The following is a 144179-nucleotide window of genomic DNA, read 5'->3' as shown; positions in this document are numbered from 1 at the left end:
GTTTCCACTTCCTACTTTCTGGGAAAGCCCCATCTATCCATCTTCCATTACCAATGTTCCACTGAAAAAGCTATCTCCACTGAAACAACTTATCTCTGTGTTACAAATCCAACTTTCCTGTCGTCTTGCATCCCAGTGACATTTGACATATACATAATTTTAAAGAAGATAGGAAAGCGAGTTTTCATGTGCAAGTCAAAGAGCCAATATCAGGTCCTAGTTAAGAATATGGCCTTTGGAATTAGATAGCTTTGAGTCCTAGATCTAGGCCTTATGAGCTGTGTGAATTTGGGTAAAATGATAACCCCGCTGTGCCTTGGTTTCTCTGCCTCTAAATAGGTAATAACAGCATCTACCTCTTGAAATTGAGGATTAAATTAGATTAAGGAAATTTAAAAAGTATTTGGCACAGGAATTGCTAGCAATCATTTTTATTTATCAAAGACATTTCTTTGGTTTTTCTCCTACTTCTTAGTGCTCCCTCCCCATTCTTTGCTAGTTCTCTCTTTCAAGAGAGACCTCTAAATATTGCAGTGCTCCAGAGGTTGATCAGACATCCACTCTTAGCTATACTTTCTCCTAGCCCAGGAAATTCACATTCCACCTAGATGCCAATAGCTCCTAAATGGGTCTTTATCCTTGACCCATATTCAACAATGTAATTTACATTTCTACTTGTATATTATAAACAAACATAACAGAAAGAGAACTCCTGGTAACTTCCCATCTTGTTAAAACATGTTCTTACCTTCCCACCTCCGCCAATTTCTCATTTGCTCAAGTTGAAAATCTAGGTAGGAGTCTGTGCTTTCTCCCTTTATCTCTACTATTATTACTATGGTGAAACTATCATCACCTCTAGCCTGGATTATGGAAATAGTCACCAACGTGGGCTCCTAGCTTTCACTTTTGTTCTCTGCAGCAGATTAAGCACAAAATTACCAAATTTATCATTTTAATATGTAGTAAAATATGTCACTTCTCTCCTTCTTGAAAACCTTTTTTGGCTTCTAGTTGAATTTTAACAAAATCTAGATTATATAACCCTATTTTATCTGGTCCCTGCATACTCACCCATCTTTCCCACCCAAATTACTCATTATGCTCCCAACTCCTCTGGTCTACTCATCGGACTTTGAACATGCTAAACTCTTCTTATCTACTGTCCAAGATCTTAGGTTTGCTCTACCCCTCAATGTGGTCCTCTTCTTTGGCTTTTTACCTGACTTGTTACTTCAGTTCAAATTTTGGCTCAGACGACACCACCTTCTGGGAAGCCTCCCCTGACCAGCTATCTAAAGGATTATAGGGCCACCTGGGTGGCTCAATCAGTTAAGTGTCCAACTCCTGATTTTGTCTCAGGTCATGATCTCATGGTTCAGGAGTTTGAGCCCTGAGTAGGGCTCTGTGCTGACAGGTTGGAGCCTGCTTGAGATTCTCTCTCTCTGCCCCTCCATCTCTCTAAACAAACAAACAAACACACAAACATTACAAACAAAGGAATGTATATTACCCTTTTTTATTATTCTTTAGTCTTGGTTTCTAACACTCTTGAAAATCTGAAGTTGTCTTGGTTGTTTGTGTGCTTACTATCTGTCATTCCACACTAGAGTTTAACTTGCTTTCGGGGAAGAGACCTTATCTGTCTTATTTCTATATGTCCACAACCTAGAGCAGTGCCTGGTACACAGCAATTGCTTAATAATATTGCCCTAATTAATAAATGACTGAATCATGGCAGACAGTGAACATTTATTTTGGCAAAAGAGTGACAGAACAGTGATTAACAATTTAAAGGGACCATTGTGGGTAACAGAACGTACATAATCATAGTTCTTACTGTCTGACTTAGAAATTGTAGAAGTCAGGCAAATGAACAAAGAGATAATATTAATGTTAAAACTAGAAACTAATATTAAAAAAATTAAAATGCTAACATGTTTGTTATGGACTTTATGTTGAAGTTTACATAGATACTGGGGGAGATAAAGTCAACATTTCTTAATCCTCTACCATATGCCTAGAACTTAGCTAGGCTCTTCACATAAGAGGAAAAAAAATATATTTGTCAGAACATACTCACTCTCTACTTTCATGTTAGAGTGATAAAAATAAACTATAGTATTTAAGTGTAAAGTAGAATTTTTACACTAATATTTCTTTTTATAAGATAATACTTGCTGAATTTCCTATGTAATATGAAAATTAGCACTTTAAAAGAAGAACTTAGAAACCGATAAAGCCATTTTCCTTTGGGAGATGATGTATTTTACATTTTAATACATTATAAATCAGAAATAAAAACTATGGGTTATTTCACTGTAAGCAGAATACTTTCCTGAATATTTTCAGTGATTACAGAAGGTAAAGGGAGGTATTTAAAAGTTAAAAATGATAACTACCATCTGAACTTTTACTCTGTAGAGACAATTTGCTAAGTACTATACCAATACGACTTCACTGAAGTAGTTGACTATCCATTTTACAGATTAAAAAACAACAACAAAAAAAAACAAAACAAAAAACAAAACAGAAACAACTATGGCTTAGAAAAGTTGAATTACTGGTCTAAATACAATTTGTTAGTAATTATGTCAACAAGATTTGAGTCCAGATTACTGGCTTTAAAGCTCTTAGCCATGGGTATGAACTAAATGTTCATAACCACCTCCCCTTCATTCATGTACTGAAGCCCTAACCCCAAATTTGATGGTATTTGGAGGTAAGACCTTTGGAAAGTAATTAGAGTTAGATTTGGTCATGAATGTGGGACCCTCATGATGAGATTAGTGCTTTTACAAGATGACAGATCTCTTCTCCTCTCTTTCAACTGGCATGCAGTGAGGAAAAGCCCTATGAGCACACAGTCAGAAGGTGGCTATCTGCAAGCCAGGAAGCAGGGTCTCACCAGGAACCAAATCTATGGGGACCTAGATCTTGGACTACCTAGGCTTTAGAATAGTGAGAAATAAATTCTCTTCTTTAAGCCACCCAATCTATGGTATGTTACAGTAGCCTGAGCAGACTAAGACCACCACATTGCTAGGTAATCATTATATTGGTTCTAAAGCATGAATAATCACATTAATGAGAGGGGAAAAAAAAAAAAAAAAAGGAGTTCTTTACTGCTCCAGCGCTAACAGTAAAACTCACAAGGGATTTTTCTCTTGGTTCAAATAATATTTTATTAGAAATTAAGTTGTAAAAGTATATGATGAGGTTCGTCACCAGAGAGACCAAGTTCTCTCTCTGCAGAGTTGCGGTTGAAGCTCTGTGGGAATCCTTCAGTGTATTTGATGCAAACCCTCTGGGGTGTGTTGCTTTCATGAGCACTAAAAAAATCCATGTGAGTATTGAAGGAAAGACTTGAAAGGCCCTCTGAGCTGACCCAGAGTCAGAATGTTCCTTGCCTATGCTCCCTTATAGGGGATTCTGGCTTGATCAATCTCAGATTTTCACTCATAGCCAGCAGCAACTGTACATGCTGCATAGGCAGTATCTTAAGCTCCCAGAGGGATGAAATGCCTCATCACTCAGCAACCACTTTGGCAGACTAAAGGGTGACATTGATTGGCTCTGAACAAGTGAGTAAGAGAAACAGTGTCCAAATCTCCAAAGGAAGCTGGGGGAAAGAAGAAAAAAAAAAAGCAAACCCCTTTTTCACACAATCTTAAAATCTTCCAGACTCATAAAATAAACGCAAATCCATCTGCAGTGGGAAATCCAGCCACTCAAATGAGGGTCCCAACAAAGTCATCCTTAGAAAGTGACACATTATTTTATTCATTTATTCAATGTTTACTGAGCCCCTGTTATGTGCCAAATACTGTTCTAGGCTCTGGGGATACAGCCTGTACAAAAAGTCCTAGGTCTTAAGGAGAAAGACAAATAGATAATTTATCAGGTGTTGATAAGTGCAAGGGAGAAAAGGAAAGTGAAGTAAGCAAGAGTGTACAGGGAGGCAGGAAATGAATGCTGTTTCCACACTGGGGTCAGGGAAGGCAAGTCTATTTGATAAGAGACCTGAAGGAAATAAAGGGGCCAGCCATCCTGATATTCGTCAGAAGAGAGACTAGCAAGAGTAGGATGATACTTGAGCCACTTACTTGAAGAAGTCAAAGTGGCTGAAGCAGAGTGAAAAGGGGAAGGAAGAGAAGCAAGCTGGAGTGTCGGGCCAGATCAGGTGCCAATGATAAGCTGTGCTAGGACTGAAGCATAACTTGGAGTAGACGGGAAATGATTGGGGGTCTTTGGCAAAGGAGAAACATGATAATAGGTCACAATTTAAAGGGACCGCTCTGGATAAAGAGTATAGGAAATAAGAAGGAAGGTGAGAAGTCAGTAGGAAGTTAATCCAGTTGTTCAAGAAAGCATTTATGATAGTTTGAATCAGAGTAAGTGCAGTGGAGGTCATGAGAAATGGCCATATTTGAACATATTTGGAAGGCAGAACTGACAGGTTTTACCAACAGCTTGCATATAGATGTGATAGACCAAGAGAGTGATTAAAAAGATAATCTAGGACCATTTATGGAGACTGGGAAAATCAGAGGAGGAACAATTTTGACTAAGGTTAAGAAATATTGTGAGTGCTTTTGTAGACCTCTTAATTTTGAGATACCTTTAGATATCCTAGTGGAGTAAACAGTTGGATATAGACATCTGGAGTTTAGAGGAAAGGCTCACACTTAACATGTAATTTTCAGAGTTGTCCAAATAAGGGACATAGTTAAACACATGGACCTGGAGAGAAAGAAGACACAGGAAAGTAAGGAAGTAAAATACAATGGTAACAGCTAATAATTGAGAGGTTAGTGAGTGCCAGGCATTATTCTAAGTGCTTTACTTACATTAAACTCTCTTAACCCTCAGAATGCTATGAAGTAGATACCATTATTCACCACTTGAGGAAACTGAGTCACAGAGAAGTTGAAGTACTATATCCCAGATCACACACCTAGACAGGGTGAAGAGGCAAGGTTCAAACACAGGCAGATAAGTTCCAGAATCTTCCACAGAGAAGGCTTAGGTACAAATTACTATTTTCAGACCTTTTTTCTGCTTCAGTGCCTGCACCCCCCAATGATGGTCAGAACAAAGAATAAAAATAAAGGTCAGAGTTTTGCACCATTTAAATTCTAGGCTCATACAATCATTAAACACTAGCAAATGGAAGACTTACAAACAAGTTCTTAGAAACCTAGCACCAATAAACCAAACAAAAAACATCAAACAAACCTTCCCTTAAAAGAAAGGTAAACTACCACAGGAAATAAAAATAATTTATTCTATTTACCCAATTTCATCTATAGGTAATAAGGTACCTTTTGATTTTAGAGCTCTAAAAGGAGAAAAAAGTATACGTCTTACAACTGAGGAAATACTCTAACTTTTTACAGCAGCCTGGCTTTTTGTGTTGACTGGGTTCTAAGCACAGTTTAGCCAGAAAAATATTGTTCTTAATATACTCTCAACTATATTAAACCACAATGCTTCCTCTTTAATAAAAATGACTTTCTTCTCTAGGAACAGTATTCATGGAGAACACCAGTAAAACCTTTATTTTTTACTCTTCAGTTATCTTTTTGCATATATCACCTCAGAATGAGCTTCATAATGATGGCTGATGATAGGTGTAAGAGCACAAATTTTCACATTGCTCTTATTGATGACAGGATCTTTACCTCCTTCTCTTGATATCTCTAATATAGTAGGAGCTTGGTAAATCTTTGCTAAACAAATAAATAAGTTTTAAGTTTAATGCTTGTTCCTCATGTCAAAATATTGCCATGTCCATCTGCAGAAGGGATCTACAAAACTCTGTCCCTTTGGATTTTGCTGATCTACTCAAGTGCCAAGGTTTATGAAAACAGACTATTTTGCTTGGTTAATCTGCATATTTATCACATTCATCCAACTCAAGTACCCCTGCACAGGACCAAACTGAGCATTTCACCCTAGAGAAGTTGCTGCCATTATCCACTGGCAGCAAAGAGGAGCTAAACAGTAAGGCAGACCTTGAAGACATTGTGCTAAGCAAAACAAGCCCAACACAAATGGACAAACACTGTATGATTTCAGTTATAGGAAACAGAACGTGGAATAGGGGTGACCAGGGGCTGAAAGGTGGGGGGAATGAAGAGTTATTTTTGCAATCAGTACAGAATTTCAGTCTGGGAGGATGAAAAAGTCCTAGATGGTTAGTGGTGATGGTTGTACAGCAATGTGTATACACTTAATGCCACTGAATTGTACATTTAAAGATGTACATCTTCCCTAAAGATGGTTAAGAGGGTAAGTTTTAGGTTATGTATATTTCACCACAAAATACTTATACACAAACAGTTGGGCAGCTATAATGGTACATTCTTCCATTCTAGAGTGGTTTTCTGAAGTCATGGCAGGAAGAGTGGATTTGTCCATATCTACTTATAGATGCATGTGTGTGTACACATTTACCACCAGACCATGCCCCTTGTCTCCAAATAGGTTATACTTTCATCTGCTCCAAACTTATCAATCCAAAAATTTAATTTTCAGTTTATTTCAAATATGTAATTTTCCAATTGACTTTAGGATCTTTCCTTAACTGCGTACTAACTTACTGACTCCTGAAATGGATGCCTGAATTTGCCACAGGTTGGGATAGAATCCTTTGGACTCAGGCTATTTGCCCCTGGGCAATTTACAATGAGATCTTATAACTTGCTGGGAGAATCTGAGAGGCTGAGAAAGACTCTAGAACAAAGTTCTCCAGAGCGGAGGGGTCAAATACTTTGGAAGCTACAGCTTAACATCTTTTTTCTCCTAGTACTAGGATATTATGGGAGGGCACACATTTTTGCTGGCCAGAAGATCTGGGCCTCCTCACTGGCCTTGCCCCCAGTACCCATGTGATCTTGTACAACTTATTTCTCTGATATTAGGCTCCTTATCTATAGAATTAGAAACACCAGTACCTATTTTGCTCAGTTTTTGTGAATCTATCATGTTGGGCATAGAGCGGATGCTTAAGAAATTCTATTTCTTTCCCTTCCCTAATTAGAGTATCTTGGCATGATCAGTAAGAGTTTGGATCTTGAAATTATAATTATGGGCAACCCATAACTGGTCCACAAGCCAATGTGTATGAAGAAGGCTTTGTCTGTGATCCTATGACATAAAAAAATGAAATCTCTAAAACTAAAGACCATCTAATATAATGGAGAAAAAACAAAAACAAAAACAAAAACAAATGGTTACTTAAAACCCAAACTATAACTACTTTGGCTCAAATGGGGAATGAGAAATCTCCTATCAGTAGAAATTAATTAACACTGTTCCTTTCCTCGAAGGGTCTATTGTGGGTGGGAGGAGAAAGCAGAATAAAGCAAAGTCTAAAACTTCAATGAAATTCTGTAGTACTGGTTGAAGGAAAGAATAGGAATAGATAGCCCATTGCTTAGGCTGGCATATTGATGGGCTCTTGGTTCTGCAAGGGTAGAGAGTGTAATAAAGTGAGGGGAATACAAATTTGGTGAAAGTTTAGTAAAAGAGACACAACAAGGCTATTACATCAATGTCCTTGTTATCCCCAAACCTTTAATGAAAAGTTCTACATACTCCTTTGACTTGTGAGAATGCTATTTTAAGGGAGAAATCAAGGAGGAAGTTCTGTATTTTGCTTCAGGGATGATGTGGGAGGGTACAGATACAACTTGGGGAAAGGATCCCAATCTAACAAATTTATAATGAGCAGTTCAGAGCCAGAGTTGACCAGGAAAAGCATACACCATCCTTACTCTCTCTTCATTTCTCCTTCCTTTCTTCTCTTCCTTTCTGGAAAAATTGTGAGGAATGTGAAGTTCTCACTGTATATGGGCTAAGGTTCAAATGCATTCCATTTGAATCTAAAAACATACCTTAACTATGCCTGGGATACTCTAGCCGTAACAGGCTGGAATAGAAGTAGGAAGGCTGCCCATGCAAGCTCAGATATGGTCAGAGTTCCCTGAGCAAAACTCAGGGATGGCAAATCAGAGATGTCACCCTCCAGTCCATTTCTCATAAAGGAAATATCAAGTCATCTCTGGAGAACATATTCTGTAGAACTTGTCATGTACTTACACATAAAACACAATTTTGGTTTCTTAAAGGGAACTGGCTTTACTAGAGAAAATTCATCAAAACTTCCTCTCAAAGTATCTGTCAACTGCCAAGATATGTATTTGAGACTCCAAGTTCCCAGTTTGGATAAGAGTGATACAGAACTTCATTAGAGACCCTGTCTTATTTCTTGGAAACAAAGAAAAGGTATGTGAAGAGACAGGCTTTCTTTTAGGTAGAGTTTCAAAGTAAAGGTAGTAGATACAGTATACTTATTCATTGTATTCTCTTCCACAGTTTGCTTTTTTTTTAACCTGCCTAGAAGCTTGGTCCTATGCTACAATTTCATTACCAACAATGCTAAGAGACCTCCAAATGGATATCTAGTTTAGACAGTATTTTTTCCAGTATTCATTTTCTTATTTTTTTAAAACAGGTTAATATTTTGATATTAGTGAAACAAACTCAAGTATATTTGAGTTATTTCCTCTATAGATTATAGGAACTAATTTTCTGGCTTGCTGTTAGTATTTAAAAGGAGACTAGCTGGGCGCACCTGGGTGGCTCAGTCAGTTGAGCGTCCGACTTCAGCTCAGGTCACCATCTCACAGTTCTCAAATTCGAGCCCCGCATCTGGCTCTGTGCTGACAGCTCAGAGCCTGGAGCCTGCTTCTGTTTCTGTGTCTCCCCCATCTCTCTGCCCCTAACCCACTTGCATTCTGTCTCTCTCTCAAAAATAAATAAACATTAAAAAAAATTTTTTTAAAAATAAAAGGAGACTAGCTGTACTAAAGGCAATGCTTGAAACATAGGTTCTCAGTAAATACTTCAAAGAAAATAAAGATTGAATAAAATCAAATGAACCAATGAATTAATGAACTAATGAATATATCAAGAGTTGGCCATATTTCAAAGGAACTGGCCAAATACTCTCAATTTACATAGGTAACAGTTTCACTCTCTGCTTACCTTTTGTACCATCTCTCCATCAACAGCATCCCCAATAACAGGATGCAGTCATACACACAAAGGCAACAATGTGTTTATATGTTTGTCTAGGGGAGTGGGCACCTAAATTTTTTTTTTTTTTTTTTTTTTTTTTTTTTTTTTTTTTTTTTTTTTTTTAGGTGTTTAGTCTTAGATTTACAGGTAGAAATCTGAGGAAGAAAAAGGAAATGCTCTTACCCTTCCGGTGCCTCCCCCTTTAGGGAGTATTGATTAATTAAATGAAAGAATAAATAAGTGACTACTCCACTCGGGCTATTTGTCTCCTCCATCTGAACTCTCTTGACTTTTGTAAATGAGTGTAAAATAGAGATTTTGATTTTTTAATAAGACCTGTGCTTTTAACGAGGTTATTTTTTTTTTCCACAAAAGTCATGGTAAAAGATTCTGTGAAACTTTTATTAGACATCAAATGGAATTTCTTTCCTTCCTCCCTTTTTCAACAATTTTCTCCATGGGTTTGTGTTTGTGATTAGATAATTACAGCACTCCATCCAGACCTTGAATTTATATTGCATTGTGAATGTGTAATAGTTATTCATTCTTATGGTTAGAAAAATTTATTATTATTAATTATAATTATAGTATGCACTAACAGAATTATAATTAGTCTTCATTGTATTACCTGAATAAAATATTAAGGTTATCAACACCTGGAAATTATGGAGATTTCTGGCAAGGTGTATACTTTCAACTCTGAGCAGCTTAATCCTTTTTCTTTCAATCTCTTGGTGCAATAGAAATATATGCAGTTAGATGGGGTTCCCATCAAGGTACAAAATAGCAGAGGAAGGCAGAAGCTTCAGCTACACAGACAGGCACAGGAGAAGACTCAAAGAAGCCCATATTCTGTGGGACCACAGCGAATACCAGGTATAAGCCAGAAATTGAGAATTTCAGGAACTGATTTAAACAAAAATCCTACATATTTGTGTTAGCTTAAAAAGACTCAACCTATTTATGATCAAATGATTAGTACAGATTAATAGAAAGGAGAAGAGAGAAAAGGTATTGACAATTGTAGGTTGGCTCCAATAAGTTCCAAAGGCCAGCAGCAGAATGTGAACCCTGATTCTTTCCTGGCTTGTCTGTATTATTTGGAGTTAGAATTGTCTAAATACCATGAGTAATATGGAACTTCTCTGAAGGGTAAGTTAGTGCCCTGATTAACACTTTCTGATAATTCAACTGGAAACATAATTGAGAAGCTTTGTCCTGACAGTTTCTCAGTGATGGGAGTGATATGCACAGTCACTCTGCTTGGAACTTTATCAGTTTATTCCTAAATCCTGGCAGAACAAATTCAACACTTGCTTGGTCATTGCTGTTGCCTTTTTCATGCTTAAGAAAAAGGGCCTGGCCCTTAACACCACAATACACCTTCTTTCTCCCTCTCTTTTCAAACTCTACAAGTAGAGTTTGAAGTATTTCCACAATATTCTATCCACAATATTTCTAAAAGATAAGTGATATAGTATGCTTGCTATTCTCTGAAAATACTCTTGCAGTGTTTAGTTTCTAGCTTATAAAGTTTCCATTGATATTTCTGTACATCCTATCTCTTACGAAGTTTGTGTTTGGATTAGGTTTTATCCTTTTGTGATTAACACTAATATAAATTATATTGATGTAACCCTTGCTATTTATCATATTCCTCTTCAGAGGAGTTTAAAATGCTTTAGACATTCCATGTAAAAATGCTTTCATGTTCTATGCTGGCTTATATCCAATTAGTTTATTTCATTATTCAAATACCTAGATACTCATGTAAAATTAATTTATCTTATAAAAAGAAATTTAAGAAAATGAAAAGGACAGGGTTCACTTCTGTCATACGTTCTCTTCGGAGTCATTTAATAGAATGTTTAGGCTCCAGGTAATTCTATTGTGGCCATACATCACCACATTGGATGGTCAAGTGGATATTGTGTTTTAATCTAAGGCTAAGATAAACAACATAAACTGTAGATAAACAACAGTTGAAGAGACAACAGTTAAAAAGGACACCAAATTGTCACCAGGTATTAAAACTAATTTTATAGTTCTTCAGTTTCTTGAGTTAGTATTCACATTTTTTAAAAGTACATGTTAATCATTCTTGCGTCCAGAGCACAAAAAACAGTAGTTATAGTGAAAGCATCTTACTATAAATTTCAAGAAAACAACATCTGGGATAATGATTTAAAGTGAATTTTGAATGTAGAGAACAGAGACCTTTTAGATACTCCAGAAAGTTCCATTTTTCCTGATCTATAATAAATTCCAATAAACAGAGTTCCTTAATAAACTGCAGAAAACTTCCTGGAAATCTCTTCCCTACTTTTGTATGATAGGATATTAAAAAGCCTTGGAAAAGGTTCTGCTTGAGTTAAAAAAAAAAAAAAATTAAAACAATAAAGTCCAGGTGTCCTTCCTTTTTTACTCCAGGTTCTTAGACCTTCAGTTCCTTAGATAAAGTTCATGTGGATATTAGAATCTAATAATCTGCCTAAGTTAAAATTTGTTCTCAATTTATTGCCAGAAATAATTAGAAGTCCTCATTTTAAAATCAGTCAAGATAGGGACAAATTGTTGAATGACATTTCTAAGAACTTTCTATTAAATAAGAGGAACAGTATAGATCATTTTCTTGACATTTGTAGTGGTAAAACCCCTGCGCTATATTGCTTTTGGTTTCCTGTAGGCATGGTTGCAGAAAGAGTGAAAAGAATGTGCTTTTTAAAAATAAGGATTCTATGGGGTGCCTGGGTGGCGCAGTCGGTTAAGCGTCCGACTTCAGCCAGGTCACGATCTCGCGGTCCGGGAGTTTGAGCCCCGTGTCAGGCTCTGGGCTGATGGCTCGGAGCCTGGAGCCTGTTTCCGATTCTGTGACTCCCTCTCTCTCTCTGCCCCTCCCCCGTTCATGCTCTGTCTCTCTGTCTCTCTGTCTCTCTGTCTCAAAAATAAATAAAACGTTGAAAAAAAAATTAAAAAAAATAAAATAAATAAAAATAAGGATTCTAGGGGTACCTGGCTGGCTCCTTTGGTTAAGCATCTGATTTTGGCTCAGGTCATGATCTCATGGTTTGTGAGTTCAAGCCCTCCATAGGGCTCTGTGCTGGCAGTGGGGAGCCTGCTTGGGATTCTCTCTTTCTCTGCCCCTCCCCTGCTCCATACCTGCTCTCTAAATAAATAAATAAGTAAATAAATAAACAAACATACATTAAAACAAAAATAAGGATTCTAACCCAAGAAAGTTAGAAAGAACCCTAAAAAAGTCACCAAAATTCATTTTAAATCTGCTAATACCTGGTTACACTATGGCGACTTCTCACTAATTTGTAACTTCAAGTGTTGTTACTTCACAATTGGCTTTCCATTGCAATACCCCTTACATCCATTTCTCTATTTCCAGGGTCCCTGAATAGCCCTCAGGGACTCTGGAGCCTCTGAGGTTTGCCACTAGCCACAGGTAAGTCATACTGTGACAAGAAGCTCTGTGAACCCCCTCAAATATATGAATGTAATGGGGGAATTCATTTATGTATAGCATATATTATGTTCCTAAAAACTTCATTATACAATGCCAACTCTGGGTCCTTTTACCTTGTACCAGAGCAGGTCCTAGATGATCCATCTACCTTCAATCTGAGCTCTGGCATTTAAGTTTGTTTCTAGCAATTTAATTACTTCTGACTTTGGGAAATATTTTGTTGTTTTTATTTGCTGTTTAAATTAAAACTGTCACCTGACTTCTCCCCCCACCCCCACCCCCCAAATATTCCCACTTTTTTGCAAACTTGAGTAAAACCACCGTGAATGCTGGAACTGTTCTCAGACTTCTTGGCATATTACTATACAGGCAACTGGTCTTGTTGGCCCTAGGTTTCTTAGTCACAGCCCCTGGTAATCCGTTTCCTTCTTGGCTGTTAGGGAAGGGCCTGATTAACCAATCCAACAAATTCCATGCCCCACCCCCTGCTTCCTTTGGTTAGTTCTCTGCTTTAGCCTCAGGCTTCTTGCCAGGTTGGACTGAGAGTGATCAAATTGCCTTTGCATTGGAGCCAGCAACCAGCAAGGGCACAATGCTGTTTATCTGCCCTCCACTCCACACTTGTCTTTTCTACATCAAAAGTCCTGCTTCCTTTTAACTGTTGGTCATTCTTTTTCTTCCTAAGGAAACCCACCATTTCTCCTATTTGTTTTATATAATCAATCAATGATTTTGTTACAATTTTACCTCCTTGTTCCACGTAACGCATGACTGAATTTCACTTAACTTGGTGAGAGACTTGACTTTAGCAGTAAATGAAGTAAGCAAAAACAAAATCTTTTCACCTCTCCAGAAGGTCATGTGCTAAACCTATTAGAGCAATACAAACTGGAATCATTCAGAAATGTTAGATATTTACAATTTTCACAAATATGAAAATGTTTTAGTCATAGAGTTTCACTTAAAGCAGATTCCTTCTTGGAATCGTCTTTGCCAAGATTAGTACATGAAAAGATCTCAAGAAGAAGTAAAATTTTTAACATGTCAAGGTACATTTGGCAAAGAGAATGACTCATCTTCATGAATTCTGTGTGCATTAAAGGTTCAGTTGGGCAGCCAGGTGATCAGTAGGAGTGGGTTATTTGCCTGGGAGGACCTGGAAAGCTTTTTACACAGAGTCAACAGGATTGTTGTTAAGCAGCAAGTCGGCAAACATGGGAAGGTTGTCATTAAACAATGTTGGGATTCAGAACTGTTGACGTTTATTTGCTTTTCAACTCCTCAACTGCTCATGGAGAGATCCAAGCTATCTAAAAAGAAAAGCCACATGCATCATTGCTCTCCTTCTCTCCCTTTTTAAAGCCCTTGGCAACCTTAAGACAGGGTGAAACAATTCTTTACCACCAGGACTTTTTCACATGGGCTTCCATAACGGGCTTTGGAGGGGGGTTTATGAACTCCTGCAAATATAGGTGGCATCTGATATATAATTATGTGCATATGGAGAGTCTGTTTGGGTGTGGTGAGAGAGTTACGCTTTTTTTTTTTTTTTTTTTTTAATTAGATTTTTAAAGGGATCTGTGAAACAGTTTTCAAACTACTACTCTGGGGTCTAAATTGAGTGTTTTTACTAATGTGGGTGGGAAGGGGAAAAAGAACATGGGTGTGATGCATACTGTTCCCATACACGAGTTTTAAAAGTCTGGCCAGCTAGGTAGACGTGGAAGTAAGACAGAGAACCCTGGTTACTGCTGCAAAATAAGAATAGTATGTCGGGAGCAACTGAGTGGAAAGAGAGAAAATTAATGTAGCCCCTCCAGGAAAGGGCATCAGGACACCTTCGTCTTATTCAATCAGATAGGGGTTTCGGGCTTTTGTACTTATTGGAAAACTGACAGCTTTTCTAAGGGTCTCACATACCGATTCCACCCCAGGTATAAATGGGTCCAGGACCTACTTGCTATTGCACTTGGCTTATCATGCAGTTCTGAGACTTATATCCAGAGACCTCTACACAGCCCTCTATTTGCTAAATAAAGAGAAAATGACAGATCAGGATTTGTGCTGCTCCATCCCCAAATCTGGGTAGTTTCCCCAAATCCCATCAAGGTAGATTTCAGAAACGGTAATCTAACTTCGAAGATTCTGGTATCTTATTTCTGCTTATTTCACAACCAGTCAACATCAGAGACGCCCCCCCACCCCCACCCCAACAGAAGGGAGCACCACCTTTGACTATTCCTTCCTCATGCACTCAAGGGATCCAGATCCATATCCACCATATGAAAACAATAAAAACAGCAAATTTTGCTCCAGTTTGCTGGCCCCTGCCTCCACGGTATGCCTCCTGCCCATAGAAGATCTGTTTGTTTTGTCATAGTTTTTCAGAGAAAAGTCAGTTAAAAACCTATATTCTTTTTTGGGGTTTATGGTTCATTTGAAGTATTGTGCCTCATTTGCCTGGTCTCTTCAAGAAATTGCTCTGCTGATGCCTTATCAGCTTCACTCCTCACAGCCTGTAAACCAATGACTGTTGGGCTATTACCACCTGCAAGGCATCTCCCCCCACCAACTTTTTTCTTTTCTTTTGGAAGGGGATGGGGGGAGTGGTGGTGGAAATCAAATTTAGACTCCCCTTGAAGTTTTAGAGAACACTCTTAAAATGGACTCTTTTGCTTCCTACAATCCTTCCAGGTAACTGCACACACACAAACTCCATTTCCACAGAATGTGAGATTTTACTCATCAAAAAGTCTTCATAATCAACTGGCAACCTATCTGCTTCAACAGTGTTGAATCTCTTTCAGTATTTCAAATATGTCTGTGTCTACTGATGCTATGTTAGTTCTTAAGTCTCAAAATTATCCTTTAGCATTAAAATAAAACCTGCATTGTTGAAACCTAAGTACCTTGGGTATAAAATTCTGAATAGTTATTTGCATATGATGGTGACAAGTGATAGCGTGGGGTGAAGCATAAACATATGGTTTCTAATTTCATGGACTTCAAATACAACTTATCCCCTAAAAGCTAAAGAGATGTTTAACTAAAAGTTAACGAGATTAGTTTCCTATAATTGCTAATCGCAAGTTAGTGGTTTAAAACAACACAAGTGTATTCTCTTACAGTTCTGGAGACCCAAAGTCTGAAATGGCTTCCACCAATTCTGCATTCCTCCCAGAGACTGGAGGGAAGAATCCATTTCCTTGTCTTTTCCAGCTTGCAGAGGCTAACTATAGTCCTTGGCACTTGACCCCTTGCTCTATCTTCAAAGACAACAACACAGCATACAAATCTCTCTGACCTTCCCCCACTCTCCCTCTTATATGGACCCTGTGATTACAGTGGGCCCATGTGAATTACCCAGAATGCTCTTCCCAATTTAAGAGCCTGAACTTAGTCACACCTGCAAAGTCCCTTTAACCATGGCACATCACATATTCACAGGTTCTGAACATTAGCATGTGGACATCCGGGGTGTGGGGGTTGGGGGAGGCATTATTAAGCCTAACAACAGTAAATTGTCTACAATATAATGCTTACTCTAAAGAAGATAGTTATTCTTTAAAATTTCATTAGAAATCAAGGTATTTACTTTTCATTAGACAAGTTAATCACAGTCAGGTCAGAAGTGTTAAAGTAAATTCGAATGAGAAACTTTCCAATTCCACTCCACAAATGTGTTTTTAGAGCAAGTATAGACTAGAACATTGAGAAAATACTACACAGCTCTTTGGGTGAAAGTTGTCAAGGTAATTTCTTTCTGGTCTGTGGTTTTCTCCACAGATGTTGCAAATAAATCAGAACAAGGATGGAGGAATGGCATGGGAGTTTAATATTCTCTAAACTGCTGACAAACCATAAAAACTGTCTTCAGTCCTTATTCCCAGTAAAGGAATTACGTAGCTGGTGTGTCCTGTAGTTCTGACTTTCCCAAATTTTGTAACTTTTTGCCTTCAGACACAGAACAGCCGAGGTCCGCCAGGTTCTTCAGGTGGCTGATGATCATGAGGCTCATTCTTTCGCTGTTCCCTCTCAGTGCCTTTCGTCCCCACTGATGCTGAGTGACAGGCGGTGAAGGTGGAGCAGGTGTGCAGTGTCGGCCTTTGGCGTGTTGACACAGGACTTGAAGGAGACTTGAATTTTTAAAAATTGCTTTCAGGAGAGGGGAACCAAAGGCATGACAGACTCCCAGAGGAAATCACACACACCTGTTTTTTGTTTTGTTTTGTTTTTGCTTTTTGGTTTGTTTGTTTGTTTGTTTTTGGATTTGCCGCTCTAGGCAGTTTCAGAAAACAAACCCTAGAATAAAACCATCAATATGAGCACACCTTTGTGCTGTTCAACATTATTCCAACAAGGTACGTAGCACTTTCTGACCAGTTTCAGGGTATTCCCCCCGCCTCCTTTTTATTCTAAACACAGAACTAATTTGCCTTTCTGGGGAACAAGTCATTCTTTTAAGATCACATTTGGATAAAGTAATCTGGGAGATAACACTGACAATGTTTAATTACTGATAGTTCTCATTTTTAACCCTTGAAGACAAAAATCTAAAGTATCTTTGCACAAAAATATATTGGAATAAGATTTAAATACAAGAATATAATTTATACTTGTGTGTGTAATAAACATGTACCCTACTAAGAAATTAGCATTATTAAGTTAGATATTTTTACGATCTGATATTTTTGCCCACTTTGGGCCTAGGTACAATTGTATACTGGTAAATTCATAACAAAAGGTTCTCTAGGGAAAGACAAACCCTGATTTGCAGCGTTTGCTGATTTCTCTGGTGTTAAAATATACTCCCACTAACGCCAATTTCAAGCAACCATCCTGAAGTCACTGAAGTAGGGATGGGGAATGATGGCCATAGTTGGTTCTCCTGAGCTGGTATAGGAGAGGGTTTCCTGGGCTGGTGTGAGTATCTACAGATAATATGCCTGAGAGGATTCAGGTAGTTAACAACAGGATACATTCAGAATGATTGAACCCTGGTTCTGAAATGGAGAACTACATACATTTTGCTATCAGTAAACTATAAGGATATATAAGAGGATCTGTAACCAAGAACATAATTTCTGACTTCAGTTGGTCTGGATTCTTCTTCTAAATTCTGGAAATTCTCTTCTCTGTGTCCTATCCTGCTTGTTCTGGAAAACTGAATCTTGCCTCAGGGCTTTAGTAAAAATCACAGGAAGGCCTGACTTCTTACATATACATTTGACACCAAGCATACTTTATATATGGAGTTTTCCCCAATCGCTCTGTGTGAAGAATTTGAGTTCTTCCTAATATCAGCTGAAAATATCAGATGCCTATTCCTTTGTGTGGAAATTTCCTGAAACTAAAGCTTTAGACTCCCTGACCTGATAGAGTGTGTGAGTTTTCCACCAGGCTGTCTTCTCTGTATCTTCTCTGCTGTGCAGTGGCAAAAGTTCTGAACTAATGTACAAGAGACACTTGTCTGCCTCCCACTCCTAGCCTCAGTACTGCTTTAGAGAACACTGTTCTGGGCCACTGCATTAGAGATTTGACTCCAGCTGTCTGTTAACTGTGTCCCTTTCCATTGAGTCTATGGCCCCAATTCTAGGACCACTGTCTGGATTCCAGAGTCCCCAGAATTCCCTGCCCAACACAGGCACTGAGCACATTGGGCCTGCACTGGGCTCTTTGTCTCGAGGGTTGATGGTGCCATCTGCCAAGATTTTGCTTAAGGTCAACTGTTCTTACTGAAGACAGAACTGTGCCTGAAGGGCTACGATGCATCTTAAATTTGAACATGGATTTCTAGGTCAAGGACATAGATAGGAACATATTTCATTCAAGCGTTGGCTTAAACTTTTAAGTATTTAGACATAGTATACGGGCCCTCATTTGTACTCTCTGTCATACTCCCTTTTCTCCTTTAAGTACGACAATGTAGCTAAGTAAGGATAAGTTTTGCAAGAAGGAAAAGTTCCAGGAAAAGAGGCATGAGCATGGGAATCAGTTTATCAAAGTATGAAAAGCCAATGCCCAGGTGTCGTCACCAGAGAGAATGTGATTAACCTAGCCCTGGGAGCTGCTGTGAGGACATACGTCAATGCCTAGGCCAGCAGCAAGACCAGTCAACAGCAACAGTCTGATATTGGACAGAGACCCACTTGCTCCTCCTCACTGACCTCCTGACTCTCCCTCTACAGGCCACCACTCTCCTCTAGGTGTGCCAAGGAGAACTAATGATTGATTGTCCTGGGATAAAAGGACACAGGAGTTATTGGCTCAGAGTTGTGGACTCTCATGCCACCCTTGTCTCATTTCTTCTACCATGGTCAGACTGTGACTTGCTGAAGTGATCCAACCAGTGGACGTCTTAAACTCCTTTGGGAGGGAAGAGTTCATTTCTGCATGGACTCTGGGCTGAAAAAATAAACTTTCTCACTATGCAGCACATGGTCTTTCCTGTACCATGTCACTAACCGCTTTTCCAAACTTCTGAGCTGCAGTACCTCTAGGACATTACTATAAAACTGCTGCCTGCTCAATATTATTTAGGCTACATGTATGAACACACTATTTCCCAAGGCTCATTCAGCAAAACCTATGTCAGTTAGGAATCCAAGTTAAGACAACATCTAAATTGATGTCATTTTATGGACTCAAAAAATGATACTGTACAAATTCTACAACATGGTTATTTCCAAGAAGGTCCCAGTTAGTGCACATGTAATAATAATGCTTATTTCAGGAGTAAGTACTTCTTGTAGAAAGGATATTCAAGTAATCTTCTAAAACACTTAGATTAACACTTTTATGAACTGAACTGGGAAAATAAATAAAAAATCAATTACCTAGGATTTGGGGATAATCTAAGTACTGTGAAGTCTGCAGCAAAAGTATGACAATATTCCTACCTTTATGATGCTACCGGTTTGGTAGAGACAAATCTAATACACCAAAACAAGAGTAGAAAATGAAAGATAGTAAATTGCCCTGAACTGGCAAGTGATATTAACTCCTTAAGTGCTATAGGCAATTGAGGGCAGGAGGAAATTCACAAAGGACAGTTAAGGAAAGCTTCTCAGAAAACATTGGCTTTGAGCTGTACACAACAGACGTGTGGTAGAAGGGGGAGAATCCCAGGGTATAGAAATGCGTTAAGTGCGATGGATAATTTTATGTGTCATCTTGACTGAGCCATGGCGTGCCCAGATATTTGGTCGAACATTATTCTGGGTATTTCTGTGAGACTGTTTTTTTGGATGAGATTAACATTTAAATCAATAGACTGAGTAAAGAAGTTGTCCTCTCAAATGTGGATGGGCCTCATCCAACCCCTTGAAAGCCTAAATAAAACAAAAAAGACTGACCCTCCCCTAGAGTAAGAAAGAGTTCTTCCTGCCTGACTGCTTTCAAACTGAGACACAGGGTTTTGTTTTGTTTTGGTTTTTGTTTTTTTCCCTGATTGTGAACTCAGACTGCAACTTTGGTTCTTTCTGGGTCTTGAGCCTGCCAGCATTTGGACTAGAACTTACACCATCAGCTCTCCTGATTCTCAAGCCTTCAGACTCAGACTGGAACTAAACCATCAGCTCTCTAAGGTCTCTAGCATGTTAACTCACCCTGCAGATCTTGAGAGATTTGCCAGCCTCCATGATTTCGCAATCCACTTCCTTATTATCCATCTATCTATCTATCTCCATCCTTTTGGTTCTGTTTCCCTAGAGAACTCGGACTGATACAATAAGTAAAGACACACAACATTTGCAGGATAATATAAATGCAAAGTTTGACCTGACCAAATTAGAAAATATGTGTGGTGAGGAAATTCAAGATAAAGTTGTTTTGATAGAGTAGAAAATGATGGAAAGCTAAGAAGAAGGGTGTAGACTGGCAATGTAGTCAAGGTATCCCACTTCTAAGGAAATCACATTCTCACTTGTCACTTCTGTTACTCTTTTCCACTCAGCCCGAATTTGAGGATTTAATCTCAATATTGCATCCCCAAGTACTCACTGCCAATATGTAGCATTAAGTGTGCTAGATTAAACCTTTTAAAAATCACCTGCAGATCTGGATAGAATGTACTCAGATTCTGGTTCAGTGGGCTCAGGTAGAACCTGAGTTTTGCATTCCCAAGAGATGCAGATGCTGCTTTGAGGACCATACTTTGAGTAGGGGACATCCCTTGTTTAGTTAATGCTGCTGGAATCAAGGAACCCCTGAAGAAATACTACCTGGCCTCTGGACAAATAAGGCTTGGCATGGGAAAAAGACGGAACCTGGCTGCAGGTAACCTCCTACATATTGTCCTGGGAACAGACTGGTAAAAATTTGCGAAATCATAGAACAAAATTTAAGAGGAAATAAAAATTCATTTGGAATATGTCATTTGAGGTAAGCCTCATGATTCTGTGAGAAACAATGTGAACATCCATTTTACTAACAGTAAAAGACATGGCATTCTAAAATCTGAATTCTGAGAAGCATTTGATGTAATTGTTTATAAATGCTAATATTAGTTGTAGTTGGCCTTGGTAAAAGCTTGATAGGAAGAAGTCAGGGATTTAGGCAATTCAACTGGAAGCTTTTGACTCGGTTTTCTCCAAGGAGAGGTAGCACAAATAACAACAACAAAATAAATATAGGTATTGTGGTAAAAAAAAAATAAATAAAGCCAAGAAGAAATTAAATGATTAATAGGAGTTTCTGGTAAACAACACACACTTACACACAGACCCAGGCATGTGCTTTTATCACCCCCTCTATACATTTATGTATTTTGTTGTTGTTGTCAATGTTGAGCTAGGTTAAAGAAGCAATGATGAAGTGCAATTGTATCTGTGTTTGTGCTGCTGGTTGTTTGGAGTGATGGGTTTCATGGAAAGTACAAATAGGAAGTTAACTTGAATTTCAGTGTTAACACTTAATAAATTGAAGGCATTCTGTCTTGATTTAGTTCAAAAACACTCAATGACAAACTTATGAACATCTAAAATATACCAAACACTGTGCTAGTTGCTTCAGAACAACATGAAGAAAAAGACTGGGTCCTGGTGCCCGTGGAGATTAATTATTTAAGAGCCCTATGTTGCATTTGCCTGCAGGATCATATCACCTACTTGCTCTATGACTGTGAGGAATTTATGTCATCTTCCTAAATTTGGGTAAGATGAGATTAATAACAGTATCTACCTAATAAAATTACTGAGAAGATTAAATGAGAAATCTGGCAAATGCTAGACTACAGTGCCCAGAACTTACTAAATGCTCAACACTTGCTACTTTGTCTGATACTCTTGAGCTTAAAGGGGGGGCTTTTAAGTCTTTTCCTTGAAGCAACACCAAGTCTATGTATGTTAACATTACTCTATTCCAATACGTTACTTTTGGAAGGCAGCTATGCTCACCACCATACCACCAACGCCCGCTACTCCAATACATTACTTTTGAAGTTTGTAGCCAGTTATACTGATATACAGTCTCATACTCCTTCACAGACACATAATTTGGCTCCATATATAGAATAAAATGAGCTTTGTTAGAAATTGTCTTTTATTTCCTGTACCATTCCATTGTTCACATGATATATAGAGGACATAGCAGACATTCTGTACTTGTTAAGTTTAAGCCAACCAACCCTACTACCTGAACACATTTTCCTTCTTTTATTCTCCTGTATATATATTCCACCTATTTTGAGGTCTTGTTTATGAAGATAAACATAGTAGATGTAAAGCTTATTTGAAAAGAGGTCACATACAAATTGAATATAATTTATTACAGTGATAATTATGATTTTCTTTTCATAAGCTTACTTTCAAATATATATGTATCATCTCCTAAAAGTCAATTATTTGGCCTTTCCCCCTTTGTAGTTCGTACAAAAGTAACTTGGTTCAAAACTCTTAAACTGTATCCTGGTATAATGAAATCAGTAGTTAGCAAGTGTGTGCCTTGCTTACTTAGGTGCAGACAGACCTGTCTCAGAACAATGTTTTTAAATGTTTAAATGCATAAAATAAAATACATATAATTACAAAGGAAGTGGATTATAGAGAAATAGGCATCTAAACATTAAAAAACAAATTTGTAAATATGTATATTAATGTGTATTTATTAAAACATTAAAGATCTCTTATTGCCATATCAAATGAACAATGAGTGAAACTGTATTTCAAGATATCTACAACTCCGCTACGATATGAAGTTCTGTTATTTGTCTCTCTGACAAAGTCACAGGTGATCACTACTACTTTAGTTGTCATCTACATTCATATAATCAAAAGAAACACTGAATTTCCATTCGAAGTTAGTGAAATCAGATCTCTTTTCTCACCTAAGTACATGAACCTTCTATATTCTATCTAGGGACCTTTCAGGATCTGCAGAATCTAGATTACAAATCCCTGATTTAGACTGCGTCTTAGTGTCTTTACAGCGTTTCAAGCTACTAAGTCCCTTGCTCCTCCTGCATTTTACTCCTTCTCTGTTGCCTTCTCAACTGCTGACACCCACTCTTCCACTAAGGCTCAGCACACCATTTCCAAGAAGCTGTGGTTGAGATGGGTGCCAATTTCCTGAATCTCACTGCCTCCTTATCAAAGCACTTAGAAAATTGTATTTAATCATTATTTTACTAGTTTCTGTTCTCCAGCTGACTTTGGAACTGCTTGAAAACAGTGATGAGTCATTTATTTATTTTCATTCATTTATTATCAGGGATGTACTAAGTGACCAACTCCATGCCTGTCTGTGAGGATACAGTGGTAACAATGTATAATCCAATGTATAGTCCTTAATGAGCTTTATGAGTAAACACTGGTAGGGGTGAGGTCTGGAAAGAGATGAAAAAGCAGGTTAAGTGCTCTGATAGGGGTAAGGACAAGGACTAGGGGTCATCATATGAGGGGCATGGAACCTGGGCCTCTGGAGTCTTGGAAGCTTTCGGTGCACAGATATACTAAATATACTAAATGTAAAAACAGTTCTGAATGTGTTCCTTTTATAATTGCTCTTAAAATGTACTTACAAGTTTTATGCACTTGTCTGTGTGTACACTTTAGAATTAAAAACAAAAACAAAAACAAAAACCTCAGATATGATGGGTGTTGGTTTGGAATATAATAAGAGATCTAGGGTGATCTCAGCCTGGTTAGCATGTTTGCTAGTGGCTGGGGGAGGGGGAGAGGCAGTCCCTGTGCCCAGCCTGGTAACTGTAACTCTTCAGTCAGTGGCTGGATCTATGTTCAACTCAACTAATCAATTTAAACCTTACGCTGCTAATTCTTTCAACTCCAAGTGGCCAGATAATAGAGATCTAGGGTGAATTTTACCCAAATTGTCTAAAAAAATGCTTTCCTTCTTTATAGTATTTCTTTAGGACACACAGTTAGCCTGACAAAAGGTGGTTTCTTACCTGTTTCAATATCTGAAAAGAGGGCCTTCTACAACCTCTTGATGGCTCCATCAACCTTCTAGAAGGCAGAATTGGAAAAGGCTCACATACAAAAGAGTTAAACTTTCTGTTTTTTCCAGTGAAGAGACTTCAAAATAATAACGGTTAGAAAAAATGAATGAAGAATGAGAAAGAACTCTTGTTTTTACTATATGTAGTTACTCATTATGACACCATTTAGATTCTGGTATGATTCTTTTAATCGAAAAGAGTTCATTGTAACAGAAAATGTCTTATTTGTTAAGACCAAAACACTTTCAGGAAAGGTTTGATCTCATTTAGGAGGTTAAAAAAGAGTAAAAATGTTTAAGATTTTCAGTAAAAGAAGAAAGGACATTGTATTATACCACTTAATGCAAGCAACAGAAATGGACTAACTTAAAGAAGAGTGGAAGTTAGTGCAAGAATGCAGAGTAGCTCCCAATTCCTGAGAAATGGAAGCACAACCAGACCTCCAGAGAGACAGAAGTAGGGCAGTAGCAGGGATCTGGGTGAAGAAATAGTGACAATCTCTTTGGAGAGTTGTACTCGAAAGACTCAGCTGCAACCATATTCTGCCCATGGGTCGAATTCCTAGGACTTCTATCTGATTCGTCTTGGCAAGTGAGAATAGGGATGGGGAGAAGTGCCAACCCACTCTTTGTACATATTTTGAAGGTCCCACCAAAATAGTAATAAAGGGGATGGGCAGATCCCACAGAAAATCAGAGGGACATTATCAAGGGAAGGGAAAGGGATGCTGAACTTGCAAGAACAACAAATATTCACTACACGCACTTTTGTTTCATCGAGGGGTGGGGGAAAGGTTTCTCTCTAAATTAGTCTATCTGAACAAAGAATTCAATGAAAAAACAAATGGACAAAGGACCTGAATACACATTTTCTCAAAGAAGACATATAGATAGCCAACAGACACATGAAAAGATGCTCAACATTACTCATCATCAAGGAAATGCAAATCAAAACCATAATGAGATATCACCTCACATCTGTTGAAATGGCTAAAATCAGGATGACAAGAAACAACAAGTGTTGGTGAGGATATGGAGAAAAAGGAACCCTCGCGCACCGTTGGTGGGGATGTGAACTGGTATAGCCACTGTGGAAAATAGTATGGAGGTTCCTCAAAAAATTCAAAATAGAAATATTATATGACCCAATAATCCCACTATTGGGTATTTACCCAGCAAAAATGAAAACACTAACTCAAAAAGATAAATGTAGCCCTATGTTTATTACAGCATTATGTAAAATAGTCAAGGCATGGAAACAACCTAATTGTCCATCAACAGACGAACGAATAAGGAAAATGTGGTATGTATGTACACACACACACACGTACCATACATACACAATGGAATACTACACAACCATAAAAAAGGGTGATATCATGCCATTTGAGAAACATGGATGAGACTAGAGAGTAGTATACTAAGTGAAAGAAGTCAGATTGAGAAAGACAAATACCATATTATTCTGCTCATAACTGAACAGAATCTTAAAAAAATGAATAAACAAAAGCCAGAATCAGAACTGTAAATACAGAGAACAACCTGATGGTTGCCAGAGTGGAAGGAGGGTGGGGAGGTTGGGCAAACTGGGTGAAGGGGAGATGGAGATACAGGCCTCCAGTTATGAAATGAGTAAGTCATGGGAATAAAAAGCAGAGCATAAGGAATACAGTCAATGATACTGTAATAGTGATGCAATGGGGCAGATGGTTGCTATACCTGTGGTGAACATAGTGTAGTGTATAAACTTGTCAAATCACTAAGTTGTACACCTGAAACTAATGTACCATTGGGTGTCAGTCATACTAAAAAGAATGAGATCAGTCTGGGGAAGAAAGTAAATTAGTCTATTTGATCCAGTGTTGCTGACATCTTTCTATATACCTACATCAGGAGTTCAAATACTAACCACTTTTAATTAAAGACCAGAACATACTTTAATGTGCAAACATTACAATTTTAGAAGTCTCAGGTATTCATCATAAGTTATTTTTTTATTTCACAAGGATTTAGAAAGACAGCTTATTTTATTTTATTTTATTTTACTTTTAATTTTATTTAAATCCAAGTTACTTAACATATAGTGTAATAATGGTTTCAGGACTAGAATTTAGTGATTTATCACTTACATATAATACCCAGAGCTCATCCCAACAAGTGCCCTCCTTAATGCCCATCACCCATTTAGCCCATCCCTCCATCCAAAAACACCCCTCAAGCAACCCTCATTTTGTTCTCTTATTTCAGAGTCTCTTATGGTTCGCCTCCCTCTTGAAAGTCAGCTAATTTCAAGTAGATGCTTCCTCGCGGATCATTTCACTTCTTAGAATGATCACAGTAAAATATTTATTTTTTAAACGTAAAAGTACATAATTTGTATCATGCAATTTGTGGACAAAACTAACATCAAACATTAAGAAAAAACACTTAATGTTCTTTTTTATCTTTTGAAATGTAAGAATTATTTTTTTATTTCATGAGATGTTGAAGTTATTAAATTTTCACCTTAAATAATAATCAAAAAGATGGCGATTACACTTTAGGAAAAGAAATAAATCACTAATAGTCAATTATTATTTTAACCATAATCTGAGTTTGGCTGGTCTTATTTTCGCTCTAGTATTCAGTGATGTGAAGAAAGGGTAAAGAATGTGTCAGATGTTAAATATAATTAATGTTAAAAACAGATTGGATGAATCAGGGTGTTATTTCTGAAGAGAATGACTCAACAAAGGCTTGCCGGTCACAATTACTAAAAATTAGTCATTCTGTGAGATCCTTTTGCTGATACTAATAGATGAAACACCCTTGAGGGAAACCCTTTTGAAAGTGCTACAACGTGACCTCAGAGAAACATGTCTTTCCAGACACAAAACTAGTTGTCAATTCATCCAAGAGGATGTGAGCAAAGTTTTCTTAGAATTTAGGTACTGTTGAAAAATACATTCATGAACAACTTCTTTCCCTGGCTGCATTCTGAGTAGGTGATTTTTGCTCTGATGTATTCCATAAAGTCGCTTAAGACTGAGGACTTAACCTTTGCAACCCTCGGCTTCCCAGTCTGTATAATGGAGACAGTATTGGTGCCTATCTCTTAGGGATACAGTATTACCTGAAGGAAAGCATGTAAAGAACTTAAGCATGGTACTGGACATATACCAGATGGTTAATAAATATTAGTTACTATAATTATTATGAAATAGTTTTGTAATAATCTGAAGATTTTACTAATTTTCCTAGTTCATTTGGGAAGTCTCTTTAATCTTATCACTTCCCAATTTTATCTGAATTTTACCTGCCGCCCAATTTATGTTGCAACTCCTCTTTCCTAAGACTGTCAAGTTCCTTTTCCAAGCCATCTTTAGTGAGCAATCAGCAGAATCCTTCCCTCTCTACTCTTCTTGAGGCAATGACCTGGCACATTCCCCTCACCTTCAGGCCTCAGGATACTAAGAAGATAGACAAATTCCCTTGATATTTTTCCTTGTTCCTCAGGGGCAACTGCTTTCCCTTTCTGCTTCATCACCTTTAGAAAAATCTTCTTTTGTTCTCATGATTGCCAACAAATGCTGTTCTCATAGTCTTCCAGAAGATGTACTGGCATGCCCAGTGATGATGGGTTCCTAAGAAAGGACTAGAAGTCCTTGAAAATACCATTCATACTGATCTGGGCAGAGTAATGATGGGAAAGATGGCCTATTTTGGAAATATTACATAAATTGCAGAGAATCCTGAATTCTCAGCAATATGATACACCTCATACAACAGAATGCTGAGAAATATCCCTGTGGACAGTATTTTCCACATTACTTGAATTATGTCATCTTTTCATTAGTATTTACTTCCTTAAGATCTTACAACTATACCTAGGTTTGCAGGGAACACTCAGGTCTGAAAGAGAATATTCTTAAATCAGCATATTACGTTGTTGCTTATGTCAGTTGTCATAACCCCCACCTTCAACAGGGTCTAAGAGATTATGGAGAAGGGTTTAATTAATTAATTAATTAATATAAAGGACAGTGTTTATACCTAGAAAGACAAAAAATATTAAAATATTCTTCAAAATATTTTTAACTGGTATTTGTTGAGTTCATATACCTTATTAAGCACAGTTGAACATTCTTTCATTTAAATCTTGAAACACACACACACACAGAAATCATGAGTTAGGTAGTATTTTTACTTCTATTTTTATAGACCAGGAGCTAAGGTTTAAAGAGTACAGATCACTTGCCTAAGATAACAGGCTACTTAGTGACAAGGGCAGGAATTGAATCAAACTCTTTTTTTTTTTTTTTTTTTAATGTTTATTTATTTAGTTTGAGAGAGAGAGGGAGGGAAAGAGAATCCCAAGCAGGCCCTGTGCTGTCAGTGTGGGGCCCATCACCAGGCTCCATCTCATGAATCATGAGCCAAAATCAAGAGTCAGTTGTCTAACTGACTGAGCCACCCAGGCACCCCGAAATCAAACACTTTTTAATTCAGATTTACTATACTTGATTCTCAAGCCTTGCCATAACACCTTTTTTCTATGAAAGCTAATTTCTCATAGTCCTACAGGTGGTTCTACTCGTTATGTTTGTAAAGTTTTGTTTTAGTTTCCTTTCAAGACGGTGCTACAGATCAGCATTTTCATAATGTGAGTGGTTTAGCTTCAGATTGCTCTTCTCCAAATGAAGGGGGTGGACAAATCTCAAGCTGAAGGCAGGGTTGGAATGTCAAAGTCTCAGCTCCCTAAGGGTCCAGAGAAACTTCACTCCCAAGAATGCCATTGCTTCTGGGCTCCTTTCCAGGCTCAGCCTGCTTGCAAGGCTTGATTACTCCATCTTGCCGGTTCTCAAAGGAGAACTCTTTGTTTTGGACCCTGTTCTTCTTGTATTCTGCTCAGTGGACTTGAAAATTGGAAATTTCCTTGCTTCCTGGTCCTTCCTGTGCCTGGGAAACAGACTTGGAATTCTTCTTTTCTTCTCTTCATTGGGGGAAAGGACAGCCCCACCAGTTACTGCTCCTTGTTTCAGCTCTTGGAACCCAGCCTGGGCCAATAGTTAGGCCCCTTGAGAAAAGAAGTTTAACTTCCTTGGCCTATTTCCTTCCTCAATTGACTGAAGAACTGAGGAAAGAAAAGCTTCGCAACATATATTGTAGAATACTGAAATTTACTTAGAAAAAAGACTGAGCTACCATCATTTGAGACAATTTATATGAGCTAATACACAAGATAACTAAAAGAAAATAAACCATTTCTTTCCTTTTTCCCTTCCCTACTGAGATTAAGCATAAATAGTTGTTTGAGAAGAATAAATCCTTACTGTTCACAGGTGTGAATGCTTGTAATAACCTTAAAGGCCCATGATTACTACTTATATAAGTTATCTTTAATTTTGTTGAGGCAGAAATTTGTATGGTGCATGTGGCAAAGACTGTAAGCTGTTCACCAAAATCCCTTCCCCTGTTCTTCTCAAGCACACAGCTAAACTCTATTTCCTACTCTTCCTTGCAGCTTGGTGTTGCCAGGAGCTCGAGTTCTTGTAATGGTGTGCTTTTGCATTTTTATCTTCTGGCTTCCTGGGAGGGAGGTGACCATAGCCACCTTGAAAGGATGATGGAAGCTTTGTCATCCTGGTCCCCTGAATGACTGCATAGAGCTGGGCTGTCCCTGACCTGGAACTCCCATCCTGATCTGCTAACTTGTTCCATGAGACACTAAATTTGGAGGTGTATATGTTATCACAGCATAGCCTTCCCTAACTGAAACATTGCACTTATGGTCTTGAGTTTCTTAGCTAGTGAGAATGCTTTAGTAGAAGCTATGTGCCTGCTTAAAAAAAAAAAAAAGTAGAAAGAGTAAAATGACATTGAGTATATCTAAGAAGCCAATGGTTCTTAGCTGAAAGGTGAGTGTTTTTTATAATTTAATGATAAAATTCCAAATTCCTATCAGAGATATGAATAATTCCATCATATACTCTATATAAAGAACAAAAGACCCAATTCTTGAACTGTTTTAGCAAATGCTTCAACCAGGATTTTAAAAATAGGTTTATAGATAACTTTGGTCCTGAATTTATAATGCTAATGATATATGTGGACATCATTTACATTTTTAAGTTTATACTCTACAACACTTCAGGAAAAAAATCACATGGTATGTATTTGAAAATCTGACAATTCATACACATGCACAGAAAACGTGATCACCTTATGATATATTTTTTTCTAAATATCATTTGGGTGGTACAACTCTAGAATGAATTTACTGTTTTGATTATCTAAGACTGTAATATTAAATTATGTATTTTAAAATCCTAAATTGTAAAATTTCAGAATATAGAGAAGGGGGAGAAAGAAATGATACTTATCTGTGACTACTGAATTTGTGTGGTAGATAAAAATTGTCCCCCAAAGATACCAGGTCCTAATTCTTAGAATCTACAAATGTTACCTTAGATAGAAAAATGACCTTTGTAAGTGATTAAATCGAGGATTTTGAGATGAAGAGATTTTCCAAGATTATCAGAGTGGGCCCTAAATGCAGTCACATTTATCCTTATAAAAGAGAGACAGAAGGAGATGTGACCCACAAAGAAGAGGAAGAGGCAATGTGATCACGGAGGCAAACTGGAGAGATGAAGCCATGAACAAGGAGAGCCAGCAATCACCAGAAGCTGGAAGAGGCAAGGACCAGATTCTCCCTTGGAGTGTGGCAACGGGGCATGGCCCTGCTGGCTCCCTGCTTTAGATCCAGTGAAACTGATTTTGAACTTCTGTCCTCTAGAGTAATGAGAGGATAAATTTCTGTTGCTTCAAGTCATTGAGTTTGTGGTTATTTGTTATAGTAGCCACAAGAAACTAACCCAATTCTATTTTCTAATGGCTGAGTTTAATTTTGCTGAGTTTATATCCACAATACTTTATTCCAAGCCTTTGGAGACCTAGGTTTGTCTTTCTTTCCTTTAACTTAGAAAAGGCAGATGTGTACCACCTCTTGTATTGTGAGTTTGGGGGGCATTTAGGAGACTCAAACAAGGGGTATTTGTCTTCCTCAGCTGAGTCTGAACCACTAAAAAACAATACAGTAAGATGGATGGAAAACAAATTATCAATTTTCTCACTGATAAAGCTGATTTTTTGAAAATGGACTCACTAATCCTGAACTTCAGGTTTAGAAAGACTTACCTGCCCTATTACCAGCTTTGGACAACATAGTCCTCCTCTAAAACTTGGGGTCCAAAATAGCAGAGTGGACTATACTTTCACTAGGCACCCAGCTCCTAAGAGAATGGGAAGATAGAGGGGCTCAATAAAATTTGGTGACTCCTTCTTCCCCAAGGGCAGAGTTGTCAGGACCTGCTATGCTAGTGGAGATTCCTTTTATATAGAAGGAGATATCAGGGGTATGGATGAGACATTTCTTATGACTCCATCCCATTATTAATAACTATCCAAGAGCAGGAAAGGCAGCGGTCTAGCCTTTAGAAGCTGATTGGAAGGCAGTCTAAAGACAGATGTTATAAAGTCATAGGTTTTCTCAGTTCAAATTTATATTTATATATATATAATTGTAAAATATAAATATAAATATATATATTCATATACTTATATAAATGCAAACATATATATAATATATATTTAATATATCTTTATATATAGTCACATAAAATATAAGTATATATTTAATATAGTAAAACAGGATTTATATCATATACCAATGCAATTATATATCATATATTAATGATATATTAATTAATATGATATATAATATCTTAACATTAATACAATCTATATTAAATAGATTTAAATATTTTATACACACACACACACACACACACACACACACACATATATCTTTGGGCTTTGTCTAAGATCCTAAATGAATCTGCTCGAGTCTAAGTCGTGAGTATTTTCTGAGTTCATACACGCACCTTTCGTTACATATACTTTTCAAAAATATGCTAGAGGAAACTTCTGCTTAATACAGCCTTGAAATGAAAACTTTGTTTATAAATGTATCTATCTATTGGTATGCACCTACAAATGTCACTTTTTCATAAACAGATACTAATACGTTACCTATTTTCTTCCCCCAAATGATTCTTCTTTGAAAATTAAAAGAACATCGTTTTTAGTGTTAAAAGCTTATAGCCTCGACATGAATTCTCAATAATCCAGTTGATAGCTATTTGTTTTTGGAGATTCATTTATTTTCCCTTTCCTAAGGTTATTATAACAACTTGTGTTATTTGTAACAGAAGTTGTTTTTGTTTCCATGTTGGGCCAGAACAGATTGAGTAATAACATTAACAAATACCTTGAACCCACATAGCACCTTTCACCCTAAATCCTTTTTAAATGCTAACTTATTATATACTCAATATTGTGATGGTTCAGTGACAAGAGGTCTTATTTCCATTTTTTTCAGAGAGAAAAGAAAAAGTGACAAAAAGTCAGGGCACATCTGTATCCAGATACCAGAGCCTTCGACATCACTCATACCTTTTGACTTTTCCTTATATGAGAGCATATTGTTTGTTAAGTAGCGCTCCTGGTTATTCTGAGTAAATTTGCTGAATGTGGCCTCAGGCTGCAGTGAGGTAAACATTAGCTAGATTCTCATGGTTGGCTTTTCAATTAAAATATAACATTAAAAAAAAAAACATTGAAGGGCCTACTATGTGTTCAGGGCACAGTGCATTTATACTCTGAATCATCACCAATTCCCCAAACCTTGAGATTTAAATGAGGGTCAGAGTTGGGTGCCTGGGTGGCTCAGTTGGTTAAGTTCGACTTCAGCTCAGGTCATGATCTCATGGTTTGTGAGTTCCAGCCCCACATCTGACTCTCTGGTGTCAGTGCACAGCCAGCTTCAGATCCTCTGTCCCCTTCTCTCTCAGCTCCTCCTCTGCTCACTCTCTCCCTCTCTCCCTCTCTCAAAAGCAAACACTTAAAAACAAGCAAACAAACAAACAAACAAACAAACAAGGGTCAGAGTGATGGCATTAATTTCTCCTGTCTTTGCCAGTTTTCTCAGGTAAAGGAGCATTATAAGACTCAGAAAATATGACTGTGTCTTTTTCAGGTTAGTTCAAGACTTCAGGTCCGTATTAGAGAATGCTGGTCCTTTGATCATTTTCAAATTTCCATGAAAATGCTTTCTATCCTCCCCAAGAACTTCCTAAAACTGAGGCCTTCTCTAGATGTTTTTTTTCCAAGAGGTATGAACTAGAGGAATTGTCAGCAAGCAGTATCAGTCAGCAAAACACATGGATTTGGTGGTGTATAATACTTGATGATGCACAAAATCTTAATATTGTAAACCTTAACCAGTGTTAAAAACAGTATTATTCTGACTATCTTAACTTCATATTTCTAACACACTGGAGTTTCTTAAAAGGAAAAAAAAATCTTTACTAACTTTCTCCCTTTCTCATCACATACTGAACAGGGTATTTGCTGTGATTAGTTCAAAGTTATTCAAGCATTCTTTTAAACTTTAGTGGGCTAGTAAGAACCCCACTGATGATCTAGTAACAGAGCAGCATTATTATTATTATTATTATTATTATAAATGAATACATTATTACTGTATTTTTTCTTTGTCTTTAAAGGAAACACACTTTACAGAAGCAACTTCTCATAAAGATTGCCAAAGGTAAGTAATTTTGATTTTTTCAGAAGATAGGAAAACCTTGTTTTCCTAATTTAAAATGTGTCATTCACTGTAGTTGGTAAAATAACATACTTGAGTTCCAAATCCTTCAATGGACTAAAAAGTCAGGAACGATTACCTACATCCTGGGAATGGGCAGACCTGTATTCTTACTTGCTTATTTCTTGTAGAAAGCATCTTCTTAAGCAACATTCATCAAATCAATAGTATTTTGGAAGAATCATTTGTATGTTCAGCTCCATTCTAGAAACCATGAAATCTTTGAAAAGCAAGCTTCTAATTTTAGGGAGAAATTAATACAATTGGGAAAATAGGAAACAGAAAACCCAAGAAAACGGTAAAGGAATAGAGAAAATATATCTCAGATTGTGTAAATGTTGAAGGGCTTCACTAGAAATGGAGGAAGGACCTTTCTCATTGGCCAAGTGTCTTATCTGGGAAGATTGTAAAAGAAGTAAGTCCTGAAGACACATTAAAAGTCAAAGAAAGATGGGGCGCCTGGGTGGCACAGTCGGTTAAGCGTCCGACTTCAGCCAGGTCACGATCTCGCGGTCCGTGAGTTCGAGCCCCGCGTCGGGCTCTGGGCTGATGGCTCAGAGCCTGGAGCCTGTTTCTGATTCTGTGTCTCCCTCTCTCTCTGCCCCTCCCCCGTTCATGCTCTGTCTCTCTCTGTCCCAAAAATAAATAAATGTTGAAAAATAAATAAATAAATAAAAAATAAAAGTCAAAGAAAGATAAATACCATATGATATCACTCATGTGGAATTTAAGACACAAAATAAATTTTTTAAAAAAAGGAACAAATTAAAAAGCAGACTCAACTATAGAGGGGAGGTGGGAGGGGGATGGGTGAAATAGGTGATGGAGATTAACAGTACATTTATGATAAGCAGTGAGTAATATACAGAATTGTTTAATCACTACATTGCACGCTTGAAACTAATATAACATTGTACATTAATTATATGTGAATAAAAAAATGTCATTAGTACATGAGCACTGTAGTACATGAGCACTGTAGTACATTCTAGACAGAAAAGCAAAGGAGAAAATTAAAGAAAAAAAACTTAGAGATGCCAAATTCAAATTTTCTTTCCAGTATTTATTTCCAGTATTTTTTCTCTGTATAAGGATGTATACATGTATTTATTAATTGAAATCATACCATAAATATACTACATATTTTTAAAATTTAAATTTATAAAAATGACCTTTCTATTGATCAAGCCTGTTTCTCCAAAATTGACTTCTTGAAAAAAGAGTATCTTAACCAGTTTTCTGCCAATTTGCAGAATTTCCTTTAATAATTAAGCATTCTGCTTTACCCATATGTTCCTTTCCTATTCAAACAAGGAATGGTAAGGAGGAAAGAAACAGGCTCATATCTTTCTCATGGCTGCCTGAAGTCATGTAACTGGCCACATGGGGAAATGGAAACTGGAGACTATCCATTCATTTGTCTACTGACTTATTTAGTGATTGCATAGTATGTGCCAGGCATGTTACTAGGCTACAGTGAAATAAAGGATAGACACAGTTCAGCTCTCAATGAACTCACAGTATGAGGGATATAAACACCTGACTAGGAAATCCTAGAACAGTGTGGCAAGTACTATGACAGAAGAAACGCAGTTTGTTGTGATAACTCATAATCTAGGCTGGTTCAGAAAGCCTACTGACTAAATGAAGCTGAGAGGTGACCAGGAGTTAGCTATAGGCCAAGAAGGAAAAGCATGTTTCAGGCAGAGGGAATAGCATGAAAGAATTTTCTCTGAGCATGATAAAAGAACCACAACAAAGCCCTCAGTATGGTTGGAGCATAGAGCATAATGGAAGGTGTGGGATGGATTAACATGACTGGAGAGGTCAGTAATCAGAACAGGAGGAACACTGTAAGATATATGAAGAAGATTAGAATTTTCAGAACAAGGGGGACTCTTTAAAATTTTAAAGTAGGAAGTGACATGATCAGACTATATATTAAAAATCCTATCAAAGATACGTTCTTAATTGTAGCTATAATTACTTTATGTATTGAATGCCATTATGATGCGAAATATTCCACTTACATTAAATTAGTTATTACTCACAGTAACACTGCAAAGTAGATACTATGATGCCTATTATGTAGAGGGGAGACTGAACTCAAGGATGGTAATTTGCCTAAAGCCACATTCCTGGTAAATGGCAGATAATTCAAAGAAAGATCTATTTCACTAAAAAGTCAATGTGCTTTCCAGTGAACCATATGCTCAGTACTAGCTGTTGGATGAGGATGCCAATATTTATTTGAAACCTAACTAGAACAGGAGGAGCTTCAAAAAATAAAAATAAAAAAAAAAAGGTAAAAAGGTGCAGCAAGTGTAGGAGGTGAACTGGGTGAGAGTGAAAGAGTTGAGTGTATTAATTCCTTTTAGCAATAGACTACTTAGATCTGCTTAAGTGGGTTCCTATACCCAAGAACTTGTCAGCCAGCTGATACAATCCTTTCAGAATATGCAAATTTTCTTTCATAAAGAGGAATTTGATTTCACTGGAACTCTAAGTAGTCCCCATTTCTTAGATTTAGTTTCTGGACTCATCTTAATAAGGAAAATAAAAGTGTTCCACTGGAAATAAATGATGATTGTAACCTTTTTACAGGTAATCCATAATACACATATAACAATAGCCATTAAGATAACGATAATAGCCATTAAGAAAGTTCTAGTAAGGTAGGGGGCACCTGGCTGGCTCAGTTGGTGGAGTGTGTGACTTTTGATCTCAGAGTTGTAAGTTCCAGCCCCATGTTGGGTATAGAGATAAGTTTTTTTGAAAAAAGAAAGTTCTAGGGGCACCTGGGTGGTTCAGCCGGTTAAGTGTCCAACTTTGGCTCAGGTCACGATCTCACAGTCTGTAAGTTAGAGGCCCACATTGGGCTCTGTCCTGACAGCTCAGAGCCTGGAGCCTGCTTCAGATTCTCCATCTCCCTCTCTCTCTGCCCCTCCCCCACTCATGCTCTGTCTCCATCTCTTAGAAATGAATAAACATTAAAAAAAATTAAAAATAAAAAAGATAGTTCTAGTAAGGCAGGTAGGCAATGTAGGTGTCTATGTTTCATTGCCCATATACCATTTGTGTTTGAGATCCCTTATTCCTATATTCTGTTTATAAGCCAAAAATAGATTCTTAAAGAAGTTTTAGTGAAAAATCAGGGTGCCTGGGTGGCTCAGTCGGTCAAGTGTCCGACTTCAGCTCAGGTCATGATCTCACGGCTTGTGGGTTTCAGCCCCGCATCGGGCTCTGTGCTGACAGCTCAGAGCCTGGAGCCTGCTTTAGATTCTGTGTCTCCCTCTCTCTCTGCCCCTCCCCTGCTCATACTCTGTCTCTCTCTCTCTCAAAAATAAACACTTAAATAAATAAAGAAAGAAGTTTTGGTGAAAAATAAATAATACTGCTCAACTGCTTTTGTTCATAGTAACTAAGTGCATAGTATATGTTTATGAATTAAGGGATATCCAGATACAGTCAAAGAGTTTTCAGGGCAAGAATTGTTCTTAGAGGTAATTTAGTACAGTCCTCTATTTCATAGTTTAGGGAACTGAGACTCAGATTGGCTTAGAATCTATTTACCATTATTAGAGCACCTGGGTAGCTCAGTCAGTAAAGTGTCTGACTTTAGCTCAGGTCATGATCTCCTGGTTCATGAGTTTGAGCCCCGCATCAGGTTCCACGTTGACAGCATGGAAGCCTGCTTAGGATTCTCTCTCTTGTCCAATCTCTCTGCTTCTCCCCACTTGTGCTTTCTCTCTCTCAAAAATAAACAAATAAACTCAAAAACATTCTATTCAACATCAACACCTTATTTCCCCAACAGTTGTTTTGCCCCCAAATATGTGGTAGTTGTCTCCACACCACTAATGGTTATTATACCCACCAGATTTTTAAATGTAAAAAGTTCATCTAAGTTATTTCTTTATTAGATCAGGTTACAAATGTCTAACTCATTCAAGTAGTGATAGTGTAGTATGAAAGACCTCTTTTATAGAAAACAGAAAATAATATTCTATTTCTTTGCCAATTTCTTTTTTGGAGTTTTTTTTTTTTTTTTTTAATGTTTATTTATTTTTGAGAGAGAGAGCACGAGTGAGGGAGGGTCAGAGAAAGGGAGACAGAGGACCCAAAGCAGGCGCAGAGCCCAATGCAGGGCTCAAACTCAGGAACTGTGAGATCATGACCTGAGCCAAAGTCGATCTGAAGTCAGATGTTTAACCAGGTGAGCCACCCAGGCATTCCTAAAGGTGTTTTGACTACCTCCATATTCCTGTAATTGGTAGTGGCAAAGAATGCTCAAGTCAGGGAATAAGAATTGTTGAGGAAGTGTTTGCTAAGAACACTAGCTCCATGAAGAAGCATATCCAGTTATTTCAGCTCACCTGGCTTGACAGCAGTGTTCCTTCACAGTGAGGAAATGGAGCATTTAACATCTTGCTCACCTTCTACATGACCCCTTCATACCACACCTCTGTTGGGAGACAAAAACAAACACCATGGAGCTAAGAATTCCCAAGAGCTGAGGGCCAGGTAATCCTTTCAGAACTACTCTGACCGGATACTCCCAGACTAAAGTGGGACTTTGTTAGTTTTTTAGAAAACTAAAATCTCCCTTTCTTTTCTTCCTTGTTTTTCCTATTCCTTTTGCTTACAAGTAACCATCACACAATCCCTAATATTTTATATGCTCTTGTAATAACTTCTTTACCTACTTTCTTTTGGAAATTACTCTTTTCAAAGAAAACAAGTAGCAGTCAAAGATTTTGTCATGGAACAGAGTTGCTGATCTGGGAACAATCAAATGGCTTTAAAATAAAATGACTGCCTTACATTCACAAAGAAGCATCCAACTGAGAATTTCAAAGCACCCAACAACGATGGAGAGTTTTTCTAATTGCTCCACAAATGGGACATGGGAAATGAGACATGGAGTATGATGCTTTAAAATCTAGGGTGTAAATGAGGGCTGCTGATGGAGTATGAAATCAACCTGCACCTTCCTATCTGAATAAAACCATATAGACTTTGCCTCACTTTTTTTGTACTGGGAACAAGAGGCCCTCCAGTCTTTAAGAGAATCCCCAACTTTCAGCACTTACATAGAAACACTTTATGGCTCTCTGGTTTTCTAGAATGCCCAGTCAGATGATAAGAAGATTTAACATATAGTTTTTCTGAATTTGTTTAACGAGTGGCCTTTTGAAGGTCTCTGTAATGGTCAGATATCTCCATGGTCCTTGGGGATAGAGGACTCCCTTGAATTACTCTCCTAAAATCCTAACCAAAAAAACTCATGCTCAGTCCACCCAACTAGGAAATGTTGCCTCAACTACAATGGCCATGAATACCATGGTGCCCTAGGGCCTGATAAATTAGGTAGTATTGTAGCACCTCAGTCTCTGGAACTGGCCAAATCCATCTGAACCCTAGCTCCACTACTTACTGCTTGCATAACCTTGTGCAAGTTTTCTTTTTTTGGGGGGGGTGGGGTGGGGATTGAGTTTCCTCATTTGTAAAATGGGCAAAAGAATACTTATCTAATGGAGTTTTTGTAAAAATAAAATGAGTTAATATGCATGACTGCTTAGACTATGCTGGACACATAGTAAGTACTAAAACATTTTGGTTCTTATCATTTTAAATGTGATCACTCCAGGTAAACAATGAGATACAGAAAAATGAATGAACTGTCTGTGACCATAAAGTAAATCACTTAAAATTTTAGACACCAAAGGTATTCTTCCAGGCCACCTTTTGAACAATTTGAGGGGATATTTCATATGTTTTGTACAAAGGGTACTCCTGGTAGGCTGACTGTCTGTGGTGCCCCAGTGTTGTATTTGTTTTATTTTGTTTTGTTTTGCCTCTTTCTCCTTCACAAATAATGAATATTTTTACTGTTATTGTCTGTATTGATTTTTTTCTGGCACCAATGAAGAGAATACAATTTATCCTAGGACACTTGAAAATGAGAACACGTATACTCTTTTCTCACTGGCTACTCCCAGATCTGGGGCTCCTGTGTGGTTAGAAATGCAGCAAATTAACATACAAACCCAAGTGATTAAGTCTCCCCAGAATTGGATGGAAAACTTATCTACATTGCTGTTGTTGCTGCTGCTGCTGCTAAGCCTGTGTGGAAGTTGTCAGTCTTTTCAAACAGGTGTTTAAAACAGGTCTTCCAGTTTTGTTTTGTTTTTTAAAGATGAAAATCACAAACCATAAGAGACTCTTAAAAACTGAGAATAAACTGAAGGTTGATGGGGGGTGGGAGGGAAGGAAGGGTAGATGATGGGTATTGAGGAGGGCACCTGTTGGGATTAACACTAGGTGTTGTATGGAAACCAACTGACAATAAATTTCATATTAAAAAAATAAAGATGAAAATCAAACCAACTGGTAATTACTGAGCATGTACTATATGCAAGGCAGTATAGATATGAGATCATAAGACTGGTGTTCTTCAGAGAGATAGTAAGGAAGACTTCTCTTAAGCATATACATTCATGCGTTTTATTTTTTTCTCCAAAGATTTTTGGTTCACTTTGTTCAGAAAATAAAGGATTACTATATGAGAGGTAGGGTCTACCTTCACTCCTAAAGCAAAGCCTTGTTTATTAAAAAAAAAAAAAAAAAAAAAAAACCCAGATGTGAAACTCGGGCTGGGGAGACCCCTAGCTTTTCTTTAGGATTTCAACCTACAAAAGTTTACAGCCAAAGAACCTGCCAACAGGACTAATTCCTGAGTGGAGTTTTCCAAGCTCTTACAATAGTAACATCAACCATCTCTTTTACCTCCTAGGGGAAAACTTCTGCCAAAGGAGCTCTGTTGCTGCTGTCTGTGCTCTGCCCAGCCCTTCCTTAGCCTTTTGTCATTTGTCCAAGTCAAAACAAAATCCGCTCACACTTATAGGTGCCAAGTATTTTTCAAAATGCTCCATACATGTTAATTCATTTAGTCTGTACTACAAGGTGGGTTCTACTATTTTATAAATAGGGAAACTAAGGGACCCAGATATTAAGGAATTGTCCCAGGATGCATAGCTAGAGCGGGGCTGGAATTCATACTTGGACCATGTAGCTGCAGAGCTTCTGATCTCTTGCAACCCCCCTTGTGACATTGCTACAGGACAGTGAGTGCTCTCAGTGGGGATGATTGATGCACTTGTGGGGCAAGTTTTCTTATCCTAATTTTCTCATCTAATTCAACAGAACTTCAAAATTTTAGGAGAAGTCTCACTCTAACTGAACACCTGAATTTGATGAATAACTTTTCACAAAACTAGTCTTTAAGTAGCATTGCCTCTGAGAGAGAAGAAACAGCAAGTGGCCCTGGGCAAAACTGTGATATGGGTGAAATTCCATCTGTAGAGAGGTGGCCCCAGAATCCTACTGTTCAGGGAAAACCCATCATCAGCTGCTTGGAATAGAAAGTGAGGCTGTGAGGGGGTGGGTGGGCATCTAAGAGAAGGCTCTACCCCTCAGCTTGAGGAAGTGAAAAGTAGTTGTTATTGCTTATGAGAAGGGGGTAGGTAGTAGGGTGAGATTGGTGCAGAAAAGGGAAAGAGTGACACAGTGTCTGGGAACTACAAGGCTAAAAGGGCAAGTCAAAATGCCCTCCTGATTTCCAGGGTGGGGTGGGACTCAGGGGAGAAATATCAAAAGATATTTGAGTATTTAAGAATGGGGCTACTTAAAATTTTATTTGGAAGTATTTGTATTGCTTCAGTGTAAACTTTATTAAACCCCTCCCCATCCACATACAGATGCTGGGTCCCATCCATACATACATCTCGTATGAGAGGAGGTGTTTGGTGGAAATCTGGGAAGGGTTGATAATCATCTCTGTGCTCAGTAAGGGCCATAGTAGGGTCGCAAGAGCCCAGAAGCAAAGGACCTCTTGGTAGCATTTGCACCACGGAAATTACAGGAGCAGTCCTGAAAGTAGACAAGCCTTGAAATTGTGGGAGTTTGCACAAGCATCATCTAAATTTCAAGGGGAAGAGTTGTCCTAGCTGTCATGGAGATGCTGTCTCTTAATCTCAGTTACTCCCTCTTCCTAAGCACCCAGAATTCTCATGAAGCCACTTATTCAGTGCACCCCAAACTTAGCTTTACAACTTTCTTGACTTAATGGAGAATTAATTCATTGTCTATTTTTGATATTCCGTAATTCCACATTCCCTTTCCCCTTTATCATAGTTGCTTTTTTTCTTTATCAGAGAGAGAGAGAGAGAGAGAGAGAGATGGAGAGAGAGAGAGAGAGACAGAGAGACAGAGGGCGGTCATTTTCATTGGTGAGACTGTCCTCGGAATCTTTCATTTTTTTCTAGAAATAACCTGGGGCTTCTTATGTGCAAACACCGAAACCAAGTAGTCATATTATCACTGTGTTCCTAACCTAGAGTATCTTAGTATGGGTGTGGGTTTGCATAACAGGGAAACTAGCATTGACCTGGTACAAATGCTAATTGAATGTTTAAAAAAATTCAAGGATAATGCTGCAATGTTGTAAATGTAGGTGTGTGTGTGTGTGTGTGTGTGTGTGTGTGTGTTTCTCTAACTCATCTAAACATATTTGACAATGGATACAAAGTTCACAGCAAAAACAGAAAAGAAAAAAAAGTTTGGGTAATGGATAGAGAAAATGGTTCCTTCTTCCTGGGATGTTGATGACTCACTATGTGACAATGCATAAGTCTCTTCGTCTCCATGTTCTATCCTCCAGCTTTAAAACAGGGACTGAAATACTTGAGAATGTCAGTACTCGACTGAAGAGATCTCCAAAATACATGAGACTCATCTTCTTTTTTACTTTTCTGTAATAAAGTACATACATCCTTGGAAGGAAGGGTATGAGTTTGGACGAAGAAAATTTATGTGAAATTGGACTTTTGAGATTCTATGATTCTATGATCCTATCTGAAAAAGTGAAAGCAAAATCATTCTTAACAGCAAAACTAAAAGAGAAACTCCAGTTATTCTCAAAAGGGAGAGCCTGGAGTGGGGGAAGGGGTAGGGAGAAGAAAAACAACACATGCTAATGTGTATGAACTTTATGTACTTTTCTTTTTATTTTTTTAAGAGAATTGCTAGACCACATTCCAGCTTCTGCTACCTAAATTCACTGTTAATTCACATCTCCAGAGACACCTGCCTGGTTGGGCCCATTCAGCATTCAAAGCACAGGGATTGGCAAATAAACATGATAAGCAGATAAAACACCTCAACATGTCTTTTTGTCTTTGGCAGATAGTCTTTAAACAGAATATGTAAAAGTGAAGGAAAAGATAATTTAGCTCACTTTTTCTTTTTGCCCCTTATTTGGAGGAAATGGAAGTTTCTGATACTGGTATACCCTGATTCAATTAAACAAATACTTTGTGCTTGCTCACCGTCAAAACGAGGAAGCTGCTTGCCCACAAATTCTATAAAGGAAGATTCAGAAGAAAAAGGAATTGTAGTTAATCCTTTCCCAGGTCACACCTAAACTAGGTCTCTGCTAATAGGGAAGTTAGTTGTATTTAAAATTTACATATACAGTTTGGAATGTGTTGAAGGAATCACTGATGAAAGTTCAATCCCACCTTAAGGGGATTGAAAACTCAAGTATAAAATATAATTTGCCAAACTGTGTCAGAGGGTCTGAGAGATTCTATTAGACATTCCCAGAAAAATAAAAATATAAAAGATGGTCCTTGGTCAAGTGATTCTGAAGAGGGCTGAGTTAAATTTACTGCCTTCGACAAAATTTTGGATTATTTAATAGGCTAATGTATATTATGAATTTCCAAGAGGTGTATATGTAGCAAACAGCTATTCTCAAACATGAAATGTTTTAGCAGTACAAACAATATCTCACACATTTTAAAGAAAACAGGTTGGGAAATACTGGCATGGAACAACATTGCACTTGAAGCTTGGTCTAAGTTTTCTGGGTAAGTTGTATCATGTTAACAACATCTAAACATCTTGACAGTGTGCCCAATATACAATGACCATCCATTTTATGGATTTAGTACTTATGGTCAGATATCCATACTTCTGGACACATAAATGTGAACACTAATGACCCTGCTCTGATGTGCAGTGGAGGGCTGTGAAACCAAATTTTCAAACTCCAAATCTAGTTTTACAGAGGAGGTGAGTCACGGTGCACTGAAAGAAACAGCGTTAAATCACAGCTCGATACAAAATCAGAAAATCTTACTTTGTGTAATGGGCACATGATACTTGAGAAAGTCACTTTATTTTTTTATCCCCTCTCAAAGTGTTTACATTTGGAAAAGTCTGTTTTTGTAATGTAAAATCTTAATTATTTTCTAAACAACAGCCTTCTCTCTGTCAACTACTTTTCTTTCATTTCTTTTTTTTTAATTAATTAATTTATTTTGAGAGACAGAGATAGAACACAAACAGGGGAGGGGCAGAGAGAGAGAGGGGGAGAGAGAGAGAGAGAGAGAGAGAGAGAGAGAGAGAGAGAGAGAATCCCAAGCAGGCTCCTCACTGTCAGTGCAGAGACCGATGCGGAGCTCAAACTCATAAACCTGAGCCGAAATCGAGTCAGACACTTAACTAACTGAGCCACCCAGGTGCCCCTTCCACTACTTTTCAATTTGAAGCCCGGTTTTGATCAGTTGTGTTTGACAACCCCATTGGCTTTTTTTTCCCCCCATCAATTCTATACCTATTCTATACACCTCTTTTTGGTGTCAATTCCATATCTCTATACAGGAGGACTTTTGTCAGAGTAGAAAGTTAATGAGGTTTGATACTGTCTGCTCATTATCTCTTTGTGGTAATCACCAAGATTCTTTATCTAGTTAAGGTATATTGGGATTTCTCACTTAAAGGTAAAACTCCATATAAGCAATAGATGATTAAGAAGAAAAGTTTGAAGGGACACAGGGACTTTAATGAACTGCAGTTACTGCAGGCTGAGAAAATAATGGGTAAAGATATTGGTATGTCAAGCAACAGATACTGCAAGATCCTGAGCTAGCTATCATAAATATCTGTTCTTTAATTTTTTTATTTTATTTTAGAAAGAGAGAGAGCACGAGCAAGGGATGGGGCAAAGGGAGAGAGAGAATCTCAGGCAGGCTCCACACTCAGTGCAGAGCCTGATGCAGGGCTCAATCCCAAGACCCTGGGATCATGACCTGAGCCTAAATCAAGAGTCAGATGCTCAACTGACAGAGCCACCCTGGTGCCCCAATAACTGTTCTTTAAAAACAAAAGAAAACCAAATTTATAAGCAGGGGAAGAAGAAAATAAGCAAAGCACAAGAGAGGACTTGCACATCTTATTCCTAAATTATGGAATCCAGAATCTGAGGGAAACAGAACAGTTGTATATTATGGCAGGAAGACTGCAAATGAAATTGGCTCATTCATAATTTTAGTTGGTTTTCCAGAATCAAAATTCAAAGAGAAAGTTTATTCCCACAGTATGGATCTTTCTCCTTCTGTTGAGTTTTGTCTTCCTTGACAACCATGCAGAAAGCACTCTGGCACAGGCGGGTGATACAGGCTGTGTGATGTGCCTCATCAGTCATGTTGAACACACCCCACGGCAATTACCATTCTGATTCAGGGCAGGATAAAAAGAGTTCAGTGCACAATGTGGTGTTTAGGGAGGTGATCGGGAAGCATTAACCATACAATTTTGGCAGAAACTGTTTTGTGAATGTGTCAGTGATATCTCAAGTACATGAAAAACCAGCTTTACTGTCCCTTGATATGAGATTAATTTTTTTTTTTATTTCTAGAGCATTTACCATTGTAAGGTGGACAAATATTATCCCTGTTTTTCAGCTGTGGAAACTGGAATGCTAAAAGGTTAAGCAACGTTCACAAAGTTACATAGTGAGTCATTTTCTGAATCAGGAAATAAATTGGTGACTACAATTCCCTTTTCCCTGATTCCACCAGCCAGAAGGAGTCATTTAACACTATTTACAGAAGTATTTTTCTTTATTGTCTTGCAATGAGTATAAACAGATTTCTCTGAGACTTAAAAATTATGAAATGTGACATATTTTAGGGAGCAGTAAAATTCAACCAACAACATTAATTCATGCAACAAGTTTCATTGAGCATTGATTATGTATAGAAACTGAAAGTTTTCAGTCCTGATTTAAACTCTACCTATGATTTGGAAATATGCACATAATGTCTTTTTGCCTCTAGTAAAACAGGGATCATTATCCTTACCACAGACTTCATAAAAAAGTTATATGATTATATTACATTATATGTCTTGAACTGGATGGATGGAATTACTGAGTATAATTTTTAAATAATCATATTATTCTCCCTTTTTCTAGTAGAATTTGGTTTCTTAAAAAAGTTTTTAAAATATCTAATTTTATCATGTTTATACTTGTCAAAATGCTTCAAAAGGATGTGCCATGTTACAATACTGAACACTTTGATATCTATTGTTATATCCAGTCCCTGTAACAACCACCTTGGTACTCTTCCTAGTAGGAAATCACGCCTAACCAAATAATTCAACTCTGTTCCCTGAAGTTTCTTAGGCATCGCTCATTAACATTGCTGCCCTGAATACTATGTCTACCCTCTATCTCCAGCTCTATTCTTTACCTGGCCAGAAATCCCAAATTAGATCCATTAGCACAACTGGAACTTTGTTTTTTTTCTAGGCTGCTGATTTTAATGGGACTTTACTAAATAACTTTACTAAATAAGGAAAAAAAGAAAAAGGACACAAATATGGAAAAGACAAAAGCACTGTAGAAGCCTAGTTTACACACTGTAGATTTCTGATTCAACTACTGCTAACTAGAACTCAGTTCTGAGAAGATCCCAAATGTTAGCAGTGGTAGTAAAATTGAGACAACCTCACAGAAAGACAGAACTGGGGGAAATGCCAAAGCAGTTTGGTGCCCCTACCCATCTCACCACCAAGCTTCTTTTTCCATGGATATGGGTTTCTAGATTTGCTTTTAGTAAAAGAAAACAATGTTTCCTTTTTAAGTTTATTATCTTCATTTTACAGAGGAAGAGAGAGGAACTCAGAAAGTAAAATACTCATTCTAGATTATATAAGCATGAACAGATAAAGCTTGGATTTAGACCCATTTATGTTGAATGGGAATGCTCTTCTTTCTGCTGCGTGTAGAAGTGCTCTTATCAAATAAGTGACGTGGCCAATCTGGAGGACTGCAAAGCACTCTTGCACAGTTAGTGTCATGACCACCAGCTGGCCTCCAGGCGACTCTGAATAAGTCACTCGTTGCTCAGTTTTAGATTAGGAAATAGCTTCAGGGACACCCTATCAACAGTAAGGTAATACAGTAACTAAGAACTGACTTTTTTGGGAAAAAAAAGCAGTTAACACTCATAATTTTAAAACAAAAGGAGGTGGATAGGATGAGCAATGAGACATCTGGTGAAACATAGCATCTCATTTTTAAAAACTTACCTATAGTAGGATCTTCCTCTAAACTCTCATCTGACCCTTCCTGGAGATGATGAAATATCCTATATAAAGTAAATTCTCCTTATTTGTGGCAATTCTGTCCAGTAGAATCACCTAGGATACTAAATCATGGCTTCTAGGGAGCATACAAGGTCATCACAATTTCATCAGTTAATATATAACCTTGTTTTTGGTATGCTTCTGTTTAAAGACAGCTTATTTAGTGTTATTGTTGATTCATTAACATTGAACTCACAGCCAACAGTACTATAACTCTTGCTTGAATGACGCTTATCTAACACATCTATTTTCTCCAGAAGGCACATCACAGCCATCTTGCATTTAGGAATGGTAGATGGCACTTCGTCACTATGCTTGGGGTTCATTTTAAACATGAAATCACAACAAAAAGCACAAAAATGCAAAAAATGTGAACTAAGTAGATTGCAAAAAGAATGCTTATTTATAATAAGACAGTTGATATAAGAGGGTACCTGGGTGGTTCAGTTGATTAAGCGGCTAAGCATCTGACTCTTGATTTGGGTTCACATCATGATCTCACAGTTCATGAGCTCAAGCCCCATGTCAGGCTCTGGGCTGTTAACACAGAGACTGTTTAGGATTCTTTCTCTTTCTCTCTCTCTCTCGCTCTCTCTCTCTCTCTCTCTCTCCCCCCTTCCCCTGCTCTCATGCTCTCTCCCTCTCTCAAAAATAAATAAACTTTAAAAAGATACCTGATAGAAGAAGGCAGAATATCACTTTGTTTCACATCAGCTGGGGATTCACTTTTTAAGTGACTTACATTTGTCCCTGGTTGAGGCACCTGGGTGGTTCAGTCGGTTTAGCAACCAACTTCGGCTCAGCTCATGATCTCATGGCTCATGGGGTTCAAGCCCTGCATCGGGTTCTGTGCTGAAGGTTCAGAGCCTGGAACCTGCTTCAGATTCTGTGTCTCCCTCTCTCTCTCTGCTCCTCCCCTACTCAGACACTCTCTCTCTTTCAAAAATCAACATTAAGAGTAATTTTTTAATTAGAAAAAATTCGTTCCTGCTCTGCGCAAGTCTGTAAGTGATTGCAAAGCACTGTTAGTACTGAATTTTGGATTACAAATAAATTTAAATGAGTGGGTATATCTACAAATATGGAATCTGAAAACAATAGGAATCAGTTGTAAATTCAAGCACACAATACAAAACCAGTTTTAATCCTGGGGCCACTTATATTCCTATCCACACTGAGAAATCAATGGACTTAATCTTTATATTGGGAAGTTTGGTGACCAGTGATTGACATAATAATCATCCCTGCTTTGCTCTGCACCATTTCAAATCTGATGATGCATTTTCTACTAAGGTTCTAAGGATAAACCAACTGAAATATAATGATTTTTAAAATTATTGTGTCACAAAATTAAATCACTCAGAGGGATAACAAAATAAATGTTAGCAATAATATATGATAGTAGGGCCAAAATTGGAAATGGGAGAGAACTGGAAGATGGTTTTGCATGTATGCCAGACTTTCATTTCAACATAACTGTTGCTGTCCTCCCACTAGCTTTTTCATACCAAGTGCAATAATCCCACGCAGTCCACATGATGCTCAGTGCTATTAAGTGAAATGACAGAAAAATAAGTGAGAAAACAGCAGGGTTATAGCTCCCAATGACTTGCAATTTATATGTAGAAAATAAGTGGTGAAAATCATATAATGGAGAAGTTTGGAACACAGTAAACACTGGTGAATTGATAAACAGTGGCCTTCACAATTTGATTTTGTTATTAAATGAACTGTTTTCTTTTTCATCAAAAGTCCATGCAAAATGAACATCACCACAAATTGCATATTTTAGCTCTCTTTGATATTCTATGGATTGTAGTATGTATAATTTATCTTGTAGAGTTTCAAGAATGTCAGTTTCAAGAATGATATGAGGGTGTGTTGGGGGATAAGGGAAAGGCAAAAACAAAGTTAAATATATTGTGTAGATACAAACTGATCGTCATGTAAGCTAATAATACTAGAAACAGTTCATATTAACACTGGGATTATGGTCAACTCTATTTGAATGGCTTAAAATCTAACACGAATCTGTGGGGCGCCTGGGTGGTTCAGTCGGTTAAGTGTCCAACTTCGGCTCAGGTCATGCCAGGTGTTGTGCTCTGTGCTGACAGCTCAGAGCCTGGAGCCTGCGTCAGATTCTGTGTCTCCCTCTCTCTGTCTCTTCCTTGCTTGCATTCTGTCTGTCTGTCTCTCTTTCTCTCAAAAATAAATAAAAACATTTAAAAAAGAAAAGAATCTGTCCACCTTCAAGCCCATGAAATTTGAAGTTCAAGAAAAATTGAATCCATTTATAGCAAAACCATTTTCTCACAATTTTTTAAGCAATGAATATTGTGTGGGAAATTGATTCCATATGTTTTCAAGTCATTTATGCAACTTGAATAATTAAAATGTTCATTGGAAAGAACTGCCTGATGTCTTTAAAGTCAGGAAATTATTTTATGCCAAAAGAAGACAAACTCAAACACCAAAAGGTCAAGCTAAGTTAGAAATTTCACAACATCCCAAATTGTAATTATTCTTAAAAAATTTAAATGTTTGCTAACCCTTCCTTATTGTCACATGGTAGAAAAATAATGGATTCCTTTATTCTCTCAGTGTTGTTTCTTTTTATTTTTGAAAAATCTTTATCTATGAGTCTTTCTAAACTTACCTCCAAGTTATTTGGACAAAAGCCTAGACTATTAATGACATTTGCAATAAAATTTTGTCAACTTAAAAAAAAAATAAACTAAATTAGTCAATGCTTGTGATTCATTTCTAATTAAAAATAAAGCACAATGATGAAGATATATTTTGTTTCAATTGTAATTAAATAATTCTAAGAGTTGCAGTTATCATTCCCATTTTGTAGATTTAGGAATCAAGGTCTAGGGGCGCCTGAGAGGCTCAGTCGATTAAGTGTCCAACTTTGGCTCAGGTCATGATCTCGTGGTTCCTGAGTTCGAGCCCCATGTTGGGCTCTGTGCTGACAGCTCAGAGCCTAGAGCCTGCTTCAGATTCTGTGTCTCCCTCTCTCTACCCCTCCCTGACTCACATTCTGTCTCTCTCTGTCTCTCAAAAATGAATAAACATTAAAAAAAAAGAAACAAAGAAATCAAGGTCTAGACGAAGTAGCCTATGAAAACACATCTTAACTCAGTAAGTTAAATTTTGCCTGAAACACGTTAAAATTATTTGATGAGAAGCAAACATAAAGGAGATAGCTAATAAATGTAGCCCTAATGAGATATTAATCTTAGATTCATGTATTTACTTTTTTTGTATATGGTAGCAAGAGGATGGAACTTGGGGAAAAATGTGAAAATGAAGACTAGTGAGAATTTTACAGTGTTTGTAGCATAAAGATGACTAAACTTGTGGAAGTACTACATTCAAATTCTGACTCTTTTACTTACTATTAGCTCTCTGACCTTGGGCAAGTCACTTTATCTCCAAGTCTCTAATTCCTTTATCAAATGGAAATAATGAGACCTTATAGGTTTATAAAGAAAAAAATAAGATATTAATGAGTATATTATAAATTAAAATTACATGTAAAGTAATAACAAACAATTATTTATTAATAATATAGTAACAATTGTTAAATTATTAATAATTTAATGATATATTTATTAATAATATATTAATAATTGTGCACAGTAATATAGTAATAAGGGAGAAGTCCCCATCTATAATGAAATTTTAAAAATCATGGAGTTTGGGGTGCCTGGGTGGCTTAGTCAGTTGAGCATCTGACTTCTGACTTCTGCTCATGTCATGATCTCACAGCTGGTGAGTTCAAGCCCCGCGTAGGGCTCGATGCTGTCAGCTCGGAGCCTGGAGCCTACTTTAAATTCTGCGTCTCCCTCTCTCTCTCTATGCCTCTCCCCTGCTCACACTCTCTCTGTCTCAAAAATAAACATTAAATTTTTTTTTAAATAATCACAGAATTTGAGTCCATGTTATTTGCTTATTGTACTTGTTTAATATTGCAGGTTAACTTTTCCTCCTCCTTGTGAAATACAAATTTACCAAAACATAAAATGTAAATTATTTCAAATAGTATTCTTAAAAAAAGTATAAAAATCTTTATTTATTTGTCCATCTGTTTTTCATTTTTACAAAAAGAGATAGACCTTGCCTTACCTTGCTTATTCTATATTTAAAACTTCTTTCATACCTTAGAAAAGTAATTAATATAATAGGATGGATGATGTCCTTTTAAATAAGGTGCTCCTTCAGGGGAAAAAAGAAAAAAAAATAAAGAAAGGTGGGAGGAAGAAAGGAAGAAAATAAGTCATTCAGTTGGAAACCAGATGATACTTGCCAGAACAATCCATGGAAATCACTCCATTGGTGTGTGTGTATTGTGTTTATGCTATAATTAAAAACAGATTAAAAAGAACTAGAGCATAACACCCCTGATTGCTGTTTGCCTTCGCACTCAAGAACAAGAAAGCCACGGTGTTAAATTTAGCCAGTGGCACTGAACTAAGTGCAATCTGTGTAGCCTGGACTGTGGGCTGGGAATGCTCTGACAAATAGGTAGACGGTATCCTTCTGTGAGATGGTTCCAGTAAAATAGAGGGGGGATAAAACATTGATTTTTTTTTTAAGCCAGAAATGCCATGTGTAACTAAGAAACTTGAGACATTCCTTCCCCTCTCTGTCTTCTCTTAATGTGATGGCTTGAGCTTTAGAATTGGTAATTCCAAATATATTGGGTCTCTTTATGTGCATTATTGAGGTTTCAGATACTATATTTTTATTCTCTCAAAGAACATGCAACACTGTACAGGGGCCCTGCTTACCCTTAAGTCCCAGGGAATGTAAAACCTTTTCTCAAGCTATGAAGTGCTAGCTGCCTACCATTTTACCCTGAATAGGAAGGCTACTTCTCTGTTCTTTGTCTTTTCCCTCTCCTCCTTTCAAAATGAGTTCCATTGTGTTTAACCAGAAATGGGGCTTTGTGGCAATTAAAAGATTCCAAAGTGGCAGAGGCTAATGCACCAGTAGAGCAGGTTTCCAGCTTTCCATGGTAACACCCAACTTCCCTTCTCTAACCACCTCCTCTCGTCCACCCAGACAATTCCAATCCTACCTCTGTGGTTACTCTGAAAAGGCATCCAGTTTGCTTATCAGAAAGGATCTTTCTTAAACAAATATTTACTAATGTCTGTTTTACTCTTTTGGGTAGTGAGCAAAGGAATGGCTTGGGTCTCTTAATCCCTTTGGATCATGCATTGCACAGATGATGATAGAATGTAATCAGGGCTACTTGCACTAGAGCCCAAAGTGTGCAGAGACTGACACTTCATTGCCTTGATGATTGTAAACCTTAAGTGGCTTGGTCAGCTAGTCATCACATCAGTGACTCTTATTCCTTATTGCCGTCCACTACAAGTTCCTTCCTCTGTATGGCAGAAATCCAGGAACATTCCCTGAGAGTTATGGCATTTTCCTTTTACAATAATGGGCCTTACCTTTCTCTTGGTTCCATTAACTCTGTAAATGTCAAAGTGATTCACATGGGAGGGAATGGTCCTACAGTCCTCATTAAAAAGTTCAAAGATACAAGATCTTTTCTCTCACATAATGGTGCAATGTTTATCTTTTTGGTAATAATGCACTGCATGCTTATTATCAACACATTATCAATCTGTTATGTAATCAAGCAGTCTGATGGATAAAAAGGCGTAAGGAATGTATAATATTCAGAGACAATTATTTTCTCACTTTTCCTACCTGTTTCAGGATCCCCTGAACTATGAAGAACATCCCAAGAAAGAGTTTATTCTCTGTGTCCTATTGTTGTTGGATATTTCATTACCCATGTCTTAATTTAAGGATAGTTTGCAGTAGTATCAGACCAAAAGCAATTTGCCTTTCACACAATCTAACTACACTCCCCATAAACATTAGTGAAAGTTTAAAAGGTGGAAGTTCATTCCTTTGAGATGCTCATTTACCCTACACTAATTATGAACTATATTTTGAATTACCCCTTCTACAAAACAACACATTGGAATATGCAGACTCTTACAAGAGCATAGTGAGCCATTAAAATCCTGAGAAAGAATTGGGGCACCTGCCTGTCTTAGTCAATAGAGCGTGTGACCCTTGATCTCAGGGTTGTGAGTTTGAGCCTCATGTTGGGTGTAGAAATTACTTAAAAATAAAATCTTTAAAAAAATAATAAAGTAAAAGCCCGAGAAAGAACATATTAATCATTTTTAAATTCATCCACAACTATTTATTGACAGTGTTCTTTGCCATTACTGTCTGGTCTCCAAACAGGGGCCAATTCTCCCACTTAGAACCTAGATCCTATCCCCTATTGCCTATTTAGGGATATCATCCCAACAGTTTTTCTCTTCTACCTGTATCACCAATTTTCCCACTCTTCTGGATCTTTTTTATCTGCCCACCTTAAAAAGCCCCTTTTGGACCTGATGTACCCCATCTAGTGTCCTATCTCTCTCCTTCATTTTTAAACAAAGTCCTTGAAAGTGTTGACTATATCTGCAGCCTCTAACTTTTCCCACTCTCTCTTGAACTTACTTCAACCAGTCTTTTGCCCCCACCACTAGAAGGAAATTACTACTCTTGTCAAAGTTACTAACAATCCTAATGTTGCCAAATCCAAAGATCAATTCCTAATCCTCACTTTACTTAATCTGTTAGTAGCATTTAACACTATTGGTTTTAAAATTTATCTGAGTTGAAACTATGGTGCACTATTTCTAGGATTCACAGCTTCAATAGCTAGTGTCTCCAAATCTATTTCTCCAATTCAGACCCTGTATTTTATGAAGGCTGGATGAATGAATTATTTTTCTATACTTCATCTTAGGTGTTCTACCAATAGTATCACTAAATGAAAGGGAAAAGTAGAGTATATGGTTATGCCTTTGCTCACTTAACTACTTTCAGAGGTATTTCCTTGTTAAAACTTATTGATGAGATTCTGAAACATGGTCTTTTTTTTTTCTTTAATGAGTGAAGTTCCCTTATTGGCAATAATAAAACACTACCATTTATCCTTATATTTCAGAAACAGTGAAAGCTACTTCTGTATAGCCTGTTATGCTAATTCTGTAATTTTTAAATCTACAACAAGAATGAACTCTGATGCCAATCATCACAAATACATTTCCAGTCCATGCCTAAAGATGTTTAATTGATGTTAATTATTGATCTAGGCTATTTCATACACAGTGATCAAAGTTTATCAGGTTTATGACCTTGTATCTGTGGCTTGATGAAAGAGTAACAAATATTTTTCTCATGCATTTGATTTTCAGCTTGGCCCCCCTACCTTTCCCACTCATTCATCCTGTTTTGGGCCCAGCACTGAGCTCCTGTGATTGGCTTATATTCTTAAAACCAGGAAGCATGATGCCCAGCAGGTTTCTAGCCTGTCTGATCCTGCCCCAGTGCTTGGTAACCAAGTCCTATGTTACTGATTGTGGTCTATTTTATCATGCCTCCTGGTTCCAGACCCTGGCTACAAACTGTTTTTTTAAAATATTCCTAATAAACTTTTGCTTTAAGATGTGAATTTACTATAATAAGAGGATCTTGACAGTAATAGTTTTATTTTCTTATTAATGCAAAAGTTAAACTACTGACCACAGAGCTGCAATATGGACTCTTCCTATGGCTATGAATGTATATAAGAGTAAAACACTATCCTATGTCTTTTATCATAATAAACCCCTCTTTACCATATAGAATTTATAATGGCCTAGAGTGACTTAGATTGTCATTGATAGTCACTGCATTATAGGAGAATTATTACCTGTGTCATGATGCACTTGTTTCTTGGTTAAGAATGAGACAGCAGCAAGAGTATGAGTAGGGATGTGAGGGAAGGAATCTATATTACTGTGTACAGAGTAATTTATAATAATGTGGTATTTTGATATGACAACCATGTTTTATAAATGTAATAAGATCCCCTGTCTTAATATGCAATAAAACCAAAAAGAAGGAGGAGGAGGAGGAAGAGGAGGAGGAGGAGGAAAGAAAGAAATGAAAGAAAGAAGGGGGGAGGAGATGGAAAGAGAAAGACAGAAACTATTCTCTTCCCAAAAGACCCATTAATCACATATTTCAGACAATTTGACAATTTATTTAGAAAATTTAGTATTCTCCCTGTAGAGACTGTTTAACTCCAGGGGGTCCTAATGCAGTGTCAAGTAAAAATTAACTTGTATTGCATAGACTATAAAGAGGCTTAAACTGGGAGAAACTGATTAAGCTCCTAAGAACTCTTCATGTGACAAAAAATCATATCAGGCCTAGAGTTCAAGTCCTATTTTATGACTCTTTCTAAAAGGGTATGATTTACTGTGGTCAGTTTAAAGTAATAGGGTAGGTCTTGTTTTCTACTTATTCTGTCTCTGGTAAATCATATGACCTGAAATTATCTATCTGTATTCTTATTTCCACTTATGAAAAACAGAAACCCTGTGTTTTATTAAAACTTGGGGTACTTTATAAATTATAAATGCTAATTTACAAATATTAATGTCAATAAGATCAGGAAAGTTGCTCATTTAAAGAAAAATAATTTTATTAGTATCTACTGGCAAGATCTATCTGCACATAAGAAAAGCTATAACCATAGCATTTTTTTATGCCCATATATTAGAATTCTCAGAAGAGAAGCCAACATTTGATTCAGCAGAAAGATTGATCCCTATTGCTGGGATCCTCCCATTTGGAATAATGTTGCAGACAGTTGGTACTACCACTCCCTATGCTGGATCAATACATGAATTCTGTTTTAATCATATATCAATCTTTCTGTAATGTGAAATTCCCAAATATGTAGGATAAGAAGTCTTTGAGGGTTATTTCAGTAGAATCAAGGGTTAGTCCTTATAGCTTAATTTTTGGACAGTTATCCTTGTGCCTAATGTTTCACACTAACAACCCAATGTGAATGGACAGCTGATGGTGTAGAAGAATTTTAAACCAAAGAAATACTTGCCAAAAATAGGTCTAAACTATATTTGCTGCAGGCTTTGAGCATCTCCTTGCGAGGACTGATTTAAGCAAGAGTATGGGGAGGAAATATTGCATGGTAGGGGTTAAGTAAAGTTGCCATTTCCAGTGCTATAAAATGCAGAAAAATCAAAAGATCAATCAAAAATTTTTGTTACCTAATGTTCAAGTATGTGTGTTTGTGCACATGCACATGTATTGAAAACATTTGAATCTGGGGGCACCTGGGTGGCTTAGCTGGTTAAGCGTCTGACTTGGTTTTGGCTCAGGTCATGATCTCAGTTTCATGAGTTTGAGCCCTAAATCAGGCTCTGTCCTGGCAGCACAGAGCCTGCTTGAGATTCTCTGTCTCCCTCTCTCTCTGCCTCTCCCCTGCTCACACTGTCTCTGTCTCTTTCAAAAATAAACTTAAAAAAAAAGAAAGAAAGAAAATATTTCAATATGAATCAGCAGACTTTTTGTGTAAATAAATATTGAAAACATTATATTCTGTATGTCACGTTTATATTGATTCTCCCTCTGCAATCTTGGAATAATTCCTCATAGTATTTAACACCCAATTAAAAAAAGTATACCTAAACTGTTAATAGTAATGTAGTAACTTCTTGACCTCTCTAGAATATGCTGACCCTTGTTTTAAAAGAATCAAATATGCACTACATGATTTTCATGTCTCTAGTGTCTTTCATGGTGTTTTTGGATTCCCTACTAAAACTGAGTGCTTCTAAAACAGATTTTTAGCAATCATGTGCCTAGATTACTCTGTCATCACAGAATCAACACTCTTCACAGCAAAAAAGTTTAGAAACTCAGTTTTCCTGGCTTTTGAATAACCCTTTGGCTACAGGAAAGAAAGGCAGGCAAGTGAAGCCCCCTAGGTCATATATTTCTGAGAAAGAAATACAAGTTTATCAGATAAACTAAACTCAGAGAAAGTTAAAAATATTTTGAAATAAATACATCTTGGAAAGTTTCTGTAAGAATAACATAGAGCTCTGTCATCAACAAGGTGTAAGTCATTCATAATTAGGATTCTGTGAGAGATGACTCATGTCTCTTGGATAAATGAACATAAAAGCAATTAGCAGGATGTGAGTTATTTGGTTTCTAAATGGTCTGACAGTTATGACAACCAAATTTAGATTTTTATCTGCCCAACACTGGTTCAATGTATTCAGCATTAACTCTTTTTTCTTAGTCTCAATGAAAAACTTTTTAAAACAAACAAACAAACAAAAATACATAGGATTTCACTTCCTGTTTTAGGAAAAAGAACATGACAAAATGATGTGATTCCAAGAAGAGCCACCAAATTGGATGTGTCAATTCCAGTTAGCATGCTCAGTCCAGTATAATATGAAATTTCAAGTCTCATGATGAACAACCAAGCATCTGCTGGGAATACGCTACACACATGAAAAACTGAGGGAGCTGGTAAACTTAATTGTTCTGAGTTCTACAAAGGACACTTCACATAGTAAAGGCTGTCTCATTTCTTTGCTCAAGTGAAATTTATAACCTAAGATAACACATCGACGCAGGCATACAGAACTGAGGACCATGAAGAGATTTAGAAATTAATCACGTTCTGATGATTTTTTCCTTGGGTTTATCTGAGTCCTTACATAACTGCATAGGATGTAGATGGACTACCACTTAAAAGTAGTCTTGGGAATATGACTGAGAAGGGTTCAAATATGCCCCTGTAAATTTCTAGTTGGATAATCTCAGTTAAGGTTAAGCTAATTAAGTTAGATTAATTTAGTACTTCCTTTGCTTCATAGATTAGTGTGAGGGTTAATTGCAACAATGCTTATTAGATTACAAACTTTTTTAAATCCATTTTTAAATTATTTATTTATTTGTTTGTTTATTTATTTTTTTATTTTTTTATTTTTTTATTATCTGAGATAGAGTCAGGGCGAGGGGCAGAGAGAGAGAGAGAGAGAGAGAGAGAGAGATCTTAAGCAGGCTTCATGCTCAGCATGGAGCCCGACGTGGGGTTCTATTCCACAACCCTGAGATCATGACTTGAGCTGAAATCAAGAGTCAGATGCTTAACTGATTGAGCCAGGCAGATTACGAACTTTCTTGAAAATAATGTCTGTGTTCAACAGTCTTGTTCACTGTTTAATCTCTGGTACATGGCATAGTATTTAGTGCATTAGATGACCAATAAATGGTATGTGAATAATTATGTAAAATGTTTACCATAGTCCCTGGTACAAAGTAAATAAACATGATGATAGTGATAATGATCACATTTTAGAATCCCTTCAATGGCTTCCCATTATTAGAATACTTAGAATAACCTGCAATTTTTCAAATACTTAGAATAACCTGCAATTTTTCTTAGGCCTTACATGATTGACTCATTTCTGTCTTTCCCACCTCATCTTGAATTAGCCTTTTACTCTTTTTTCTACCTTCAACCATACTGCTCTTCTTCACTGCCTTTTTTTAAGTTTATTTGTTTATTTTGAGAGACAGAGAGAGTGCAAGTGGGGAAGGGGAAGAGAGAGGGAGAGAGAGAATCCACAGCAGGCTTGACACCATTAGTGTGGAGTCCATTGCGGGGCTCGAACTCACAAACCACAAGATCATGACATGAGCCCAAACCAAGAGTTGGACACTTGTTAACCAACTGAGCCCCTCAGGAGCCCCTTCACTGTCTTAAATAAACCAAAAACTATTTCCTACTTTGGGAACTTTGCACATACTTTTTTCATTGTGTTCTTCCCATTTCCCATTCTGCATCCAGTTCTCCTTCCCAATTCCTGCCACTTCTGATCAAGAGCTATGCCAGGCCCACAACCAGATGCTTTGCTGTGAAAGTACAAAAGCAATACCCATAACGGACCACAAGCCTCCCATAGTTGTCTGTACCAGCCTACTGTATGGTTCACAGCAGCAGGTGGCCATGCTTCCTAAAAAGTCAACTGGTTCACTCATGCCAGGGACGTTCAGTGATATTTTTCTGGTCTTTTCAATACCTTTAGTCCACAGCTTCTTCCACAATTGTATAAGGTGTCACTACTATAATAATTGTTTTTCTATAATATCTATAGTTGTTCTGCTTCCCCAATTACACATTAAATGCTAAAGTTATTGGTAATCAAAACTTTAAGATTCTAGGGTAATGGAACCTTAAAGATGAGTTTCTGGAATTGGTTTTCTGATCTTATTGGACTTAAAAGGCATCCATGTTACTGTGGCCTTGTACTGTGGTAAAAGGAGTACCAGTAATCCACTGACAGTTATGTAAATGTTCACGTCTGACACCTATAATCAAGTGCCTATAGGAGACAAGGATTTGTGGTGATCAAATTTCTGCTATGGAACATTTTAGTGAAAATGAGGTACATAATGGGGCAGAATGCTTGCTTTTAAATGCACTGAAAAACTTGGAAAAAGAAAATGATGTGGTTGGAATTTCAAATTCCCAGCTAAGCAAATTGGATTAGTGTAGAAGGAAATACCGTTAAATCAAGCTGAATTTGTTGCTAAGAATGCACCATATAGTGCACCATATAGTGCATTTCTCTCTCTCCCTCTCTCAAATAGTGCATTCATGATGACACTTTGAGCAGTGAAGAGACAGTCTAACAATTTGGTTGATTGGTTCACTGAAATCTAGACACAAAGTTAATTACACTAAATAAAATTATAATGCTAGAGCTTTTTTGATGCACTGTAGAGAAAGATATCCAAAGTCTTAGGAAGAATGGAAAGCTAAAATTGATTTATTATATAAGATCTGCTCATATCCCCCTTCATCTTGGGAAGATCCAGAGGACACTCTCGCTATCAAGGTTGTCCAATGCTGCAAAATATACATTCATGAGAAGAGCTCTGGAAACCATGAAGAGCTCTGTGTTGTATATTCTATATAGGCCAGGAATGATAGAGGAATTCTTGACATAAAACTGACTCCTGGAATTCAGTGGAGATAACTGGAGTTCCTAGATGGCAACAGGTAAGTGGCAACATAATCATCAAAGACAATGTAGATATGATAATTATAATGAGCAGCAGAGCTAAGGTGGTAATTACGATGACTTAACCAACAGAGATATTTGGTGTAGACTAGATGATGATATTGTTCCTAGGACTGAAATCAATTGACAGTTTACTAAATTCCTACTTAATATAGTGGAAAAGCTCTAAGTATTATGAACAGAAGTCTGACTTGAGCCACCACAAAAGGGAATAATAATCCTTCAACCAGTTCTCAGACTGGAGCTGGTTTTCAGACTCAGACTACCTTGAACAAAGGGAAGCTCAGATCCCCTAAAGGAACAACTGCTGCTATAGAGCCAAAAATTTATAGGATATTCACCCTTCTAGCCTTCCCCAAAGGGAACTAATGATACTGGCATGAATATTCACTGGAAAAGGGTAAATAATCAGATTGTTCAGGGATTACTAGACACTGCCTCTGAAATGACATTAATTCTGGAAACCCAATGGTCTACCACTCAGAATAGGGACTTAGGAAAGTCATTCAAAGTAATTCAGAGTATTGGCTTGGCCCACAGTGTCCCCAAAGGCAATGAACCAAGCAATTTAACCCATTTACTGAGAAACCTGAAAGGCTGCCCTCAAATGTTCCCAGTAAGGTTTCCTTCCAGTTTCAGAATATATAGTTGGAATGGATATACTCAGCAACTTTTGTAATCTTCACATTGGCTATGCTACTAAGGCAAGAAAGGCCATGTGGAAGCCACTACAACTGATTCTGCATAAAAAGACAGTAAACAAAAAGCAATACTGCATTCTTGGATAGATTGAAAAGATTAGTGATACCACCAGGTACTTGAAAGATGTCGAGGTGGTGATTCCTACCATATTCCCATTCAACTTGTCTCCTTGTCTTGTGCAGAAGACAAATGAAGCAAGAGGAATGACAGTGGATTATAACAAATGTATTTAGCTGGTGACTCCAACTGTACCTGCTATCCCTGTTGTGATTTTTGTTGTTGAAGTCAACATACACACCCCCTGGCACCTATATATGCAGATATCAATCTGGCAAATGCTATATTCTCTGAAACTACATTCTGCTACCATCAAAAGCAGTTCACATTCAATGGGCATAGCCAACAATACATGGTGACTGTCCTATCTCAGAATTGTATCAACTCTACTATTCTTGTTCATAATTTCACCTTCAGACTTTGGTCAGCTTTTAATTCTAGCAGACATTATACTAGTTCATTACATTGATAATATCACACTATTAAGACCTGGAAAGTATGAAATACTGAATATGCTTTGCATGAGCTATTTAAGACCCTTTGGTAAGATACATGTATACCAGAACATGGGAAATCCCATAAAAATTCAGAACTCTGCCATGTTGGAGAAATCTTTAGGGATCTGTTGGTCTGGAGCATATCCATATATCCTTCTCAAGGTGAAGGACAAGTTGCTGTATTTAGCATCCCCTATCAATAAGAAAGAGGTACAATATCTGGTGGGCCCATTTGGGTATGCTACTTTAACCCATTTACTGAGAAACTGACAGGTTTCCAGTTTTGAATGGGGTGCAGAACAAAAGTATTTGCCATGGGTCCAGGACACTGTATGAGCTGTTCTGTGACTTGGTGCATCTGACCAGCAGATCCAATGGTGTTTGAAATGTCTGTGGAAGATACAGTTTTAAGTAAGCCTGTACAGATATATCATTGTGCAGACCTTTAGGATTTTGGAAGGTGTGCCACCCTCTTTCAATAGCTATTCTTTTAAGAAACAACTCCTAACTTTATTTGAGCCCTTGTAGAATTTGAGTCATTTAGAGGACTAAGAGCCACTAAGTTACCATATTAACTAAACTATGTATTTTTGTGACTCAGCCAGCAAGCCCTAACCTGAGTGTGTACAGGAGCACACAGGATATAGAGGTGATATATACATTATCAGACTCAAGCAGGTCCTGAGTGAGTATGATGCATGAGTAAGAGGTAGATGCCCATGGCCCTTGCACTAGCAACATTGTCTTTCCTCTCAATTTACACCTATGATCTCATGGGGAGTTCCCTATGACCAGTTGACAAAGAAAGAAAAGTGAAGCCCAGTTTACAGAAAGTTTTGTACAATATTCTAGAAATTCCCTGAAAGTAGATAGCTGAAGCACTACTGCCTTGTACTGGGATGACTATAAAGGACAGTGGAGAAGAGAAATCCTCTTAGTGAGCTAAGCACTAAACAGAGCTTCTTGATGCTCATTTTGCCTAAAAGGAGAGATGGCCAGAGATGTCGATCTACATTGCTTCATGAGTAGTGGCTAAGAGTTTAGCTGAATGGTCATGGATTTGGAAGAAAACAAGGCAAGGACTTTGAAAACTGGAGATTAGGACGACTAGAGAAAGTGTATGTAGATAGACTTCTCTGAATGGGCACAATATGTGAAGATACTTGTGTCAGATGAGAATGTTCACCATGAGCAGCCTCAGCAGAAGACAGTGCACATTGATAAGGTTTTGGGGGTGAGGTGGGGGGGGGGGGCTTGTGGGATCCGGAGCTGACAACCAAGAAAGAATTCTTGAAGACGTCTTTGGTGCAAAAAGGTGATTTTTATTAAAGCATAGGGACAGGACCTGTGGGCAGAAAGAGCTGCCCCAAGACCACGAAGAAAGACTAGTTATATACTATGGAGTTGGGGGAGGTAAAGTCCAGGGGAAGTTTCCAGTGAGATTTTCATATGCTAAAGAAGACTCACAGGATACTGGAGGTCTAGCTATTACCAAGCTAAGGTTCTTTTTCCTTCTAACAAAGCGTTAGCATTAAGACAGTAGAGAGTTCATGGAGAACTGTTTTGTTCTGCCTGTCTCAAGGATTTGTCAATGGGCTGCAGGTTATAAGGAAATTTAATTTTATCTCCCATTTCCTTCTGCCTTTATTTCCCACATCAGACATGATAACTTATTCTGTAAATATCAGTCAGTTTCTTTCTAGCCATCTCTATCCTCGCCCAGTGGGCTCATGAACAAAGTGACTATAGCAGCAGGATGGATGCTATGCATGGACTAAGCAACATGAACTTCCACTCACCAAGGCTAATCTGGCTGTTGTCATGGCTAAATGTCCAACCAGCCAAGAGCAGAAACTTACATTGAGCCTTGACATGGCATCATTCCTCAGGGAAATCATCCAGTCACACAGTAACAGGTAGATTACACCGGATTACTTCCATTACAGAAGGGAAAATGCACTTCTCTGAATATGGATTTACCTTCCCTGCCTCCAGTACTTCAGCTAAAGACCACCATTCACGTACTTACAGAATATATTAATTATAACCATGGTATTTCACATGCATTGCTTCTTACCAAAAAACCCATTTTATACTAAATGAAGTGCAGCAATGGGCTCATGCCCTACCATGTTCCCCACCACCCTGAAGCAGCTGACTTGATAGAATGGTGGAGAGGTCTTTTGATGGCTCAGTTATCACGCCAACTGGTGGCACACTGTAAGGCTACGGAAATGTCTTTGAAGGTGTGGTATGTACTCTAAATCACTGACAAATATTGCTATTTCTCCCATAGCCAGGATTCTTGGTTCTGGGAACTAAGGGGTAGAAATGGGAATAGCTCCTCTCACTCTTACCTCTAATGACTCACTAGCAGAATTTCTGCTCCATCTCCACAACTTTAGGCTTTGTTTTGTCTAGAGATCTTTGTTCCCAAGGGAGAAATGCTTTCACCAGGGAATGGAGAAATTTTTGCATTACATTAAAAGTTGAACATGCTACTTTAAAACCTTGGACTTCTCACATCAGTGAACACAAATGCAAAAAAAAAAATGGGGTTTTGCTACACTGGCTGGAGTGACTGATCATGATTATCAAGGGAAATTGAGTTGTGGCTACACAAGGTAGGTAAGGTCAATGTCTGGAATTCAGGAGATCCCTTGTGGAGTCCCTTAGTACCTCCATTCTATGACAAAATTAATGAAAAAATATAACAACCTAATACAGACAAGACCGCTTATAGCCCAGACCCACCTCCCCTCTCATCTCCCTATCAAATAAGATATGTTAATATGAGTTAAGTTTATATATAATTTTATCAATTTAAAGTACAAGATATCAATAGGCGACTGAGAAGGGAATGGACATCATCTAAATATGGACAAAGTGATTTTGTATTCTCTTTTGGAGAGAGGTTTGGCATGTTTTTGGTTGTATAAGTGATGGTTACGTCATGTTAGATGGAAGTATGATTTTGCTATTATCTTACTAGGAATTAAATATTGGGGGAGGTACACATACCAAATTGACAAGCAGTAGATTATGGTGGTTTCACACCATCAATTTAGCTAAATTAAAAGTATTTTATCTATATTTTTCAGATTAAGATTGGCTACTGAATAGACATTTTACGTGAAATTTGGGTGGCAGCAGTGAAGCAGGAATAATACTCTCTAGGTCATTGCTTAAATGTAAAATAGAACAGATGCAGAGATGCCAAGAGGTTCCAGTTTGTCCTTATCTTGCCCCACTCTGATTCTCTTTCTTGTTCCCAAATGCCTATTTTATTCCTAGGCACAGACTTAAGAATAAACTCCTCCAGGGCAAGATCTAGGTGTTCACTGTTAAATCGCAGAGCCTGGCACTTAATAAATGCTTGTTGATTTTCTTTAAATTTGCCCATTGATTACCTTTGTGCTTTTCCCTTCTATTTTCTCTTAAAGTGTTAAAAATGCAATTAATTTTGTCCTGGAAAGAATCAGAGATTTTAATTCTCTAATTTATAGATAAGCAGAGGTTCAGTACTTACTCATATTTAAACAACTAGTTTATGAAAGAAAAAATACTAGAATTCAGATCTCTTGGCTCCTAGCACCCTGCTTTGTCTTCTCTCCTATATGGCTTAATTGCAATGAAAATAATAACTTGCCTTTGAAAGTAATTTATACATTGAAACATGTCACATATGTTATCTTAGGTAATCCTTTCAATCACTCTCTGAAGTAATCAGGGCAATTATTTCATTTTTAAATAAAGTAGTAGAGGAAAAAAGAATCAGGTTACTTACCCAAGATATATATTTTTATATACAGATAAAACAATTTTTCCATTTATGCTTTTTAAAAGATATTATAAAAACTAATTTTGATATGTTCTGCATATGACAATTTTTAAAATGTGTGAATTACTGCATTTGTGAAGAAAAGATTAAGAATCACTCATTTCAATATTTTCATGATAAATGTGTGTTATTACAGAATCTACCTAACTCTAGTGGCCAGTATAGATGGTGAAAGCAGTGACTCGAGGATTATAATTGTGAAAGACTTTTGAAATGGGCAAGAAAAAGATTACTGAATGCCCTTTCAGTAGAATACTGTTATCTAGCATACCACCCTCTGGGGATTGTCTGATTCCATGGGGGTGTGAACATTTGATTGTCTTTGCTCAGATGGGCGTTAGCTGTGGAAGGCTGATGATGCTGCTGATGTTTCATGGCCAGTTGAAGCAAATGAGTCCTGTTCACTGCTACAAAGCAAATGGATTTTGTCCAGTAGAGAACATAAGTCTCGTATTAGCACACCGGTTATATGAGGGCAGGGCATCTTGATCAATGGAGCCATCAAATTATCAAATGGGGAAGAGAAAACCAAGCTGTTTCCTAAAATATGTGGAATGAAAGTTACACAGCCAAAAGAAACCCAAGAAAAACTGAGAAATAGCCAACACAGCTGCCTACAAATTCACAACATAGCTATGGTGCAACAATAATATAATGATATTGAAACACAATTGATAGATCGGGAGATAATATTTTCAACATATACCTTATATACACACAAATATATACATATCCATAATTTATAAAGAGGCCCTTCAAATCCATGAGAAAGGAAAACCACCCACAACCACCAAAAAATAGAAAACGTAGCAAAGGATATAAAGAAGAAAAAATATAGAAATGAAAATCATGTGATGGAACACTTAATGTCACTACTAATTAGGGATGCAAATTAAATGACAATTTTTTGCCATTGGATTACAAACATTAAAAAGTCTGACATCCCCGTGTTCACTGCAGCATTATTCACAATAGCCAAGGTATGAAAGCAACCTAAGTGTCCATCAACAAATGAATGAATGCATAAAGAAAATATGTGTATATATACACATACACACACAATGGTGAAAAATACACACACACACACACACACACACACAATGGAATATTATTCGGCCTTAACATGGGAGGAAATCCTGTTGCTTACAACAACATAAATAAACCTAGAAGGCATTTTGCTAAATGAAATAAGACAAGACAAATACTGCATGGTATCACTTATATGTGGAATTAAAAAAAAAAGTTGAGCTCAAAAACAGAGCATAAAAAAGTGGTTGCCAGGGACTGGAGAATGGGGAAAATAGGGAGAGGCTGGTAAAAAGGTACAAACTTTCAGTTTTAAGATTAATAAGTTCTGAAGATCTCATTGTAACATGGTGCCTATAGTCGACTGTATTGTGTAATTGAAATTTGCTAAGAGAGTGAACTTAAATGTTTTCTCTCTCTCTCTCTCTCTCACACACACACACACACACACACACAAAAGGAGGTAAATGTGTGATATGATGGATGTGTTAATTAACTACACAGAGTAATCTCTTCACATATATATGTATATCAAGTCATCTCATCGTACAATTTAAATATCTTACAATTTTATTTGTCCATTGTACCTCAGTGAAGCTGAGGGGAAAAAAAAGGATGGCAGTTACATGCAAAAGGTAGTAAAAATGGTACAGATTTGGGGGAGAGCAATTTTAGTACTCAAAAAGCTATGTGCGAAAATATCAATGTGCAGTTTTACTCTTAGACATCTATTGGACAGTAATATTTATGTATGTGCACAAAATATATGAACAAAGATATTTGTTATGGGATTGTTTATAATATGAAGAAACTGTAAAGTAAAATTAACATGTAAAACATACTTCGGGAGTAATCTGCCACAGTGTTTACCTGTTCAATGGGTGTTTACCCACAGTGAAGGAAGTGGCCAGGTGAGACAACTATGTTTTTCTCACATTCGTTTCCATTGTTTGAGTTTATTACAAAAAAGTTAGGTATATATTTATTACTTTTATAATACATGAATTTAAAAAGGAGGAAATAAAACTACCTGTTCCAAGCCCAAATTTGACAGAAGGAACATTTTCAGTTCTACTCATAATACTTAACCAATGTGATTATTTCCATGTTTGTCCATTTGGGGGAAAAAAAAGAACAGAAAAACTCAGAAGGAGTAATTTCTCACTAAAGTGTTAGTTATGGAGCTTTTTAAAAAAATTTGAGGGGCGCCTGGGTGGAGCAGTCAGTTAAGCGTCCGACTTCAGCCAGGTCACGATCTCACGGTCCGTGAGTTCAAGCCCCGCTTCAGGCTCTGGGCTGATGGCTCGGAGCCTGGAGCCTGTTTCTGATTGTGTGTCTCCCTCTCTCTCTGCCCCTCCCCCGTTCATGCTCTGTCTCTGTCTGTCCCAAAAATAAATAAAAAACGTTGAAAAAAAATTTGAAGTGAGGAGACCCAAATTGCCATTATTTTTAGGTTGAAAAGATCTGGCTAATTCTGGGCAAGTGGCTTAAATACAAAAACCTATGCTAAGAGGTGCTGTTTCTCTGCCGGAGACTCTTGTATTAGACAACCAACAAAACTGACGGCTTCCTCAAATGTTTTATTTTCAAAAATGGCTGCATTAAAATGGAAGGCAGTGTGATATGAGGAAAGGAGATTTGGGAGACCTGAGCCCTACTCCTGGCCTATGTGACCTTGTGAAATACACTTACTCCTGGCCTATGTGACCTTGTGAAATACACTTAAGTTAACACTTAACTTATGAGTCTTCAGTCTTTCATCTAGGCAATGACATTAATAACCACTGTCCCTTCGTCACAGGATTGTACTTTGGTCTTAATGAGATTTCACATGTGAAGGCATTTTATAAACTGAATAACAATGAAAAATGATACTACATAGGATTCTGTTTTATATACTTTCTTCTCACCCAGTACTAATCTCTTTTAGACTTTAATCCAATGCAAAAATAATGAACTGGGCAATATTTGTGCAATGTTTAATGTCTGCCTCAATCTCTGGGTTATGGACTCTATGATAGCAGAGAACACATTTTCATTTCCCTTCCCTCCCTCCCTTCCTTTCTTCTTTTTTTCATTCCTTCCTTTTTTTTCCATTTGTTTTCTGTTACCTAGCAAGGTACCTGACACTTACTATCTGTTCATAGTTGAACAAGTGAGTGAGTGAATGAATGAATGAATGAATGAATAAAATCAGGTTACTTTTACCTCTGTGTGCCCTCATGCTTTTCTAGTAATGTACAAGTTAACTAAAACAGGTGAAAGTGTTTGTTTTGGAAAATAAAAATCATCATATTCCCTAGACTTTAGAGCAGTAGTTTCTTGGGAGGGAGGGCATGGAGAATATTTCCCTCACCCCCACTGAGCTCAGAGAAATTCCACTAGGGCATTAAGACCATAATCCACCAGAGCCACCATACTTCTGCTGTGCAGTCAAACACAGGATTAACTCAGTCCTGCAGCCTAATGGCTTTCTGGAGAATCAGGAGCATCTCCAGAATTTTTCATTTAGGGTCAGCCAGAGAATTCAGAAAAGCTATTGACTTTAAAGGGATAGACCACCAAGCAAAAAGCCTCTTTGAAACACAGACTTCATTGTTCTTTTATTGTAACAACACTTAAGTACCAATAGGAGAGTGGGACAGTTTGCATTAAGAAACCAAACTGAGGGGCGCCTGGGTGGCGCAGTCGGTTAAGCGTCCAACTTCAGCCAGGTCACGATCTCGCGGTCCGTGAGTTCGAGCCCCGCGTCGGGCTCTGGGCTGATGGCTCAGAGCCTGGAGCCTGTTTCCGATTCTGTGTCTCCCTCTCTCTCTGCCCCTCCCCCGTTCATGCTCTGTCTCTCTCTGTCCCAAAAATAAATAAACGTTGAAAAAAAAAAAAAAAAAAAGAAACCAAACTGAGCAAAAACCAAAAAGGTTTTTCTTGTCCTTGATTCATGTTGATGGGATAATATTTGTGATGAACTTACAACTGTACTTGGCATCTTCGAAAGTAGTTTGATCCTCAGTTAATTATTTCTCCAATATCCTTTCATTACATTTATTTGACTTTATAACCATCTTTCTTTGTACTTCACATTAAGGATATATAGGCAATCTAAAATTACATGATAAAGAGTTATAAACCAAGTTCTAGCTCCAGGTGGTAAAATCTTAAAAATACTTGGTTTTCTTTTTTTAATGAAGGGGAAAATAATGACCTCTTTAGTCCTAAGAGATAGTGAAGACATCTTGAGATATGTTCCAAGATTAAAGATTCACTCGAAATATATTTACTTCTTTTCCAAAAAAGCAAACAAATATAATTTTTCTTCAATTGGATATTCCATAATTCTGGTGATAGGAAGACAGTTAATTTGGAAGATGGGTGTTAGAATTATATGTAAGAGTGCCAGAGAGAGAAACAGGAGGGAGTGTAACTGCCTTTACCTTGACTCCCTGCTTCCTCCTCCCTCATCTTTGGGTATGGAATTCATGCAGATTTAATCAGCCCTATTTGTGGTTTTATTCATTCTGTCAACAGATGGTGCCTCAGTATATGATGGGTCTGTATGTAGCTCTTCTGGCAATCAACGAGCTGTGGTCTTACTAGAACTCACAGTTAAGAGCATGACAGAGCTACTAAGTAGAAGGTGGGCTTTTACTTCCCGTCAGCCCATCTATATTTATGCCTCTCCTTTCAGTGTAGTGTTGTATTTTTCTCAGTCCTCTAAGGCCTTTTATTTTGACCCAATACATCATTAAATATTACTTTGTGATAAAAAAATAGTTTAACATTTTTTTTTTCAAATTGTAATGTGTCTTCTCTAATTTTTGCACCCTGCTAATTTATGGTTTAATAGGCAATGCCAAAGTGAAACTTATGCCATATTAGATGTGTAATGGGAATTCTGGTAATCTCTACCTCTGTAGTTATTAAGGCTAAATATGGGGAAATAACACTTGCATAAAATAATGACATACCAGAGTTTATTAGAACTTTCAAAACTTTCTTTAAGGAATCATTATATCAGTAATTTTTGTTGATGTCATAGAATGTAGGGTACACTCATTAGGAGAAATGTAACTAAAATATATTAAACAAAATTAAACAAAACAAACCAACCTTTATTTTGTAAAGTAAATTACAAAGGGAATATTACAAACCAAATAAATTGTGGGATTTTGATATAAGACATTTGTTAACATACGTAAGAAAAAAATATTACATAAAGGGACACTATGGTCTTTGAACTATAGTAGTCTAATATTCTGATTATTTTGTCAAAGCTATGTATCATAAATAGTAACCACAAATCTGAGATGTTTTAGGTCAATTTTTATTTCTGACATTATGCCTATCGTGTCCTAAGCATATACACTTGTAATAAATAAGCCATATGTCCCAATCTTATGATTTTTCATCCAAAAGCCTCTTGACAAGCCCTTTTCCTTTACTGCTTTACATCTTCTCTTGTTCTCTTTTGTAATCAAGGATCCTATATCCCTACTAAAGCACAGCTCTTGCATTTCTACTTACCATAACTAATTTTTCTGACTACACAGTTCTCTTTTCCCTTTGTCTTTCATGGTCATAAAAAATTCCTTTAAAAAAAAAAGTTTACAGCAATAGCTTAGATTGTGTTAGAACTTCCCTGTCTTAACATAGATTAATATACATTGAGAGGTAGTAGAAGAATCATTAAACCTTCAGAGTATTTTGATGATCCATAGCTATTGCCTGTTTTTCTTCTTACATCCCAGCAGTTGGACCCTCAGTTCTCAGTCTAATCCCCCTATGAACACCCTGTTCTAGTGGCTACATTTTGATACCATTTGTAATAATCCAAGTTTCAATGAATTCTGAATTGGCAAAAGATAGGAAATATCAGTTTGGTAGCTCTTCTTGTGAAAACTTTTATAACATTGGGTCCATACAGAGAAAAAAATGTATATGCAAGAAAACAGTAACTTCTCCTTAATTTACCTCTACGAGGAGAGTGGTTCCTGTGAGCAAGCATTATCTTTGAAGGTTGCAAAGTATTCTAAGATAACCTGTACAGTAATGGTTTACGTCGTGTAAGAATTTCTCTTCTTTAATATAGATTAAACTACATCAGTGACTAGTGAAGGAATGATCAAACCTTCACTGTACTTTAAATATTTACTATGTGATGATTATATTGCCAAGGTCTCATTTAACTTTGAAGGAAAAAAAATTTAAAAAAAAACTTCTTTCAGGATACATTATGTTTAATTGTTCTCAATTAAATAAAGGGGCAAGAGAAAGCTTGATGAAGTTGCCTATGAATTAATTTAAAAGTAAGAGTGAATGTGTATTTGGTAGTGTTAAATAATGTAAAGAAATCACTCATGTAGGAAATAATTATAACAAATAATTTAACTGGGCTTAAAAGATTGAACAGTTTTTTAAGCATTACTCACATAAGTAACCTATTGTTGATAGAGGCAAAACAAAATGACATTGAGCACATATGCTCCATTATGAATTACTGTCGTTTTGACATATTATTTCTAAGATGTGTATCTGTGTGTGTATGCATAGTGTGTATGGTGTTCTTCTGACAGAGGAAAGAATTTTCAGAACCTAAGTGTCATTATATAGTAGCTTTCCTTGTGAGCTCATCAATGAAGACCCACTTAGACTACTAAGGTCATATGAGGTCATATGAGGTATCATGGGGAAAGGCACAGAAGGATTAAATATCCAAATGACCTATTATCAAATTGTCACTTGCAACTTGGATAAACAGTGAATACGGCCATGGTTCTAAAATAAGTATAAATAAAATCATTACCCTAGATGGAAGATTCCAACCTCAGTTAAATTTCACCAAATTGGATTACTGGAGAAATAAGGAATGAGCTGAGATTGCTGCTAGTATAGTTCAAAAACTAGTTTCAGGATTTCTTAGACACTCAGACTTTATCTGTTGAGTATTTAAAAAGGAAAAAAAAAAAAGGCTAGATGCTTGTTTATTTAACTTCTATCTGATCCTTCTATTTTGAAAAATGTTTCTTTTCCTGCCTTGAAGATATATATGAGAATGTTTGAGATTTTATTGCATCAAGTTTTTCTGGTGCTATTGCTTCTATGGATATATGAATATTTTTTAAGTAAAATACATATGCTACAAGAGATCTTATATGTGTATATATGTTTCAAAGTCATATTATAAACCATTGAGTTTGTAATAAAAACAGCAGAAACCTAACACATCCATTCCCAGTCTATTTCTCTGCGCCCTAAGGCAACTATCAGCAACATTTTTAGCTATATATTCTGGTATTTAATTCTATATTTCCAAGTAACATGCTTTATTACTATTTCTTGATTTTCAAACTTTACACACTATCTATGAACCTCCTGTTACTAAAGACAAGAATTTAGTTCTGTAAACCCCTATTCTGTCACCCCTGCCACCCTCCCTCCAATACACACTTATGTCTGCTTCAGTTTTTTTCTGTTCTTTAATAGAGATATTTCATGATTTGGAGTTCAATTAATATTCAAAACTCACATTATCAAATTATTGCTATGTAAATATTATTTATTTATTTATTTATTTATTTTTTTAAAGTTCAGAATTTTATTTCTGTGTTATGTTGCCTATAATTCTTACCTTTGCACAGAGTTATTTTTCTTTTAAAGTTCAGAATTTTATTTCTGTGTTATGTTGCCTATAATTCTTACCTTTGCACAGAGTTATTTTTTTTTTATATATATATGAAATTTATTGACAAATTGGTTTCCATACAACACCCAGTGCTCATCCCAAAAGGTGCCCTCCTCAATACCCATCACCCACCCTCCCCTCCCTCCCACCCCCCATCAACCCTCAGTTTGTTCTCAGTTTTTAACAGTCTCTTATGCTTTGGCTCTCTCCCACTCTAACGTCCTTTTTTTTTTTTTTTTTTTTTCTTTCCTTCCCCTTCCCCATGGGTTCCTGTTAAGTTTCTCAGGATCCACATAAGAGTGAAACCATATGGTATCTGTCTTTCTCTGTATGGCTTATTTCACTTAGCATCACACTCTCCAGTTCCATCCACGTTGCTACAAAAGGCCATATTTCATTTTTTCTCATTGCCACGTAGTATTCCATTGTGTATATAAACCACAATTTCTTTATCCATTCATCAGTTGATGGACATTTAGGCTCTTTCCATAATTTGGCTATTGTTGAGAGTGCTGCTATGAACATTGGGGTACAAGTGCCCCTATGCATCAGTACTCCTGTATCCCTTGGGTAAATTCCTAGCAGTGCTATTGCTGGGTCATAGGGTAGGTCTATTTTTAATTTCCTGAGGAACCTCCACACTGCTTTCCAGAGCGGCTGCACCAATTTGCATTCCCACCAACAGTGCAAGAGGGTTCCCGTTTCTCCACATCCTCTCCAGCATCTATAGTCTCCTGATTTGTTCATTTTGGCCACTCTGACTGGCGTGAGGTGATACCTGAGTGTGGTTTTGATTTGTATTTCCCTGATAAGGAGCGACGCTGAACATCTTTTCATGTGCCTGTTGGCCATCTGGATGTCTTCTCTAGAGAAGTGTCTATTCATGTTTTCTGCCCATTTCTTCACTGGGTTATTTGTTTTTCGGGTGTGGAGTTTGGTGAGCTCTTTATAGATTTTAGATACTAACCCTTTGTCCGATATGTCATTTGCAAATATCTTTTCCCATTCCGTTGGTTGCCTTTTCGTTTTGTTGGTTGTTTCCTTTGCTGTGCAGAAGCTTTTTATCTTCATAAGGTCCCAGTAATTCACTTTTGCTTTTAATTCCCTTGCCTTTGGGGATGTGTCGAGGAAGAGATTGCTACGGCTGAGGTCAGAGAGGTCTTTTCCTGCTTTCTCCTCTAAGGTTTTGATGGTTTCCTGTCTCACATTTAGGTCCTTTATCCATTTTGAGTTTATTTTTGTAAATGGTGTGAGAAAGTGGTCTAGTTTCAACCTTCTGCATGTTGCTGTCCAGTTCTCCCAGCACCATTTGTTAAAGAGGCCGTCTTTTTTCCATTGGATGTTCTTTCCTGCTTTGTCAAAGATGAGTTGGCCGTACGTTTGTGGGTCTAGTTCTGGGGTTTCTATTCTATTCCATTGGTCTGTGTGTCTGTTTTTGTGCCAATACCATGCTGTCTTGATGATGACAGCTTTGTAGTAGAGGCTAAAGTCTGGGATTGTGATGCCTCCTGCTTTGGTCTTCTTCTTCAAAATTCCTTTGGCTATTCGGGGCCTTTTGTGGTTCCATATGAATTTTAGGATTGCTTGTTCTAGTTTTGAGAAGAATGCTGGTGCAATTTTGATTGGGATTGCATTGAATGTGTAGATAGCTTTGGGTAGTATTGACATTTTGACAATATTTATTTTTCCAATCCATGAGCAGGGAATGTCTTTCCATTTCTTTAAATCTTCTTCAATTACCTTCATAAGCTTTCTATAGTTTTCAGCATACAGATCCTTTACATCTTTGGTTAGATTTATTCCTAGGTATTTTATGCTTCTTGGTGCAATTGTGAATGGGATCAGTTTCTTTATTTGTCTTTCTGTTGCTTCATTGTTAGTGTATAAGAATGCAACTGATTTCTGTACATTGATTTTGTATCCTGCAACTTTGCTGAATTCATGTATCAGTTCTAGCAGACTTTTGGTGGAGTCTATCGGATTTTCCATGTATAATATCATGTCATCTGCAAAAAGCGAAAGCTTGACTTCATCTTTGCCAATTTTGATGCCTTTGATTTCCTTTTGTTGTCTGATTGCTGATGCCAGAACTTCCAGCACTATGTTAAACAACAGCGGTGAGAGTGGACATCCCTGTCGTGTTCCTGATCTCAGGGAAAAAGCTCTCAGTTTTTCCCCGTTGAGGATGATGTTAGCTGTGGGCTTTTCATAAATGGCTTTTATGATCTTTAAGTATGTTCCTTCTATCCCGACTTTCTCAAGGGTTTTTATTAAGAAAGGGTGCTGGATTTTGTCAAAGGCCTTTTCTGCATCGATTGACAGGATCATATGGTTCTTATTGTTTTTTTTGTTAATGTGATGTATCACGTTGATTGATTTGCGAATGTTGAACCAGCCCTGCATCCCAGGAATGAATCCCACTTGATCATGGTGAATAATTCTTTTTATATGCTGTTGAATTCGATTTGCTAGTATCTTATTGAGAATTTTTGCATCCATATTCAGCAGGGATATTGGCCTGTAGTTCTCTTTTTTTACTGGGTCTCTGTCTGGTTTAGGAATCAAAGTAATACTGGCTTCATAGAATGAGTCTGGAAGTTTTCCTTCCCTTTCTATTTCTTGGAATAGCTTGAGAAGGATAGGTATTATCTCTGCTTTAAACGTCTGGTAGAACTCCCCTGGGAAGCCATCTGGTCCTGGACTCTTATTTGTTGGGAGATTTTTGATAACCGATTCAATTTCTTCGCTGGTTATGGGTCTTTTCAAGCTTTCTATTTCCTCCTGATTGAGTTTTGGAAGAGTGTGGGTGTTCAGGAATTTGTCCATTTCTTCCAGGTTGTCCAATTTGTTGGCATATAATTTTTCATGTAAATATTATTTAGAGATAATATAGTGATAACTGCATTTTGTGTGTTATAGTACTTTTCTATTTTTCCTGAAATTTATATTTGCTTTTGTTTTTATTTGTTTACTTTCCCATATACCAATAATTAATTTATCTCCTAACTCTCTAACACAGTTAAAATTCTCCAATTAATATACTGTAAAAATCAAATATCATTTTGTTCTTTAAGTTATGCCTTTTGAAGCCCTGTTTTATCCATTTAAAATCTGGGCTTTTCATCTGTAGGCCTTCAATAGCAGTATCATCCCAAGGCTTACCTTAATTAATATCCTTATACATTCCTTCACATTTTTAATGGTTTTCTTCCTCATTTTGGTAGAAAATACCATCAAATAACTTTCTGAAAATTATTCATAAGAGATAAATGTCTTGAGTCTATGTCTAAAAAATGCTTTTATTCTACTCTCATCCTTGAGAGTAGTTGGTGTGACTGTTATAGATTGAAAGTATTTTTTTTCAAAATGTTGAATAGATTCTGCCATTACCTTCCAATTTTCAGTGTTGTTATTAACAAGTTTTATGTTCATATGTTCTGATTTTTTTTCTTTTCTGTCTCTGTAAGTTTTTAAAATTTTCTTTTCATCTATGATTTTCTGACATTACATAGGGATTCCCTCAGTATAAATTTTTCTAAATCATTGTGTGGAATCATTGTGAGACTCATTTCAATCTAGGAATTGACATTGTTTCATCCTGGGAAATTTTGTACAGTTTTAATTTATTCTCTCTCATCAAAACTCCAAGTTTTGAAAATTATATCTCATAAACTTTCTATACAGTTGTCTCATTTTTTCCTCCAATTTTATTTTTATGAACTTTGAATTTCTGCTATTATATATTTTTTTTTAATTTTCAATATTTCTCTTATGATTCTGGTTCTTGCTTTTATTTATTTAAAAAAATTAATGTTTATTTATTTTTGAGAGAGATAGGGAGACAGAGCATGAGCAGGAAAAGGGTAGAGAGAGGGAGATACAGAATCCAAAGCAGGTTCCAGGTTCTGAGTTGTCAGTACAGAGCCTGACACAGGGCTCGAACTCACAAACTGTGAGATCATGACCTGAGCTGAAGTCAGATGCTTAACCGACTGCGTCACCCAGGTGCCCCTCTGGTTCTCACTTTTAAAAAATTATAGGTATAGGGGTGCCTGGGTGGCTCAGTTCGCTGGGCCTCGGACAGTTCTGACAGTTCAGAGCCTCTGTGCTGACAGTTCAGAGCCTGGAGCCTGCTTCAGATTCTGTGTCTCCCTCTCTCTCTGTCCCTCACCTGCTCACACTCTTTCTCTCTCTCTCAAAAATAAATATTTTCAAAAATAGATAAGAAATTATAGGTATTGTTCTCATTTCCTGGATGTAATAGTAATAATCATTTCTGTGTTTTTTTGTTTTGATTCTATTCTGTCTGTTTCTGTTTTTGACTTTTTAAATACTTTTCTCACGTGTCTAATGATCCTTTGATATTTTTGTTAAGTTGATTCATATGAAATTGCTATTTTTGTAAGTTAGAAATGTTTGAGTGTTGGTAATTTCATATGGTTCATTTAAGAGTAAGCTCTTTAAAAACTGAAGTCCTAGATGCAGAATGGAGAAGGTATTGAGAATTTGATCATTTAGCATGCAGACTCTTATTCAACACTTTTGTCACTTTACTTCCACCCTCAATTTATGTCTGATTCCTTGAATAGATCCTGTCTTGTGCAGCTTTTCCAGAAAGCAAATCTCCAATCTATTGCTGGACTGAAAATGGGTTAGTGGCCTGAGAATATAAACAAAGGAAGAGGATCCAGAGATATTATTTAAAAATTTCAACAAAACCTATTCTCCATTATGCCCTGTGGTTTTTGAAGGACCTGGATTGGGAAATTCCTAAACCTTTCTAACATTCTGCAAGGGGTATCGGCTTTTTGTTCATCTTGCTTGTCTCCTTCCTGTATTTTGGTAAGTGAGTACCATTCATCCATTCACTTTCCAAAATTTGACTTCTGGTCTTTTCTTTAATTTCTTCTTCTGTATTATTTGAGGGCTTATACCTGTTTTATATAGTTCATTTTGGGGAAAGAGCTGAAATAAATACATGTGCTCAATCCCCAAGGTTTAACCCAAAGTTTTGGATTAAAAATTGAGAACATTTGGTTTCACCACTTATTTTGTAGGAACACAAAATCCCAGAAAAATGGTTCGGCCAAGTTATTTGAAGTTCAGTTACAGAATCAGGACTAGACTCCAAATCCCTGATTCTTGGTGTAATTTCTGCTGTACCATTATCTCTCATTATAGACCATTGTTCTCTTCTCTTCATTACACAAATGACCAGATTTTTACTCAAGGAGCTTAACTATACTTATTTAAATAATTTAATAGCCACAAGACTATAGCAAATTCATTCCCTAGCTCACTGTTTGTATAAAGTGTTTTTCCATTATTGCCCCAATATCTATGTGTGCTCCACTAGTGGATAGTGAAGTTTTAAATTTTCACAAGTAGTGAAGCTAAAAGTAGACACTTATTATTTTTGTATATGGAATTCATATTTGTAACCTAGAAAAGTTATTTGCTCTGTGTTGGAGATGACAGGTGTTTGTTTGTTTGTTTGTTTTAACAATTTTAAGAACAGAACAAATGAACCTCATGAATGATATGATCTTCTCATCCCCAACACATTCCACCATTTTTTCTTTTATTATAATATTGACTTAATAGTTTATTGAAATAATTCAAATTCTATAATTTGAAAGCAGTCAATACATAAAAGTACAAATAAAAAGAGCAACAAATTATTATACACATCCAAACAAAAACAAAAAACACTGTTACCATATTGTAAATCAAATTCTAGATATATCTTATGCATATATAGAGAAAGAAGATATGTTGAAAGGAAAGGGGATTTGCCAAAAAATGTTTTAAAACAATGGAATATTTAAGTAAAATGCATTCAACTGTAATTGAAAGGAATTAAAAAAAACAACAATCAGATTAAAGCTGTAGTAGTTACTGAGCTTCAGATAAACATAACTTCATAAAGAAAGCATGAAGAAGAATCTCCGTTAAACTCATGCTTAAATTTCACTCAGTATGAACTGAATCCTTGTTTTAAAAGATTTCCATCCATCTCAGAGACTAGCCTTCTGAATAACAGGTAAAAGTTGTGGACTCTGAAATCAAATGCCACATTAAAATTCTACCTCTGTCACTCAAAAGGGGTGTATATATTTGGGTACATTTCTTAAGCTCTCCATTCTTCAGTTTCCTCAATTGTATTATAGAACAAGGATAACAGTAGATAACTTGAAAGTGCTTTGTGATGATTGAGTCCTCAGAACAACTTTAGAAAAACAGGTGAGCAAATGTTAGATATTATAATTCACTTTTGGCCTTCAAAATCCTCCAATTTGACTCTTGCTGGTCATATTTTTTCATTTATTATATTTGTATCATTTTCATATTCTAATTTTTAAACTTAATTTTACCAGTTTTTTAGCTTGGAGATCTATGTGTAAGTTAATTCAATATACATAACAAATTATGTTACTATAGCTTCCTTATTTCTAATTTCTTTGATTTATTTTATATAAGGCTAGTTGCTGTAAACCCCTTCATGGCTCATAATCCCTCTCCAACTTAAAAGATCAAATCCAACCTCAGGAATCTAACTCTTGGCAACCTCTTTAGCCCCATCTGTCAACCTGTCCTTTCCTACACAGTACTATCATGTCCTCCATTTTTCCAACAACATGTCCAACATATTCTCCTTTCATGGATATGCTAGACTCTAAACCTTTATGCCTTTGCACATGATGTTGTTTTATTTGGAACACCATTTTTCTCCAGGCTGCTTAGCAAATATCTACTTAACTTGCAATATAAACTTTCCTGATTTTAACAGGTGACATCGCAGTTCTTTTCTAATCACTCAGCCCCTAAACCAAAGAGTTATCCTCTACTTCTCTCAACACCTCATACCCAATATCTAATCCTTCAGTGAGTTCTGTCACCTCACCTCCAAACTATATATTAAGTCTAACCACTTTTAATATCTTCACTGCTAGGATCCTGGTCCAAACCATCATCATGTGTTTCTGGATGACCCCATGAAATTCCTAAATTGTTTCCCTTCCTCTACCTTGGCCCTTTATTGTCCCCTCTTTACACTAACAGAACAATTCTCACATCCCTTCTGTTGCAAATCTGTGTTGGTTTTATGAGAATCCTGGGAATCTTAATGTTATTTCTGTTGAATAATGCTATAAAATATGTTTTTAAGTTATAATAGCAAGCATGAAATGAAAGTTAAAGATAATCTTAGAGATTGAATATCTTCATTATATAACAAAAAGTCTTTGTTTTCTAATCAGGAATTATTATTGTCCTTTTTTTTTTACACTATGAGGCAACTTCACTACCTTTATTTCCAAAATTTAAGGTACATTCTAAGAATAAATATTCATTTTCTTATGAAATTTTGAAGATTTCATAGCCTATGAGTCAATGTCTGTGAGTTGAGAAATTTACTTTAGATTCTTAGATGTGTGAGTCATTTTACATAATTATATTTCTCAAGAATCCTTTGGTATTTAAAATTCATCTTGTCTTTACTCTCTGTGAAATCTGTGACATCTTTTTCTATCAGACCTAAGATTTCCTCTATAGCAGTTTCACTTCTGGTATTTTCAACTGATAAGAAAGGAAGAAAAATAAATAAAGAAGAAAGAAAGGAAGGAAAAAAGGTTAGAAAGAAGGAAGGAAGGGAGGGAAGGAAGGAGGGACGGAGGGATGGGTGGTTGGATGGAGAGAAGGAAGGAAAGAAATGTAATGCATGCAAAAACTCCCCATCACTAAAACCAAAGTGAAAGATTAATACTTTACTAGTAATAATACTACCTTTCCTAGCATTAGTACCAATAATAATAACAGCAACAACAGCCATTTACTGAATACTCTTTATGTGCTAGGCTCAGAAGAAAACATTTTACAAGTATCTTCTCATTTAATATCCATGGTACAATTTAATACCGGTGCTACAAGATGTTAAGTAAATTGCTCTAGGTCACCCAGCTAGTAGGTAACATTGCCAAAACTCAGGTCTCCTAATATGATGCTCTGACACTATCTGATACTCTTTTACAGTATCCCTCATCATTAAATAATGAATAAAAATGCAAAAATATCCTTCAAGGTTGAGTTAAGAAACTGGAAATATTTGTGGTTATGGTTTTTGTTTCCTCCATTGAAAAATAGATTGTGTTTCACAGTTTTAAATCACAACAACTCCATTAGCATTCAGCTTTTGCTGTGAAAGAGCTTGGATCTTTGCCATAAAATGCCCTTTAAAGTGAAATTTGGCCAAACTGTAGCCTAGGAACAATCGTGGGGCAGAATTGATCTACTAAAATGAAATTGCTAGACTTGAGTGGTCTAGCAACCATAATGCATTATGCTGACTACATAGATTCCAAAGTTTTTTTAAATGTCAATAAAGCACTAATTTTTCATGTTCAGAGACATTCACAAATAATTTACCTAATTTATTTCACTTATTTTGGAAACATGCAATTATACCAGTTTAAACCACAGTTAGAAGAAGATGCACTTCCCCAAATTCCTTACCCAACCCAAAGGTACAGGAATTTAGGGTAGGGAATATGTAGCCTGAACTGTAGCTTACAGAATTTTTGCCTTATTTGCCATTTTTGAACTGTTGGTTGTAAGTGACAGAAATTCAAAACAGCTTGAACATAAAATGAATTTATTGATTCCTGTAAATATAAATTTTGGAGGTATTTGCCTCTAGGTATGCCTGGATCCAGATGATCAACACTATTGTCATGAACCTGCCTCATTTTGGCTCCCAAATTTGCCTATTCTGTGTTTCCTTAATTCCCAGGCAGGGGATATTTAAATAGTGGCAAAGATGGTAAATATTCTGTATTTAGTTTGGAAACATCATAAGAATAAAAGTGCCTCTGTCCTTGTTGCTCCAGTTAAAGTTTCTGGAATGGCTACCATTGGCTCCTTTTGTGTCACGTAGCCATCCCTGAGTAATTACCAAGGCCAAGGGCATGGAGTGCTCTGAATGACCACCTGAGTCTGGCAAGTTTATCTCATAGGTCAACTGTGCTCCACTATTGCCCCTGGGCCACAACTTGGCCAAAAATTTCATTTTAAAGGGCATCCATCCACTCCTAAGGCTGAAAACTTGAGTCAGTTCCACTCAAACCTCATGGTGGGAAGTAGAAGTGTTATTCCTGTTCCTATATATAGAGGTTAGTGAAACAAAACAAAAGGAATCTAGATATCTAGACCTTTTTTTCAAGTGACAGAGAAATACAGTAATCTCTCACCAACATCTCACTTTATTGGCATGAAATGCTGCTTTTGCTAGTTTATGTCAGTTTAACTTTACCATTTTTGGGCATACTTAGGTCCTAACATAAGCCTGGATTTCCAATCATTTCTTTTTTTCTTTTTTTTTAAATTTTTATTTATTTTTGAGAGAAACAGAGTGTAAGTGGGGGAAGGGCAGAGAGAGAAAGAGAGAGGGAGACACAGAATCCGAAGCAGGCTCTAGGCTCTGAGCTATCAGCACAGAGCCCAACACAGGGCTCATGTCCTGAGCTGAAGTCAGATGCCCAACTGACTGAGCTCACCCAGGTGCCCCTCCAACCATTTCTCTTGGCAAGAATTAGACAGAAAACTGAATATCTGCATAGAAGATGAAGACAAAGTGATCTATAGAGGAGGAATAGAACTGTTTAGGATAAACTTAGGAAGCATAAGACATGTTAAATCCTGCATTAGAGATATTCCAATTTCAGCCTTAAGTGGTGTGTCAAGAGGACTGATGATGTTTGCTTTGGAGTGACTTTATCTTGGATAGAACCACCATTTTATACCTCCTTATGTATTAAGAGAGAGTTAAAAAAGTAGCAACTCAGCTAAGCTTCTTCCATTATAAGCATCAAAGTTACTCTCTGTCTCTGGGACTCTGGTGAAATATAGGCGATGAGAATAAATAACTATAAATCATAAAATCAGAAAAATAGTAAACATTTAGATGAAGGAATGGGCATAGAGAGTAAATTTTAGCATTCATTTTACAATCAGCCAAGACAGGTTAATCAATGAGTGTCTGGTTGAAATTGCAAGGAAGAAAAAGTAAATTCTTAAATGTTTATCGTGAAGAATGAAATGCATATGAAAATTAATTGTACAGTGCTTATTACTATTTATCACCAGGAATAATAATAGTATCTCACTTGTCAAGCTGCTGTGGAGATTAAACGAGATGATAATGTGCAGTGCTGGGCTTAAAGGAAGTCCTCAATAATAGATAGTATATGGAAGTTAAATACCCTTTCATGCTGTTTTATCTTAATTACAATTAAAAAAAATCCTAACAGTTTTCATAATTTCATTTATAATCTCCTGGCCTGGCTTTAATTTTTCCTGAAGGTTTTAAGTTTCTCAGTCATGAATTTTCTAATGCAAGTACTTTTCATGAACCAAATCACTAAAGCCAATGTGGATAGTACATCGAATATATTACCTGGGCTCTAAGGGAAAATTGTAGATAACTCTGGGCTAAAAGGGCCTCAAAAGAAACTTGCTCTTCCACATAGCCAGAGAGACCTCAGGGAAAGAGGAAAGAGAGGAAGAGTTTCAGGCTCTGCCTAGAAGACTTAGTCTGCCAATCCCTGGGAAGCTTGAACTCACAGAGCTCCAGGGCATGCCTAGGGAAGCCTCTACATTTAAGGAAAACACCCTGTTAGCAGCTTTCTATTCTCTCAGCCCCTTTTGGCTCCACTCCAATCCATTCTTAGCTCTGTAGCCTAATCTCTTTAAGATGCTTTTTCTGTTAGTCTTAATTCATGTACTGCTTACGCATTGGCATTTAAGGTGAGTCTAGGTTTTTCTCTCTTCCATTTATCACCCTCCATATCCCATCGGACCTGTTAATTCTTCCTCATGAATATTCTAAGGATCTCCCATCCTGGTTTCCATGACCCAGGTAGAGACTTTGATTGTCAACCCCAGAGACTGTTATGCACACATTTATTGTTTCTCTGTTTCTTTTCTCTTCCTTTTCAAAGTTTTCCTCCATAGAGCAACAGGAAGTAATCTTCATCAAAGGTAAATTTGGCATTCTACTTTCCAGTTCAACATTCTCTGACAACCCTCTGTCATACAGGACAAAAACTACAATCCTTCATAAGACTCTCCTGGATCTTGATGATGTCTCCTACCAATTATCCAGCCTCAATTCTTTGGCCCCAGGCCCTCCTAGTAGTTTGAATCTTTAACTTCCAGCCATCTAAATGATATGTGGTTCCCTGAACTTGCCAAGCTCTTTATCCTCCGAATTTGTACCTGCTTTCCCCTCTTAGGACACTCTCCTCCTTCTATGTTACCATAAAACTCTTGCTTTTCTCAAGTTTCAGTTTAAATGTTAGTATTTACTATGAACGTTCCTTGATACTGAATGTCTTTAATTCACTTACTCATTTATGGTTTTGTTCAATATTTACTGGGTCCCTAATATGCACTGGTCCTTAAATGCTCCTTCTGTTATGTTCCCACTGAACTTTTCTATTCACTTATAGAAGTGTTCTTCTTTAAAAAAAAAAAAAAAGTTTATTTATTTATTTTGAGAGAGAATGGGAGAGGGGCAGAGAGAGAGGGAGAGGGAGAATCCCAAGCAGGCTTCTTGCTGTCAGTGCAAAGCCCAACTGACAATCTCATGAGCTGTGAGAAAATCATCTGAGCTGAAATTAAGAGTCAGATGCTTAACCGACTGAGCCACCCAGATGCTCCTAGTAGTGTTCTTATTGTGCCATATTTTGTTGTTGTTTTCTGCCTCTTTCCAAAAACACTTGAATACTCAAAAGAATAAGAGCTATGCATTTAAATTTTTTTTAACATTTTTTTTTGAGAGAGAGAGAGCACAAGAAAGAGCAGGGGAGGGGGAGACAGGGAGACAGAAAATCTGAAGCAGGCTTTGTGCTGTGAGCTCAGAGCCTGATATGGAGCTCAGACTCACCACTGTGAGATCATGATCTGTGCAAAACCAAGAGCTGGCCACTTAACCGACTGAGCCACCCAGGTGCCCTAAGAGCTATGCATTTTAATCCCATCCCTACAGCATAGAAATGTATATAGCACATAACAGATACATATTCAAATAATTGCTGAATGAAAGAATTTACTCGGAAGAGTAGGCAAGTTAAAGAGGCAGTTGGATTGGCACAGGAAAATGGAAATCCTCCTAATGGGAGTTATCTAAACTATGATCCTTGCCTGTACCTCTTCAGAGGAGCACTGGGCAATCATACCGGGTTGTTGTTTTTGTGTTGCTCCCTTCCTTCTGTGTTCCCTCCTGCTACTGTAGGAAATAGCTGTTCACTCCAATTGATTGGTACTGCCCACTGAACACTCAGAACAGTGAATGGGCTAATTTTCTAGAATCCCTGTTTGTTAAGCTAAACTTGAAATAAAATAATGTCAGGACATAATGAGTAACAGTGCGGAGACCCAAAGAACTTCTGAGAGCCATTTTTCTCTTCTTATTCTAGGAAAAATAATACTTAAGCCACATTTTGTATTATTATTTTGCCTTCTCACAGCTCATAAGTAGGCAACTGGTAGCTATGAGGAATAATTATTTTCCTGATTGATTAGATGCTTCAGGATATAGGCATGCTAATGTACAAGGAAAATCTTGAAATGTATTACCTATTCTTACTTCCAAAATATTCTGTTGATTCGCTTTCCTTATTTTGAAGGAGCCTCATGGAATATTTAATTACATGTAGTTTTGTATTGTGGTTTCATTCATTTCACAGCTATGAGTATGCACTTTTGTACTGGTGGTAATATTGAGATGGTTCCAACAATGATCACTACAGCATATTTTGAAGTTTTGACTCCAGAATGAATTTGAAAAAATATCTGTAGTATCTGATATCATTTATGTAACCTCCAATATGCTATTATTATGGCATTATATGTAGTGAAAACCATTGAATTCATGAATAAAGTAGATAAAAGAACAAAATTATTTTTCACTATCATACTATTTTTTAAAGATCACCTTTGTTCAAGTTTTACTTTGGGTTTAATAGTAACAATCCCTCAGACCGTGACTATTTTGGAGTCCTCACTATGTACCAGGCATTGTATAAGGCATTCAAAGTAGAAAGGACGTAAATGATTATTGATTGACAACTATGGGCCAAGCAGCATGCCAGGCACAGAACATATACTACCTCATCTAACCCTTATAAGGAGTGCCTTTCTAATTTACAGAATAGGTGAACTATTCCTGTATATGAAAATTAAGAAACTGAGCTCAAAGATGATTGAGAAGATAAATATGACCTATTTCTTCCTCTCAAATGCTTCCTAATTCTTATGATAAGAAATGACAACCTTGGGGGATTCTTGGGAAATGGCATACTCTTCCTGGAACATGGCAAACCTTGCCATTCCCATTCTCTCCTTCTGAGCCAACCTAATGGTGAGGCCTACAGACCTACAGAGGAGGCCTTCACAGTCAAGTGAAGCTGCAGTCCGTCAGTGTTATGACAAGGAGAACTAATGCTGTACTTTCACTGCTAGCGGCTGGATGAGGTCTGGAGATTGGCCTGGAAGAGTATATTAGATTCAGGGCTGCAGGGATCTGAGAATTCCTAAGATGAAATTTGATATCAACTTGTTTGAGTGAGTGTTGTCTCCCGAGATGTCACGGAATTGGAGATCAATTCCCCTCTGGGCTGGGAGGGCATGAGGATACTGGCGAGCTGTGCATCTTCCTACTGGTGTCTCACCAAGGGACCACAAACCTTTTTGGCTACACTATGGTCCTGTGAGGGCAGAAACAATTGTGTTTTAGACAATATATGGGATAGCAGCATCTGAAAGTTCTCCAAAGCTTGCTTGAGTCCCCCTGAGCAGACATACAGACATAACAAATGCCTATGGGGACCCAGATTCCAGGGATAAGAAGAATAAGAGAGACTTAGGGCAAGTGTCTTGATGAAAACTAATGGGGAAAAGATGATAGGACAAATAGCAACTGAATTTGAACAATTATACAGCACACAATAGCATTTAGGAGATTAACGCAGTATAATGAAGGTTTTCTACTACCAAAAAACAAAACAAACAAAAAAAAAAACGGCAACCTAAACAATACATATCTCAGTACAGGATCTGAATTGCACTGAAATCTAACTTTGTGACCTTGAAGATCAAGAAGATATATCATATTTCACAGAGCAAAACATTCGGGAGATTAAAATCACAAGAAAAAAGATCCGGTGGGATAAAAATGAAAAGAACTGTAGAATTGCTACTAGGGATTCCCTCTTTTGTCTTTTGTTTGTTTTTTAATTTTTTTTAATGCTTATTTATTTTTGAGAGAGACAGAGCACAAGTGGGGGAGGGGCAGAGAGAGAGGGAGACACAGAATCCTAAGCAATCTCCAGGCTCTGAGCTGTCAGCACAGAGCCCAACACGGGGCTCAAACTCACAAGCTATGAGATCATGACCTGAGCCACAGTTGGAAGCTTAACCAACTGAGCCACCTAGGTGTCCCAAGGGATTCCCTCTTTTGAATAATGGTCATTATAGAAGGAGGAAAAGAAAAGGCAGGGAAGATAGAGTTTAGCAGAGAATGGAGCAGTGCACAGGGGAGAGTGGGTAAAGAGAGTGGAGTGCACAGGGGAGAGTGGGTAAAGGATAAAGGATAAAGGAGAAGACTGCCTTGGAAAGTGATATGATACAATCCTATTCATGGATCATTTTATATGTGAGTGTATACTATTTTTTGTCTATGTATTATTTATTAGAAAAAGTTAATTTCTATAGATTTTGGGATAGCCATAAGTGAAAAAAAATAACACCCAGTGTAATGTGTAGAATATGATGCTATTGATTTTAAAAAAGAAAAATCAAAGCCCTGTGTATGTGTGTGCACATGTATATATGTGTGTATGGGAGTGTGTGCATGTATGTAAATCGGTGTATGTGCTTATACGTAGGAGAGGAAATTGAAAAGAGAATAGAGAAATCATCTTCATATTGTTCAACTTGTTACTATAGTTGTGTATTGGAAAATTCATAATTTAGAAAACATCAAATTAATAAATTACAATAAGAAGGTTTAAGGTGCTAATATCTGGGTAATTTAATAATTGGAATGAGGTTTAATAATGTGTAATAAAGATGATCTTTTGGCAATATCAAATCAATGCATTTTCATCCTCAGAAATCTCTGCCTGCAGTTGTCCAGTGAGCTTCCACATAAAGAGCCATACCGGAAAATTACTGTTGGTTCTTCTTATGGTGAGAGAAATGCAGATGCCCCTCTGTAATAACCACTACACCATAAGCCTTGCTCCTTCAGTGAAGAAGGAGGAAATAATGCAGAGAAGCAGTTCTTACAAGAGATACAACATCACCTCTAAGGGGGCATTTTTCAAAACTGTGGGGCTCTTTTGTTATTGGTGACCCATGGTGCTTACAGGCAGCCTTTTACACACAATGAGTCAAGTCCAGGGATTCTAGACAGCTAGAGTGAGTGGTCCAATTCTTTGAAATAAAGTAGTAGCTTAAGCTACAGGCATATTTGTGCAAGTCAAAGACCTGCTTAAAGTCATCTTGAGCCTAGAACCGTACTCCATCTGACATTAAAAACAGAGTATGTTTTTGTCCAATTTTAATACATACTGAAATTTCTAAAAGTGTTACTACATATAGAATAAGTGGTAAGAAAATCATACTTTTACTTGCAACTTTACTGTGATTTGGTCAGTGTTTCAGAATATTGTCAACAAAGTACTCATGGAGTTTGAGTCTCTAGTACAGAATTGATAACAGTCACATTCAGGTGATTCTGCATATAGACTTAACCATCAGACCAATTCAATATGTCTTTCCTTGTAATTATGACTAAGCATTTGTTTTCCTTTTGAAATACATAAAGGATAAATTGTGCTTTATTTCTCTTTTTATTATAGTTATGATATGATATTGATTTTTCTGAAGTTATGTGAGGAGTCATATTATCTATGATTTTCATTCAGAAGAACAAAGACAGTGGCACAAATTATTTGTCATTCAAAGGGTATATCATGTCTGATAGGGTGAGAATGCTTCTGGCCTTTGGAGTGTGGGCATGAGAAGGGGACACAGAGTAAGGAAGCAGATGCCAGACAGAGTCCTTGATTATCCTCTACTTCGGGGCTCACACTTTCAACCTAGTGTGTCACAGAAACATCCAGATGGGTGGGCAAGCCTCACATCACCGTTATCATTGGCATGCTTCCCAGGGTGTATGTGGTGGGGTAAGTTGTCAATATCTGGCAGAATCCTCACACCCGGCATGGCCCCGTAGCTAGAGAGCTGAAATGGTGGTAGGAGACAGAGAAGCCTGAGGCAGCACTCTGCTTCTTCATTTCCTACACAGGAAATTCTCAATTGAAAAACCACAGAGCTGCATTCTCATTTGAGAAACCATCGAGCTTCCAAGAGGGCTGATGAACCTGCAGAAGGCAAAGAGCAAAGAGAAGCAGCGGACTGGAAAGCTGAGGCAGAGAGCCAAGAAGTGGTTACCACCTGCAAGAGGCAGACCAGTCTGTGAAACCGAGCGGTCATCAACGCAAGAAAATGAATAAATGAATTACTCTGAAGCCAGAGCTTGGGAAAATGCAGAAAAAAATTCTAGGATCAGGTACCTCCTCCCCACTTCTGACATGGGGTCACACACATCCACACACCAAAAGGGAGGAAAATAGGAAACTGGGTATTTACCTAGAGATGCTAAGTATTTATGTGCAAATACTGATTGAAGATACCTGGGTTTGTGTGAGCTTCCTGGGCTAGATTAAGTCTAATGTTTTTCCTTCCTATCCCAGTGGAAGAGCAGATCAGTTATCAGGAAAATTCAAAATTTGCATTGTCTTTTCTATTTAAATGCAGTAAAAGTGAAATTACAACCTGCTTGTAAATGTTAGTATTGTAAGACATTGTTTTTATTTTCTGATAGAGGGAAAATTTTAGTAGCAGAGTTTATTGGGCACTTGAGGTCCAAGGGGGGGATATCTCCAAGTTGGGAGATAGCAGAGAAAGGGGAATTTCCAGACACAAGCCAAGTTTTTTCACTTGACAGTTTTGCCTTGGGCCTATCCTGTTTGTCTTTATCTGGGCTCAGATAACTAGAAGCTGAGGCCAAAGGCTTGTCCTTTGTTCTACATGACAGGGCACAGCACAGCCTAGGCAAGAATTATATTAGAATCTATTAGAGAAAAGGGGCAGGAAGAGAAAAGACACAGTTTTTTCGAGTGTTGTTCTTATAAAATTCTTCTGCATGATTTCTGTTTCAAATACAGTTCCAAGATGTGTACGAGTTCCTTTAATTTTTTTCCCTCCTTTTATTATCTGTTTATTTTTCTTCTTTCTTGCTCTAAGCATTCTTATTTTTATTGATTTTGGACTTCAACCACGGTGCATTTTGTGGGAAATGGAAAGAGTTTTAAGAGTGAGTCAATAAATTTAGTGCTAGGACAGAGGAAACACACTCAACAGAGGGTTATGGTCAATGTATTTGCCTAAATTCTCAATTTACTGTGCTAGGGATTTGGTTTAAGTTATGGATAAAGACGTTTAATGATTCTAGGAGAGCATATGCAGATGCTGATCACAGGGATTCAGACATCAAGAGGACGGTTTTATTTAGTCATTCAACAAATATTTATTGCACAATAAATACTGCTGGCTGCTGATAATACAGCAGTGAAAAGAAAAAAACAGAAACTGTTCCTGTTCTCATGAGGCTTTAATTTTATGTGGGGAAGAGAAACACTAAACAAATAAACAAACAAATAAAGAATATGTACATGTCCAATGGCACTAAGCACTATAAAGAAAAACACAGCAGGTTAATAGATTAATAGTGATTGCCAAAAAAGGGAGAGTAGGTAGCCAATTTTAAGAAGTCCTCTTTTGAGAATGTGACATTTGGGAAGAAACCTAAATGAAACAGAAAGCCAATCATCATGATATGTAGAGAGTGCCTTTTCAGATAGAGAGACCAGCAAACACAAAGGCCCTGAGGCAACAGTGTGCCTGGCATATTTAAGGACAGCAAGGAGTCTATGTGGCTGGAGCAGAGTCACCAAAGAGGGGAGTGGTGACTCAGTTAGCTGGCAATAATCAAATCAGGGTAGGGCCTTAGGAGTTACTGAAAAGTCATTTTCCCCCCTGCTGACTGATTATAGATAGAATGCCATGGAGTTTTGTTGAGGAGAGCAGTGAAATAATCTGATCTGTATTTTAACCAAATCAATTTGGCTGCTGTATTGAGAATACACTATCAGGTAAAACTCAGACGTTGGGAGGACATTGATATGGAAGTGGGATAGAAATAGATATCTAGATATCTTAGACACTGACAATATAAAATGTTTCAAGAAGGAAGCAGTTGTCAACTATGTCAAATGCTGCTATGAAGGCAAGTACATTTGTCCACTGGATCTGGTGATATGGGAAAAAACGATGTTGTTAAGAGCTGTTTCCATGGAGTTGGAATTGAAAGACTGGAGTGCTTTCAGGAGAGAACAGGAGGGAAGTGGGAACATTAACATAGTCAAAAATTCTGCCGGTTTTGTGTAAAAGAGCAGAAATGAAAAAGTAAAAGGAGAAATAGAAGATGAGATCGAAAATGGGGATGTAAATTCAAAGAAAGTTTGTTTTGGTTTCTTCGTTTTAAGATAGGAGTTTACAGCATGTTCATGTGATGATGATCCCACTAGATAAGGGATAAGTGATGGTTCAAGAGAGGTTGGGGACATTTGTAGAAACGAAGCCCTTGAATAAAGAGAGTGGGAATGGGATCTATTGCATACACCTGGTGAGAATGTACGGAGAGGTTGACTTTATCTTTTCTTTCAACTTTATGGGGGTATAGTTGACAAATAGAAATTATACATATTTCAGGTGTACAACTTGATGTTTTAATATGTGTATACACTGTGAAATAATCACCACAATCAAGCTGGTTAAAATATCTATCACCTCATATAGTTACTGTTTTTCTGCGTATAGTAAGAACACTTAAGATCTATTCTCTTGGCAAATGTCAAGCATACAATATAGTATTATTAACTATAGTCACCATACTGTATATTAGATCAGAAGAACTTATTGATCTTGCACAATCAAAACTGTATACCCTTTGACCAACATCTTCCACTTCCCCCAACTCCTGGAAACCACCATTTTACTCTGTTTCTGTGAGTTCAACCATTTTAGATTCCATATATAAATGAGATCATGCAGTATCTATCTTTCTGTGTCTGGCTTATTTCATTTAGCATAATGTCCTCCAGGTTCATCCATGCTATCACAAATGTCAATATTTTCTTAATTTTTTAATGGCTGATGATATTTGTGTGTGTGTGTGTGTGTGTGTGTGTGTGTGTGTGTGTGTAACATTTTATTTATCCATTCATCTGTGTACAGACACTTAAGTGGTTTCCATATCTTGGCTATTAGGAATAATGTTGCAATGAACACAGAAGTTGCATATATCTTTTTGAATTAACTAATTTTATTTCCTTTGGATACACACCCAGAAGTAGAATTGCTGGATCATATGGTAGTTCTATTTTTAATATTTTGAGTACTCTCCATACTGTTTTCCATAATGGCTGCATCAATTTACATCCTTACCAACAGCATACAGTGTTTCCTTTTTTCCACATCCTCTCCAATACTTTTAGCACTCTTCTTTTTGATAATAGCCACTCTAACAGGTAGGAGATGATAGACTGACTTTAGATAACATCCATTGCAACAGGAAGGAAGGTAAAGTACCTGATAGAGACAGTGAAGTATACATTGGGTGGTGGGACCATATAGATGTTCTTTTCTGATTGCTGCTACTTTAGCAGGGAAATATGAAGTAGGGGCATCACCTAAAGTAGAGAAGAGCAGGGAGTGTTAGAGATCCTAAGGAGAAAGGATAAGTGATAAAATAGACATTTTGGAAGTGGAAGGGTAAACTGAATTGGGATATGTAATAGGATCGCTAGAAGCAGCATGGGCCCACTGTGGGTGGTGGTCATACATCTGAAGTGAGACAGGTCATGTTTTGTCAAGTCATGCCCAGCTTCTCAGAGTGAAGCACAGAATAGGTAAAAGTTGGAATTGGCCAGAGTGGAGTTTTGTCAGACAACTATACAGTGAAGGAAAAGAGGAAATGTCAAGGGATTGTGTGAAGAGTGTTTATAATGATGGACCATATCTTTTATTCTGGGTAAGAAGGGAAGAAAGGATGTGAAGATAATGAAACACAGGCAAAAGTTGATAGGATCAATCTCCCCATGGAATTGAAGAATCTTTGGATGTTGAAAGTAATTAACTGAAAATAAATAGAGGTGATCACAAAATGGAGTACTTCAAATGGAAGTTTTTGAAATCTGTGGTTGATGTCCACAATAGGACCTAGGATATGACCTGGGGGCAGGTAGCTGAGGGAGGTGAGGACAAGATCACTGGGCACGAGGAGGTCAAGGTACAGAGAACCAGAATATTGAGAGAATTCTGCATAGTGTAAGTTACATGGATATCAAAATCACCAAGGATGATTGAAGACACTCAGTGAGCTACTTGCTAAATTTTCACTGAATGAGGAGGAGTGACCTCGATGTCTGCACATGATTGGAACAGAGAGGGGCTATGATAAGAGGTTGTCATAAGGCATGAACCTCAGAGAAGCTGGGACTTTTGTTTTTATTTGTTTTTATGGAAGCAGGTAGTGGTGGGTTGAAAAAAAATGGCAAGAAACAAATGAACATTTACCTCACCCTCTAGATTTATGGAATGTAGGAAAAAAATAAATTGCCTTTTTGGAGACTACAGGGACTACAGTATCTGCAAGGGCAATCAGGTTTTAGAGGAGCAAAATGAAGAAAATATTTAAAGAATTTGAGAATCCTGGAGATTATGTTGATGAGTTACCAGGAATTTCAGAGGGTACACTGGATGGACTTGAGAGAAAAAAAAAAAAGAGCAGAAGATTGCTCTAGATTAGGGGATATTAAAATCCAGGAGGATGAGTTCAAGTAATGATAGATGACTTGTGGTCCAGAAACAAGATTCTGTTATCTACAAAAAGGATTGCTCAGCCCCCTCATCATTTTGGGAAGTAGCCAAGAAAGGATGAAAGGTGAAAAGAGGGATTTAAGAGTTTGTGATAGCAGTACTAAACAAGAAAAGCTTAGATTTAATCAATATGCCTGATGAGTTAACAGAGAGCTGAAATTTCAGTACTACAATTTACTAGTAGGATCCTGTAGTAAGTAGTTAAAAACAAAACAAAACCACAAAAACAACAAAAAACAACTGCACCAGAATTATGACCACTGCATTATCAGAAATTATTGGAAACTTATTTGGAAACCTATTATGATAAGCTATTTATATCCATTACTCACTTTAATTTTAAAAGCAACACTGTAAGTAGGTCTAATAATCTCCATTTCACAGTTAAACAAAACAAAACAAAACAAATCCAAAACAAGGGTCAACAAATATTTGAACTTAGAGTTCTCTGACTCCAAAGTTAATGCTGAAGTTAATTGTGAGGGAATGAAAATTTAGAAGATTTGATGGTAAAGGAGGACTGAAAGTCGGCTTCCACAAATTCAACTTCACAAACGTCAAGTATTAGCATTGCACCCAGCCTTGAGATTGACTAATAAAATTTGATGTTTGCCCAAGAGGAGCTCAAAAACTACTGGGAAAAACTTGTAAACCAAAATTATAGTCCACTGTGACAAGTGCAAAGATAAAAAAGCCTGTATTTAGACAGTGGTAGTAGAAAGGAAGAAATTACTAGTCTTGTATCAGAAGGATTTTAAGGGACCAAAGTTTTCCAGATAGGCAAAGGATGTAGCACACTCTAGAAAGGGCTGATGTGATTAAAGACACAGATGGATTAGTTAGGCTTGAATTAAAAGAGAGATCCAACATTTCCTGAGATTGTAGGGGGAAAAAATATAAGGATTAGTGAAGATATAGTTACATGTAAGATGGGGCAGGGGCAATGAGAAAGTTAGCTAAAGAAAGATTATCCTTGGGGTGCCTGGGTGGCTCAGTCGGTTAAGCGTCCGACTTCAGCTCAGGTCACGATCTCACGGTCAGTGAGTCCGTGAGTTCAAGCCCTGCGTCGGGCTCTGGGCTGATGGCTCAGAGCCTGGAGCCTGCTTCCGATTCTGTGTCTCCCTCTCTTTCTGCCCCTCCCCCGTTCATGCTCTGTCTCTCTCTGTCTCAAAAATAAATAAACGTTAAAAAAAAATTAAAAAAAAAGAAAGATTATCCTTTAAAATTGTAGAAGTTGTATATTTTTTTCTCATAAAAGCAAACACTCTGATAGGAAAAAAAATTAAAATTTCTGGCCAGAGCTTTTCTTATCTTTAGTTATCACAAATATGTTTTATCCCCACTACACAAATGAGGAGAAAGGAGACAAAGGTCCAAATCTATTTGACTCTGAAGTCCCTGGCTTTACACCTCCCACAAAGGGGATTCCCCCAAATATCATAGCATTTATAAATCATTTGGCCAAGTTGGAACCAGTGCCAAAAAAGGAAGAAACTGGGAAAGAAAAATACAAAAATGAAAACAAAAATAAATCATACAGTAATACAGGATTTTATAGGTAAAAATACAGATTGCAAACAATTTTAATTCATCATTATGAACACTAGCCTAGTTTGTGTAAGTTCAAAGAATATAAAAAGGCTATAACATTATCTATATTTTGTGTTAGAAAAATAATATATATAAAAATAGTTTAATTATTTATGCATTCATTATTTCAACAAAAATTTGTTTACGAATGAGTTAATATGTATAGGACAAAAAGGTTCACAAAAATTTCATGTAAAAATGAGTAAGACAGAATCTCTGCCTTGCAGAAACTCACAGTCAAGTAAAGAAGACACAAACAAACAAGTAACTGATGTATAGAAAATGCTCTGAAAGCACATGACAGAAATCCTTAGCTTGAGGATTGCTCTGTACTAGAAAATAAATGGGAGGGGCGCCTGGGTGGCGCAGTCGGTTAAGCGTCCGACTTCAGCTCAGGTCACGATCTCACGGTCCGTGAGTTCGAGCCCCGCGTCAGGCTCTGGGCTGATGGCTCAGAGCCTGGAGCCTGTTTCCGATTCTGTGCCTCCCTCTCTCTCTGCCCCTCCCCCATTCATGCTCTGTCTCTCTCTGTCCCAAAAATAAATAAAAAAACGTTGAAAAAAAATTAAAAAAAAAAAAAGAAAATAAATGGGAATTATCCAGCACAAAGTAGATGCTCATAAAGACTGTAAATGTTGCCCTATAGATGTGAGTGGAAGGGTGAGTTTGGTTAATTTTTTTTTTTTTTCTTCTGAGCTTTGGCTTATTTGGTTAGAATATCAAGGAGACAGGATCTTGGTATATTCATGTCTTAATTGCCCAGGTGATTCCTTGGAAGAGACAAATTTGGGAAGCATGAGTTAAAACAGTGGTCTTTTTTTAATGTTTACTTAGTTATTTTAAGAGAAAAAGAGAGCATGTGCAAGTGGGGGAGAGGCAGAGAGAGAGATTGAGAGAGAGAGAGAGAGAGAGAGACTCCATGCCATTAGCACAGAGCCTGATGCGGGGATCGATCACATGAACCATGAGATCATGACCTGAGCTGAAATCAGGAGTTAGATAATTACCTGACTGAGCCACCCAGGTGCCCAAGGCAGTGTTTTTTTTAACTACAGGCACATACTACAATCATTTGGGGAGCTTGAAAAAGATTTCTGCCTGAGCTCCATTCCAGTCCCTTTGAACTAGAATCTCTCTCGCATTAGTATTTTTAAAATAGTGCCCAAGTGATTCTACTGTTCAGCCACTATGGAAAACCACTGCATTTAGGGATTGGCACAGATGGGACAGCCTATGGTGGAGGGTTAAGAGAGCACAAGTGCAAGAACAATGCTAGAGGTAGGAGAAAATGCAAGAAAAAGTCACATTTGTAGCATTAAAGGGGCCTCTCAAATAGGAGCCAAGATGTGATTAACTGTTAAATGTCACACAGACATTAACATGGCCGCTGGATTTGGTTATTACAAGGTGCTGCTGACACTGATGAGGGAGGGGGTATTCAAAGGACTGTGGAACAGAAGTCAGATTGCAGCAGATTGAGGACTGAATGCAGGAGAGAAAGTGAAGAGAATGAGAGACAGGGAAATAAAACAGATTATTCTTTCAAGAAACTTACTTTGAAAGGAAATGGGGAGGGTGAGAATTTTGAGTGGGATTGAGAGTTTGTCAGGAAAGGATAAATGGTAAAGATGAGACCTAGAGCATAGGAGAAGTTATTAGGAGAAAAGAGAGTTCTTAAAGATTGGTGTGGATATAGATGTTGTGGGCAGGAGGGAAAGTTGAAGGAATCCCCACCAAAGGAACTCATTTATGCTGACTGATTAATTCAAAAAGCTGAGGAGGGGGTAGGGGGTGAAGGGTGGTATGGACGAACAAGTGGATAATTTAAAGAAGTTGGGGAGAATGAGACTGAGTTAAGAGAGAAGTACAAAGGCCTGCTCAGCACATTAATGACATTGCCTTGGTAAGAGACCTTAAAATGAACCAATTATGCAATTTTATTCAGCAAAGTTCTGAAGTCTGAGTATAGAAGCCATCACTGGATAAAAGAATTAATTCAGGATAGATGCATTATTTAACAAGCAGAGCAGATATTAGGAATATCAGCATTTCTGCCCTCATAATATCAGGTACCATATAAATGATAACAGAAGTGACCTTCCCAGAGCCAGTGCAAGAAGGAATGGCTTCTGGGGCACCTGAGTGGCTCGGTCAGTTAAGCATACAACTCTTGGTTTTGGCTTAGTTCATGGCCTCATGGTGGTGAGATCAAGCCCTACATTGGGATCTGAGCTAAGCGTGGAATCTACTTGGGATTTTCCCTCTTCCTCTCTCTGCCCTCCCCACCCTTGCTCGTGCGGCTTGCATGCAATCTCTCTCTCTCTCTCTCTCTCTCTCTCAAAATAAATAAATAAAAAGGATTGACTTCCTAGAAAAACATTATATGGATGAATGGGGGGTTATTAAATATTAGACTTAAGGAAGAGAATGAAGTGTGTTAAGAAAAGTTGAATGGTAACGATGCTGAGACCATAAACATGTCAGTTAAGCTGGCAACAGTGACCAGTTTGGAGCAGATTTATGAGTGTAGAAGAGAAGATATAGGCAAGGCCCAGTGGTGAAAGGGATAAGGAGACTTGGACTCTGGGATAAGGAGATATAGACTGAATCCTATCAGTGGGGAAAAGCCACTGTCTGTTTTTTATGGTTGAAAATGGTATACAAAACTACACTTCAGGGGGTTAATTTGGCAGCCACCTGTATGGTGCATTTGGATTTTAGAGTTGATCTCCCAAGTTTCTTTTGGTTCTTGCTATCGAGCTTCTTTAGTAATTTACTCTCCCATTCCTTGCAACCATTATTATTTAGCACCTTGTACTCCTGCCTTCACCACTATCATCATAGATTTTCTCAAACCTCATTCTCTATGCTCTCTCTGCTTCATTCCACAACTATTGAAATTTCCTCCTCCCTTGGCGTCTGTCCTGCTTCCGTTCCCATTTATCAGGCTGTTCTTTTTATTTCCTTTTTAAACTCTCTTCCTTCCTCTGCCCTCCTAATGCAGGTATCAATCTGGACCCTCCGCTCCTCTTTGTCTTCTTCTGAGGACATTTCCCCTTTATGGCTCAACCACCTCTGTGTAGATGACACAAATCTATACCTCCAGCCATCACTACTATCCTGAGTTCTGGACCTGAAATTTCAATTTCTCATTTTAAATCTTCACATGGGTCCCTTCTGTCCCTTAAACTCAGCATTTCTAAAACAGAATTATCCTATTTCCCACAAAAGAAGTTTCTTTCACGCCCATAAAATTCTCTGCTTGTTGTTGTTTCTAAAAAAATTTTTTTTTAACGTTTTTATTTATTATTGAGAGACAGAGAGAGACAGAGCATGAGCAGGGGAAGGGCAGAGAGAGAGGGTGACACAGAATCTGAAGCAGGCTCCAGGGTCTGAGCTGTCAGCACAGAGCCCAATGCAGGGCTTGAACTCACGGACCGTGAGATCATGACCTGAGCTGAAGTCGGACACTCAACCGACTGAGCCACCCAGGTGCCCCTGTTGTTGTTTTTATAATTTTGTACACCCTAATAACATCATATCTGGGTTGTCGTTGTAGTTTCTTAACTGGTCTGTTAGATTCCGGCTTTTTGTTCCTTTGATTTGAGCTGTGCACATTGACAGATAAAGCTTTCTGAAAAGGAGTTTTATTCATATATTCCAACTGGCCCCATTCCCTATGAACCTTCCATTGTTCATGGACTGAAGTCCAAATGCTTACACTCTTTTGCTTCTGCTATCTGTCACCATTTACCTTGCAAATCATTTGTTCTTTAGTGGCAATAATATTTCTGCTGATCTTTATGGTTTTCTGTACTGTTTCTGTTTCCTAAATTGAGTTCTATTACACCCTCATCTTTATTTGCTTATTTAATAAGAAAGCATTTTCCAACATTTCCCATATTCTTACAGGAGGTAAGTGCTTCACACTTGATAATTACCTGCCCTACATCTCCCCCTGTCTACATCAAATACAAGGTGTTCCAGACTCAACTCCCAAATGTGATTGTTTCCTGAAAGTGAATGTGACATTGCTAATAAAAGTGTATTTCTTTTTACGTATAATATTTTCATAAGAAAATATGCTCTACTAGTACTTTTTGGTCTGCTGTTTCCCCCCCCCCCTTTCTTTAAAATGGCTTTCTAGGTGAGTAGTCAGTGAGGCAGACATCTATCCATGTTACTACTTTATTATACAAATTATTGCACACATAGCAAATAGTGTACTTTGGGGCCTCTTAGCCTTTCTGGTGGCACAATAGTTCAATTTCTACTTACTTAAGTGAGAAAGGACTCTTTTATGTGTACCTCCATTTGATACTTAAGTTCCTATTCTTTAGCTAATATTTCAAAGCTGCTTGTGCTTCTGTGTTATGTGAAGAAATGATTACAGATGCACCCATGAGACTTTTGTACTCTGCAGGGTCCAGAGAGAAAGGAGGCTCTCTGATTGGAACCCTCCTGGTTCTGGATACTTCTCTTTGTACCCAGGCTGTGTTTCTACATAAGTATTACACTGAACTTTCTTTTATTTAGCTCCCTCAGTTGCTTTTCTAATCATCTGAGTTTTAATACATATGATTTCCATGTTTTTTCTTCCTGTAAAATATATATTTTAACAACTGCTTGAGTTTTATAACTTAAATATTTATTTCGGCCTATTTTTTTCTGCCAGACTTTAAATGTTGTTTTCAGTTATCACCTTTCCTGCAAGTCACATGCTGCTTCTTGAATGTTGTAAAAAAGGATTCAGAACATGGGGAAAACGGACTGATTTGCAGAATAGTAGTTAGTATTGCAACTTTTTTTTGCCACTAAATATATTTATTTTCCTTTCTAACATAATTATAAGCTTCATGTAAATAATAATCAATCATATTGCATAGTTCTTTGTAGCTGTCACCAGCACTTAAAAGGGCTATATAGACAGTGAACACTCCGGAAATATCTGTTGGCTTTTTGGTTCAAGAACACAATCTACCAGTGTTGAAAAGTGACTTTTCATAACCAGCAACTTCAAATCAATCATGTTAATTTACCGAATTTAGAATTTAACCAACACTTCATTAAAAAAAATTATTTCCTAGAACAAACCCTTGTTGGTTTCTCTCCACGTCTCCTAACATATAAGGAATTCTGGTTTGATCTTGACTGTTATCTAGATCTCTGTGTTAATAGGGAAGGAGTGTTAACTTGTCCTGCTTATTATTAATGATTTCATCTAGGACCATACAGCAAGGAAATCAAGAACAGTCTTGTTCCCTGAATTTATAATAAATAGATTAAAACAATTCCAATCTGCATATCTACAATTTGGGGAGATTAGACTAAAGCTGTAGGCTCTTTAGGGTATGAGTGTATACTTTAAAACTTTTTAATTAGGGAGCTTAATCAAAACAATTTTCCTTTTGCTAATAAATAAAAGTGTAATAACGGATCCTAGAAAGAAGAAGTAGAAATTGCTTTGGAATGCTGTATTTGAGTATGTACTTAACGTTTTTAATTAATAATTTAGGTAGCATTATGATAACTTACTTGAAAAGTTATTAAAATCACATGAAATCTATGTAAAATAATTGCTACACAATAGAAAAATATACAAATAGACATGATTCTGCAGAATCTGAAGAGAGTTTTTAAGAAGCAAAAAAAAAAAAATAGAAAACTTCTAGATATGGATTTAGAAATTTAGAAAATATTTTATACTAAAATTTTAATTTAAATTTCAATTCAATATGGAAAAGTACTGGTTGCAAATAAATCATCAACCCATAAATATTTTAAAGCCTCTGCTAACCCTGTGCTTGCTGCATGAAAAATAAAAGTAAAAGAAAAATCCTTATTCTCATGGTTTATTCCCATTAGAGAAAAAAAAAATTAAAAGGATAAAGTGTTAAAAAATAAAAGTCTTATTTAAAAATTACCTTGAGATTAAAAACAGAAGAGACAGCACAGGCCAGTATTTATCCACGAACATACTCTTTGGTCTAGTTCTGTTTAAACATGCATCCTTCCCTCTTCCACTCCCTCCCTTCTCTCCCAAAGCATGGTTGAGCATCTTCTGCCTGTCAGGCCCTATGCTGGGTATAGGGTTACAAAGAAGAATGAAGCACAGTTTCTGTCCTCGAATGAGAAGCATAATTGGAATCTTCAGGAATCATCATTTGACAGCTTAAACATCAGAGAGCTGGGGCAGGGGGGAGTGTCTCTGTCACACCCACAATCTCTGGGTTCTCAGAAGGCTTTCAGCCCCACCCATGGTGTCTCCCAGTCATAAGAGCTGTTGAGTAGGGATTGCATCCTGCCTTATACAACTATACTGGGACATCTTATGGAACCTAGTCGAATTTTCTAATCCAGTCTGAGCTTCAGAATGGGGATAGTATCTAATTTAACTATTCAGGAGGCAATAGGGAACCTATAACAATTATTAAGTATGACTTAGAGGTGAAATTCGGACTCTAACTCCAGGCTATGTTGTCTTCAAGTCACTTTCATTAGGTTCTGACATATTCTGAACTTAACCAATCACCAAGTGTTGTTACTCCTCAACATCTGAAGAACAATGTAAATAAGCACAGGTGTAGAGTTAGGTGAAGGAAAGCCTACTGAGGATAAGGAATGTGCATCTTAAGGAAAACAAAAGCACTCCCTAAAATTACCATGACCTACAACTACAAAAAAATCATATAGTCCCTGGAGAATAAGTAATCAGTAAAACTTACTGTAAAAGAAAAGATCTATGAAAATAGCTTTCCGAGAACAGCTCTGGGGAATACTATCAAAGATATTCCCATCCCAGTGGATGTGGTCAGTTGGAGGAGGATGTTAGGTGTCCCCTTATTCCTACAAACAGGTCAGAGTTTGTACGTGGGAAGGGTGGCAAGAGATTATTGTTTCAATTTTCTTTTATTTCAGGTGTGGTTATGTCTGGCTGCCTTGCTTCTCTTGGCCTTTCTGGCCCTGGTATTAATTCCAAGCACCAGATCTAGGGACTCTGCTTCTCTTCACTACCTTAATAAGAAGAATTACTAGCTTTCCTAACTAAAAGTATGGTGATGTCTCAAACAGCCTAAAAACTTAGCTTGTTTCCATCATTTAAAGTGTTTTTTATTATTTTTAATTTTTTAAAGTTTATTTAGAGAGAAAATAAGAGTGGGGGGGAGGAGGGGGAGGGCAGAGAGAGAGGGAGAGAGAGGATCCCAAGCAGGCTCTGTGCTGTCAGTGTGGAGCCCTATGTAAGGCTCCATCCCATGAATTGAGAGACCATGACCTGAGCTGAAATCAAGTCAGAAGCTTAATTGACTGAGCTACCCAGGTGACCCTCTCATTTAAAGTGTTTTTAACTCTCTCATCAGATCCAGAGTTTTAAACCACATGTATGGGAATTTGGGCATGGATACTGGACCCTAGGGTATTTCCATCCTTCTAATTCTAGTTCCTGGAATCTTATAGGATTGATGAAATTATAGAGTGTTTTCTGAGCCTGTCCTAGGAGAAACTCCTAGGGCTCCATCAAATCCTAATGCTAAAATAATGGACTCAATGCAAAGGATGCCAGCCTGGTTCAATGCTCAAACAGGAAGCTCATATTAGAGCCTGTCTGAAAAAGGGAGTAAACTTAGTGCTGGTGACTTCAAATTGTGAGGATGGCTAGGAGGAGTGTAGAGATCTGGTTGAACCTGGCAGTTTGTTTACTCCTTATAAAAACATTAGGTGTCAGGGCAATGGCTCAAAGGAAATGACTCTCACACATTCCTTTAAGTAGGGAGAATACATAATACTGGTTCCTTCTATACCATATTAGGAATATGCTAAGGGTCCCTGGGAAGCAGAAAGGGGTCATACAAAACACAAAGGACTTTCAGCTTATAAAGTGGGTTAATTTCAGTGAGAATGGGTTGGGAGAAAAAAACAAATGTGCAGGCAATCAGGAAAGGTTTGAGGAAAACAGGGAGGGGCACTTTACCTAGGAACCTGAGACTCAGCAGCTCAGACTTACCAGCTGAGACTCAGCTGGTAAAGGGGATTGGCTGGAGAAAGCCTGCCTTTGAGGGTGGGGAAGTGGATAATTAAGAATTCTTTAAAAATCCAAATCTGGAAAATGACCTTTTTCTCTACACTGGAGCATTTGTCTCTGATGCACCCTTGGGCAGGTGCTGGACTGCTTTAGCAAATTGTGTTAGTTCTAGATTTGTGAGATGGAGCTTAAAAACTATTAAGGTTTGGGTGGAGCACTTAAAGAAACATCTTTCTTTATTTTAAGTTATGTAATTCAAGTAATTTTGCTTGTTCTTTCAGTGAGAGACAAAAATAGAGACCATTTCTTAGGTATTTATGTCTTCCAGTTCTACTCATGTTTTTATTTCCATTCTAACAACTTGGCTTTATTTAGGTTGTAATATTATAGATGATCTCAACACATCTTAGGAAGTGGCAGGTAAATATAATTCAGTAAGAATAACTTTTATTTTGTGTGCGTGCTGATAAGTTGTGTGGAGCCATAACTACCCTGAAAGTTAAACAGATTACTTTGAGGAAACAAAACGAAGATTATACTGTAATCACTTAGTCAATGCTCTGGTTGCTCAGGCAAAAAACTTAGTCATTCTTGCCTCCTTCCTTTTCCTCACACTTTGCATTCAAAAGCCTGAGGCTTTAACCCCCCAAATCCCTCAAATCAATCTTTTCTCACCATCTCCATCAAAACCATTCTTGCCCAAACCTTGAAAGGAAGCTTGGATTTGCAACCATCTCCTAACTTGTTTGCCTTGTTCTACCCTGCTTCCTTCCTGTTTTCAACCCAGCAGCAGAATGGTCCTTTTGAAACCCAAATGATACCATATCATTTTCCCAGATACTGCATCTCACAATAAAAACTGACGAACTTACTATGGACCACAAGACTAGGGCTTTAACTCCAGGTTTCTCTGAGCTAACTAGCTACACTCCCCAACTCAATCCCTCCTCCTTGCTACTCATTGAATATGACAGCGTGCATTTACCTTGGAACTTTAATATTTCACACTTCTCACCCAAATGCTTGCAGGGCTTAATCTTTCACCTCCTTCAGTTCTGTACTAAATATAATTTCTATAATGCCTTCCATGATCATCTGTTATAACCATACTCTTCTCCCCAACCTCCCCCAATCCACCTAGCCTACTTTCCATTTCTCCATAGCTCTTATCAGTGCTTCATTATATTTATTTGTTTCCCCACTAAAAATGTTTGTAGAGGATTTTTTCACTGATTTATCCCCAGAACCTCGATCAGCACCTGACACATTGTATGTTTCAACAAACATTTGCTGACTAAACACTGAATAAGATAACAATCATGGCTGGTCTTTTATATAGGTGAAGTAGAACTAGCCCATACCACTGGAGGCTCAAAAGTCATGTCTACTTCTCTTTTTGTTTACTCATCCATTTTTCCAAAACCTTATTAATACAGGTTTGCATTCCACATTTAAAAGGAAGAATTAAAATATACTAGTTAGCTATGCTTGCTTTTCAGGAAGGAGATATGGTCCTCTGTTAGGACACTCATGGACATCTATATAGGTTAAGAGCTGCACACAAGGGTTGGCTTGAAGGGGCATAAGCGAAATCCTACCAGGGTTAGCTACATAAGTTATGTGCCTAACTTGGGCTTGCATTGCCCCGGAGCTCCTCCCAGAGAGTTTTCTACTTTTCATAATGGACCTAATGTGATCAAATCAGAAGTGTGGGAGTGAGGAGGACAGGCTGGGCATTAAGGGTTAGGTATGGGAGGAAGTCTACTAAAAAGGCTAATATTCTCTTCAAGTTGTTGGCTTCTTTTATTTATTTTTTATGTATATGCATTATATTTTTTTAAGAAAGGAAAAAGATACATGTGACATCATCAACATAGTGACATAATTTACCCTAAAATATGATAGATGGATCAATAGCAGGGCCTTCCTTAAAAATGAATCTGTTGGATATCTTCCATTTGTCCTCCAGATCTATTTTCCACACTCTGCACCCTGCTACATGAACCACATCAACAACATTCTTTTTTTCTGCTGTCCAGTTGGGTTCGTCCAATGCAGAGCCCCATTAGCATATCAGAAAGAAGAAGTATGAGTTCTGATTATCTATTTCCTCGATTCAAAGCTTTTCTCAAAGTAGCCCTGTCTATACATTTTTCTCCTCTTGGATCCTGAGAACTGCTCTTTCATCCAAGGAACTGTACCATGTCTTCTGTCCACCTTCCTTATACCTTTGTTCCCAGTCCCTTTACTAAACCTTCTTGGGTAATCTTTGAAAGTGTCATGTGTTTCCTGCTGGAACTCTGACTGATACACATTTCATAAGAAGATAATTGTTAGGAGACTGTAAAGAAGGAGCAGAAGCATGGGGTCAGAGATAGGTCAGAAATCAGATTCTTAAGGACACCAAGATAAACCAACCTTCCAAGACAGGGACTTTCAGAGTTAGTAAGAGACTTTGCATTTGTTTAGCCCATGTTCTTCATTTTACCACCTGAGGGAAACTCAAACTGAGAGTTAGTAACCTTGCCCAAGGTCATGTGACCAGTTAGCAGCAGAATCACAATTTGTATTCAGATCTGAAACATAAACTCATTACTCCATCATAGTCAACAATTTTGCCTAGGGCCAGCCATGGGAAAAATAAACCCTTTGGCATACTGAAGTGATAGCCTCTTCTTTCTTTTTCTAATGCATCAAAAGGTATGAATATATACAGACTCTCTTCCTGGGATTGTACTGAGATCATACCCAATAGGACAGATAAAATCTTTCTCCAATTGTGGCTATGGTAATTGTTCCTTTTCCTAGCCACATCATTTTTGACTTCTGGTTTGCTGACTCATTTCCTGTGTTTCATATTGTTCTTTTCTATGATGCTCTCTCTCTCATCATGGGGTTTTACATTAATTACAGAATATTCTTATTTGCATAATGGTCGACCACTAGAAGTTCAGATTTTATATACAGAACTATCTGTAATGACTGCTGCTATAAATTCAGTTATCTATATGCTAGTTACCCAGATTCTGAAATTTTTCAAAAACACTGGTGCTTGTTCTTCCGTATCTATAAAGTGGTAATAAAATGTCTACCTAATAGGTCTGGAGTGAGATTTAAATTAGATAATACATATAGAGCTCAGAACAGTAGCTGGCACATAGCATACCATCAATTAATGTTAACTATTATTGCTTACTTCAGTATTAAGGTGACACTTTATGTTATGCATTTTAGATCTGTGTTCTCAGTTTCTCTCTTCTGTATTTTGGGAGGAGGGCAAGGGACTTTACTCTGCTTTTTAGCTGGAAAAGCAGTTTCTGGGTTAAATCCAATTGGCAAAATGATTCATTCTTTGGGCAAGCATGATGTTCATGATGTTTCTCTTGTAGCACCATTGAATGGAAGGCTCATAATGAGTGCTATCTTGAGTCTTCTGGGATTTTCCATCTTAGACACTTTACATTTCTGTCTGGTAGGTTGAATTTGCTTAAGGGATTCAGTTTAGCTACACAAATGTTTACTGAGCAAATACTATTGACTAAATGTTGCAGAAACAATGGTGATTCAAACAATACTCTCACTCCAGAGAGCTTACAGTCTCCTGGGGCTATTTCGCTCTTGGCCACATCTCTGCTCAAACCTGGGAACCAGGAGACCACATCAGTCTTATGTGGATAACTAAGTGCCAGCTCATCATTGAGTTTGGCCCCAAATCAGCAACTTGTCTTCATCTGATCCCATATAGTTCCTGGTCACATTAGTGGGAATTTTGAGAGTATATCTGAGAATCATTTTATTTACTTTTTGCATTCTTTCTCAGTGTAAGCACATGTCCCAGGAAGTTTGATGCTTATTTGCTCTTCCTCAGGCTTGGACACACCAGTCACCTACTGCTGTGGAACTGGTAAGCACACTTGAGACACACAGTTCCTTAGATGTGGTCAGGGTCTAGAAAAAAAAATTTCTAAATTATCAGATCTAAAAGGAACTCATGGGGATTATCCAGCAGCCAAATTCTAGAATCTAGTTTTTTTTTTTTTTTTTTTTTTAATTTTTTTTCAAAGTTTATTTATTTTTGGGACAGAGAGAGACAGAGCATGAACGGGGGAGGGGCAGAGAGAGAGGGAGACACAGAATCGGAAACAGGCTCCAGGCTCTGAGCCATCAGCCCAGAGCCCGACGCGGGGCTCGAACTCACGGACCGCGAGATCGTGACCTGGCTGAAGTCGGACGCTTAACCGACTGCGCCACCCAGGCGCCCCTAGAATCTAGTTTTAACCATGCATTTTACTAATGAAGCTACATTGACAAAATTGTGATAGGTTACTGAAGAAGGCTTTGTGACATCCCAAGGGTCATTCAGCTGGTTGTGTTTTAGACAATACTAAGAGCTGAATCTTCTTTTAATGCTGCTTTCTGAAATTGCCGGCTGTCCGGTTATTTTAGTTTTCAACTTTTGTGATCCTATGAGCCATTATTATGTATGTCTGGAAGGTCTCAGAATTGGCAATCTGATTTTTTAAAGGCCACACAGAGTTTATAAAGAACTGGGAAAATGATTTAACTTGCTATGAAGATATGTGACTATTACCACTTCTTAGGTAATTCGTTTCCCTTATTAGGTTTTCACAAATGCAAAAACCATCCATTGCTCACATGCATTGTGTGAAGGCACTTGGAAATTAACTCTCTTAAGTTAAATGTCATTGTCCGAGGTCTATCCATGCAATCCTGCTCTTGGAGGGAGAGGGAGGTGGTGGGAGTTAAGAATAGTCATTAGGTGAAGATCTACTTCTTTTGAAAGGAACATTCAAAAGGTAAGATGGAATTGTTTCTTGTTTTACATTTTGTCCAGTCAATTAGATATATACCCAAATGAAATTATAGGCCGATAGAAGCTACGTTTTTTTTAGCAAGAAAAGAACCTTCGAGATCATTAAGTCAAAAGCTGGGAGAAAGGAGGCTAACTGAAAAGCATCCCCTTAGGAAGATAAGATGCTAATTTTTAGAGGCACTCAGCAGTTAGAAAATCAATTTTTCTTAACATTGAGAATTATTGAGTGGCTGGAAAAGCATCTCACTCTATGAAATATAGTCACTGTTTAGTGCCTTTCCATTTTATTTACTATTTAAAGCACACAACAGCTAGTTAACCAACTACTTATAAAATATATTTAATGTTTAGAGGCACTCAGTGTGGTTATAAAATGATTTTAAGGGTATACAAATATGGTATGTTAACCACATTTCATGAACTATGGTTCCCTCTGGAAAAACAAAAACATTTTCCCTGGCATCCTGCGGCATCTCATCCTGAAGTTTGTAAATGACCCATACTGCTCAAATCGGCTGCTTCACTGGCTTTTGATGCCAGCCACTTTAGAGCACACACCAGAAAGATCAATATAACCCCTACATAAGTGATAGAGCACCGTGCACTCAAAGGCTGTTAGACTCTCCGATAAAGAATGGCTTGACAGACACAGTGAAATCAAGCAGCATGCACAAAACCCTGGTAAAGAGGTTGTAGGGCTGCAGTCTTCCCTCCACGCATGGTGGATTGATGGGTACAGTGTGACACAGATGCACTGAGATGAGACTTGGTCCCTGCCACATGTATGCATTAGTGAGTTTATGGTCTAAGGAAAACGTGGAGAGAGTCTAACAAAGTATGGGAGCTGAATGGAGCCTTTTTCAAAGGAACCTGCTACCGAGAGTTAAGACCAGTGAGATAAAAGGGGGCTCAGCATAAACTTAACAGTGAGAAAATGTTGAACCATATTTATTTTCAGGCAATATCCCTGGAAACACTTTACATCACAATGTGTTAATCTCCCGCTTTCATTACGGAAACTCTACCCCATTGATGATTGAGGAAATGTGATGGAAATGTTGCTTTTTTTAAAAAAAAAAAATTTAAGGTCTATTTATTTTTGAGAGAGACACAGTGTGAGTGGGGGAGGGACAGAGAGAGAGAGGAAGACACAGAATTGGAAGCAGGCTCCAGGCTCCGAGCGAGCAGCAAAGAGCGTGATGAGGGGCTCAAACCCACAAACTGGTGAGATCATGACCTGAGCCGAAGTTGGCCACTTAACTGACTGAGCCACACAGGTGCCCCAATGTTGCTTTTAATTTCCCATACATGTAACGAAGCTGAACGTGGGATGCTGTTCACTTTGTCTTGTTTACTTTGCCATCCTGCAGCATGTATTCTGACAGAAGGACTTCTATCCCAAGACGATAATCACACTTAAGCTGGAGAAAGGATGTAAAGACAGAGACTGAGAGCAGGCTGTGTGAATCCATACTTCATCTCATTACATGGGGGTGGTATTTCTAGCAAGTGTAATCACTAGTAACATTCTAAGCAAGGATAATTGATGGGAGAGTATACCAATTTTTTTAACCAAGCAATGAAAGAATGTAAAAATTATGAAAAGAGATAGCACTAGAGAATAAAACATCACACGAGAAGATTGTGAGACACCGTTTAGTGAGGTGTCTAGCTTACAATGCAATATGCTTTAGTTCTCTGAGACGTTTTGACATGTGCTAGACCAGACTTCTGGTTCTGGGTCCAGCATATAAGGAGAGAGTTTGGAAGTCATCACTCCATGCTAACAAGCAAGAAGCTAAACAAACTGAAAATCAACAAATTTGTCCTTGATTTGTCAGAGAATTGAGGCCACATGGCAAACCATTATGCCCAGAATTGGAAAGACAGGCAGATACAAAGAATCACAACTTTTTGGAGCAGAAACCCACAAGCAAGAACCTCGGTAGGAACCAGTACTAGGTTAGGAAAACCTTAACTGCCATTGATAAATTGCTGGAAGCTCAACATGGACAAATCTAAAAACTAAAAACTATAGGGGAACACAGTCTTAGAGGAGTCCCCACACTTTGGTAAGTTTTATCTCCAGGAGCCCTACCAGGGTCTCACAGTGAAGATCAGAGAAAAATGATCTCATTATTCTGGGAAGGGGAAGGGGAAAGTAGCAATACGGAAATATGCCCAGGTCATTCTGTCCTTAAGGAGGCCAGACTTGAAGACGAACTATTTTACCAGATCCTAATCTACTGGATTTGTTTTCAGGGCCCAACTAACCTGGTAGAAGTGAAACACCCAATTCCAGCCCCCTCTAGTCATCCTATCCCATCTAAGGTGGTGGTGGTGGGAACTGAAAAACGTTTATGAAAGTCACAGTCCAGGGGCTTAGGCTCACTAAAAGATTAATCATAAGACTTTAGAACAGCTTCTTCCTCCAACCCATCCTCCCAATGTATCACTAGAGGCTATTTTACCACAGTTCCTTTTACCCAGTACGTTATGTCAAGCTTTCAGTGAAAAATTACAAGATATACTAAAAGGGAAAAAACGCAAAGATGGAACCAGCATTGAACTAGGCTCAGGTCTTTGGCAGGAATTCTTGGGCCAGGAATTTATAATAACTATGATTAATATGCTAAGGGCTCTAAAGGAAAAAGCAGGAAACATGCAAGAACAGGTGGGTAATGTAAGCAGGAAGATGAAAACTCAAAAAAAAAAATAGAAATAAAAAGTGCTGTAACCAACACAAAGAATGCCTTTGATGGGCTCATTAGTATACCCACTTTATTGAGGGAAGATCAGTGAGCTTGAGGATATGTCAACAGAAATTCCAGAACTAAAACAAAAGAGAGAGAGAAAAAAAAGAATGTAACAGAATATCCAAGAACTGTGGGCATCTAAAGAAGGCATAATGGGAATAGCAGAGGAGCGGAAAGAAAGAAACAAAAGAAATATTTGGAGCAACAGAGATGGAAAATTTCCTCAAATTAATGTTAGACTCTAAACCACAGATGGAGGAAACACAGAGAATGTCAAGCAAGATGAATTAAAAAAAAAATCTACTCTAGGCATATCATATTTAAACTGCAGAAAATCAAAGAAAAAAGTCTTGAAAGAAGCCAGAGACAACACCTTACCTATAGAGGAATGAGGATAGGAATTATATCAAACTTCTCTTCAGAAATCATGCAAACAAGAAGAGAGTGAAGTGAAATATGTAAAGCGTAGAGAGGAAAACAAACAAACACTAACTTAAAATTCTGTATCCTATAAAATTATCTTTCAAAGTGAAGGAGACATACTTTCTCAAAAAACAAAAATTGAGGGAATTTATTGCCAGCAAACATACTTTACAAGAAATGTTAAAGAAGTTTTCCAGAGAAAAGGAAAATGATACATCAGAAACTCAAGCTATATAAAGAAGAGCATAAAAGAAGGAATAAGTGAAAATAAAATTAAAACGTTCATTATTGTATTCATTGTATTCATAACTGAACAGAAAACAATTTGTTCAAAATAATAATAGCAACAATGTGTTTGACATGTACAGCGAACTTTGCACTACCCAAGAAACAGTATATCATTATTTGAAAGTAAACCTGGATAAATTGTAATGTATCCTGAAGACACTAGAGAAGCAACTTAAAGCATAAAATAAACAACCAGGAAGTAATATTAACACGCTATTAAAAATAGAATCCATGAAATATGGAATTAAAATCACAAAACAAATAACAGGAAAAGAGTGGAAGACAAAAACAGGAACAAAGATCAGGTACTAAATAGGAAACAGTTACAAGTGTGGGAGGTATTAACCAAATTATACAAATAATCACATTAATGTCAATGGTCTAAATATACCAATTAAAAGATCATCAGAATGAATTAAAAAAAAACAACTATTATGTACAAGAAACACACTTTAAATATAAAGACACATGTCAATTAAAAATAAAGGGATGGAGAAATATATATCATGCCAACTCTAATTAAAGAAAGCTGATGTCAAAGCAAGGACAATTACCAGGAATAAAGATAGACATTACATAAGGATAAAGGGCCAATTCTCTAAGAAGACCTAAGAACCCTTAATATGTATGCATTTAATGAAAGAGTATCAAAATACATGAGGAAAACCTGATAGAACTGCAAGGAGAAACAGATTAATCCATCATAATAGTTGGAGACTTCAAAACCTTCTATCACTTAAATGCTTTTATTTATTTTTGAGAGAAAGAGAGAGAGAGAGAGCGAGAGAGACAGAGCATGAGCAGGGGAAGGGCAGAGAGAGAGGACGACACAGAATCTGAAGCAGGCTCCAGGGTCTGAGTTCTTAGCACAGAGCCCAACCTGGGGCTTGAACTAGTGAACCGTGAGATCATGACCTGAGCCAAAGAACTTAATCAACTAAGCTACCCAGATGCTCCAGCACCTTCTATCATTAATGGAAAGATCCAGCAGGCAAAAAATCAGTGAGGATATAGTTGAATTCCACAGTGCCATCAAATAACTGAATATAAATGACATCTATAAAATACCTCATCCCAGAACAGAACAGTCTTCTCAAGCTCACATGGAAGACACACTAAGACAGACTACATTCTGGGCCTTAAAACAGATCTTAGCAAATTTGAAAGAATAGAAATCATACAATGTCTGCTTTCAGACTATAATGGAATTACTCTAGAAATCAATAACAGAAAGGTAGCTGGAAAATCCCCCAATACTTGGAAATTAAACAACACATTTTTAAATAACTTATAGGTCAAAGAAGAAACCTCAAGAAAAATATAAGGATATTTTAAGTAAATGAAAGTAAAAATACAATAAAAATATGAAAATTTGTGGGATGCAGAGAAAACAGTGTTTATAGGGAAATTCATAGTACTGATTGCAAACATTAGGAAAGAAGGAACATATCAAACCAATAATCTAAGCTTCCATCTTAGATAATAAGAAAAAGAAAAGGAAATTAAATCTAGAGTAAGCAGAAGAAAATAAATAATAAAAATTAGAGCATAAATCAAAGATATTCAAAAAAGGAAAATCCATTGAGAAAATCAATGAAACCAAAAGCTGGTTCTTTGAAAAGATCAGTAATAACCAGGAAAACTAAGAGAAGAAGAGAGATGACACGAATTACTAATATTAAAAACGAAAGAGGAATATTACTACAGATCTCATGGACATTAGAAGAATAATAATTAAGGAACATTAAGGAATAATAATTAATAATTAAGGAACACTAAGGGCGCCCTAGTGGCTCATTCGTTTAAGCATCAGACTCTTGGTTTTGGCTCAGGTCATGATCTTGAAGTTTTGAGTTCAAGCCCTGCATCTGGTTCTGTGCTGGCAGCACAGAGCTTGCTCGGGATTCTCTGTCTCCCTCTCTCTCTGGGCCTCCCCACTAGCACTATCTCTCTCTCAAAATAAATAAACTTAAAAAAAAAAAAAAAGAAGGAACATTATGAACGACTCCATGCCTACACATTTGTTAATTTAGATAAAATGGACAAACCCTTGAAAGACAATTTGCCAAAGCTCATAAAGAAGAAATAGACAATCTGAATACACATACATTTATGAAATAAATTGAATCAGTAATTAATAACCTTCTGACGTGCCTGGGTGGCACAGTAGGTCAAGCATTGGACTCTTGATTTTGGCTCAGGTCATAATTTTAAATTTTGTGATCTGGCCTCTGTGCCGACAGTGTGGAGCCTGCTTGGGATTCTCTCTCTCCCTCTCTCTGCCCCTCTTCCACTTGGACGTACATGAGTGCTCTCCCTCTCCCTCTCTCTCTCTCAAAATATATAAATAAACATTTAATAATAATAATAATAATTAATAACTTTTCAAAACAGAAAGTACCAGATTCAGATGGATTCACTGGTAAATTCTACCAAACATTTAAGGAAGAAATTATACCAATGTTCTACAGTTTCATCTGAAGGATAGAAGCAAAGGGAATACTTCCTAACTCCTTCTATGAGGCTAACATTATTCTCAAACCAAAACCAGATAAACACATTAAAAGAAAATTACAGACCAATATCTTTAAAGAACATACAGGAAATAATCCTCGAGAGAAATATAAGCAAATCAAATCCAACCATGTATAAAAAGAACTATATACCATGACCAAGTAGGATTGATTCTTTTTTTTTTTAATGTTTTTATTTATTTTTGAGACAGAGAGAGACAGAGCATGAGCAGGGAAGGGGCAGAGAGAGAGGGAGACACAGAATCGGAAGCAGGCTCCAGGTTCTGAGCCATCAGCACAGAGCCCGATGCAGGGCTCGAACTCACAGACTGTGAGATCATGACCTGAGCGGAAGTCGGACGCTCAACCGACTGAGCTACCCAGGCGCCCCCAAGTAGGATTGATTCTAAACATGCAAAGCCAGTTCAATGTCCAAAAATCAAATTAATGTAATCTATCACAAGCTACAAAAGAAAATTCACATGTTTACGTCAATGGATGCAGAAAATGCCTTTGACAAAATCCAACCACAATTCATGATAAAAACTGAGGAACCAGAAATTGAGGGGAGCATCCTCAACTTGATTAAAAAACATACACAAAAAACCTAAAGCTAAATAATACTTAATAATGAGAAACTATAAGCTTTCTCACTAATATCAGGAAGAAGACAAGGATGTCCTGTTTCACCTCTTCTTTTCAACATTACACTGGCAGACTAAGCTAATGTAATAAAACAAGAAAAGGAAATAGAAGGTATACAGACAGGGAAGGAAGAAATAAACTGTACTTGTTAGCAGACGACATGCCTGTCAATGTAGAAAACCTATAGAGAGAGAATCGACAAAAATACTCCTTGAAGCAACAGTGATTATAGAGAGGTTTTATATGTTTATATGCTAAACATACAAAAGTCAACTGCTTTTCTGCATACCAGCAATGAACAATTGGGATGTGAAATTTTAAAAAAAATGCAACGCCATTTAATTAGCATCCCCCAAAATAGAATAGGTATAAATCTAACAAAATATATACAAGAGCAAAATACATATATTAAGAAAAATTACAAAATTCTGGTGAAAGAAATCAAAGAGCTGAATAAGTGGAGAGATACTTATTACATGTTCATGGATAAAAAGACTCAAATTGTAAATATATCAATTTTCCCAATCTAATATATAGATTCAACACAATACCAATGAAAATCTCAGCAAGCTATTTGTGGATATAGACAAATTGATTCTAAAGTTTATATGGAGAGGCAAAAGACCCAGAATCAGCAATACAATATTGAAGGAGAAGAATAAACTTAGAGGACCGACACTATCCAATTTCAGGCAACAAACAGTCCTAAAATAACTGACATCGACATGAGAAAAAATTAATCCAGACACAGACTTTACACCCTTTAAAATAGTAACTCAAATATTAACTCACAGACCTAAATGTAAATTGCAAAACTAAATACAAAGACAAAAACAAAAACAACCCCACCCCCTTGTGAGAACATAACATAGGAGAAAATCTAGATGACCTTGGTTTGGTGCAATGATGAAAAGGTATGATCATTGAAAGAAATAACTGATATGTTGGACTTAATTAAAATTAAACATTAAAACTTCTGCTCCACCACAGATGCGCTTAAGAGAATGAGAAGACAAGCCACAGACTAGGAGAAAGTATCTCTAAAAGATATATCTAATAAAACACTGTTATTCAAAATATATAAAGAACCATTAAGACTCAACAGTAAGAAAACAACTGATTAATAATGAGCAAAAGATCTAGATACTCACCAAGGGAGATATACAGATGACAAATAAGCATATGAAAAGATTGTTAATGTCATACGTCATTAGGGAACCGCAGATTGAAACAATGAAATACCACTACATACCTATCAGAATGGTGAAAATCCAAAATGTTGGCAAGGATGTGGAGCAACAGGAATTCTCATTCATTGCTGCTGAGAATGCAAAATGGTACAAGCACTTTGGAAGTCAGTTTGGCAGTTTCCTACAAAACTACGCATACTCTAACCATTTGCAATAGCAATCACATCCTTTGGCATTTACTCAAAGGAGCTGAAAACTAGTATCCACAGAAAAACCTGCACACGTATATTTAAACTAGCTTTATTTATAACTGCCCAAACTTAGAAGCAACTAAAAGGTCCTTTCAGCAGGTGAATGGATATAAAAAGTTGTACATTTGAACAATGAAACAGTATTTGGCACTAAAATCAAATAAGGTATCAAGCCATGAAAAGACATGGAAGAAACTTAAGTGCATATTACTAAGTGAAAAAGCCAATTTGTAAATGCTACTTACTGTATGATTCCAACTTACAACATTCTAGGAAAGGCAAAACTATGAAGACAGTTATAGATAGGGGGTTGCCAGGGGTTGAGGAGAAGAAAGATGAAGATAAGGAACAGAGAGGAATTTAAGGACAGTGAAACTATTATGCATAATACTCTAATGGTGGATATATGTCATTATACATCTGCCAAAACCCAGAGTATACAACACCAAGAGTGAACCCTAATGTAAAAAAAAAAAAAAAAAACAAAAAAAAAAAAACAAAAAAAAAACAAAAAAAAAAACAGACCTTGGATGATAATGATGTGCCAATGTAGTTTCATAAAAGGTAACAAATGTACCATCTTGGCGTGGGATGTTGATAGCGTGGGAGGCTGTGTATGGGAAGTGAATGGGAACTCTCTACTTTCAATTTTGCTGTGAATCTAAAATTTCTCCAAGAAGCAAGTCTATTTTAAAAATTTGTGCTAGGCATTTGATGAGCTTGATAGCAGAGATTATGTTTCTAACAGAAAAAAAAATCTTGTGTTAGTGTTAGTGAATGAAATTTTTTTTAAAGAATGAATGTTATGTTGAAGCACAGATGAATTTAATTAAAGCAAATGCAAGACAACTTATGCTAAAAGCATTAGGGATTAAGTTCTATAAGTGTATCTAAAAACTAATGGTGATATTGAAGTCTTAATAGAAATGTCTCGTTAAGTTTTAAGGATCAAAATTGTTACTTTTTGGGGAGATGTGTGTCTATGGAGAATACTGTTTGAAGACTCAGATAAGGCTTAACCTTGTGTATGTATGTACTTTTTCATTTAGAAGTGATTTCTGCACAAATGCTCAGCGGTGAATGGTGTATGGGTCTGGGTTTTTGCCCTTTCGCCAAAAAATGGGGTTAGGCTCTGGCATGAATAATGTGTAAGGCTATTCACTAGTGAGAGTAGGAAGTCTAAAAAGCTCTCACCATGGCAGGGTTACTGAAGGGCAGGTCTGAGTGACAGCAATTGGGCAGTCCATCCAACCAAATGACCACGTTGGAAAAAAGCCTACGTCTCGGTCTGGCTATTCAGGCCTTGTCTCTAGGTGCACTCAGGTCATACGTTGTGCGCCTTCACTGGCGTCTGCGTGGTCTACAGGGGTGCCGGGGAGCGTAAGGGGACCCTATGCTTCAGTGCTGGGTACAGGCTTTGTGAAATGCGGCTCAAGGGCAATCATCAAGCTTGTTTCTCCAGTATATCTCACCTCTCACACTGAAGGATCACTGGCGAATTGCCCACACTATAGTGCCTACAGGGGCTCTGGCACTAGAATGGAACCTGGTGGTAGCACCTGGGAAAAGGGCACAGAGGTTACCCCGGTGCAGGAGGACATGGTGAGAACCAGGTCAAGGCCCGTTTGCCGGCGTCACCTCTCCTGTCCTGGGGCTGCCTCCTGCCCACTGAGCCTGGCTATCTGCTGGCAAAGCCATCTCTGATCCATCTGCCCACCGGGTCTCGGCAGAGGAGGTCCAGCCAGCAGCAGCTAGGAGAGGCGATGGTGCGCTCCTGTCCTAGGGCACGTCTTCTTGCTGACTGTGCTGCCCCGCATGCCGGAAGCAGAAGTGTAGGTCCAGAGCATTCGAGTTGTACCCTCTGGCCTCAGCCGAGGTGAAGATGATTGGCCTCCATCACAGCCTCTCCAGATCCTTCTGGTAGCTCCTCTGGAAGTCCTGGCCATACCTGGAAAGGCCCCAGGGTCAGGAATGTGAGGCCCGCATCCAGGTACGCTTGCCACACCGCAGCTCCTCCAGGGTATCCTTCAAGTACTGGGACCTTGCGCATGCGCGAGGAAGCGGAAGAGCGCCCGGTGATGGGCGGAGCCGAGCTGGCCGGCCTCTCCGGGTGCAGTCGTGCCTGCGGCCCCACCTACCGCCCTGCAGCAGCTGGTCCCGCTACAATCTCAGATGCCTTTGGCCTCTAGCTGCCTGGCTGAGAGGATCGGCAGTCGGAGCACCAGGTCCTTGTATACAGCCCGCTGGACAGAGTTGGTCGTGACGACCCTTTACTGGTGGTGCGGCAGCTGCAGGACTTCTCAGGCCCACAGGCCACAGTGAATGAGGGCAGGGCAAAGGCCCAGCTTCAGCCTTTCCTCAGGGCAGGTAGGAGAAGTCAAGGGAAGGGCAGAAGTGCACCTGAAAGACAGGGCGTGGGTGGGCAAGTGTGCTAGGCGGGTTAGTCCATGGTACTGGGGGCCTGAGCAGCAAGGAAAAGGGATGTGGTGGGTCAGGGTCCTGAGGCCCCCGTCCGCCAAAGCTGACGTGGCCCAGAACGTAACCTCTGAATCTTTGAGGCTCCTGTGCCAGACCAAGCACCACCCGGCGGAGGGGAAATGCAAAACCCCAGAGAGAACCTACCCCACTGCAGTATAGAGTGTGTGCTCTCATTCAGTGGATCCCAGGCTGTGGGTGCTTTCCAGCACCTCAGGTTTGGACTGCTATCAGTTCGCACTTTTGGGCGCATCCCGTCCACCTCAGGTTTTTTGTTTGTTTGGTTGGTTGGTTGGTTGGTTGGTTTTGTTTGTTTGTTTGTTTGTTTGTTTGTTTTAATCAGTGTCTCTCTCACTAATGGGCCCACTGTCACATTGGGGATTCCTCTTTGCTTCTGGCTCTTGCTTTCTGTATGCGTTTCCACCTCTGCTTGAGAACTTTATTGCTGTCTTGGTTGTTCTGAGTCATCTCGGGTACTCTCGGCATTTGGGGAATGTCCCCACTGGGGGGAGAGATGATATTCCCAAGGGAGAACCTCCGTGGGGACTGATCTACCACCAAGATATCCAAGCAGGGATTGTCAGAATACTCAGGTCCTTTTCAACTATTAGAGGGTTCGACTCTATTCTTTTTTCTTTTCATTAAAATATTGCTGTCCTCTCATTGTGGATTCTCATGCATTTGTAAGAAATAATACAGAGGTATTCCCACGTACCATTTACTCACTTTCCCCCATGGATAATGTCTTGGAAAATTTAATACAGCATAAAAACCAGGATCCAGACCTCCATATACTGTATATACAGCCCGTTTCCTCACTGCAAGGATCCTTCTCATTGCCTTTTCATCACTATATCACCTCCCTTATGTCCCATTCTCCTAATGCTTGGCAACTACTAAGCTATTCCCCATTTCCAGAGTTCTGCCATTTCAAGAATTCTGTATAAATGCAAATTGTACGGTATATATCTTCGGGGAATTAAATTTTTCCTTCAACATCATTCTCTGGAGATTCATTCAGAGTGTCCACTATATAAACCCTAACCACCTGTTTTCTGTATTGGGAAGTGAGTACCCCAGTGTACAAATACATCAATACTTTGTCTCCTTTTTATTTGCTGAATAGTATCCTATGGTATCAATTGCCACAGTCAGTTTAACCATCCACCTTTATTTACTTATTTTTTAACCCCCTTTTTTAAATGATTATTTATTTTGAGAGAGAGAGTGTGTGTGTGTTTATGCACATGCATGAGCAGGGGAGGGGCAGAGAGAGAGGGAGAGAGAGAATCCAAGGCAGGCTCGATGCTCAGCCCTTAGCCTGAGCCACCAGTTGAGCCCCCCAAGCGCCCCTAACTGTTCATCCTTTAGAAGGATATAGAGGTTATCTCGTGTTTTGGGCTATGAAAAAACATGCTACTGTTCACATTCCTGTACTGGTTTTTGCAAGAACCTAGGTTTTCATTTCTCTGGGGTAGATCTAGAATTGTGATCACTGAGTTTTGATGGTTGCAAATTTAGTGCTTTATGAAATGCCCAGAATGTTTTCCAGAGTGACTGCACCATTTTACATTCCCACAAGCAATGTGTGAGTAATCAGTTTCCTTCTCTAGTGTCCTTCAAAGTCTCTTACCTTCACTACAAACAAAGTATAGTCTATGTTGGCCTAGCAATTTACTTTTGGACCCCTAAAATCAATGATCTATTCTAATTGCCAAAAAATCAAATAGAAATTATTCAGCAGTGCATAACTGAAAATTTTATTTTATGAAAATAAAGTGGCTTAAGTGTATTTTGCATTTTAAAGATAATAACTAAATAATAGCATTAAAAGCAATTTAGAATAACTTATATAAGCACCTTCTGTTAATATTCTGTTATTTTATAGACATGCTACCCTTTCTGTGGGAGATTTTCTCACTTTCAGCATAAAATGAAGAAAATTATTTTTAAGCCAACTTATGATGGTATCTTAAAGAGGCCCCTATGATGCATCTTAAAAACACATACGTATGGATAGCTAAAGAAATATTATATTCATTAGGATATCACAATAGTTTGTATATGCCTAAATTTTAATTACAGAAAATTATAATTTTAATCTTATCAGATTATACCAAAGAGATCAATTTCAGTGTTTTTTCTTAAGGAGCTTAATTTTTTTTTTCAAAGATAAAGAGTTTGGCTCTGTCTTCAGACAACAAGTGAAATACTCTTATTCAGAGCACAACTGCAATAAATATTGTCTCAGTTACATTTTTAAAAGGAGTTTTCATCTACTTGTTTGTTTATTCACATTGATTTTTAAAAAAATCTGTTGGGGTGCCTGGGTGGCTCTGTCGTTTGAGCGTCCGACATCGGCTTGGGTCATGATCTCACAATCCATGAGTTTGAGCCCCGCGTCAGGCTCTGTGCTGACAGCTCAGAGCCTGGAGCCTGCTTCCAATTCTGTGTCTCCCTTTCTCTCTGACCCTCCCCCGTTCATGCTCTCTCTCTCTGTCTCAAAAATAAATAAATATTAAAAAAAAATTTTTTTTAAATCTGTTAACTGATAGATTTGCATTTCCTTTTGTATTGTATAAATACAACTTTGAAAAACATTTATTTGTATTGTATTCCCTATTATAAGTACAGAAACATATCAATTTAGGACTAGTGAATGTTAAGCACATAGAAAAAGATGTGAACATTTACTTTATGTAACTCATTTTCCAATAATGACCATTTTTCAACTGTTTTGCTTCTGATTCTTAAAATTATTTATCAATAATATGAAAATATGCAACATGTTCAGTTTAAAGTAGTATGCCATCATATCAGCATATTTTATATTTTTTCTTTTTTAGTATTCTTTAAAATTGTAAATATAATAGATGAATATAATATAATAGATGACCTTAAAATTTTTTAAATAGAGAAGTATAAATAAGCAATCAGGGGCACCTGGGTGGCTCAGTCAGTTAAGTGTCTGACTTCTGCTCAGGTCATGATCACGTGGTTCATGAGTTTGAGCCCCTTGTCGAACTCTGTGCTGACAGCTCAGAGCTCAGAGCCTTGTTCAGATTCTTGTCTCCCTCTCTCTGACCCTTCCTTACTCATACTCTGTCTCTCTTTCTCTCTCAAAAATAAACAAACATTAAAAAAAATTTTTTTTAAATAATCAAAGTCTTCTACTCATTTTCAAGAATTGGAGGTATATCCACTAAGACTTCTTTTTCTACCTTTTCAAACCATATTTTTCAATATGTATATACTTATACATTTTGTCACATTAAATTTGTCATCTCTGTAATATCTTATAACTTTTTTCATGTAACCTTATATTACAAACATCTACCTTGAATCAAGTTCCTTAGAAAACAGAGTTTCCCAGAAAAGCTGGTGGGCTAATTTATTAGTAAGTACAGTCCCAACCAATTACCACCTTAACAGCTAGGACACAGATTCTATTGAAACGAATGGAGTTGGTGGTACATTCTGGTGTCTAAAGCATATCTTTCCACGTTTGCTATGTTTTATAGCTTATTCATTTATATGGCTGAATAGAATTTCATTGAATGGACAGACTATAATTTATTTACATATCCTAACAATGATAATTTAAATGATAATAGGGAGAAAGGTAATGAGAAAGGAAAGAATGAAAAGAGCTCAGGGGCACTTGGGCTGCTCAGTCTGGTAGTTGGATTCCTGATTTTGGTTTAGGTCATGATCTCAGGGAGATAGCCCTGAGTCAGGTTCTGTGCTGACAATGCTGAGGCCTGCTTGGGACTCTCTCTCCCTCTCTTTCTACACCTCTCCCACTGCACGCACACTCTTTCCCTCTCAAAGAAAGAGAGAAAGAAAGAAAATGTTAAAAAAAGAAGAAGGCATAACATTGAATACAGGTCTTGGGTCAGGACCATGTCATTGAATTCTCCCCATCCGAAACTCCAAACTCCACTCTTGTCTCCATTTAACTCTCTCAAGATCTGCTCCCAGCTGATATATATTATTAGTTAGATCCTGAAATGCCTTTAACATGACAGCTGGTACTGCATTTCTGTAATCAACTGTGCTAAGTTCTGACTTGGTTATTGCTCTAGAAGCAGTGAGAAACTCTGAGGGCAAATCTTTGGGTCTTGCAAATTTCCAGTTTCAGTGCAGTCATTAAATAGTCCCAAGGCAAGCAGAGGCTGTCCTGGTCTGGTGAGGAAGATAAGGCTGCTTCTATCAGCCAGGAGACCTTTGGAGAGTTCAGGAGTCAAGATTCCTAAGCTTATCCTCCCAAGTGTCCTCATGCCAGATCTAAGGGTCTCAATCTTTTCTTTTCTATCAGAGTCCTGGCTTTGACATGGGAAAACTCCTGAGGCTGTACAATTAGTTTCCTTTGCAGTTCTAACATTGTTATCATCAAATTCTGTTCTTGATTTTCACCAGTCTGTCCTGAGGCTTCAAAAGATGAGAATCTCCTTTAAGGGTGCCACAGAAGCCCTCTGGGTTCTGAGAATGCTTTAAGTTAGTAATTAACTGCCTTGGGTCTATCATTTTCTTTTTAAAAGTTATCTGGCCTTGTTAAAAGCTTGTTTCACTATCTTTTTATCTGTCATTTTCTCCACAGTGATTAAGCACTGTAGATACCGTGGCCCCCTTCTTCCACCTCTACCTCAAGCCAGTTAACCACTGATGAAAGTTTAATTGTGATGCCATTGTTTGCCATGAGTTATCAGGGTCATACTTAACACCAGCAATTGTGTCTCTCTTGCTTTCAGGCAGATGAGCATCTAACTCCAAAATCCTATCCCAAAGATCTGTGTTCTAGAACAATTTCTGGTACTAATTGTTTGAACCCTTATATTAATTTTCAGAGGCTGCTATAACAAATTACCATAAACTGAATGGCTTGAAACAACAGAAATTTATTATCTACCAGTTCTAGAAGCTAGAAGTTCAAAATCAAGGTGTTGATAAGAGCTTACTCCTTCTGAACTAAAAGAGGATCCTTTCTTGTCTTTTCTAGTTTCTGGTTGGCCCATGAGTTCCTTAGCTTGTGGCAAGGTTAACTCCAATTTCTAAGTCTTCATGAGATACTCTCCCTGTGTGTCTGTGTCTCATCTCCTCTTCTTATAAAGGATATCAGTAATATTGGATTAAAGGCTAACCCCACTTTAGCATGACCTCTCTTAACTAATTATATCTGCAATGACCCCATTTTTAATAAGGTCACATTCTGAGATATTGGGGGTTAAGATGTAAATATATCTTCAGTGGAGGGGAACAATTTAACTAAGAATGTTCCTTAGAAAAATAGCCTGAGCAAACGATTAAGTGCTGATGCTCTTTATTTGAGAAGTTCAATGCCTGGGCTGTGAGAATAAAGGAAAAGGGAAGCAGAACAGGAAGGAATAAGGAATAATTAATGGTAAAATGTTATCATTCTAGCTGTACCTCACAACCAACCACAGTAAAACACAGTAGTTTGCAAGGCAGATGTGCTTACTTGCCCCAAATTCAAACTCAAACAAGTCCATCCCAAGGAGTGAAGAAAGAGGACTTGTTTCTTGCTTTGTACCCTCCCACATCCTGTCTGCCATTGCTTAGAATTTATCCCATAGAACTTTAACTCCTCTATAACTGGGTTGGGTTATCTAGACCATTTAGCTACTGCTTGGGAAATCCTGCAGTGTGGTATTTCATCCATGTCAGGAAGCAGTGAGAGGAGCCAGAAACTTCAGGAATGTGACTGTACAGATATGTGAAGAGCTCTTAGGTTTTATCTTTGGGTCATCGCTATTTGTTCCATATTCCTAAGGAAGAGGAGTAAGAGTTAGTTGTCATGCCTTTTTCCAGTGTGATTATATAATTAATTACTCTGATATTTTTGTACAGTCTAGTTGTGCTGTTTGTAATTGTAACTCTGAGCATGGAGAACCTTTGAGAATCCCTTGGAAAATCAGACTCCTTTTCCATTCTATTTAGGATATTTGAGACCATAGTTTCCCTGCTGTGATTTCCCCAATGATCAGATGTTGTCTGCTTTTTCTCTTCTAGTATTTTCTCCAGATGTCATCAGAATCTCTTTTTTTCCAGTACTGCTAATTTTTATTTAAAATTTTTCCCCTGTAACTTCAGTGTGACCAGGAGCAAGAGAAAAATAGAGAATTATGCGGTTCTCCTATCTTGAACTGAATGCCATTTGTTTAATTATTTTATTGTAAGAGTAAGTGTATGATCTTGTACAATTAATTTTACCTCACTAGGACTATTTCTGCAAGGTGTTATTGATGCCATAGGTATTAGGAAAAGTAAATGTTCTCTAAGGTGATTTTAAACTCAGTACACTGTATAACAACAACTTGTTAGCACATTATATTAACAGAATTTTTTTTTTGTCCTCGTGATCTTTTCAACCCTCTGACCTTCCAAATACCTCCCTGTACTTCAGCTATTTAAAAATAGTAGTTAAAAATGAAAGAAAGAAGGAAGGAAGGCAGGAAGGAAGGAAAGAAGGAAAGAAAGGAAGGAAAACAGAAATAAAAAGAAAAAAAAATTAAGGCCACAAGATATTTTTGTGTATGTGTCTAATTTGGGTCTATAATCCAATTGTTTTGTCTTCCTCTTAACTTTGAAGCTTGGAGTATAACACTGCTTTATTTTCTTACCTTTGTCCAATAGTAGATTTGATTAAATGTTGGCATCAAAATATCTTAATTCCTTCTGTGTCATGAACTTAAAATTTCCAATTCATTATCAGGAAATTTTATTTATTCATAGAATAATAGAATGACATAGATGAAAGGGAGATGGGCAACAGACATAAACAAATGTTTGTTCCCCCTCCTCAAAGAAATAACAATTTGAGATTATTAAGACAGATCTGAGCCCAAATATTACAAAATATTACTTGGTCAGGAAAGAGGAGTATACTGTGTACAAAATGTATGAAGATGCCCACATCATGGTTCTAATTGAAATTGTAAGTATTGGGCACATCCTGCTTGTAAATTACACTATAATAGATTTACTACTAAGTTCTTCTGGGTTTAAAAGTTAAAGTTATTTTCCATTTAGGAGTTAAAGATTAAAACCATTTTGAGGGTAATTAACATAAGGAAGAAAAATGATAAGATCCTTGAGAAGAGACCACAATTAGAGATTTAGAGAAGTTTAGTAGATAAAGAAATGAGTTCATTGGCTAGAGAGGCCTTTCCTGACCATCCTCTCCATTCTTCTTTCTCTTCTTCTCTCTCCTGAGTTCCTTACCTGCTTTACTTATTTTTCACCACATTTACCACTACTCTGTGACATTTCAGTAATTATTTATTATCGACCTATCCCCGTTAGAATTTAAGCTCCATGAGGAAATGGCTTATTTCTATTTGTTGTATCCTCAGTTCTTAGGACCATGTTGTGTATATGGCTAGTTTTCAATAAATAGTTACTGAATGAAAGAATGAACTATATAAATGATTTTTAAAAATACTTTAAACATCCATCTAATGCTGGAACTGCCTAAATAACACATTGCTAAAGAGTAATCTAGGCAGTGTTACTATGGCATTCACTTTTAGTTACGGGGAACCTTCTGCTTTCCAAGGCAGTTCATTTTGTCTTCAGAAAATTTGACCATTAACGACATCTCTCTCTCTGATTAAAAGAAAAAAAGGTCTTGTTTTATACTTTAAGCTAGTAAAGTACAATGGTAATTATTCTACCATATGGCAGTCTTTAATATATTTGGATACAGTTTGGATACCATTACTCTCCTGAGTGGTCTTTGTTATTAGCCCTCAATCTCTTCAATTATTACTACTAAGGCATAATTTATGTTCTGTGTTAGTACATGGCTTTTTCTTCAAATAGGCCATAGTTGACACAATAAGAAAGAGAATTCAGAAGTATGTAACTGTGGCCTAACAAGAATTTCTTTATATGATAATAAAGTGAATCCCCTGTGGAAATTCTCCGCTTCCCTTCCAAAAGGCAGTGAGCCTTGGTTCTAGGGTCTTCTTTTGGGGAGGATTCTTAACTCTGCAAATTCAGGAAGAGGAACTGAGGAGGCAAGAGTTGCCTCATCTACTCATACATATCTTCGATTTCATCTATGATTTTTGCTCTATTTTCTTTGCTGATCAAAGAAAATTTCAATAATTTCAATACTGTCACATTTAACTTGTCATTTACATCAGTTACTAAAGCCAGATCAGTTTTTTGTGGTTGGTCCTAGGTTTTAGTTGATCCTAGTCTTTTCTCCTGTCCTCTTCTCAGAGTACATCACAAGCCACATATGAACATTCAAAATAAACCAAAATTTCCAGGTGTAGTGTTTTAAGTTTATTTATTTTTGAGATGGAAACAACATGAGCGGGGGGAGGAGCAAAAAGAGAGAGAGGGAGAATCCCAAGCAGGATGGACACTGCCAGCACAGAGCCCCATAAGGGGCTCGAACTCATGAAACCACAAGATCAAGACCTCAGCTGGAACCAAGAGTCAGAGGCTTAACCGACTGAGCCACCCAGGTGCACCTCTGGGTGTGGTTTGACCGACTGAGCCACCCAGGTGCACCTCTGGGTGTGGTTTGATAAACGTAATTCCAGGCTTGGATTATCACTTCTTTTGTTCAGTTAATGCTGCCTGAAACCTAATCTCCTTTTGGAGAATCCATCACACTCATGACTCACCTTGACTTTGCCTTTGATCCGTATTGTCTCTTCTGTGCCAAACCTGTGCCATTGGCTTTTTGAACTTGAGAGCAAATCCCAAGATTTACTACTATGAGATTTATTCAGTCGCTCCATTGGCCAAGTTTTTTTTCATCCCATGTCAAGATCTTTTCTGGATTCTAATCCTTTCATCCTGGTTAGTCACTGCCCCACTCAGCAATCTGTAAATCAGGCTTTGATAAGCAGTTCTATATTTGTAAATCAATAGTAAAAGTGAACTGAATAGGAGCAGGTAAAGGAACTGTGATGCACATACAATTCCCTTTAGGTTTTCATTTGTCTAATTTTCAGTAGACTTTAGATGTATTTGTTTGACCTATTATTGATTCATATAATTATCTTTGCTCTAGACCATATTCTACATATTGTCCAAAAGGAGTCCTGAGAACTTGTGTCAAACACCTTCCTAAAGTCCTTATAGACTAAGGTTACCAGGTTTTACAGATGTAATGGCATAGTCCCTTTATAAAGGTGTGCACGATATTCTTCCTGACTCTTCCAGCTCACTCTCCACCCTGCTTCGTGCCCCTGGAAGCATTATATTGACTAGATTCCATGGTCCTATTCAGGCAGGAATTGTAAAAGGGCAGGAAAATAATGAGATTAAGGTATGTGTTTTTCCAGATCCCTCTCTTTACAGTCACAGTAATCAGTGGCTTAGTATAAGTGGCTCAGTTTTTCTGCCAATTCCTCTCCTTCAGCTAAAGATACAACTATAACTCTCTGCAGGTCCTCCTATGTGTTTCCCTCCTTTGTGCTTGAAATCTAAGGGTCAGGGAGGGCTGCAGAAGGTTTGCAACCTGTGTGGTCAAGAGGGCCCTGTGCTTGGTTTGATGCTTTTTGGTCCCTGTCGTGAAATTCTTAATAAATTATAAATAAAGGGCTCTGCATTTCCATTTTGCCCTAGGTCCTGCAAACTGTGTAGCCAGTCCTGCATGGGATGGTACTAGTTCTCCATAGCTGCTTCATTGTCCCTCTAAACTTCCTTTAACCCTACCCCATGCTCTCGAAGAGGCTCCTTTATGAATTTTCTTGAGTGTCCCTCTGGTTGTGTGTGTTCCATGCCAGGACCCTGACTATAAAGAAAGAAATTAGAAGAGTATGATTTATTGGCTCCTACTAATCATGGCTACTTTAGGTTTTCTGAATATAGTCTTTTATAAAAAGTTTTAAAATCTTAGCTGATGAAATCAGTGTAATTCTTATCTCTAATTTTTCAAATCTCCTTTCATCCCAGTTTGCAAAATTCATTGGCATTTGCCTATCACCAGTTTTATTACCCTTTATCGTTCTTGACAGCCCCTGAAAGTTCACTGCCAATGTTTGCTTTAATGATCTAGTTTGCAAGTTCCTTAGAGACCTTTTGAGATAATTCAAGACCAGAAGCTAACCTATCTTTCCTGCATTGAAACTCCAATGAATTCCCTATCAATGTTTTATCTTTTTTCAATACAAACAAAAGTTTTCTTTTTCTTTTTGTCATTAGTCATTAATGATTTCAAACAGAGCACATTTTATTCCTTACCTTCTACTTGCTCTGATCAAAGGATAAAAAAGCTTATTTGATTGATTGATTCATTGGCAAACCAGTTTATCTGGTGTCATAGACTTCCATAATCTATTGATTCTGTGCCACTCTCTAATAGGAATTCTTAGGTATGGTTTTTTTTTATCTCATCTTTTGAAAATGTTGAGAAAACAAAGATATTAACATAAATATTTAGAGACTTTGGTCAGCCTCCCACTTCCCTATAGCTCTAAGAGAGAAGAATTCTTTATTATTTTTGATCTTTAGGGCTAGGCTTTTACATTTTGATTTGGGTCCTTAGAACAGAGAAAGACCAAATTGATTTTTAACAGAAAAAGCCCTAGAAAAATAAGTGGTTATAGGCATTTGAGTTTGGACTAAAAATGGAAGGTTTTAGGGAACAGTTAAAGGGAAGAATCCAGAAAGATGTTTAGTGTTAGGGAAGCACCTGCCATGAAAATGGATGAGGAATAAAGAGAAGGTATATGGTTTTTTATATAGCATCTCTTAAGAGACTTCTGTAAAGATCTGAATTACTTTTCCATGCTTTCTTGGCAGTTGTTGAATTGCATACATCACCATGCTCAGGACAGCCATGAAAAGGGCCAATGATGTTTGGACTTTATATATGTCCCTTTAAAATCTGAGCTCAGCAACCACATTGGTTTCTGTAGGATATCTGGACTTTTTCTTCCTCTGTGGCTTCATTTGCAACTGCACAGTCAGAATTACATTTATGTGAACTCCTGGAATCATCTCAGTATCTCCTGGAATAGACTCAGTATTTCCTGGCATAAAAACCAAGCCTATCTTCCCCCCCCCCCAAGTTAATATATAATTAATTTAAATATTTTAGTTGATATTTTAAATATTTACTGATTTTTTGGAGAGCACAAGCTGGGGAGGGGCAGAGAAAGGGGGACAGAGGATCCGAAGTGGGCTCTGCACTGACAGGCTGACAGCAAGGAGCCCAATGTGGGGCTTGAATTCAGGAACTGCAAGATCATGACCTGAGCTGAAGTCAGATGCTCAATCAACTGAGCCATCTCGGTGCTCCCTCCTTTTTTTTTTTTTTAAATATGTATTTATTTTGGGAAGAGCACAAGCGGGGGAGGGGCTTTAGTTGATATTTTAAATTTGCTTTACTGCCTCTGCTGTTTCTCTAAAGGTCCTCACTTAGTTGCTTTTTCAAATAATGTCAAAACAGTGTGACTGATACTTTCACTATCAAATGAAGAATGTCATCTTGCAGTGGTATTTACCAATCCCAGACTAAGTAGATGTCCTGTTACTGATAGTAGCTATACTTTTCTGTGGATTAATAGAAAATATCAAAACTCTGTATGACCATTCAAATTATGTGTGCATGAAGATAAAATGCTATTTTAACTGTTGTTTACTTTTAGTAAGCAGTGTTTCTTACCTCCTAGAAGAGTAGCATCTAATGAGTGTTATTTCTGTGTAACAATTCAATATTGACACTGTAGGGTAAATTGAAGGCATAAAAAAGATCCATGACTCTTTTTATTAGCTAAGCAACTATCTCTTTTGGAAGGATTCCTCTTTTTTTTTTATATCATCTGCTTCACTTTCCTCCTCAAGCCACTGGTGCCTTGAGCCTTATTTCAGTTACTGATGCATTCTGATTGTGCTTTAACTCAGGAACTGAATTTCATCTCTGGGTGCCTTTGTGTTGGCTGCTTAAGACATTCATGCCTGGGGGTACCTGGGTGGCTCAGTCAGTTAACCTTCTGACTTCAGCTCAGGTCATTATCTCACCCTCTGTGAGTTCAAGCCCTGCGTCAGGCTCTGTGCTAACAGCTCAGAGCCTGGAGCTCGCTTCAGATTCTGTGTCTCCCTCTCTCTCTCTCTGCACTTCCCCTGCTCCATTTTGTCTCTCTCTCTCTCTCTCTCTTAAAAATAAGTAAACATTAAAAAACAAAAAAAGACATTCATGCCTGTGTGCAGGGAAATGCCAAATTGAGATTATAGTTACCCCTCTATTTGGATTTTATATTTACATTTTTTTAATGACTGTACTAAAGTCTTGGTCACTATTTCTGCAATTATATTTTATGAGATACTAGTCCTGGCAGATTTTATTTTCAGAATAAAATAGAAATATTTATTATATACTCCTTCCTTTAAAATTACATGTGCATTCACATAATAAAAAATCTTTGAAAAGTACCACTGTAAAAATATTTGCTTAGCTTTGTTTAACCCAGGGATTAACAAATTTATGTTGAGAACCAAAACCATTTACAGCTACTAATTATTGTCTATACTCTAACATGACTTTACTATGGCTATCTTTATTAGGTGGTTTCACTCTCAGGAAACTTGTTCAGTAAGTTAAAGTTGCAAAAAAAATGATTATTAATTTTAGGAACTCCAAGAAAATCCATTTTTATAGAAATACTTCATTTATCCTCATCAGTGAAATAGCCTTTCTCGGATAATAAAGCATCAAAAGAGAGTTTACTCTTCAAGAGTCTCTTTGAAACCAAATCCATGCTGTGTTAACCAATCCTATTATATGATGAACCTTTTGCAGTCCTAGTCAGACCCCCCTTTAACCAGACTCCCCAATCTCATATCTCTACTTTGGCCTCCCCACTTTGAGATGCTACTAGACTGTTAAAAGCAGCTATTTTTCTTCCCATGGTAAGCAAGAAACTCAACCTTGCTTTGTCAACAGAATGTTTCATGGAATCAGCATTTGACAGTGTGATCACAGCATACTCTTTTCATGTAAACCTGTGTACATCTAGAGGTACCATTGTTTCAAGGAATACTTTTGAGGACAGGTAGACTCACAGTATTGCCCAGAAAATTCAGTGCTCACGAAACCCTAGATCCAAACTATCAAAATCACCTCCCTCAAATTACATAATACTTATTCAGGAATTTTCCCTGTCAACATGTTTATATACACTGAAAGTCTAGCCCTTTCTTCAGGTATTTCCTATATGGATAATTTAACACCAGGATACAATTTTCCTTTCAATATCACTGAGATGAAATTCAGTTTTTCTTCCTTCTGTGTGTTCCCTGTGTAGGGTAGTTTCAATAGTTTATGTCCAGAATTTATTTAGAAGAGAACCAGTGAGATAAAGATGTTGGAAGTGTCTTCTGATTAACAAGTATGGTCTAATAAATTCATGAACGAATGTGACATAACAAGCCTTATATCAGTGAGGGCAACTCTTGGTCCCATAGCTGGCTGGGACTTCCAAGAAGATGACAGCAATTCTAGGCACCTCCCAGTTAACCTGTAGGCCTTACCCAGGGAGATACATCTGGGAGAATTTAAGTGATGCAGGACCTTCCCTCAGTCTCACATCCCTATTCTTCCAACCAGGATTACCTGTCGTTTGCTGTTTTGTCACCTACTCCTGTCCTCTCCTCTCAGATATACCCTTCTCCACAACCTCACCTCCTACCTCTGCAGAAAACAGAGGAGTAAAATTCACACTGTTGTGCAATTTTCCTGTATCTCATGATTAAAATTTCAAAAAATTAAAACAAAAATGGTACACATGTAATTCCTGAATCTCAGTTTTCTCATTTGAACACTGGAGATTTTTACAACTGCTCAGTACCTTAAAGGCTGTTGTGGTGATCAGGATCACCTAACAATGTAAAGCCTCAGATAAATGTAAATCGCTATTGATGTGTAAAAGTGGTGATGAGCACAGGTGCTAGTTCACATTAAGGTAGAATAGGAAAAATGGTTTACTATCCTGGCCACTCTAATATTTTCATTATATTAATATGGCTTTCAGTAAAATCTTAGTTTAAGAGAACTACTGTCATTTTTGTTGAACTGCTCAGCTTTAGTTTTGAATTTAATTCATTCAGACGAGAAAACTACAGCAGTGATCAAAGGCATAATTATAACATATTTATAGCCTATTATTATTGTAACATTCTGAAGTAAAGGGCAAAAATTCCACCCAGTGAACTTGTTCTTCCTGTTACTGACACAAGATTGAGACATTTAAATGCTAAGACATGGATCCCTGAGGCAGAACATAAAAATATTTATAATGAAGGGAGTATGGACCAATAAATTTCAGTTATGAATGTTTTTAGCTAGGAGAAATAATAAATAACCTTCCACAGGCAATATTTCAGTATGCATTATTATACCTCATCACATCGGATTTTCAGGAAACAATAATGATTGCATAGTAGGACACTAAATTACTCTCATATTTAATGAACGATTTAAACGGTTAAGCTTTGATTAAGATATAAGAGCCTCCCTAATTTGACTGTGAGATGTGGTTTGCTTGGAAAAATATAGAGTATGATAGTACCAATAAAGATTGTAATGTATATAATTTCTATTGAAAAAAAGAATAATTTCAGATATAGGTAAGCTTTGAAAAAGAAATATCAAACTGTTAGGTTTGGGGAAAGAGGAAAAAATAGCATTTAAAATAGGGGAGGTAGATTATTTACTCTTATCTCTAGTACATTTTAACAGTTTTAAAAATTGGTAGGGAAAATGGCTTACATTTATCTGATTATGCATAGATATTGCTAGGAGATATTTGATACCTGAGAAATAATGCGGGATTGGGTATCAAAAGATTTAAGTCAGAGTTCTCACTTTGTAGCTCACTAACTGTGACTCTCCTCTGACTCTCTTGTTTCTTTGTTTGTGAAGCAATAATAGGAAGACATAATTGTCATGGTTCTTGTTATGGGTCTTAGCCTGAGCTCTCCAGGAAGCAGAGCCTCAGTGCAAGTTTTTTTGGAATTTGTGATCTTGGGAACTGGAAGTACTGAGGAATAGGAGGAAGTAGAGTCAACACAAAGATGAGTTGCTAGTAGGCCATTGCTATAAGTGCCTGCTTGCTTGATCACCAAGTCCTGTTTGAAAGCCTTCACGTGAAATGTGAATCAGGAACATCTTCCTAGAGGAAGAATGAGAAAAGAATTAATCAGTTTCCTTCCTCCGTTAGTCCCCCATGGGGTGTGTTATAGACTGAATTGTATTCCTCTCAAATTTATATGTCGAAACCCTAAGCCCCAGTGCCTGTGAAAATGACTATATGTGGAGATTGGGCCTTTAAAAGTGATTAAGTCAAAGTGAGACTCTTAGAGTGGGCTCTAATCTGGTCTGACTGGCATGCTTACAAGAAGAGGAAGATTGGACAGAGATACGCCAGTCTGTGCATACCTTGATCTCAGACTTCTAGCCTCCAGAACTTTGAGAAAATACATTTCCATTATTTGAGCGACCCAGTCTGTGGTATTTTACTATGGTGGCTCCAGGAAGCTAATACCAGGTGTTGACTCCCCATATTCTGGATTGTACATATGTGAGTTGATGGTAGGTTCCTTCCCTGTCCCCAACATGAGGTTTCAACACAGTGGGAAGCAAGAGATGGGGTTCTGAGGCAAAGTGCTGTCTAGATACACCTGTGGGGCACTGACCAGATCTTTCACAAACCAAGTGGCCAATTTGGTGTCTGGATAGGTGAGATGAAGAGAAACCCAAGGAGGGTGCACAGAAGATATTAATACACTATGCAAAAGCAGTTTAAAGCTATAGGGTTGTTATTAATATAATCAAGGATAAAACTGCTTATTGCTGCTTCCTGGATTTATGTAGGATTCATTAGGAATATATATGGTTTATGACCTCATAATATATTACTAAATTTTGTTTTAAATCATGTTTATGCAGAACTCTTGTGAGACCAAGGGGAAATAGCCACATGTTCCCTCCAGAGAGCAAGCAAAATTTAGAGTCTTTAAAAATGAGTAAACAAGTATACACTTGAAAAGATAAAGCACTAATAAAATTTGGCATGGCTTTCATTGCTTTTGTGTATGTGCCTGCTGCCCCTGAAGTCCTTAGCACCAGCATTTAGTCTTCAAATTCCATGTACTGTGGTCTATTGCAAAGAATCCTGAATCGGACACTCTAGAGAGATGAGTGATTTTCTTGGTCACCGAGGCGTGCGTATGGTTATAAGTTTGGTTACATGAGACCACAAAAGCTTTCTGTTATATTTGTGGAGATGTCGGGAAATATCTCCATATTTCAGGGGTAGTTAAAGGGTTTGTGGATTGGTGAAGTGAGAAGGAGTCAGAGGAAATGTGGTTTCTGTGGGTGAAGAAATGGAGTCAGGAGTCCTGAGTGCTCTGACATGTTCATGTGTGGAGGGGCATAGAACATGCTCATGAGGAAACTAGCAATTGAAAACTCATCAGTTTTGAATTTTCCATTTCAACAAATGTGACCCCTGATGTGCTTCATGTATATATTCTGCTCTAAGAAGAAAACAGGTTGGAATCACCATCAAAGATAGCATTGAATAGGAATTCAAACTGGTTTTTATAACAATATTACCAAAATGTTGCTTGCTGAGGGCTTATAAATGTTGGTAAGATGAAATGTGAGCATTAAAATTGTAGGCTTTGCATAAGTCTCATTTAATAAGTACCTTATTACCTAATGACTACCTTATTTACCTAATAGCTGAAGAAGAAAATAGGAGACAGATGCATTTGCTCACCCACTGTTTAGCTTTGTGCTCATCTCTGGCTGAATGCCATTTCCAGGTGTTTGGGTGTGAGCCAGATACTAAATTAGACATTTGGTACAGCCCTGTTGAGACACAGGGTGATGTACGAAAGCTTGTTCAATCCTTGGCCCTTGACACTGCTATTAGAGCCTCTCTTTCCAGGGCTGTCAACTCACCTCCCACTTTAAAGGAAAGTGAAATAAATAAGATAGAAATGTGAACAGAAAATCTATCAGACCCCAGATGTTAAAGCAAGGTCTCCTTCAAACTGCACTTGTTTACTTAAAAATTTTAATTTCTTTTTATTCTTTGGAAACACATGGAATTTGAGTGATGCTTTCATCCTTTTTAGGGTTTGGTCCAAATCTTGTTCTAAAAGTGCCTGTAGATACATAACATTGTAAAGATAAAATCTTAATAAGCAAACCCAGAATTTCAGACATCAAAACAAAAAGGAGTATGCCTATATGTGAATTCATCACATTATGGAATCTAATCACCAGTCAGTGCAGATCCAGAAACTAGTTTGTTAGTACCCTCAGAGAGTACTGCAAAGTGATGCCATTAACCAAATCCACGGCAGAAATGTTGTCTGATACAAGTTATAAGAATTGTATTAATTGATTGTTTACATTGACAGGTCTGCTTGATTTGCTAACCCACATATTCTAGGATAAAATGATTTAGCAAGTGCTTATCATCTGGATAGGTATACCTTATTGCTTTGAATATTTGTGCTATGTTTTGGGGGGAAATAAACATCAAGGGATTTTTGGGATAAATGTGAAGAAAGTATCAATGGTCAAAAGTAAAAGGTCAGAGGGTGCCTGATGATGGCTGACCAGTCCTTCATTTTTGCTGTTAGGAAGTAGAGATTATAGACCCCTGTCAAGCATGTAAGTGAGACCTTCCTGACCGGCATCTCTCCACCACTACAGAGACTCCAGGGTCAGACCTGACATGGATTTTCTATGCTAACTCTCTACCAAAATGTTGTAAGGGCTCAGCAATAGCTGTCCGGTAGCTAGAAAGGGTCAGAGAGCCGTTTGTCATGGTGCTGCTAACTTTCCTTACATCCAAGTCTAAGGGTGGACACTGCCTGCTCACTTTCCCCTATTGCCAAAGTTTAAGAAATACCTGATTTCCATGGTTGAGGGGAGGAAAGGTAGAGGAGGATTACATGTTTAATATTTTGATCTCTGAACTGCAGTGAATGGAACTCTGCTTTAAAATTCCAAATATCAGCTGTGCTTCCTTCGCTTCCACACATATTAGGAAGGAAAGTTGAAACTAGAAAAAGGGCTGAGAGAAGACATAAATCTTTTCCGTGCCTCAGGCCCAAATCGGAACCAAAGTACTCCCTTTCCCAGGCTTGAGATATCTGGAAAGCAGGAATTAGCAATCCTGAAGGTTTTCCCAAGAGCAAGAATTTCAAACAAAGAGAGATGGCTAGCCTTGGGGATGTTTCTTCTCAGACCTGGTGAGGCCTGATAAAATGCCCCGGCCCAACATACCCACAGAATACAGAATCCCTATCCCCACATTTATCTCTCAGGCTCCATATGGTAAATTTTAACTGTCTTGATTCCCATTTATCTCTTACAGTCTCACTTTCCCGTCTCTCCACACAATCAACTTTCTCCAGCTTTCTGAAAATAATCAGTTGATTCTAGTTAAGCCCTTTCTTTTGGTGTATGGCATGAGCAACATTGGATCTTTTATCATTATTAGGGAATCCAATAAAGTTCATTGTTACACAGTATGTTGATCACATTTTCAACTCAGATGTTTTTTTTTCAACCTCCAGACATATTTTCAAGTGAAGCATTTTGAAATTTAAAGCAATGAGTTCAGGTGTTAATCTGAAAGAAAAACAAAAAGAAAGAAGCAAAAGACAACAACAACAACAACAACAAACAACAACCCACAGTAAGTAGAGTACTTTCCCTGTATTTCCAGACTTTTTGGACATTTGGGTGTATATTCATTGTATTTTTCCAGATTAAAATTGCTTGAAATTTAGAGGTATTACAAAATATTTATTTTGAAATATTTTGAACATTTTTAAAAATGTAACTAACATACAATTTAAAAATTAGTTTTACTGGTTTTTCAACTTTTCAGGTACTTGTGATTCTTTCAGACAAACACTCAGGCCTCATACTGCTTCATACTCCTTATAGTTTTTAAACAGAACAAGTCCTAATGGTATTTACTGTCACTTAATACTGGTTACTGACTGATTTATTACGAAGGCTTTGTCTTCTTTGTTTTTTCATGTCACTTAATCTGATTTTTTAAAGGAATTTTGGAGTTCCATTTCCAGCATAAATAATGAATGCTCACAAAGAATCCCAAATGTTTTGCCCTTGACTTTGTATAGTCTGTGCCAGAACAATTATTGCAACACCTAAAGCAACAGGAACTATTCAATCGAGGTTTGAACCCTAGAAACAAATCCATTGTGCCTCACTTAGCAAAGCTGTTGTCAGCCTCTGTGCAGCTCATGTTTACAATAAGTGAGGAATAGTAATGCTATAAATTAAGAATTTAAACAAAGTCAGAATATAACCAGTGTTAGTCAAAATGTCTTCTGGGTACTGAGAAAGCCTTATGACAGGAGAAATAATAAGAGTAGGGGAACAGATAGTGTGTGGAGTTGGGAACTCAGCTGAATTCATGCTTTCAGCTTCTTTCAAAGGTGATATTAACACTTAACCAGTGTCTGCCTAGGTCTCCAGGCCTCTAGGGCAAGCCCTGGAGCTTCGGTGATTTGTAAAAGGCCAAGTGTGGTTGAAAGTAATGGTAGTCCCTGTCTGGTAATCATGGTCAGACAGTCTCCAGAAGCTGGTGAGGTGCTTCTGTTTGAAATCTCAGAAATTTCTGAGTGTTCTTGGACCAGTGATGCTTACCTCCTGAAACCTGAATCCAGGGTCTGACAAGTCCCAACATACCGAAGCTCCTTATACTTACAAAGTCTGTACTCAGTCTAACCTATTGATTCCCTGAACTTGTTGCCTGAGGCAGAGAAGGAGCTAATTAAAAGAAAATGGAGCTTTGAAAATCTGAGAATCTCTCTGAGATGCTGCCACTAACCTCTGGAATTTGAATCACTGCCCAGCACAGGAGCTAACAACAAATCAGATTCTCCATGCTGCTGACCTGGGAGTGAGTTGCTTTAAAATGGGGAAAAAAAAAATCATAAACCTCACTGCTCCCATATAAATTTTTCCCTAAGATATTTAACAAAAGAAATAATAAAATGAATCAGTATTTATGTATGTATGTATGTATGTATGTATGTATGTATGTATTATTAAATATTAGTTACTTTTTAAATAATTCTGGGCATTAAGGACAATTTCTTCCATTTTTATAAGTAGGAAAAATGAGGACAGAGAGAAGTTAGGTAATTTTTCTTACGTAATCGGAGTCAGCCAGAAAGACAGTTGGATGAGATTACAACTCAGAGTTGCTGACATTCAAATACATGTGAAAACCACTAGACCACATCGTTATCTTTCTTTTTTGAGTCGACTATAACAAAACAGCACTTAAATGCTTACAAAATCCTTGCCTGTATTATTCTGAGGCAGTTTCTAGGTAGAAGAAACAAATCACAAAATTGTTGCTAAATACTAGTCATGATGGTTCACCCCTTCCTCTTCAAACACACCATAAGCTTTGGAAGGTGGGAAAAGATTTAAAGTACTATCAAAGCCCTAGTATTTCTTTGGTTACACTTATGGCCACATTTAGATTGTATCACTTCCAAAAAAGCTTTAAAGGCGTTTTGCCAGGTTGGCTCCTTCTTCCCAGGCAAGGGTCAAAAAGATAGGAATAGACCACAAGGCTATCATTAGATGAAAACAATGGACTGGGAATCATCGTTGTCCAAAATTCCTAAACCTACCTCCTGTGTCAGATAGCTTACTAGTAACCCACGAATGTTCATCCTTCCACATTCTGAATAAAATTATATGTAAATAAAATGGCTTCCAATTTTATTTCCAAATTTTATTTATTTATTTATTTATTTATTTATTTATTTCCCATTTTATTTATTTATTCCCAAATATGAGTTTACTCCAGAATAGCCATATTGGGTCTTTTCAGAGGACCAAGAATAATTCACACTCAAAAGTCAAAACTCTAAACCAGGGTACAATCTTAGCAGCATGAATTAAGACACTAAAAGTTGAGAAGTGTGAATCAATCTAAGTTCAGACTCTTGTAGTCTTACTTTGTCCATATGTCTCTATACAAACCAGTCCAAAATTTAGTGGCTTTGTTAAAACTGATGTATTATTTCTCATGGTTCTATCAGTAGGCAAGGTGGTTCCTGTGCTACTTTGCCTTGGGTCATTCAGGTGGTTACATTCTGCTAAAGGTTCAGGTGGAGTGTCAAAGATGGCAGGCAGGTGGTGGTAGCTGTCAGCTGGGTCACTTCAAGTCTCCATGTGACCTCTATTTCTTCAGTAGACTAGATTGGCTTCCTTACCTGGAAGTTTCAGGGCAGTATTCCAAGAGGGCAAAGGCAGAAGCTGCAAGGCCTCTTGAGGTCTAGATACCTAAATTCACATATCACTTCAGGCATACTCTATAAAAGCAAGTAACAAGGACAACCCATATTCAAAGCAGTTGAAAAATAAACTCAACTTCTGCATGGGAGAAACAGTAAAGTCATATAACAAAGAAACATGAGTATTGGCATGGGAAGAATTTGAGGCTATTAATCATCTATCACATAAGATATATAAGGAAAATGAGAAAATAAAGGAAAGAGTTCTGTCCTCTACATGAAGACAGAGATTATGGAGAAGGGAATCACAATTTAGCCCAGTATAATAGACACATCAGATAACTAACTCAAAAATAGGGCACGTTCTTGGCGTGTCTGGACAGTCAGCTAAGCATCTGACTCAGTTTTGGCTCAGGTCACGATCTCCCAGTTTGTGAGTTTGAGCCCCACATTGGGCTTTGCACTGAGAGTATGAAGCCTGCTTGGGATTCTGTCTGTCTCTCTCTCTCTCTCTCTCTCTCTCTCTCTCTCTTTGCTCCTTCCCCACTCATGCTTTCTCTTTGTCTCTCAACAATAAATAAAGATTTTTTTAAAAAATAGGATGAATCTTGATTTTTGAGATTTTGAGGGGAGATAGATCTAGTGTAAACACTGTCCTCATAGCATAGATACTGCCCCCTAAATCCTGGGATTCTTTGAATTCTTACTCAGATACCAAAATTTCACCACATACTCTTTTTTTTTTTTTTTTTCAACGTTTATTTATTTTTGGGACAGAGAGAGACAGAGCATGAACGGGGGAGGGGCAGAGAGAGAGGGAGACACAGAATCAGAAACAGGCTCCAGGCTCTGAGCCATCAGCCCAGAGCCTGACGCGGGGCTCGAACTCCCGGACCGCGAGATCGTGACCTGGCTGAAGTCGGACGCTTAACCGACTGCGCCACCCAGGCGCCCCACATACTCTGTTTTTAAGACAGGCACACACAGTCACACATATACAACATTGAACTGTGGATTGCCATCTGAGGCAGGCCAATCCTCCCATACTTTCAATACCTGTTTCTCTGGAATGATTTATGTAATACAAGAAATAATGGATAATTAGGACAATGAGCTGGCAAGAAGCTGACAAATGTGCCCCAGATCGTGTGGCTCACCAGGACAAACATTCCTGGTACAAAGACTAAAGTTTGAGAATTTGTCTACTAGTGACCTTAATTTGGAATTCTCAAAACAATCTATGAGCTACGACTTCCATTGCCCTTTTATTTTTATATGGCATAAGGAGTGAAGGATTTGAGAAAAGGTTGAGGTGAAAAGGTTTACTCAAGGTTATAAACTCAAAAGATTAGAACTACGAAAAAATTACTTGTAGACTCACTGAACTAATGTTCTAAAAAATTTTTATACAGTATTTACTAACTTAATATTAAGGACATTTCTGTCAATTATAATTATTTTATCCTTTGTTTACTTGACTCTGATGAGTTTCCTTCCTTCCTTCCTCCCTCCCTCCTTTCCTTTCTTTCTTTCTCTCTTGAAAAGAAAGAAAGTAACTGAAAAGTTACCTGGCAAAGAGAGTTTTAGAGTTTTCTTGTGTAATTGCTCGGGAAGTTAAACTAGTTGGTTTGCTTTTTTAGCAGGGCAAGTCCCACATACTCAGTTTTTAATATACACACAAATGACAAGAATGTCACAATGGAGATACTGTAAGACAAGAAATGAGCTATTATATGGATTTGGTCTAGGGTTAAACCACCGTATAACTAATACCACTTAAGAATTCCAAAAGAAAACTCCAAATAGTGTTTTCTAAGACCAAATTTTAATTAGTACACAACAGAGGAGAAAAGAATATGGTGACAAGTTTTTTTAAAATGTACAATTAACTTAATAAAGTTGTCCTTTTAGAGCTACAACTTGTCTCCATGAATTTAGGAGAGGACAATTCTGTGCTAATCAAGGTTTTAATTTTCTACACGGTTTGCATTTAAAGAATGGTCAAGGAAAATGTAGTAAGACCTACGAATTTTTTTAGAAACTTCATTGTTGAGTTCCAATTCTTATACTAATGTCATTAGAGAACTTTCAATGTGACCATTATGCTTAAATGATTCAATTCAATCTCTGTATCAATTTCTTTTTCTAAGTGTTGGGTTTATATAACGCCAAATACTGCTAGATGGAACAAAAATGAAACAAGGAATACAATCTCATGTAATGGTTTTGTCAGGGAAACATAGAAGTTTGTTTCTACATATAGTTCCTGTGTGGCCAGGGTTAGATAGTTATCCTGGGAAGTGAGCCAGGGGGGTGCTAGATAATATGGAGAATTGGGGGAAAAATAGTGCTGTTTCCTGATCAAACCTCAGAGGTAGGCCTTAGTGAATTATTTTTTAACGTTTCTTTTGGGAGCATGCAGATTCTTGCAAAGTAAAAGAATTTAGATATTTCTTATGCTTTTTCATGTTTTTCAAGATTCCTTTTCTCTAGGATCCCCCTACCTATGCATGTGGTAGACTGACTACCACTATTATGATCCTCTTATATGTATTTTCTAGACTGTGAAACCCAAGAAGTGTCTTAACTAAGTAGAGAGAAAGTGGGGTGCTTTTATTCTAGTTCTTATGGTTATAGCCAGACTTTAGTAGTATCATTTTTAGCTGAATAGTTATGGCTGTTATCTAGTTGGAAGAGATACTTAAGAAAGAGTTTATGATAATGTTCTCTTTGCCTCCTTGGATCAATATTTAGTTTTCTACCTCTTAAAGGGGAAAGAAAGTTTTAAAATATAAGGGATTTGAGGTTCCTAAAAAAAGACATTGTGTACAAATTAGCATGTGCTATCATAATGTGGTACTGGGAAAGTCATAGAATATTTAGTATTAAAAATAATCTCTACTGCATTCCAGAATAGACAGCTGCAGCTTGATTGGATGGTTTAATTTCTAGTGGTGTAACATTTACTATTGCAAGACCGTTAATTCCACTGTTGGATAAATTGTTGGAAGGTCATTTTTAGATTGAATAAAAATTTGCTTTCTAACACTTGCACTCATTGTGAGGCTGCTCTGGACTAATGGATTTATTATTTATTTATTTATTATTTATTTATTTTCAATGTTTATTTATTTTGAGAGAGACCTAGAGAGGGCATGAGTAGGTGAGGGGCATAGGGAGAGGGAACTAGAGAATCCCAAACAGGCTCCACATTGTCAGCGCAGAGCCTGATATGGGGCTCAATCCCACAAACTGTGAGATCATGACCTAAAATGAAATTAAGAGCTGATGCTTAACAGACTGAGCCACCCAGCTGCTCTTGACTTTGTAGATTTAATAAAAATAATAATTTTTACTATAGGAAATATCTACATAGCACATATTATTTTAATTGTTTCACATATGATCTTTCACATTTAATCCTCACAACAACCTTGGGAAGTAGGTACTTTTATTATCCCCATTTTACAGATGTGGAACTGAGGCACTGAATTGCCCAAGGTCGTACCACTGTTAAGAGGCTGAGTTGGTATTTGAACCCAGGCAGCTAGATTCCAAGCCTTTTGCTATCAACAAGTACAGATATGCATCAGACTGTTAACAACCACCAACAGCAGTATTTAGTATTTAGGAATTGATAGAAGGAACTGTACATCAGCAGTTGTTGCAACCAACAAGCCTTTTTTTTTTTTTCTTTTTAGCATTCCCAGCATCTAACTGCAAACTCAGAAAGCCATTGTAATAAATTTAGTTTGTAAGTGGCTTCATTCAACAAATATTTATTGAGTGACTACTATATATTGGCA

Source organism: Lynx canadensis, chromosome C1 (assembly GCF_007474595.2).
Source record: "Lynx canadensis isolate LIC74 chromosome C1, mLynCan4.pri.v2, whole genome shotgun sequence".
Taxonomy (NCBI): domain Eukaryota; kingdom Metazoa; phylum Chordata; class Mammalia; order Carnivora; family Felidae; genus Lynx; species Lynx canadensis.
This window is presented reverse-complemented; position numbering follows the sequence as displayed.